The 133,293-nt window shown below is 34.1% G+C and overlaps 15 protein-coding genes across 24 annotated transcripts; 5 read left to right on the top strand and 10 right to left on the bottom strand.

The window, feature by feature from the left end:
* Positions 1–2,277: 2,277 nt before the first annotated feature.
* LOC102611017 (cytochrome P450 89A2-like) lies at positions 2,278–4,035 on the bottom strand. Its single transcript, XM_006484650.4, has one exon. It carries the CDS (start codon positions 3,974–3,976, stop codon positions 2,411–2,413), a length of 1,566 nt encoding a protein of 521 aa, XP_006484713.1. The 5' UTR covers positions 3,977–4,035; the 3' UTR covers positions 2,278–2,410.
* A 9,993-nt stretch (positions 4,036–14,028) lies between these two features.
* On the bottom strand, positions 14,029–15,763 carry LOC102610713 (cytochrome P450 89A2-like). The gene has a single exon (XM_006484649.4). It carries the CDS (start codon positions 15,636–15,638, stop codon positions 14,094–14,096), a length of 1,545 nt encoding a protein of 514 aa, XP_006484712.1. The 5' UTR covers positions 15,639–15,763; the 3' UTR covers positions 14,029–14,093.
* A 3,353-nt stretch (positions 15,764–19,116) lies between these two features.
* Positions 19,117–20,932, bottom strand: LOC102610093 (cytochrome P450 89A2-like). The gene has a single exon (XM_006484647.4). It carries the CDS (start codon positions 20,766–20,768, stop codon positions 19,230–19,232), a length of 1,539 nt encoding a protein of 512 aa, XP_006484710.1. The 5' UTR covers positions 20,769–20,932; the 3' UTR covers positions 19,117–19,229.
* A 9,051-nt stretch (positions 20,933–29,983) lies between these two features.
* On the bottom strand, positions 29,984–31,779 carry LOC102610414 (cytochrome P450 89A2-like). The gene has a single exon (XM_006484648.4). It carries the CDS (start codon positions 31,695–31,697, stop codon positions 30,159–30,161), a length of 1,539 nt encoding a protein of 512 aa, XP_006484711.1. The 5' UTR covers positions 31,698–31,779; the 3' UTR covers positions 29,984–30,158.
* Positions 31,780–32,777: 998 nt separating this feature from the next.
* LOC102609779 (cytochrome P450 89A2-like) lies at positions 32,778–34,884 on the bottom strand. Its single transcript, XM_015532136.3, has one exon. The coding sequence runs from the start codon at positions 34,573–34,575 to the stop codon at positions 32,986–32,988; it is 1,590 nt and encodes a 529-aa protein (XP_015387622.1). The 5' UTR covers positions 34,576–34,884; the 3' UTR covers positions 32,778–32,985.
* Positions 34,885–49,610: 14,726 nt separating this feature from the next.
* Positions 49,611–51,456, top strand: LOC102609505 (cytochrome P450 89A2-like). The gene has a single exon (XM_006484645.4). It carries the CDS (start codon positions 49,722–49,724, stop codon positions 51,327–51,329), a length of 1,608 nt encoding a protein of 535 aa, XP_006484708.1. The 5' UTR covers positions 49,611–49,721; the 3' UTR covers positions 51,330–51,456.
* A 287-nt stretch (positions 51,457–51,743) lies between these two features.
* On the top strand, positions 51,744–53,180 carry LOC102608934 (uncharacterized). The gene is made up of 2 exons (XM_006484643.4): positions 51,744–52,009; positions 52,829–53,180. Exons 1-2 carry the CDS (start codon positions 51,835–51,837, stop codon positions 53,020–53,022), a joined length of 369 nt encoding a protein of 122 aa, XP_006484706.1. The 5' UTR covers positions 51,744–51,834; the 3' UTR covers positions 53,023–53,180.
* A 128-nt stretch (positions 53,181–53,308) lies between these two features.
* Positions 53,309–56,549, bottom strand: LOC102609219 (probable folate-biopterin transporter 7). The gene is made up of 2 exons (XM_006484644.4): positions 56,192–56,549; positions 53,309–54,516 (listed from the first exon to the last, which is right to left on the bottom strand). Exons 1-2 carry the CDS (start codon positions 56,451–56,453, stop codon positions 53,459–53,461), a joined length of 1,320 nt encoding a protein of 439 aa, XP_006484707.1. The 5' UTR covers positions 56,454–56,549; the 3' UTR covers positions 53,309–53,458.
* A 2,591-nt stretch (positions 56,550–59,140) lies between these two features.
* LOC102608648 (uncharacterized) lies at positions 59,141–64,562 on the bottom strand. The gene is made up of 8 exons (XM_006484642.4): positions 63,747–64,562; positions 62,644–63,170; positions 61,210–61,260; positions 61,002–61,109; positions 59,997–60,092; positions 59,780–59,878; positions 59,616–59,675; positions 59,141–59,530 (listed from the first exon to the last, which is right to left on the bottom strand). Exons 1-8 carry the CDS (start codon positions 64,375–64,377, stop codon positions 59,465–59,467), a joined length of 1,638 nt encoding a protein of 545 aa, XP_006484705.1. The 5' UTR covers positions 64,378–64,562; the 3' UTR covers positions 59,141–59,464.
* A 1,905-nt stretch (positions 64,563–66,467) lies between these two features.
* Positions 66,468–72,378, top strand: LOC102608355 (pentatricopeptide repeat-containing protein At5g14770, mitochondrial). Of its 4 annotated transcripts, XM_025100658.2 has the most exons (5): positions 66,470–69,846; positions 70,509–70,675; positions 70,797–71,026; positions 71,839–72,067; positions 72,205–72,378. In XM_025100658.2, the coding sequence occupies exon 1, from the start codon at positions 66,630–66,632 to the stop codon at positions 69,747–69,749; it is 3,120 nt and encodes a 1,039-aa protein (XP_024956426.1). In that variant the 5' UTR covers positions 66,470–66,629; the 3' UTR covers positions 69,750–69,846; positions 70,509–70,675; positions 70,797–71,026; positions 71,839–72,067; positions 72,205–72,378. The 4 variants fall into 4 exon arrangements, with proteins under 4 accessions (XP_024956430.1, XP_024956427.1, XP_024956426.1 ...); XM_025100659.2 differs by having other exon boundaries at positions 66,469–69,846; positions 70,490–70,675; positions 71,839–72,378; XM_006484641.4 differs by having other exon boundaries at positions 71,839–72,378.
* Positions 72,379–72,650: 272 nt separating this feature from the next.
* On the bottom strand, positions 72,651–77,381 carry LOC102607859 (maltose excess protein 1, chloroplastic-like). 2 transcript variants are annotated; one of them, XM_006484639.4, is made up of 9 exons: positions 76,940–77,381; positions 76,220–76,459; positions 75,581–75,871; positions 75,333–75,422; positions 73,969–74,070; positions 73,753–73,871; positions 73,443–73,505; positions 73,274–73,335; positions 72,651–73,129 (listed from the first exon to the last, which is right to left on the bottom strand). In XM_006484639.4, the coding sequence occupies exons 1-9, from the start codon at positions 77,180–77,182 to the stop codon at positions 73,047–73,049; spliced, it is 1,293 nt and encodes a 430-aa protein (XP_006484702.1). In that variant the 5' UTR covers positions 77,183–77,381; the 3' UTR covers positions 72,651–73,046. The 2 variants fall into 2 exon arrangements, with proteins under 2 accessions (XP_006484702.1, XP_006484703.1); XM_006484640.4 differs by having other exon boundaries at positions 76,286–76,459; positions 76,940–77,375.
* A 2,368-nt stretch (positions 77,382–79,749) lies between these two features.
* Positions 79,750–83,455, top strand: LOC102607563 (septin and tuftelin-interacting protein 1 homolog 1). 2 transcript variants are annotated; one of them, XR_008054164.1, is made up of 3 exons: positions 79,750–80,197; positions 80,342–82,907; positions 83,233–83,455. XR_008054164.1 is itself a non-coding variant. In XM_006484638.4 (2 exons), the coding sequence occupies exons 1-2, from the start codon at positions 79,942–79,944 to the stop codon at positions 82,696–82,698; spliced, it is 2,613 nt and encodes an 870-aa protein (XP_006484701.1). In that variant the 5' UTR covers positions 79,750–79,941; the 3' UTR covers positions 82,699–83,091. The 2 variants fall into 2 exon arrangements, 1 of the variants encoding a protein (XP_006484701.1); XM_006484638.4 differs by lacking the exon at positions 83,233–83,455 and having other exon boundaries at positions 80,342–83,091.
* Positions 83,456–83,944: 489 nt separating this feature from the next.
* Positions 83,945–88,635, bottom strand: LOC102606892 (RNA polymerase sigma factor sigA). 3 transcript variants are annotated; one of them, XM_025100656.2, is made up of 10 exons: positions 88,227–88,635; positions 86,705–87,400; positions 86,130–86,328; positions 85,920–86,012; positions 85,312–85,440; positions 85,134–85,187; positions 84,967–85,044; positions 84,801–84,863; positions 84,599–84,711; positions 83,945–84,425 (listed from the first exon to the last, which is right to left on the bottom strand). In XM_025100656.2, the coding sequence occupies exons 2-10, from the start codon at positions 87,391–87,393 to the stop codon at positions 84,317–84,319; spliced, it is 1,527 nt and encodes a 508-aa protein (XP_024956424.1). In that variant the 5' UTR covers positions 87,394–87,400; positions 88,227–88,635; the 3' UTR covers positions 83,945–84,316. The 3 variants fall into 3 exon arrangements, with proteins under 3 accessions (XP_024956424.1, XP_006484700.1, XP_006484698.1); XM_006484637.4 differs by having other exon boundaries at positions 86,705–87,405; XM_006484635.4 differs by having other exon boundaries at positions 86,705–87,551; positions 88,227–88,634.
* A 1,722-nt stretch (positions 88,636–90,357) lies between these two features.
* LOC102631078 (dual specificity protein kinase YAK1 homolog) lies at positions 90,358–99,901 on the bottom strand. 3 transcript variants are annotated; one of them, XM_052439223.1, is made up of 18 exons: positions 99,206–99,900; positions 98,275–98,474; positions 97,299–97,452; positions 97,104–97,213; positions 96,912–96,981; positions 96,713–96,795; positions 96,545–96,623; positions 96,415–96,455; positions 95,588–95,710; positions 94,719–94,869; positions 94,416–94,530; positions 94,228–94,310; positions 94,035–94,109; positions 93,352–93,426; positions 92,389–93,152; positions 91,572–91,724; positions 90,795–91,096; positions 90,358–90,613 (listed from the first exon to the last, which is right to left on the bottom strand). In XM_052439223.1, exons 1-18 carry the CDS (start codon positions 99,332–99,334, stop codon positions 90,537–90,539), a joined length of 2,784 nt encoding a protein of 927 aa, XP_052295183.1. In that variant the 5' UTR covers positions 99,335–99,900; the 3' UTR covers positions 90,358–90,536. The 3 variants fall into 3 exon arrangements, with proteins under 3 accessions (XP_052295183.1, XP_006484695.1, XP_006484697.1); XM_006484632.3 differs by having other exon boundaries at positions 92,389–93,200; positions 99,206–99,899; XM_006484634.4 differs by lacking the exon at positions 90,358–90,613 and having other exon boundaries at positions 90,969–91,116; positions 92,389–93,200; positions 99,206–99,901.
* A 25,976-nt stretch (positions 99,902–125,877) lies between these two features.
* On the top strand, positions 125,878–129,485 carry LOC102630782 (benzyl alcohol O-benzoyltransferase). Its single transcript, XM_006484631.3, has 2 exons — positions 125,878–126,408; positions 128,387–129,485. Exons 1-2 carry the CDS (start codon positions 125,971–125,973, stop codon positions 129,323–129,325), a joined length of 1,377 nt encoding a protein of 458 aa, XP_006484694.1. The 5' UTR covers positions 125,878–125,970; the 3' UTR covers positions 129,326–129,485.
* The last annotated feature ends 3,808 nt before the right edge of the window (positions 129,486–133,293 follow it).

The raw sequence follows: 133,293 nt of genomic DNA on the forward strand, positions 1-133,293 counted from the left end.
TTTTTCAAGACTATATACTTTTTTTAGGTCTATGCCTTTATTCAAATTTAATAAAATCAAAAATTCAAAACTCAAGTCCATATTCAATAATAATAAACTAATAATAGTAAGAAAATATAATATTAATTACTAAATTTGGACTTATAGTATTGGAGTTTTTTTAAATACTTAACAATAATAATAATAATAATTTTTTTCTTAAAGGTTAACTTAATTGTTAATTTGGACTTATTTAGAGTATAGATCATAGTTCACAATAATATTAATGCATATTTATAAAATCATGATATTTATAATTTTATTCATTAAAATCATTGTATCAATTATTTATTTAATAAATTATAAATACAAATCAATTTTAGTATTTTTTTTAAACTAAGAATTAAATGAATTTAAAAAATTCAATTTCAAGTTATTTGTAAAATCATAAAATTTTAAGTTTACTTTCATTAAAAATAAAACGTATTTATTGTAGATTTTTCATCGTGTTGTGTCTAGTCCATCTTTAATCGTGCCGTACTTTTAAGGCTCACATGTCTAAAATTCTACGCACGGCCCAACCCACATGTGTGTCGTGCCGTGCCACGTGCCCCACTGAAATGTGCTCGTGTCATGCTGTGCCACATGCTGTCCAATCCATTGGCCATCTCTATGTGTGAAGGTAGGTTCATCCACAATATAGATCCATGGCTTTTGCTCCATCTTAACACTGATTTGTGGTGGTATTGGTTGCTTTTGCTACTATAATTTGTCAAAATAAGCTTTTCTAGTAGATCTGAAGCCTTCCAGCTTCAGATATAGGAAATATAATGTGTAGATCGGTCTTTACAAGATATTACTTGTTGTATTAGTTGGTGATCAAGCCAATAGAAGTGGCAGTTCTAAAACGAGTGGATTCCTGTTTATGCTCTAAACTAATGTGTACATCTATAGTGGGGATATCATTTATTGATATTCCAGTACATTGCTTTCCTCTCCAGTCGTTAGTAAGAGTTCAGTGGCTTAGTCAATCTGTTTATTGTAAACAATAGAAATATACGTCTACTGATCTAATTTATAAGGAGTTATTATTTAATTTCATCTTGTTAATAGAAGCTCTTGATGTATTCAGATTGTTGAATGAATGAAAGAACTGCTTCCTTTAAAAAAAAAAAAAAATTTCAATGATTGAAATGTATCATATTTTGGTAGACATATGTATTTATGATATCAATGCGTAATATTATTTAGATATAAAAGATATAAATTTGCTTCAAATAATTGTGCAATGTTTGATGTAAATCAAATTAATTAAGTATTAAACGGACTACTAAAATATATCACATTGGATGACACGATTACTTAATTATTAAATAGGGGTGTTAGGTCACCTATTTATTTTTTATATCAAGTTTATATTATATTATTTTAACACGATTACTAAATATATGGTATTTGAAGTTGAGTAAATATGAAGCTAACGCGACAAAAATATGACCATTTGATCAATTTTGCCAACTCTAATTTCATTCCGAACGAAAACCATTTCATTTGATATGAAAAACGTAACAATTCTCTTTCCAAATTTGTCTTTGGGTCATTGGACGGACGGTTTGAAACTAAACCATTACCCTAACTGGGGCCCCTTTTGATCCAGAAAAGATAGTACACGAACTAAGCCCAATTTGTTTTATTTATCCATCTAATTTGAGACCATTATGTTGTAGGCTAATTAACATAAACTTACCACAAATAGGCTTTGGTCTAGTGATAAAACAATCAATTTCAATTAAAAAAGATTAGCCAACTCCAATTAAGACTTCGTTGGGACTCTTAAGGATATTTCTTCAAATTGTGAATTTTTATTAATTTTATTATTTAATAACTCATAATCAATGGTCATTGTAGTATCGATGTAGAGGGGTGCAATATCCTAAAAATCCCCTTTTAATGATATTTTCAAAAGTACACGTTAATTTCTTAATAAAATAATTTATCTTTGTTTATAAATTCTCAACTCTTAACGTATTTGGTTTTATCTACCATCATCTTTTTTGTTGCTAATTGCTTGTTTTCTTTAGAAACAAAATCCAATATGGTTTCGTTATTTAGTTTCTTAAAATTTGAAAACAGTCCAAACATACACAAGTTTAGTATTTTCCACTCTTCTAAATGAGAATTTTAAAAATGAATATGACCATAAGAAGGATATGTAAAATTAAGGATTAGCAAGTTTTTGTAAATTTTTTTTTTTCAGATGCAAGTTAATAATTAGAGAGAGAAAATATATCTAAAATAGGGTATGATGAAAATGAATTTTATAAGAGTATTGCCACTCTTAAAGTTATTCAATCATAAAGCATAAGAAACAAAAGACCTTTAGTTTAATGGCAGCAGCAGTACACAAATCCTTATTTGAACGCAAATATTCTTATTTTGATCGGGGATGTATATGAGCCTTCAATGGAGTTTTCATCACCTTTGTGAATTCTTGCTTCTCTTCAAAATCAACTTCATCTCCATCAACAGCCTTCCACTCATAGTGCCAAATCAAATTTGCAACAAAATATTCCAAATGAAGCATGGCCAAGTCTTGGCCGGGGCAAATCCTTCTTCCAACCCCAAATGGCATCATCTTAATCTCTCTGCTCCCTGTTATATCAAATACTTCTCCTCCGTTTCCTTCTCCATTTAAGAACCTCTCAGGCCTAAACGACGTCGGATCATCCCACACCTCTGAGTCCCAGCACCCCATTTCAGCCACCATGAAGTTTATGATAGCATTTTTCGGAAAATAAAACCCATTAAGCACCATGTCTTGTTTCAGAGCACGTGGCTCAATAAAACGTGCAGGTGGGTGCCGCCTAAGAGTTTCCAAGATCACTGCTTTCAAATAAGGCAACTTCTGCAGATCATCTTCCGTCACCTGTCTGATTTCTTCATCTCCAACAACCCCTTTAATCTCTTTGAACACTTTCTCTTGAATGTCAGGATACTTCACCAAATTCGCCATCACCCACTGCAGTGCATTTGATGTTGTATCAGTGCCTGCCACAAGAAACTCGGAGCATAAACTCATAATTTCATTTTCCTGAAGCTTCCTATTCTCCTCCGGGAGGTGAAGATCAAACAATGTATCAACATATGCTAAAACATAATTTTCATCTTCTTTTGCTTGGCTTAATCCCTCTTCTTTCATCCTCCTCCGGTCCCTTATCAATGGCAGCAGCACGCTTTCTTGCTTCTTCAGAATTTCAAAAAACTCACCCCATAGTTTCCGGAGCACAAACTTTGTAACCCTTGGCCAGAAATTTAACACATTGAACCGCCTCGTATTCAGCATCATTAAACGCTGAACATCCTCAACTTCTCTAATCTTCTTCTCGTCAAGCTTGTCGCCAAAACACATAAGAACCAACAAGCAGAACATAGCGAACTGAATATGGTCACGGAGCTTAACCGCACGATCGTCACGATCACCGTTATTTACAGCCTGTAAGTTGAGGCCATCAATGAGAATTTGCAGCACCCACTTGCGCGCGTGTGAGTAAGATTTCAGACGCGACGGATGGATGATTTCGGAAATCAAATTACGGCGCAGAAGCCGCCAATTAGGGCCATAAGAAGCAGAGTTTATGTTGTGTTGGTTGGCACTGGTAATTTTAACAACAGCACCAGCTGGGGGCCGGCCTGAAAAAACTGCACCGTTCTGAATCAAGGCCTGGTGAGCCAGGGAACGGTCGCAGATGAAGATGACAGGCCGAAAGCCGATATGGAGGGTGGTTGCTGGGCCAAATTTTTTGTGAAGATCATGGATCATTGGTTCAAGATCAAGAACAGACTTTCTAGCCAAGAGAATGTTGCCAATGATGGGAAAATTCGAAGGGCCTGGAGGAAGCTTGTAATTGAAATATTTTGAAGGACGAAGAAGGTGAATGAAAGCTTTAATGAGAGCAGAAATGCAAAGAGAGATCAGGATAACGGACCAAGTTTCCATTGTCGTTGATGAAATTATCTAAGTGATGAAAGAGTTGGCAATGAGGATTGAGGAGTGATGGATTAAATAGCAAAGAGAGCATGTAAGACGACAAAGAATAAAAAATTACGTGTTTGGGGGTCTGATTTGTGATGCAATTTGTTCAATTATTACCGTCGCTTGCCCGGAAGGCTATGAAGTCAATGTTAGACAACAATAGTCGAATGAGTGAGCGAGCGTTCAGTTTGCATTATATATTGTGAGCACTGACAAATTAGTTGTTGGTTTGCTAATAATTTATAAGATACTATATCTTTACAAAAGTGACATATTATTATTGTAAATTGTTATGATGCTTATATTATTCAATGGGGCAGGTTCAAGAGACACATTTTAATTTTAAACATACACTTGGACACAAATTTTTAGTCATTAGAATAAAACACAATGAAGGTGGCGATTAAATGACAGATGTAATTTAATTACTGTTTTTCTCTCTCATCTCTCTTCATAAATGTTTTATCTATCTTATTTATCTTGCTTTAAAATGGATTTTCTTTCTTCTTTATTTCTTCCTACTTCTTCCGTTTTAGGTTATCTATATATCTAACAACCAAAGATCAATTTACTTTAAGGCATCAATTTGATAGTCTAAAGGAAATTAATACTTTAATAAACTATATCAAATTTGGTGCCAACAATTTAAACTCCATTTCTTATATTTTTTTTTTTCCTCTTTCCTTCTCTTTAGAATTTTTCTTACTCGAATCAAATATTGAGAAGTTTTTCTGTTTCAAAAAGCTATACGAAAAATCGTAAATTAGAAAAGGGGAAATAGCCGTCCTTTGCATAACACTACTGTTTACGTCGCGAGTGGAGTGGTAAAATTTTGAAAAGCCGAGAAGAGAGACCGAGAAAGAATAAAATTAAGATAGAAGTAAGAGAGAAATAATTAATAGCTACTAATCAATTGTGCATCAAAAACAAAAATATAGCTTCAATCTAAGCCATTTAAATAATTTAACTTAATGGTTAAAACTTGTGATTAAAAATTTATCTCTTGAACCTATCCCATTCTTTTTATTGCATCAGTTGGAATAATTTTTTGGAGTGATGAGAAGTTTTTGGGTTTTTTTTATTACATTTTTAAACATGATATTACATATTATAGCACAATTTGATTGATACATAGATTGAAAGAAAGATCCAAAGTCTAGCCTAATGCCTGCTAAATCTATTATAGTTGAAATCCAGTCCGAAAGGATGCTCTCAAAGAAGGAAATAAAATATGAGAAATTCGAGTAATGAACTTTAAGAATGAGGCGAGGAGGGTGCCTATCGCTTAACAAATGAGTAGTTTGCTAATCTTATTTATGATTATTTTTAAAAAAATTAAATTGTTCAATGTTTATAAATGAATAGACCTCTTATCAGTGTAGTTGCTTGAACTGCTAAAAAATATTATTTGTTATTCAATTCATTTTGAAAATACGGTTGTCTGCAATTGATAATTCTTAAAATGGTGTAACTATACTGACTTAACTTAATTAGTCTTCCAACTTATTTGTAAATATTTTGATTAAATCTTAATTTTAAAAACATAATAGCAAAGGTGTTTGTAAAGTGATTTTTGTTATCATATTAATTTGGCTCATTATCTCACCTTTGCAGCCTTACAGCTAACTATCATTTAATTTTGTTGTAGATTAAAATTCTCGGCACCTTAGTATTATTAAATGAAATTAATTTTAAAAATGTATCATCTTTATCCAAAAATGAAAGAGAAAATAATATACACAAAAGGGACAAAAATTTACATGGAGATCATTCAATAAGTACTTGCCAAGTATTTTGATTTTCTTTTCCTCTCACTATTTTATCATCAAATTCAAAATAATTATTTTACTATTTTCCAATTCTAATACATGCATCATGCATGCGAAAACAATTTTGTAGATCATACTTGTGACACCTACATTGGACAATTCAATAATATACTTTCAAGGGCATTCATATATTTATTCATGTAGATAGGATTAAATAGTATTTTTACTTTTAAGGGCAAGATAATCATTTTATCAATATTATGTTAAATCCTCTAATGATCTTAAAGGAAATGTGGAAAAATTATATATACTTTGTAAATTTTAGGTGAGAAGATGAAAAAAAAAATTTAGTGTAATTTTTATAAAGTTCGAATATCAGACAGTCAATGGATATTTGCCTCATTTTTAATACCTTAATATTAATATTATTGAAATTTAAAATTTTAAAAAAATTCTTTTTGAAGGGTAATAATAGTTAAGAATTTGAGGGGCGAGGCTATTTGAAATTAAAATACCCTTGAGACCGATAGTTTAATATGAGTAAAATCCTCTCCTAATTTAAGCGCCTGTGAGTTTTTAAAAATTTTATATCATCTATCTTTTAGTGTTAATGTATTATTAAAATTTAACTACTTTTATTTTTTAGTATATTAACTGCTAATTACTTAAGTGATTTTTGTTAAGAAAAACATCCAATCATGAGATTGGTAAACTTTTTGTATTATTTTTTAATATTTGAATGGGGTAAATAAAGGAAAATAATTATAATAGATTCAAAGAGTGTATGATTTAGAAGGATGCTATATGTAACGAAAATAACACAAAATATAGTACAAAATCCACAAAAGAAAAAAAAATCTTGTCTATTTTGTTTAGTAGGTTTTTTGAATAGTAAATAAGTTATTTTCCCTCTATTAGCAAAAAATTAGTAAATGTAGAAAAGTTTTTTAAAATGCTAAAATATCTAAAATATCATTAACTTATTTGACAATCTTTTTCATTTATTTTGCAACATAATTTTAAAAATTTGCCTATTAAAGTAATTTTAAAATTTTAAATAAAAGCTCTTATTGACTATCAAATAAGTAATTTTTTTTTAATAAAAACTCTACTTCAATAAGTTATATTTTAAAAGATTCATCACGCAAAGCCATGTATTACACTTAGTGTGATATTGCAAGATATTAATCTAAAAACACAATAATTAATTAAGGGTATATTGTGCTTTGATACCACTTGTTGTGCTATGGAAGCATCATTTCTTGTGGTCTTGATACCATTTGTGTGCAAATGCAGAATCAGTAAGCACCAAATATTCACAAAAATGAAGGACACAATAACTTAACGTGGTTATACAATAATGCCTATATTCACGGAAGTAAGAGAGAATAATTGTTTTACTAACAATTAATAGAATACAAATTTGAGTAATGAAATCTCACTTCTTAAATACCCAAATACATCAAATACTCTTGCCCATTCTTGAAGGAAACAATTTGCCCAAGACGTACATTCTCTCACATCTCAATAAATAGTGCAGAACCTAACTGATCACCGAAGGAAATGATCTTCCAAATTTTCTAAGAGCTCACTTGCAGACACTCATTTTCCCTGGGTTCTCACTCAAAGAACTCTCTCTGCATTTTCTCAGAGAGCGCATCACCTAGTTCAGACACTCTACATTTTTGGGATGCTCTGAATGAAAAAAATACATTCTATTTATAGGCAAAACAATTGTACTTTTGCACCAAATACTTCAATGGTTTTCAACAATTTCAACCACTGTTTCTTGAAAAAGAAAATCTCCAAATGACATCCAAAAATGTCAAAGCTTGGCCACCAAAACTTTAAATTTGTCGGCAATTGCATGTGGTTCCATTTTTTACTCTTGAACATGGTATAGATGTTATTAAAGAATTTAGGGATACAAATGACATAAATTTAAACATGGTGTCAAAACACATTACTGGATTCTTATAGAGTCTCTTACCCTCTTCAAATGCTTGTTGATTATAAATATGAGATTTCTCAATTAATATTTTGCTATAACAAGTAATAATAATAATAATATGTCAATCGCCTTGAGTCTCTCTTGAAGTTTTCTCTGAAAAACAAAAGGATGGTAGGGATAAACAGAGTTGTCAAGACTCTAATTTTAGTCACTCGTTATGAGTGTGATCTTTAAATTTTTTTTAAATTTCTTTAGTTTTAATGTTCTTAGAGGAAGGATATTAGCCTATTAACAACAGTAGGAGTTGCTCAGGATGTTATAAAGAGGTTAGTAACCAACCACTAGTTACATATTTATTAAATCTTGGCGGTTTAAAAAAATGGATACAGATGAGCTAATTAAGCAGTGCAGAGCCATCCGACTAAGTGAAGAAGAAGAAGGAAAAGTAACATTCAGAAGTAGAATGAAAACAAAAGGGGTAAAGATATTAACATGCTATTTGGTTAGGAAAATACTCCTCTCAAGAGAAGTCAAGGTAGAAAGATTGAGAGTAGCAATGCAACAGGTGTGGAGAATAGGTCGGGAAGTCAAAATTGAAGGTCTGGGAGATAATATTTTCATGTTCAAAGTTGGGTCAAATGAAGATAAAAGAAGAATTCTAGCGGGTGGACCATGGCCATTTGACAGAGCGCTTATCGTGCTTATTGAACCTTTTGGAATTGAAGATATCAAGAAACAAAATTTCAATCATGTATCATTTGGGTACAATTACATGATGTCCCAATTATGTGTAGGGAAAAAGAGACAATTGCAGAATTGGGTGAAGCAATTGGAAGAGTCAAGGAAGCTGAGACGGATGCAGCTGGGGAATGTATAGGAAATTTTCTAAGAATGAGGATTTCAGTGGACATTACAAAGCCATTAAAGAAGATTGTTGTTCTGGAACAGATGGAAAAAAAGAAGGAGGAAAGTGAAGAAGGAAACAAGAAAGAAGATATCCCAATGCTGATGCACTATGAAAGGCTCCATGATTTTTGCTTCTGATGTGGGCATATCGGTCATCAATATATGGAGTGTAGTTATTATAAGTCACAGTCAAAAGATAAGCTAGCTTATGGCCCATGGCTAAAAGCAGCAACCATGGCAGAACGACTAAGACAAAGCAGAGGGAAGGATATATGGAGCACAGAATCCAGTTAATTCAATGTAAAAAATTCAACTGGAGCAAACACTGAATTACTTCAAATTACAGAAAGGAAACAAAGAGTGTTAGGGGAGAAGGGGGCAGAAGAATAATGAAATTAGATCCAAATCCAAACGGATCCTGGTATAGATAATCCTTTACTCGGGAATAATACGAGTCAAAGAGTTGATGCTGATCATTTAAAGCAAGCAGCATCAAATCCCAAAGGGCTAGAGGATAACTATTTAGGGTCAGAACAGCAGACTGACAAAATCACAATTCATGGGGAATGGGCAAATTTGGCGGGAAAGAAATCACAACAAGAGATGAACTTGATAGAAAAAGAAGCGGGAAATGATGAACGGGAAATGGATGAAAAAGTATAGAAGTTAGAAAGTATAGAACCAAAACAAAAGGCAAGTGGGCCTTCCTCTCAGATAGAGTCAGAGGTTGAAGATGGCGACAATGGGCTAAATGATGACAGGCTTAAGCCCAAAAGAAGGAAATGGAAGTATCAAGCATGAAATTATGAAGGAAATGGGGGAAATAAAGATGGGCAAACAAAAGGGAAAAGGCCGGCTAACTATCCAAATGGGAAAGCCCAAACTTAAAGAAGCCCAAAGGAAGCACTCTAAAAAAACATGATTGTTATCAACGAGCTCAAGCTAACATTACAGTAACTACAAAGCTGAGACTAGAGGATGGGGAGGATGAAGAAATGGAAGCAGTTGCATGTGATGTCAACGAATTATCGGCGGTGGCTGAAACTCAGCCCCGCCGACAATCATGAGGATTTTAAGCTGGAACGTTCGGGGATTGGGGAACGACCGGACGTTCCGAGAGGCTCAGGAGGTTATCCATGAGCACAGGCCTCAAATTTTGTTCTTTTGCGAGACGAAAATGCCAAGGGAGCAAATGAGGAAAAAGAGTTATGAGCTGCATTTTGCAAACTGTTTTGCAGTTAGTAGAGAAGGAATGGGGGGAGGCTTGGCAATACTTTGAAGTTCTGAGATTATAGTGGAGATAAAATACTTTAGTTGTCACTATATTGATGTTGTGGTCTATAATGAAAGGGGGAGTTTTTGGAGATGTACGGGTATATACGGTAATTCAGAAGCATCTTAAAAACAACACACTTGGAAATTGTTGAGAAAGTTAGCAACATTATCTTCTTTACCCTGGCTCTGTTTCGGGGACTTAAATGAAGTCTTAAGTTTAAATGAAAAGATAGGGGGAAATAAGAAACAAGTAACTTGGTTGCTGATTTTAGAGAAGCTGTTAGGGAATGTGAATTGGTAGACTTGGGATTCACGAGGTATCTATTTACTTGGTCAAATAGGAGATTTAGAGTCGGGTTGGTTGAAAAGAGATTAGATAGATTTCTTTACAGTAAGAGCTGGGGCAATTATTTCTAGAGGAAAGCAGCCATGAATTTAGTGACCTGGAGCTCCGATCACAACCCAATTCTTATGGAAATGCTGGAAAGAGGAATTGGCTTGAGGTATTCAAGAAGAACATTCTGTAGAGTTCATTATGAAGACATATGGAGCTCATATAAGAAATGTAGAGAGATAGTAAAATGGGAATGAAAATATTATAGCTGTTGGAACAAAGGGAATCATGTTAATCTTTTTAAAAGAAAGTCAAATGAGTCATTAGCTAAGCTCAAGCTATGGTGTAATGAGGAGTTTAAGGGCAGGCAGAAAAAACTGAAAAAGCTTAAGGAGAAGTTAAAGGAAATCAGACAGAATTATGGCCATTATGATAGCAGAGTAGAAGTCCAAAATATAGAAAGGCATATTGATAATATTCTAGTTGACGAAGAAATCTTCTGGAAGCAGTGATCAAGGGCGGATTGGCTGAGAAAAGGGGATAGAAATACCAAATTTTTCCATACTAAAGCCTCGACGAGGAAGAGAAAAAACATAATAATGGGGCTTGAGGATGAAGATGGAATATGGAAAGAGGAAGCAGAAGAAGTGGAAAGATTATTGTGTGATTATTTTGCAAACATCTTCAGCACAACAAATCCATCCTCAATTCAACTGGAGGAAGCCCTAGCAGAACTACCAAAGCGAGTAACGGAAGAAATGAATTGCTTTCTAGATCAAAAGTTCACTACCGAAGAGGTAGCAGAAGCTCTTGCTAAAATGTGCCCCGCCAAAGCTCCAGGCTTGGATGGTCTTCCAGCAACGTTTTATCAGAAGCATTGGAACTCAGTCAAGGAATGAGTAACCACTACTTGCTTGCACATCTTAAATGGGGGAGGTAGTATTGCACATTTAAATCGTACATATATTGCCTTGATTCCAAAATTACATAATTCTATAAAGGTGATTGATTTCTGGCCAACTAGCCTTGGTAATGTTATTTATAGGATTGTGGCAAAAACTTTAGCAAATAGGTTGAAACAAATTTTGGATACCATTATTTCTCCAACCCAAATTGCTTTTATCCCGAATAGGCTAATTACTGATAATGTCACAATAAGGTATGAATGCCTCAACAAAATTAGGTAAAATAGGGGTAAAAAGTATGGGTTGGTAGCACTTAAATTAAATATTAGCAAAGCCTATGATAGAATTTATTGGAATTTCTTGAAAACCACAATGCAGCAGTTAAACTTCTCTTCAAATTGGGTGAACCTAATTATGATATGTATATCCATAGCAAGCTTTTCACTTTTGATTAATGGGGTGGCAAAAGGTTTAATCTATCCACAAAGAGGTTTAAGACAAGGTTGCCTATTATCACCATATTTATTCATTATTTATGCAGAGGTGTTCTCAAATTTACTCATGCAGGCTGAAAAACATAAGCTGATCCAAGGGTTGAAGTTAAGCACATATGTGTCTATCTCGCATCTCCTTTTTGCAGACGACAGCTTGGTTTTTCAAGGGCTTTTAGTGTAGATTGTAAAAATTTAAAGAAGATTTTTTATAAGTATGCTGCTGCTTCGAGTCAGATATTTAACTTCTAGAAATCTTTAATGTTCTTCAGCAACAACACAAATAAGAGCCAGATGGATGAAATGGGAAGCATTTTTAACTTGAATGTTGTTTGGAGACATGAGAGATACCTGGGATTGCCATCTATGGTGGGAAGAAAGAAGACCAATTTTTTTAACGACACAAGCTAAGGGTGCTTAACAAGTTAACCAGCTGGCAAAACAAATTTTTTTCTTGTGGGGGAAAGGAAGTGCTCATAAAAGTTGTGGCTCAAGCAATGCCGACATATGCTATGAGTGTTTTTAAAATACCTCAAGGCATTTGCGACGACATTCAAAAAGCGACAGCAAAATTCTGGCGGGGTTCCTCAGAAAAGCACAGAGGCATTCATTGGGCAAAATAAGGGAGGCTATGCCAGGCCAAAATAAGAGGAGGGTTGGGATTCCGAGATTTCTACTGCTTCAATCAAGCCTTAATTGCAAAGCAAGGCTGGAGAATTATTCAAAATCCAAAGGCTTTGATGGCTTGGGTGTTGAAGGCTAGGTATTTTAAGAATTCTAGTTTTGTGGAAGCAAAGTTAGGCTCAAATCCATCCTTTGTGTGGAGAAGTATTCTTTGGGGTAGGCAAATTATCCACAAAGGTTCAAGATGGAGAATTGGAAATGGAGAGCAAGTATATATTTATGAAAGTAACTGGATTCCAAGGCCTGATAATCTAAAGCTTATTTCCATTCAGACATTGCACCCAAATTCTGTGGTAGCTAATCTGATTAGCAACCAAACCTGGAAGGAAGATGTGATTTCTCAAAATTTTATAGAAGAGGATGCAGCAAGAATTAAAAGAATCATTCTCCCAAGTTCTCCTAAATCGGATCAATTGATATGGCATTTTGATAAGTATGGTAATTATTCTGTCAAGAGTGGATATCAGCTAGCTCTAAGACTGAAATCCCCAGACTTGGCCAGCAGCTCAGACATGTCAAAAACACATTGGAAGGTTATTTGGTCAGAGAAGATCTTGGAAAAGATCAAAATTTTCATGTGGAGTGTAGCTCAGAATCTGGTACCTACAACCTACAACCTTTGGAAGAGAAAGGCTATAAAGGAGCCAATTTGTGGCAGATGTGGGAAGGAGAAGGAAGATATTCTTCATGCCTTAATAAAATACAAGTATGCTAAAAAGGTCTGGAAATTGACTGATTTTTACCAGAACATTAAGGTGTTGGCTCAGCAGGATTTATTAAGTACTCTCAAGGAGCTGGGGAAAATTGTAAGCAAGAAGGACATGGAACTAATTATTGCTACATGTTGGTCGATATGGTTTTCTAGGAATCTATTTATTTTCAAAGGAAAAGATGAAGATGATCAATTTTCAGTGGGAAGGGCTGCACCAGTTGTAGACTCATATAGAAGAATTAAATAGTTTCCAAGAACCAGAGCAACAACCAACAAACATGGTTACCTCCTCCAAATGGGTGGTATAAGGCGAATGTGGATGCTGCCATTAGATTCTCAAATCAGACAGCAGGGTTAGGAGTGGTTTTCAAAGATTCTAGGGGCAAGGTTGTAGCAGCAGTTGTGCATAATACTATTTATAAAGGGGATGTGGACTGCATGGAAGCAGAGACAGTCAATTTTGGCATCCAAGTTGCTCAAAATGTAAAATTAATGCCAATGATCATAGAGTCAGATTCGAAAAAAGTGGTAGATCTTGCTTGTAACACAAAGGGAAGCAGAACAAAAATTTTCTGGACAATAGCCCCAATTCAAGATAGCTTAAAGAGGTTAAGTGGGGTGCAAATCCAGCATGTTTCAAGAACTTACAATTATTCTGCTCATGTTCTAGCAAAGAAAGCTTTAGATTATGCAAGCTCTGTTGTTTGGCTGGGAAATTACCCATATGAGATTTTGTTGTTACTCCCTGTTCAATCTTAATGAAAGCTTTACTTTCTTTTCAAAAAAAAAAAAAAATGCTTGTTGATTATAGACATAAAGGCCTTAAGTATAACCCAATTAATATTATCAAAAAGAGATAATAAGCGATGTGAATTAAAAGTCATAGCACTCCAATCTCAACCCGATCTTTTCTTTTTTTTTTAAATGAATCTCCAGTCAATCTTAAACTTACGTAAACTAACTAATCAAGTATTCAATCATAAAGCATAAGAAACAAAAGATTTTTAATTAGTTTAATGGCAATACACAATTCCTTATTTGAAAGCAAATATTCTTATTTGGATCTAGGATATATATGAGCCTTCAATGGAGTTTTCATCACCATTGTGAATTCTTGCCTCTCTTCCAAATCAACTTCATCTCCATCAACAGCCTTCCACTCGTAGGACCAAATCAAATTTGCAACAAAATATTCCGAATGAAGCATGGCCAAGCCAAGGCCAGGGCAAATCCTTCTTCCAACCCCAAATGGCATCATCTTAATTTCTCTGCTTCCTGTTAAATCAAACACTTCTCTGTTTTCTTCACCATTTAGAAACCTTTCAGGCTTAAACGACATCGGATCATCCCATACCTTTGAGTCCCACCCCATTTCAGCCACCATGAAATTTATGGAAGCATTTTGCGGAAACAAAAAACCATCAAACACCATGTCTTGTTTCACAGCATGTGGCGCAACAAAATGTGCAGGTGGATGCCGCCTTAGACTTTCCAAAATCACTGCTTTCAAATATGGCAACTTCTGCAAATCATCTTCTGTCACCTCTCTGATCTCTTCATCTCCAACAACTTCTTTAATCTCTTTGAATACTTTATCTTGAATGTCGGGATACTTCACCAAATTTGCAATCACCCATTGCAGTACTGTTGATGTTGTATCAGTGCCAGCAGAAAGAAACTCAGAGCACAAACTCATAATTTCATTTTCCTGAAGCTTCCTCTTCTCCTCCGGGAGTTGAAGATCAAACAAAGTGTCAACATATGCTAATACATATTCTTCATCTTCTTTTGCTTTGCTTAATCTCTCTTCTTTCATCTTCCTTCGGTCCCTAATCAATGGCAACAGCACACCTTCCTGCTTCTTCCGAATTTCAAAAAACTCAGCCCATAGTTTCCGGAACACAAATTTTGTAACACTTGGCCAGAAATTCAAAACATCAAATCGCCTTATATTTAGCAGGAACATACGCTGAACATCCTCAACTTCTCTAATCTTCTTCTCATCAAGCTTGTCGCCAAAACACATGAGAACCAACAAGCAAAACATAGCGAACTGAAAATGGTCAATAACCTTATCCACAACGTAATTTTTAGGCTGAGAGTTGAGACCGTCAAAGAGAATTTGCAGCACCCACTTTCGAGCATGTAAGTAAGATTTCACACGCAAAGGATGGAGGATTTCGGAAGTCAAATTACGACGCAGAAGCCGCCATGTAGGGCCATAAGAAGCAGAGTTGATGCTGTGTTGCTTGCTACTGGTCACTTTAGCAACTGCGCCAGCTGGAGGCCGGTCTGAAAAAACTGCTCCGTTTTGAATCAAGGCCTGGTGAGCCAGAGAACGATCGGAGATGAAGATGGCAGGCCTAGAGCCGATATGGAGGGTGATTATGGGGCCAAACTTGTCGTGAAGAGCACGGATCGTTGATTCAAGGTCGGCTGAAGATTTTCTAGTCAAAAGAAAGTTGGTGATGATGGGAAAATTTAAAGGGCCTGGAGGAAGCTTGTAGTTGAAATTTTTCGAAGGATAAAGAAGGTTGATGACAGCTTTGATGAGAGCAGAAATGCAAAGAGAGATCAGAATGATGAACCAAGTTTCCATTTTTGCTTATTAAATTTCTGATATAATTATTAAGCGATGAAAGAGTTGCTGGTGAGGACTGATCAGATGTGAATTGTGATGGCTTAAATACCAAAGGATACATGTAAGAGGACAAAGAAGAAAAAAATAGTTTTTTTTTTTTTTTTTGTAAACCATCCGGCTTGCCGCGACTGCATTGGGCCTCGATTAATCCGGATTCGGAGTGTAGTCACAGTTAAAGCTCTTTACCCCTCCCAAATAGTGTGTTTAGTGAGGATCGAACCCGAGAGCTCTTCCCACAAACTCAGCATGCATTGCCAACTGAGCCACAAACATTTGGTTAAAAAAAAAAAATAGTGTTTTTGGGTTTGATTGTGATGGTATATGTTTAATTATTACCGTCTTTTATTAACTAAAGTTGGTTGGTGTGAGTGGTTCGACACTCTCACTCCTTAAGAGAAGTCAGGGATTCAAGTCCTGCTCTCGTATAAAGTCACCACTTTGGCTAGCACTTTACCCTTTACAGGTCGACCCGGTGCGAGCGGGGATTAGTCTGGGTTGTGATGCAGGCTTAAAGGTGCCTCCTACAGTTGGGGCTCACTCAGGACCACCTCGTGGTTCAGATAAAAAGGGCCCACTCAGGACCACCTCGTGGTTCAGACAAAAAAAACTTTGGCCAACACTTTATCTTTTACGGGCCGACCCGGTGCGAGCGAGAATTAATCTGGATTGTGATACAGGCTTAAAAGTGCCTCCCACAATTGAGATCCACTCAAGACCACCTCGTGGTTCGGACAAAAAAAAATTACCGTCTTTTATTAGGAAGACTGTGAATTCAAGATTTAGACAATAAATAAATGAGTGTTAACTTACGTTGCCTAGCGAAAATTTTTAACATTGTATTATAAAAATGTTGTGTTGTCAAAGAATGTTATATTCAAGAAATCATAATATGCGCAGTTAAAATGACCTGTCACCAATTCTTTTCAACTACGGTATTCATATCCATTCATGCGTTATTACATTCACTGATCGTTGAATTTGCAAACAGAGAAGGAATTGTGTGGGGGCAGACGCACCACTAAAGTATGCTGAGATGATACATCAAACGAATAAGAACTTGGTATTTGACAGGTCTAAAATGTTCAGCAGCACCCCTCCTACACAATAATTTCTCTATGTTTAAAAAGTGATAATTTATCTAAATATCCCATTATAGTATAATGCCCACATTTACGTCACTTCAGCGGCTGGGTTATTTACCGGAGTGAGAAGAAGATTTGGTGTTTTAATCTTGCTTCTTCTTCTTCTATTTTTTTTTATAAATAATATTACTTTGCGTGGTATAGTACAAATTGGCTAATAAATACACTTGTATTCGAAGGATTTAACAATATCTGACTTATTAGTGAAAAAATAAGTCTTTGACTTATGTTAATTAGTCTTCCGACTTGTTTGTAAATGCTGTGATTAAGGATCAAATTTTGGAAACATATTAGCTAAGAGATAAGGTGTTGGTAACGCTGATATTAATCTCGCTTTAACTTGGCACATCATCTCACCTTCACAGCTACAGTTAACTTAATCATTTAATTTTGTGGTAGATCAAAACACACGGTATCTCAATATTATTGAGTGAAAAAAAAAATTTTATACACGGATGAAAGGAAAGCGATATATACAGAAGGGGTCAAAAATTTATTCACGTATGAAGGGGTAATTCACGTCTAAAAAAATTTATTCACGTGTCATCCTTATCCACGGATGAAAGGAAAGCAATATATACAGAAGGGGTCAAAAATTTACATGGTGATCATTCAATCAATACATGCCAAGTGTTTTGACTTTCCTTTCCTCTCTCTCTCTCTCTCTCTCTATATATATATATATATTATCATCAAATTCAGAATAATTATGCGTGTGTCCAAAAGAAGAACATTAATCATTTTACTATTTTTTTTTTCTTTTTTGGTTCTAATACATGCATCATGCATGTTAAAAAAAAAAAAAAACAATGATGTCTGCTGCCTACTGGTAGAAACTTGTGTAATTCACACGTTAAAAAAGAAAAAAAAATTATCTATAGATCGTATTCGTGACACCTCGAGTTCTTGTATTTTATGAACACCAAAATTAGTGGTTAGTTGCGTTTTATCAGCAAATCCAAACTACAACTATATATATGTGTGTACATATATATATATACAAGTCATCTATTTTGATGCTTTCTTGTTCTTTGTTGTTTGTCGATTGTCTCCTCCATTCTATAACGTCACCACTTAGGTAATAATATGAAGTGATAACTAGTGGAAATGACGAATAGCCCCTGAACAAATGTTTAGTAATTTTTTTTTTTTGGGATATTATCATTTTACACGTGGCCTAATATTTTCTGACATATCATTTTATTACCAACATTTTCTAACAATTAATTTTTCACACTTAATGTTTCAATTTTTATCAATTTATCACCAAAACATTAACTCCATTAACAAAATGCTGATGTCACAGCAGTATTTTAAGAATTTCAATATAGTCAGTATTTTAAGAATTATAATATCTACAATTTTATCAATTAATTATTTGAGATATATAAAATAATCAATTGATAAAAGTATTGTTTAGATGGTTAAATTATACTCCAGTTTAGGAATAAACTAGACTTGTACTATAATTTTTATTAAAAATTCTATTAACTTTAACGGTTTGATGGTAAAATGATAAAAACTAAAATATTAAATGAAGAAAGGTAATTGTTAGAAAATTTTGGTGGTAAAGTGATATATATATATATACACTCATGCAACTTCCAGCTGCCCTGTAAAATTTCATTAGCCCCCCTACACTCTACATTATTTACAATTTATTTATAAGTATTATAAAATGTTTTGGATTGTAAAATTTGCTTTTAGCCCCTTGCACTCTATTTTATTTCATTGAAACTCCTAGAGTACCAATTCGCCCCCTATAATTTTAAATTCCCAAAACAACCTCCATTTAATTAAAAAATATAATAATTATTAAATGAATTATAATAATTATTTTATTATACTTATAATTATAATTTTTAAATAGATTATTATTATTATTATTATTATTATTAACAAGAATAAAAAGTATTATAATTAATTAATCTATTAACAATAATTAATAATAATTTTTTTCATTAAATTGTTAATGATAATAATTATGATAATTATTATTAATAATTAATTTTTGAATAATAATAACAATAACAATAATTAAAATATAAAATAATAACTATGATGAAAATTAATTAAGGATTTTATAGTAATTTTTTAACAATTTAACTCATTCTGATTTTTATTCTAAGAGAAAGTAAACACATAAATGATAATACAACTCATTCTAATTACGATTCCTGTAGTTCAAGTAAATAAGTTATTATGATTCCAATTCCTCATTTCAATTCTATTTATTCCGATTCTAACTCATTATATTTCTAGCTAATTTTGATTCATGTTTAGTGAATGTACTATTAAATTGTAAACCGCTCTATATTTAAATAGACCAATCTATATTATTTATAATTTATTCATAAGTATTATGAATTTTATGGTTAATAGTGAACGCACTATTAAGTTATGTTCTTTATCTAATTCTAGGAGAAAGAAGAGCCAGCAATGGATTCTTCATCACAACGGTAAACTCTTGCTTCTCAGTCAAATCAACCTCATCCCCGTCCACAGTCTTCCACTCAAAATTCCGAACCAAATTAGCCACAAAATACTCCAAATGAAGCATAGCCAAACCAAAACCAGGACAGATTCTCCTGCCAGCTCCAAATGGCATCATCTTAATTTCCCTACTCCCCGTTATGTCAAAATCTTGATCATGATCATTCAAAAACCTCTCGGGCTTAAACGCCATCGGATCCTCCCAAACTTTCGGATCCCAACCCATGTCGGCCACCATGAAATTCACACTCCCGTCCTTTGGTATCACGTACTTATCATCAAGCACGAAATCCTCTGTCACGGCATGTGGAAACAAGAAATGCCCAGGCGGGTGCCTCCTCAGTCCCTCTAAAATCACTGCTTTCAGATACGGCATCTCCTGCAACTCCTCCTCTTTCACCTCTTCATTTTCACCAACAACTCCTCTGATTTCCGTATGAACCTTCTCTTGAACGTGCTGGTACTTCACCAGATTGGCCATGATCCACTGTAGCACCGTGGAGGTACTGCCAGTGCCCGCGCTGAGAAATTCTGAACACAAACTCACAATTTCCTCTTCGCTAAGCTTTCTTTTCTCTTCATGAAGCTGCAAATCTAACAGAGTATCCACATACGATAACACATACTCCTCCTTGTTGACACCGAGGCTCTCTTCTTCTTTCATCTTCTTTCTTGCTCTTATCAAAGGAACCAATACGTTTTCTTGATCTCTACACACCTGCAAGAACTGTATCCACTTCTTAAAAAAAACAATTTTTGTTAATCTTGGCCAGAAATTCAGTATATTGAACTTGCCAACAGCCAACAGCAGTCTGCGCTGAACGATCTCAATTTTTTTTATTTGGGATTCATCAAGCTTGTCTCCGAAACACATGAGCACCAACAAGCAAAACATGGCGTATTGAAAATGATCAAGAAGACGAACGGGGACAGGGCGGTCCCCATTTTTGGACTCTGACTTTAAACGATTCAAGAGAATTTCAAGAACCCATTTGCGGGCGTGCCTGTAGGATTTCACACGAGAGGGATGGAGGATCTCTGCGGAGAGATTACGGCGGAAGACTCGCCACGTTGTGCCGTAAGAAGCAGAGGTGATGTCATGCTGGTTGCTGCTGATGATTTTCCATGTGGGAAGAGGCGGGGGTCTGTCAGCAAAGATGGCACCGTTTTGGACCAAGGCCTTGTGGGCCAGGGAGCGATCGGCGATAAAGATAGCCGGGCGAGGGCCGACATAGAGCGTGAAGACGGGGCCAAGCTTGGAGTGAAGGTTTCTGAGGATTGGTTCGATTTCGGTGAAAGATTTGAGAAGCCACCGAAGGTTGCCGATGAGGGGGACATTGAAGGGGCCTGGAGGAAGATTGGTTTTGTATTTGGAGGAGATGATAACGCCGATGAAAGCTTTGAGAAGGGCAGCAACGGCGATTGAGATTAGGATGATGAACCCGAATTCCATTTCTGCAAATTGATAAGTCAAAAAAGAGTAAACGGTGTGACGAATAATAATAATAATTAATATTCAGTTGGTTGTAAGCAACTGGCGGTGTGTAGTTTTCGAAAGCGTTCGTGTTTATATAAGCCAATCTTGAATTATTTTGAATGTGATTGTCCCAAGCAACTGGCGGTGTGTAGTTTTCCAAAGCGTTGGTGTTTATACAAGTCAATCTTGAATTATTTTGAATGTGATTGTCCCAAGCAACTGGCGGTGTGTAGTTTTCCAAAGCGTTGGTGTTTATACAAGTCAATCTTGAATTATTTTGACTGTGATTATCCCAATATATTTTTGGTCATGTCTCTGGTCTACCAATTGCTACATATCTCAATGAATTATTTTGAATGTGATTGTCCCAAGATATTTTTGGTCATGTCTCTGGTCTGCCAATTGCTACATATCTCAAAATTTTAACTCAAAAAAATTATCTAATTAATTAACTTATAATTGATGAAAAACAGAAACTACTTAATAAATAAAATATTAAATGCCATATAGTTTGAGATATCTATTATTACCTTTTTACTATATATATATATCCACAACTTTTCCTTCCATATGATTATCTATATCAATAATTGTTTAAAATGTGTAAACATATGCATATAGTAAAAATACTTATATTTAATGACAGAATATGGAAATAATTCTGTAATAACTAGAATGATAACACTAAATCATTTAGCACTGATATGTTTTTCAAGGAATCAAGGATTAATTAATTAGGATTTCCAAGTCGACAGGAGTTAGTTTTAGGTGGGTGCCATACTGCCAATCTGCCATTAATATACTGAGTGCACCAATTCGAGACTCTATACTGGTTTTTACAATTTTTTTTTTTGTTTTATGTATTTCTTTTTAAATATGATTAGTAGAACTAGAAGTACATTTTCCAATTCTACTTATATATTTAAACTATATTATAATAAGTTTAGAATCTCGTAAACCTTATAATATATTTGTAGATTCTAACTACTTAATTGGTATTTGGTTTATTAAATTAATTACTGACAGTCAATAACGGTTTGGAAATATCATAAATATCAATTTAAAATTAGTTTATTTAATTAAAGGATAAGACTATTTGAACCCACTAATTTATTTTCTACATCATCTTTTTAATTAAGAGTTTTATTATATAAATAATTTTCTTAAAAATTACTTAATTAACGTTTCTTCTTTTTCTCTTCTCAATTTCATAAATTCTCATCAATTTAGTTCTAAAAGTTAATGAATATAAAAATTAATTTTTATCAGACACAAAAGCAAATGAAAATCAATAATAAAATTCTTATATACAAAAAGCATGAAATAAAGATTATGATATAATTAGAAATACCAAAAAATGAATTCAAAAAATAAAATAAAATTGAGTTTCTAATTTACAAAATATGAGAGTAGAAAGAGAATACACAATTATAAGATAGAGAGAGAAAGAGATTAGTGAAGGTAACTTTAAAATTTTTAATAAAATGGGTGTAGAGAGGAATTTGGTGGGTTAGCCCCACCCTTTATCAAATAGCAAAGAAAATCTTGTATGTTATGCTTTTTGGATTGGTGTATGTTTGTCACTCAGCCTTTGGCCGAGTGGTTGAGTTGCTGCCCTCACAAGCCCCCACAAAAGTATTGTGGGGGCTATAATATTTGTAAGTCATTCTCCCTTGTGAAATGCGAGTGGAGTAGTGACATCCCTCGTCTGTGAGGGTTATTTGTCTGGATATGTATTTCATAAAATTTAATCTAATAATGTAAGTCTCGGTTATGTATATCTTACTATAAATATCAGTATAATGTCTGCTATAATAGCATTTGTAAATATCTGCTATAATATGTAATCAGTATTAAAAAAAAAAATTAGTGTATGTTTTTATTTTCGTTAAATTCTAGAAATATTTTTCAAATAATGAATAAATACAAAAAATAGCAAAATAAATGTCCACCTCATCATCTCTAATTTTCAATTGCTGAAAATTATTTTGATTTTACACTACCAGAAGGTAATAAAACTGTTTATTAGATTTGTACAGTGCTGACACATGTTCATTAGCTCATCCTTTGATGAGCTAAGTTGCCAAATAAATTTTAGTCAAAACAAGGTGTTTGTCATAAATAACAAACTGTTCGACGAAATGCCAGAGTGAAGAGCCAGTTAGCGGGAAGTCATAATTTGAAATCTAGAGCACATGTAGAACCACCAAAGGATAAGAATGAAAGCCCTTAAAGAATCTAGAAGCAGGTTTTGACAATCCAAGGCCAGACATCAAATGAAATAATGGAGGATTGGACTGCGCAGTGAATAGATATTAGTTTGCTTTGATAATCTTTTAATAAAGGCCATAGGTGAAGAAATGTTACAGCATGTAATCATAGCACAGGTATATAAATAAGGGTGTGTATTCATTAATAAAAGTAAGCCGGTTTCATCAAAATCGTAGTTCATGGTTTTAATTAATGTTCTCTGCATAGCAACGTAACCTTAGGATTTCGGTGTTTTATATTAACAACTATTATTTATGAACAAATTTACACGTATGGCTTTGATAACATCAATTGTGAAACTCGAATGATGCAAAAGTTGGATGTGCATAGGTATGTGTACAGCGAATACACAACACACATATATTCAGAAAATATGACCAATATTTGATAACTTCATAAAATTATGGAAAGCTTGGAAAGTAATTGATAGTCAGATGAGTAAAGAGACTTTATATTGTAGCTTTAACAGCCATAATAAAATTATTAACATGCCTTCTCTTATCCCTTGCTCTAAAATACTAGGTAAAACTCGTTTAGTTCCTATATTTTAGCTTACGTTGAATTGTGATGGTTTAAATAGTAGAAGATATATGTAAGAGGACAAAGAAGAAAAAATAGTGTTTAGGTTTGATTGTGATGGTATATGTTTAATTATTACTGTCTTTTATTAGGAAGGCTGTGAATTCAAGATTTAGACAATAAATGAATGAGTGTTAACTTACGTTGCCTAGCGAAAATTTTCAATATTGTATTATAAAAATGTTGTCTTCCCAAAGAATGTTATATTCAAGAAATCATAATATAGGCAATTAAAATCATAATGTTGTCTTCGCTCAAATTGAGGAAGAAAATTAAACCCCCACAAAATAGCAGACGCATCACTAAAATAACTTGATATTTGAAAGGTTTAAAATCTTCATTAATTGTGGGGGTTTAATTTACTTTCTCAGTGTAACACCCTAAGCAAATCCCACATTGGCAAAGCACGGGAGAGATGATAAGGTTATAAGAGATGATTCATACATTAATTGGCAAGAAGCGTTTTAGGGTGTATAGGCGTCCCGGGAACAAAACCGTGCAGGTCTTGTTAAGACTCAAAACGGACAATATCTTGCTAAGTCTAGGTTGGGTCATGACATTATGGTATTAGAGCGGCTCCGCGTGTTCTCTTGAGCGATGGTGGGACAAATCTCAGCGAGGATGCTGAGTTCCTAAGTAGGGTGTATGTAACACCCTAGGCATATCCCACATCGGCAGAGATTCTGGATTTATAAGGGGTGATCTATACCTTAATTGACAAGACGCATTTTGGGGTGTATGGCTACCCTAGGAACAAAACAGTGCGGGCCTTGTTAAGGCTCAAAGCGGACAATATCTTGCCAGGTCTAGGTTGGGTCATGACACTGTCTTTAAGTAAAGACCGTCTTCTTCTTTTTCGAAATGTGAGTGGAGCAGACGTCCCTCGAATATTAGAGAGGGTAAAAAATCTAAGCGGCGCTTCATAAAAATTAATGTAAACTAGTCCCAGTAATAGTAAATTGATGTAAACTAATTTCAGTAATAGTCTGATTTATAAATATCAATTGTAATCTCATATAATATGAGTTGTACTCTTGAGTAATAATCTCATGTATTAAAAAAAAAAATTCATTAAAGCACCCATCCTGCACAAGTATTTCACTATGTTTAGAAAGTGATAATTTATCTTAATATCCCATTATAGTATGAGGCCTACATTTATGTCACTTCAGCAGCTGGGGTAATTTACCGGAGTAGTGATAATAAATTTTGGTGTTTTAATCTTGCTTCTTCCTCTTCTTCTATCTTTTTTTTTTCTTTTAATAATATTACTTTGCATGGTATAGTATACATTGACTAATAAATACACTTCTATTCGAAGTATTTAACAATATTTGACTTATCAGTGAAAAAAAAAATATGTGACTTATATTAATTAGTCTTCCAACTTGTTTGAAAATGTTAGCTATCAATAAGGTCGTTGTAACACTGATATTAATATCGCTTTGACTTGGCACATCATCCCACCTTCACAGCTACAACTAACTTAATCATTTAATTTTGCAGTAGATCAAAACACTCGGTATCCCAATATTATTGGAGAAATTCTACAATATTTTTAATGTATTATAATTAATTGATATATATATATGATATGTGTAGTTGAATTTAATACAATTATCATTTGTAACATAATTTTTTAAAATAAATACACACATATTATAATACTATTTATTTATTGTATAGTTAAAATTGTACCTCAGATGTATTTTAAAATTTCTCATATTATTGAGTGAAAAAAAAAATTATCAAACGTGTCATCCTTATCCACGGATGAAAGGAAAGCAATATATACAGAAGGGGTAAAAAATTTACATGGTGAATCATTCAATCAATACATGCCAAGTGTTTTGACTTTCCTTTCCTCTCTCTCTCTCTCTCTATATATATATATATATTATCATCAAATTCAGAATAATTATGCGTGTGTCCAAAAGAAGAACATTAATCATTTTACTATTTTTTTTTCTTTTTTGGTTCTAATACGTGCATCATGCATGTTAAAAAAAAAAAAACAATGATGTCTGCTGCCTACTGGTAGAAACTTGTGTAATTCACACGTTAAAAAAGAAAAAAAAATTATCTATAGATCGTATTCGTGACACCTCGAGTTCTTGTATTTTATGAACACCAAAATTAGTGGTTAGTTGCGTTTTATCAGCAAATCCAAACTACAACTATATATATGTGTGTACATATATATATATACAAGTCATCTATTTTGATGCTTTCTTGTTCTTTGTTGTTTGTCGATTGTCTCCTCCATTCTATAACGTCACCACTTAGGTAATAATATGAAGTGATAACTAGTGGAAATGACGAATAGCCCCTGAACAAATGTTTAGTAATTTTTAATTTTTTTTTGGGATATTATCATTTTACATGTGGCCTAATATTTTCTGACATATCATTTTATTACCAACGTTTTCTAACAATTAATTTTTCACACTTAATGTTTCATTTTTATCAATTTATCACCAAAACATTAACTCCATTAATAAAATGCTGATGTCACAGCAGTATTTTAAGAATTTCAGTATAGTCAGTATTTTAAGAATTATAATATCTACAATTTTATCAATTAATTATTTGAGATATATAAAATAATCAATTGATAAAAGTATTGTTTAGATGGTTAAATTATACTCCAGTTTAGGAATAAACTAGACTTGTACTATAATTTCTATTAAAAATTATGTTAACTTTAACGGTTTGAGGGTAAAATGATAAAAACTAAAATATTAAGTGGAGAAAAGCAATTGTTATAGAAAATTTTGGTGGGGTAAAGTGTGGTAAAGTGTGTGTTGTATATTTATTTATTCCTTATAACAATTTTTTAACTAATTAAGTTCGTTGAAATTTTTAATACTTCATTTTATTATTGAAATTAAAATTTTAATAGAAATTCTCTTTAAAGAGTAAATGTAAACTTTTAACATACAAATTGATAGTCCTTAAAAATTTGACATGTTTTTGTTGGGAAAATATGCTCTTTAAAAGCATATGTGTTTATTTAATTGTAATAAACTATTTTTCTGATTAATAAAATAAATGAGGTATTTTATTCAAATATCTTAATTGCATTAATACTTGTATTAAAGTCCATTTAATCATATTATATGTATTTATGTGATCACCATGTGGATTCACAGAAGATATAAATACAAGTTATCTTATGATTAAATAAATTTAGTTCGCAGTTGATAAATAAAGTTGGACACTTTATTTAGGTATAGATTGTAATAAATTCATTGAATGATTTGTCTTAATCATGTATGAATTTATTGATGTAGTACGACTACATTGAACAGGATCACATATGAGATTTAATTAATTTTGTAATAACTGTCAGACTTATTAAATCTCATATGCGTTGATTTTACTGTAATCTTAATCTTGAGTTAATTATGATTTCATGATTGTAATTGTTATTTCATTTGAGTTACCAATGGGCACGACACATCCTTGTGGTCAAGATTATCTGGTATCTTGGTGGGAGCAATTATGAGTATTGGAGTTATGGATTAACAATATAGAATTTGTACAACACATCTCTTGATGGGTTTTCGGCACTTGATCATAGAATTCTCTGGCCAGAGTGTGTCAACATATTTAGTATGTTGAAAATGATCATTAGAGAAAACCAGTAAGGATCAAGGAATAAGATGTTATTAAATTGATTGGACAGTTGAGATATCAATTTAATTAACGATGTGGTACAAAGGATTGTGCAGTAAAGAAATCAATGTGGCTTGGGACGAATTATTATTCGAGCATACAATTATGGAAGTCAGTTCCAATCTTTTAGTGGAGTAGATTTGGAATTAAATAATTGGGCTAGTTTAATTACAGGCCTAATTATTGTAGCCACTATTGTATGTTCCCAAATGATTCCCGGGTTAGCTCATTTAATTGACTGCACCACTACTGGACTAATAAGTAAGATAACTAGCTATTTGGGTCAAAAGCCTAAATATATCATTTAGTGGGAGGCTCCATTTAATTTGCTTTTGTATAAGGGGCCTTATGTTATTTTACAAGGTGGGTCCCCTATTGAAAAAGAAAATAACGTGAGTTTTATTTAGGGCATTATTTGGAGCCTAGGGTTTTCACTAAAAGGAGATATATAAGGCTTATTTTCTCTAAAAAAAAAAGAGAAGACAATTTATACAGATCAGAGAAAAAGATTTTTCTCTCTATTGTTGAGAGAAAAATGTTCTCGTGCTAGTTGCTTTGGTAGTGATAAAGGCGCCCACACGTCAAGTGCAGATCGAACCTGAGTCATAACCTGGAAGATCATTGGAGACTGTTCGTGATCTAACAAGCGTGGTGGTGACGGATCGTGATCTAACAGGAGTGGTGGTGGCGGATCGTGATTTAGGAGCCTAAAACACTTCAGCAGAAAAAGCCAACTCGGATTTTCAAGGTACGATTTCTAGAATACAAATTCTTATATATTATATGAGAGCGATCTTCAAAAAGTTTTATAAAAATTTAAAAACCTAATTTTTCCCCAACAGTTTTAACACATATGAATGTCAATTGAAATGTCATGTTTATAAGTCAAAATACATATATATATTTTTTTATGTTTACTTTTTAACATGAAAGATAATATTTGATGTTTAACTTCAATCATTGAAGCAACATGTGTTATTCTCACTTTTGATTATTGGCTATATAACGGTGGGAGTATGATAAAGATAAAGGGCTTCACTTTTGATTATCGGCCCTTTGAGTTGACAGTTTTTGTGGTGCAGTCCATATTGATGCAAGAGTTTTTGGCACCAGCAAATGGACCAGATCAGGCTGGTGATGAGGCCTTCGAGGGAAAAACCGTTGATGTTAAGGTGGGAACTAATTTAAGGATTGCTTATTGCTTATATAGTTACAAACTATTATCAATATTACGGGCGCATCAAATAAATCGCTTGTATCAGTAACAAGATGGGACAATGAGGTGGTAGCCCGTTGACACAACCCATGCACTCAAATATTGGTTTGAGCCCTGATAATAGTTGGGACTTGATTCTCTCCTAATTAGATTGGGTAGGCGTAAAATTCCTCCTCTGAGAATTGAATACCTATATTATGTGGTGATATAAATTCAAGCTGTGTCATATTGGGCTAACAAAAATAGTGTCTGTAGGTTTTTTTATTTATTATAAATATCAATAGAATTTCAATGTTCTTTTAATTAGTTGGTCCTTTCTTCCACTTCGGTGATGATGTTCTTTACTGTAAAAACATAAAGAAAACGTGAGAGTCTACTTACGAGGCTTTTATTTAAGAGTGCTGCTAGGTAGCGAGAGGGACGAGAGAATGATAAGAGAAACGGCAGCAGTTGCTGCCGTTTCGCCGCTCGTTCCTCTCGCTCATTAAAACATTAAAAAATTTAAAATTTTTGAATAAAGAAATGGCGCATGAAATCACGCAGGCTTTCACTTTCCTTCCTCACGCATGCTTTCACTTTCCTCTCTCTCCAGCCAGAGTCCCATACTCCACGGAACGGCAGTTTGAGTCTCTAAACTGCATCCAATCAGCTTTAAAATATGTTTGTGACTCATTTGTGATGTATATGCGATGTTGTTAATCGAAGTATTATAAAACTTCATAGCAGAAATATTTTGCTCAATTCCTATATACGTACTATATTTATATATGTAGCCTCTACTACTGTTGATTTATTCCAAAATGATTCCTTATCTTCCTTCTCCGAATACCAAATTGCTCTAACACACTCAGGATCATCTAAACTTCTACAAACCCAAAAAATGACTTCACTTTATTTAACAATGAAATCAAGGATTTTAAGAACATTAAAGGAAATATAACAAAAGGGAGTTTGGAGATGTCACAGGTGCATGTGGATGCGCAAATCTGGAATGCAGATAAACAAAAACAGAGGAACTCTGTACTTGGGCCCCTGCAGCAAAGTGAATAAAACAAGAAATGATGTTTCTTCTTTCTGAGTATGGAAGTGATTTTGTCCATAAAATATTCAATTTGGTCTACAATTCAAAGTCGTTAAAATAGAAGTTAAGACAATTGATGCTTTAGGGATTTGTCGTGAGAGAGGAGCGTGAGGGAGAGAGGAAAGTAGGCTGGAGATATGGTAGATAAGGTTGGATTTCTCTATGCACGCACCCATTTCTTTATGAATTCTTTATTCATTCTTTTTATTTTTTTAATGTATTAACAAGCAAGAAGAACGAGAAGCGAAACGGCAGCAGACGGCAGCAACTGCTGCCGTTTCTCTCATCATTCTCTCGTTCCTCTCGCTACCTAGCATTTTCCTTTATTTAAAGTCTATAAAGCGATGGTAAGCTTGGTCAGATGCCTTCCTCTAAGTTGATTTGGCCAAGGCCTACCAACCATTAGATTTCCATAGGAGATGACAAAATTACCACAAACAGAACGATGGTACATATAATTATGCCAATATTAATATAGAAGTCTTACTTAATTTTTAAATGCATAATAATACTAATAATAATAATCAGGTGAGTTATGTTCTTATCTAGTTCTAGGAGAAAGAAGAGCCTGCAATGGATTCTTCATCACAACGGTAAACTCTTGCTTCTCAGTCAAATCAACCTCATCACCATCCACAGCCGTCCACTCAAAATTCCAAACCAAATTAGCCACAAAATACTCCAAATGAAGCATAGCCAAACCAAAACCGGGACAGATTCTCCTGCCAGCTCCAAATGGCATCATCTTAATTTCCCTACTCCCCGTTATGTCAAAATCTTGATCATGATCATTCAAAAACCTCTCGGGCTTAAACCCCATCGGATCCTCCCAAACTTTCGGATCCCAACCCATTTCGGCCACCATGAAATTCACACTCCCGTCCTTTGGTATCACATACTTATCATCAAGAACGAAATCCTCTGTCACGGCATGTGGCAACACGAAATGCCCAGGCGGGTGCCTCCTCAGTCCCTCTAAAATCACTGCTTTCAGATACGGCATCTTCTGCAACTCCTCCTCTTTCACCTCTTCATTTTCACCAACAACTCCTCTGATTTCCGTATAAACCGTCTCTTGAACGTGCGGGTGCTTCACCAGATTGGCCATGATCCACTGTAGCGCCGTGGAGGTAGTGTCAGTGCCCGCGTTGAGAAATTCTGAACACAAACTCACAATTTCCTCTTCGCTAAGCTTTCTTTTCTCTTCAGGAAGCTGTAAATCTAACAGAGTATCCACATACGATAACACATACTCCCTCTCCTTAATGCTGAGGCTCTCTTCTTCTTTCATCTTCTTTCTTGCTCTTATCAAAGGAACCAATACGTTTTCTTGATCTCTACGAATCTGCAAGAACTGCTCCCACTTCTTAACAAAAACAATTTTTGATAATCTTGGCCAGAAATTCAATATATTGAAATTCCCAAAAGTCAACAGCTGTGTGCGCTGAACGTTCTCAATTTTTTTGATTTGGGATTCATCAAGCTTGTCTCCGAAACACATGAGCACCAACAAGCAAAACATGGCGTATTGGAAATGATCAAGAACACGAACAGGGACAGGGCGGTCCTCATTTTTGGACTCTGACTTTAAACGATTCAAGAGAATTTCAAGAACCCATTTGCGGGCGTGCTTGTAGGATTTCACACGAGAGGGATGGAGGATCTCTGCTGAGAGATTACGGCGGAAGAGCCGCCACGTTGTGCCATAAGAAGCAGAGCTGATGTTATGCTGGTTGCTGCTGACGATTTTGTTTGTGGGAAGAGGCCGGGGTCTGTCAGCAAAGATGGCGCCGTTTTGGACCAAGGCCTTGTGGGCCAGTGAGCGATCGGCGATAAAGATAGCCGGGCGAGGGCCGATAAAGAGCGTGACGACGGGGCCAAGCTTGGAGTGAAGGTTTCTGAGGATTGGTTCGATTTCGGAGAAAGATTTAAGAAGCCACTGGAGGTTGCCGATGACGGGGAGATTAAAGGGGCCTGGAGGAAGATTGGTTTTGTATTTGGGGGAGATGATAACGCTGATGAAAGCTTTGAGAAGGGCAGCAATGGAGATTGAGATTAGGATGATGAACCAGAATTCCATTTCTGCAAATTGATAAGTCAAAAAAGAGTAAACGGTGTGAGGAATATTAATAATTAATATTCCGTGGATAGCAAGCAACTGGCGGTGTGTCGTTTTCGAAAGCGTTCGTGTTTATATAAGCCAATCTTGAATTATTTTGAATGTGATTGTCCCAAGATATTTTTGGTCATGTCTGTGGTCTGCCAATTGCTACATATCTCAAAAGGGAGCCCTATCTTACAATGTAACATACACACTCAACAACAACCACATAAATGATGGATTCATATAATTTGTGTGGTTGTTGTTGAATGTGTATGTTACATTAATTGTAACATAGCATTTGTCATCTCAAAATTTTAACTCAAAAAAATTACAAAAAAATTATCTAATTAATTCACTTAAAATTGATGAAAAACATAAACTGCTTAATAAATAAAATATCACATTCCATATAGTTTGAGATATCTATTATTACCCTTTTGCTATATATGTATATTTATCCACAACTTTTCCTTCCACATGAGTATCTATATCAATAATTGTTTAAAATGTGTAAACATATGTATATAGTAAAAATACTTATATTTAATGACAGAATATGGAAATAATTCTGTAATAACTAAAATGATAATAATAAATCATTTAGCACTGATATGTTTTTCAGGGAATCAAGGATTAATTAATTAGGATTTCCGAGTTGGTAGGAGTTTTTAAACAAATGGAGTGTCGATGAAGAGCAATGTATGTCCCAACTGCCTATTAAAATAACAAAAAAAATTATATGTTTAGGAAAACTTAAGGAGAAACAAAATCAATTCGTTTTTTAAATCAATTTCTTTAATTTAAATTTAAGGGGTGAGTCGTAATGGCTTACGTAAGTTAGCAAACAAACAAGATAAGGAAAATGTTTTTCTTTTCTTTCATTTATTAGAGTTGGAAATACGCAACGACGGTGACTGAATGATCCGTCGTTTCTGATTTTCTAGTGGTGAACAAAATAATTTTTTTTTATAAAATTTTTTATGGTTAAGCTAAAAGATAAACTATCTGTGCTTCCAAAGCCGTGACGGGAAATTAATCTAAATCACATCAAACATGTGAAAACAAAACATACGCATCCGCTTTCGTATCTAAACTTTGGAAAAATTGACATACATATCCTAAATCCTGTCCACGAAACGAGGAGATGAATTAGTAATATTGGGTATCCATTACCTTGGTCAAATTCATAGATTTGACCACCCACTCGCCTATTGGTTAACACCTCGTACGGTTGTAAAATTTATCACCAATTAAGGAGTACAGCTTATTTCGAAATAAACTTAGGGAAATTCTGTTGGCTAATTCTTGGAGAAATACGAGCCCGTAATGGATTTTTCATCACAGTAGTGAACTCCTGCTTCTCCGAAAAATCAACTTCATATCCATCCGCAGCCTTCCACTCAAAGCACCAAACCAAATTAGCCACAAAATATTCCAAGTGAAGCATAGCCAAACCAAGCCCCGGACAAATCCTCCTCCCAACACCAAACGGCATCATCTTAATTTCCCTACTCCCTGTTATATCCAAATCTTCAACCACAGCTACTCTTCCACCGCTTTCATCCCTGACGAACCTCTCAGGCTTGAATGCCATCGGATCCTCCCAAACCTTCGGGTCCCGACCCATTTCGGCTACCATGAAATTGACGCTTGCATCTTTCGGTATCACGTGTCCATCCAATGTGAAATCCTCTGTCACGGCATGCGGCAGCACAAAGTGCCCTGGAGGATGCCTTCTTAGTCCCTCCAAGATCACTGCTTTCAGATACGGCATCTTGTTCAAGTCTTCTTCTTTCACTTCTTCTTCCTCTCCATTTCCAACAACTCCTTTGATCTCCGTATAAAGCTTCTCTTGAACATGTGGGTATTTCACCAAATTAGCCATGATCCACTGCAGTGTCGTGGACGTGGTGTCTGTGCCGGCGTTAAGAAATTCTGAGCACAGAGCTACAATTTCCTCTTCGCTGAGCTTCCTCTTCTTCTCTTCTTCCGGAAGCTGCAAATCTAACAGAGTATCGACATAACACAACACATTTTCTTTACCTTTATTCATTAGCCTCTCTTCCTTCATCTTCTTTCTTGCTCTTATCAGTGGGACTAATAAATTTTCTTGATCTTTAAGCAACTGCAAGAACTGTGCCCACTTTTTACGGAGAACAATTTTTGTTAACCTTGGCCAAAAATTTAGAATTCGGAATCGGCTAAACGCTAGCAACCTGGAGTGGTGAATATTCTTAATCTCTTTGATTTGGTTGTGGTCAAGCTTGTCCCCAAAACACATGAGCACTAACAAGCAGAACATAGCATACTGAAAATGGTCAACCACGCTGACCGGATCATCTCCGGTTTTGGACTGAGACTTGAACCGGTCCAAGAGAATTTCAAGAACCCACTTGCGGGCGTGGCTGTAAGATCGCAGGCGCGAAGGATGCATGATCTCTGCGGTGAGATTACGGCGAAGGACCCGCCAGGTGGGGCCGTAAAAAGCCGAGCTGATGTTATGCTGGTTGCTGCTAGCGATTTTGTTGATGGGAAGAGCCTGAGGGCGGTCGGCGAAGACGGCGCCGTTCTGTACCAAGGCCTTGTAGGCAAGTGAGTGATCGGCGATGAAGATGATGGGGCGAGAGCCGATACGGAGCGTGACTATCGGGCCGAGCTTGGAATGAAGGTCTCTGAGGACTGGTTCGATTTCTGTGAGAGATTTGCGAAGCCAGTGAAGGTTGCCGATGACGGGAAAAGCTACAGGGCCTGGAGGAAGATTGGGTTTGTTCTTGGGGAAGATGATAAGGTTGATGAAGGCTTTGAGAAGGGCGGCAATGGAGATTGAGATTAGGGTGATAAACCAGATTTCCATGGCTGCGATTTGGGACAGAAAGAGGCTTCGATTGAACTTTTACGGCAATGCTATGGACATATTTGTAATTTCGTTTGGGCGTCAAAGGTGGCATTTGTGTCATCATTCATCCAGTATGACTCATTATATGTAAATCCCAAGATTACGAGTTTGATTCAAATATTTGCAATTTCGTGCGAGTATAAACGTATACATTAATGGTGTCGGTACTAAAATTCGACAGGTTAGTTTTAGGTCGGTGCCATACTGCCAATCTGCCATTAATATACTGAGTGCACCAATTCGAGACTCTGTACTGGGTTTTTACATTTTTTTTTTGTTTTATGTATTTCTTTTTAAATATGATTAGTAGAACTAGAAGTACATTTTCCAATTCTACTTATATATTTAAACTATATTATAATAAGTTTAGAATCTCATAAACCTTATAATATATTTGTAGATTGTAACTAATTAATTGGTATTTGGTTTACCAAATTAATTACGAACGGTCAATAACGGTTTGGAAATATCATAAATATCAATTTAAAAATAGTTTATTTAATCAAAGGGTAAGACTATTTGAACCCACTAATTTATTTTCTACATCATCTTTTTTAATTAAGAGTTTTATTATAGAAATAATTTTAAAAAAAATTACTTAATTAACCTTTCAATTAAGAGTTTTAGAATCTCATAATTTTTAAAATTAGTTTATTTAATCAAAGGGTAAGACTATTTGAACCCACTAATTTATTCTCTACATCATCTTTTTTAATTAAGAGTTTTATTATATAAATATTTTTTAAAAAATTACTTAATTAACCTTTCTTCTTTTTCTCTTCTCAATTTCATAAATTCTCATCAATTCATTCAGATATATTATTTTATCAATAAATAATTGATATCACTAACTAAGAGACACAAAATCCATCATTTAAAAATAAATATCAACAAATTTTTATCAGTCATAAAAGTTAATGAATATAAAAATTAATTTTTACCGGACACAAAAGCAAATGAAAATCAAAAATAAAATTCTTATATACAGAAAGCATGAAATAGAGATTATGATATAATTAGAAATACCAAAAAATGAATTCAAAAGAAAAAGAAAATTAATTTTTTAATTTATAGAATATTAGAGTAGAGAGAGAATACACAATTATAAGATAGAGAGAAAGAGATTAGTGATGGTAACTTTAATATTTTTTAATTTTTAATTTTTAATAAAATAGGTGTAGAGAGGAATTTGATGGGTTAGCCCCACCCTTAATCAAATACCAAAGAAATATTTGTATGTTATGCTTTCTAGAATGTTTTTATTTTCGTTAAATTCGAGAAATATTTTTCAAAGAATGAATAAATACGAAAAAAAGGCAAAATAAATGTCCACCTCATCATCTCTAATTTTCAATTGCTGAAAATTATTTTGATTTTACACTGCTAGAAGGTAATAGCACTGTTTAATTATTCCAGCGCTTCAATATGGTAGATTTGTACAGTGCTGACACATGTTCATTAGCTCATCAAAGTTGCCAAATATAGTTTAGTCAAAACAAGGTGTTTGTCATAAATAACGAACTGTTCGATGAAATGCCAGAATGAAGAACCAGTTAGAGGTGAAGTTATAATTTGAATTCTAGAGCATATTTAGCACCACCAAAGGATAAGAATGAAAGCCCTTAAAGAATCCAGAAGCAGGTTTTGACGATCCAAGGCCAGACATCAAATGAAAAAATGGAGGATTGGACTGCGCAGTGAATAGATACTAGTTTGCTTTGATAATCTTTTAACAATTGCCATAGGTGAAGAAATGTTACAGCATGTAATCATAGCACAGGTGTATAAATAAGGGTGTGTATTCATCAATAAAAGTAAGCTGGTTTCATCAAAATCTTAGTTCATGGTTTTAATTAATGTTCCCTACGTAGCATCGTAACCTTAGGATTTCGGTCTTTTATTTTAACAACTATTATTTAATGAACAAATTTACACATATGGCTTGATAACGTCAACTGTGAAACTCGAATGATGCAAAAGTTGTATGCGCATAGGTATGTGTACAGCAAATACACAAACATATATTCAGAAAATATGACCAATATTTGATAACTTCATAAAATTATAGAAAGCTTGGAAAGTAATTGATCCTCAGATGAGTAAAGAGACTTTTTATTGTAGCTTTAACAGCCATAATAAAACTAATTAACATGCCTTCTCCTATCCCTTCCTCTAAAATATTAGGTAAAATCTAAATTTATTTTCTACATTTTAAAGTTAGTATTCATTTAATCCTTATACTTTTTTAAAATGCCTCATACCTACTATTAAATTATTGATACCCATGCCATTACTTTTTCTTCATTTTGACTTGTTTTTACAATATTACACTCTTACAATAATATTTTTTTTTCTTAGACATTAACAAAAAGAAAAAAAATTACCATTTTGATCCCAAAAAATAAAATTAGAAACAAAAAGAATATATATTATTAATGTTAATTTTTTAATGCCTAAAAAAATTGGTACATTTAATTTTTTTTAATAATGTTATTTTTCGGACATATATATCTTCCGCAAAAATTGATATATATTATTTTTATTTTTATTTTATTTTTGGGGTTAAATTGATAATTTAATTTTTTTTCTTTTTATTAATATCTTAAAAAATTATTGTAAGAGGATAATATTGTACAAGCAAGTGAAAATGAATAAAAAGTATCGTCAGGGGTGTCAATATTTAACAATAGATATGTTTTGAGGTACTTTTAAAAATAAAATAGGCACTAATATTAAAATATGGGGACTAAACGAACTTTTACCCCTATAATATCTAATTTGATCAATAAGTAAAGAAAATTTGTTAGATTAGGAAAAAGACAATGACATCCAGTATTTTCGCTAAAATAGTTATAAAGACCTCCCTATTTTTATAAAAGATCATACAAAACTTATTTTGAAACAAACTTTGGTTATCGAGTAATAATATCTTACTTATTTTAATAAATTGTTATTATATTATTCAAGCATATTGTAAAATAAAAATACCTCCACTTTAAAATAATCAGAAAAGGAAAACGTCATTCTCCCAATCTATATTAAAAAGCGTTTATCAATAACATCGTCATCCAACTATAATCCTCGTCTTATTGGCTTGCTTATACGCATGCCCTTACGACACTCAAATTTCAAATATCGATTATAAATTTGAGATCAAACTTCTTGCCACGAAAAAAAAATAAAAAATTGATATTCAAACTAAACCTTTTGCCAGAAAAAGAAAACGTCATCCAAAACATTTACTATTATTTTTTACGTATAAAAGGATTAAGTAAATGGTTTAATAATTCACTTATCACTAATTAGTTTTGAAAAGGGATCACAATCAGGGCGGATCTAGCATGTGACTAGTGGGGGCTCAAGCTCCCACTGGCCAAAAAAAATTTAAAATTAAAAAAGAAAAATATTTTAGTTTTTTAATTAGCTCCCATAAAATATTTATTGAAATAATCACTATAAATTATAAACCCCCATAAAATTTAAAATTTAAAATTTAACTTTTAAGAATTATAAAAACTTATATTTTAATTAAAAATAATGATAGCCCACCACTCAAAATATTTTCAATTCTCAAAATTAAGATTAATTCTTTCAGTTTCTATAATAATACTAGAGCAAACGTTTTCAGTAATGAAACTCATAAAAAATCATCTTTGGAATCATATGGGATAAATGATAGTTTGATTGTTTATATACGAAACAATAAATTTAATAATATTGATAATGAGTCTATTGTATAATATTTTTAAAATATAAAAATGTATAGAGAATAATTATAAATATATTAGTAAATATTTTATATATTCAAAATTTTAGTTTTTCATATTTTACTATTATCTAATTTAGCCCCCAATAAATTATTTTTCTACATCCGCCACTGATCACAATCTTCCCTTCACAGCTTAATAGTTAGGCAAGCTGAACGTATGCTTGCAAGTTATGCAGCAAGTGCCGTGCCTTGACCTTTTTCAAAGATTAGTAGGCTACTTGAAATAGAATTTTCTTTTTTAAAATAATAGCCGATCCAAATTAAATTTGTAATTTAATTTATAAGAACAATTTTCTATTAGACGTTTACTTTGCTTCAGGTGCTTACTTGTGTGCATAGGGCTTCTATACATGGAGACTGGAGTCCGAAGTTTTCCAAAGATAGTGGACTATTCGGCCATTGGATTTGATTGGATGATTTTTTTTTTTTCAATTTTTTTTTAACTTTGATTGGCTAAAATTAGTTACATATCTTAGTCAACACATTATAAAGGCCGCGCTAAAGTTATGGTCTCAGTGGTGGGGCACAAAGTTCATTTTCTTCTCCCGTGTCATAAGTTAAAAATGAAACCAAAATTCTTTGCATTTTTTTTTTCTCTTTTGCTGTCTCCCTCCTCCTCCTCTTCTTCTTCTTCTTTTTTTTTTTTTTGTTTTTCCTGAAACAATTTTCCCTCTTATCTCTTATATATTTATAGTATTTTGATTTTTATTAAATGGGTGGCGTAACCTTTAATTATGGGACAAATTAGCCTGCCTGATGTGGTGTAAATGTAAAATTTTAATTAAAAATCCAAAATTATCCTGCATCACCACCGACCCTTATTATTATTATTAGTATTAGTCAACCATCGCCAATGCATAGTTTATTAATCTCTGGACTTCCGGCCATTGATCATTATGTATCATCTCACGAATCCCCTTCGTGAGTTTTACAAAACTTATTCTTTTAGTGCTTCTCATAATATAATATTTTGGAAAGCCAGCTAAGAAATAAGGGAAATTTACAAAAATAGCCACAAATATTTTGTTATTTTCACAACTAATCCTCTTAACTTTTTTCTATCAACATTAGCCAAACACAAGCCTTTTTCCCCAAATTATCATTCTTTACAGACCAAAAGCAACAATCTTTCTCCCATATCGTCAAACCAAACGCAGCTTAATCATCAACCAACGTCGATGGCAAAAGACAACAGTAAAGGTGAAATCCGATCATAATCTATCCGAATCCAACACTAATCGGCATCACTTAGTGGTATGAGTTATTTTCTGAACTTGCTTAACTGAATCGTGGGTGAATCCGGCGACAGGCTGCCTGTCGCACCAAAAATTTCTGGCGACAGGCACCTGTCGCACCAAGCCTTAGAGATTCATTAAAATTGTATTAATTTGATCCGGATCCAATTAATTTTTTTTGATAATTTCAGGCTTAATGGATTCAGTTGTACTTGAATTGTGTTACGATGGTTGGTGGGAGACATTAGAGGATGACCGTATGGAGTATGTGAATGATAAAAATCGAGCTTTTTTGGTTGGGAAAAATTATCTGTTTGATCAGTTATTGGCAAGAGTATACGAGGTGTTACAAATAAACCCTAATGAATATAGTATTACAATGAAGACAACTTTGAGGTCTAGTAACACATTATATCGTATATGTGCACTGCCCATGGATATATTTGATGATGAAATGGTGAGGGTTGTGTTGCATATGGCATCCGACGTAGCCAATTTTGGATGCATTCCTATATTCGTGACCACATCACCTCGAGTTCCGAGCGAAGGTATTGAGCCACATGTCGATACAGAAACTTCGTTTAGAGCAAATATGTCTGGCCCCGATAATGATGAAGAGGTGTTGTCAAGGACAATATCGCTGCAGTAATATTACTCTCCAATCCACGACAATTATGACAACATTGATGATAACGACGTTACGTTAGAGGATGTTGGAGCAACGGTATTTCCAATAACGACGTCGTTGGAGCAACGGTATTCTCTGTATCACAACAATGATTTTCGGGACAATGATGATTTTCATCATGAGACAGAGGGGGATAATGTTTGTGCAGAACCTTCTAATAATACGAGGGGAACTCATTTCAATAATGATGGTGATGATGGAGGAGTCGGTCCTTCGAATGTTCCGTCGTTTCAGCACGACGATGAGTGTGAAGACAATACTCCTGTGAATAACAGAGGCAATAGACCTAGTCCTTCTATGGTTCGATCGAGAAGGCGAATTGACCCCCTTACAAGTCTTGCTCCAACTTTGCCTTCGAACATGGTTGCTCCAAGCTTTGTTAGCAGTTGTGATTCAGATGATATCAGTATGGGTAAGCTATTTGCTGAGAAGAATGAGTTTATATTACAACTACGCAAGGTTGCCTTTAGAGATAAGTTTGATTTCAAGATTGCACGGTCTACTACGACACGTTTCGAGGCTCACTATTGTTCAGAATCATGTAAATGGCGTATTCGAGCAACTAGATGTTCGAACGAGCAAAATGTTCCTTGGGTGGTGAAGAGAATTGACAATGTACACACTTGTCATAATGAGGTATTGGTTTATGGACGTCATCAAGTAAGGAGCCGGGTTGTCGGTCATATTATCGCAGAAAAATATATTCAAGACAAGAGGATTTATACTCCGAATGACATAAGAGCATATATGCAACAGGAATACGGTGTTCAGTTAACATACCAGCAGGCATATCGGGCAAGAGAAGTTGGTCTTGAAATAGTTCGAGGCAACCCTGCAGAGTCATACAACTTGCTCCCTAAATACTCTCACGTACTAACTACAGCTAATGAGGGTACAGTCACTCACCTCGAGCAGGATGGAGATGGTAATTTCTTGTACTATTTTGTAGCACTCGGATCTTCCATCAAGGGTTTTATGCAGTACATTCGGCCTGCCATTGCTGTAGATGGTACTCATCTGAAGGGACTATATCGTGGAAGCATGTTCGTGGCAACATGTCTTGATGGTAACAATCAATTGTATCTGTTAGCCATTGGGATCATGGATTCAGAAAACAATGATGCTTGGGAATGGTTTATGATGAAGTTACACGGAGTGATTGGCGATAGACCTGAGTTGGTAATTATCTCTGATCGATGCACTGCCATAAGGAGAGCCGTTCTTAAAGTATTTCACAATGCAAGTCATGGCGTTTGTTTTTACCACGTCAAAGGTAACATTAAGTCTCAGTTTAGAATGTCCAAAGGTCTTTGGGATCAATTTGAGCCTGCCTTTATTAATGCAGCAAAAGCATATAGCCACGAGGAATTTAAGAGACAACTTGAAGGGTTGTGGATGATCCACTCGGGTGCGGCTGATTACCTAGAAAATAATGTTGGTACGTGTAATTAGGCAAGGTCTCAGTTTGAAAGTAGGAGGTACAGCATACTTACCACCAACATCGCGGAAAGTGTTAATTCTTTCATGCGGGAACCTCGAAAATTTCCTGTTACTCATCTTGTTGATCACTTTAGAAAAACAATGCAGCAATGGTTTTATGATAGAAAAATTGTGGCTGAATCAATGACTACTCGGCTAACAACATGGGCGGATGAAATAGTCACTGAGAGGAGAACTAAATCTGAAAGAATGATAGTTCGGCCGGTGTCTCCGCATCAATTTCAAGTGGTAGGCGGTGGGCTTAAGGAAGGTTTGGTTGACTTGCAAAAGAGAACTTGCTCCTGCAGAGTGTTCCAGCTTGATTAGCTTGTGTGTGCTCATGCAATTGGGGCGTGTTTAACACACCGGGTGGATTTTATTAACCTTTGCTCGGACTTTTACACTACAGAATCGTTGGAAATGGCTTATGCACAACCAATAGAGCCAGTTGGTGATGTGGCTGATTGGGAAGTTCCAGATGAAATTCAGGAGATGCAAGTATACCCACCAGTTGAGGCACCACCACCTGGCCGTCGTAAAGAGCTTAGAATACCCTCGGCTGGCGAGGACGTTGACCGGCGGACTGTAAGATGCGGTCGGTGTCATGAACTAGGCCATAATCGTAAGAGATGTAAGAATCCCATTGCGTCGACTCGAAGTTAGTTGTATTTTGTGTGTTATGAGTTTGTTAAAACTATTATTGTTTTTGTGTTTCGTTGGTTAAAACTGTTACTGTTTTTTGTGTATTGTACACTTATATTTCATAAAACTTTATTTAAAGTTTAAAATGTGAGGCATTAAAATTATATAAACTTAAGTGTGCGAAGTAAAAAAAAATTCAAATTTCAACATTTAAATTACTACATAGGTTTACAATATAATATCGTCATTAAATATATCAACCGCAATCTTCTTTCTAAAGTACTCGACATGACTAGCGTTAAACTCCAATCTAAGCCCGAACATTAAATACATCGTAACCATCAATACAAAAACACCGCAATCGCCAGTTCCGGGCTCTTGTTGTGGCGCGCTGTTAACTGCGATAACTTTCCACGGGTTTTCACTCCGCAACTCCGGTCGGATATTGTAGAAGCCAACATATTCCAACCATCGAGGGAATATAACTTCAAGTGGCTTGAATTTCAACTTGTACCTTTTGTCGTCGCGATTTGAGAGTAATGAGTCATAAATCCAGACTTTATTTTTCCGAAAGTCAACTCGTGCTAGTACCCAATGCGCGCCGTCGAAGTTAACAGGGATGAGTAACTGCATATAACAATTGAAAAACATGTTCGTTATGTATGAAATTAAAATACAACAAAGAAATAGTAACAACTTGAATATTTTCATTATATAGCATGTGAAATGTAATAAAATACATACCATATCGACATCTGTCATTGATTTAGACATTGTGTGCTGTCGCCCACAAAGATAACTATTCAAGCGGTCGTCGAATACCATTGAATCAACTGCACAATTCCCGTTATTCCATAACTGATTCAAGAACACCTAATACATAGATAACCAAGAAATGCATAAATTAATAAAACTTAAATTTTTATAATTTAATAAAATTTATAAGTTTTGTCGGCACGTTACCCAAAAAAATGTGTCAGTATGTGTGACACGTTGGAGTAAGGCATTTGGATACTGCCGTTGTTTCTCGCTAATCAAGCGGAGATACTCGTGAATATGCTGTAGAGAAACAGAAATATTACGAGTTTTTTAAAAAAAATTTATACACAAATCCACAACAGTATACACCACGAGGAAATTATAAATACCTCATCGCCTAACCATCCCATCGAAGTTATCCCCAAAATTATTTGAAAGAATGACCGCGGGTGCTGGACTCTCCGGCGGACTCTGCTATCACCAGTGAACCATCGATCAAACTCAGCAAATAGACTAGAGTCCTCCAATCCTCTCAGTGGATTTACATCCACACTCGTACTCATGTCAATCGCATGCTCCATGATTTGGGGTCGAGGTAAAGGCCGGACGTTCTGTCCTCGCCTGACCGGAGGAATCATGTAAGGACTGTTATAAACATACGACGGTATGTACGCGCGGCCGAACTTACTAACGCCCAGACGCACCTCTGTGAACACCTGCACGCTCTCCCCACTTACATCCCCGTAGAAACTATACAATGACGTGGGCGTAGACAAATTTTCATTGCCCACATCAGTATACACTCCAACGTCATCCGGGGCCTATACATTCGCCAAAAAGAACATATTAAATAACTATCAAATTAAAAGTTAAACGAACATTATTATTAAATTTAAATTAGCTTACCGCATACGAGCGTACAGTGGGATAATCCTTATTTGGACGTTTAGAAAATGTGTCGATGAAGCCAACAACGGTTTCTTTAAAATCTTTTAATTTTGACTTTATTTCATACACGTTATGATCAATCTTATCCAGCCGTTGTCGTACGTAATCATTAAACTGCTTTGTCCTCGACTATTACAAAAGAAAAAAATAAAACTTTAGAATAACAATAAAAAAATAATAATTTATAAAAAAAATATCGTATATTATTTCTAACCTCGGAATCCCGTGCGTCATCAGAGTTTTCTGTTTGCTGCTGGTGGTCATCAACAGCCACCTCATCCTCAAAAGTGTCATGCCCCACCTCATCCTCAAAAGTGTCATGCCCCACCTCGTCTGATTGCCTTGTAACCGACGGCATCGCGTTGATTGAGGGTTGGTGCTGTATAAAGTATCATTTAAAATTAGTAAATGAAAAGTCAAAAATTTCGATTAACAAATTTTTAGTGCTTAGAGTATACCAACCTTATGAACCCAGTCTGGAATGCTTGGCAAGTAATCCTTCACAGAGAGCCAATAATATATGCTACTCTCCTTTGAATTTGGCTCAAGAGTTTGTAAAACGTCCCCCTTCCATAAATTCAATTTAAAATTTTAAGTAAGTATACATAACTTAAATTTAGTAAAGTTAAAAAAATAAGTAATACATATTACTTACAAGACGAGATTCGTCGTTGAAGAACGAATAAACCTCCGCAAAGTTGATTCTCGAAGACGCCATGGGCTTCCATTGAAGAATGCGGGGAATCTTATTCTTTGTTTTGACGACCCATGTTGATGGCAACCCTCCGATTGCTTCGTAAATCCAAGCCTACAACAACCAAAGTGAAAAATCAAATAAAACAACTATCAAATATTTAATACTATAAAACTTATTAATAAACAAAAAAAAATAGCACCTGAACCCCAGACGTAAAGCCGTAAAGATTGTATTTTTCAATATTATGATCTGGATTTTTCAACCGAGTCTTCTTAAATTTCTCGTCTTTCTCGAACAGTGCATTGTCAAGACTCTCGTAAATCATTTCCCACGACAATAGATCCCATGGACGCTTTCGGAAGTACTGTATATCATCAACTTGGTCAAGCCAATCGAAATTAATTTGACAGTGATTTTTTCTTGCATTTAGTACTCTGTCCGCAAAATAAAACAGCGCAATCTTTAATGCGTCTATATCGTCAATTTCCTCGAATTTTATCTCCTTAAATACTGCATCGAATTGCTTCACATTAATCTTACGATGCACACCACCAAAATACGTATTCCGTAGCCTCTGCTCCATTTCATCATTTTTTTTATTGGTATCAACACCAAATGAAAGTCCAGTAACCAAGCACCATTCGACAATTGACAAGCGAATCAAATGCTTACCAATTTGAAACCATAACTGATCCTCACGGCTATCTTATTCATGGGCCACTTGCCACAGTAGAAGATTGTGCAAAATTACCCCACTAAATGGAAAACTTCGACACTCCAAGAAATGCCCAAATATATCCTTTTTGAACATACGCAACTGCCGGTTTGTTAATTTTTCCTCGATGGCTTTAACGACCGAAGATAACATACACATGCTCGAAATTCGACTAGGAAAGTGATCATCATAATGAAAATACATCTTGCCTACTTCAATATCCGGTGATTCTGATTTCGCCATGTATCTGTAATATTTATAAAATTATTACATTACGTTTACAAAAAAAAAAATTAACTCGTTACAAAAAAAAAATCTAATTTTTGGTGCGACGGGCAAGCCTGTCGCACCAAAACTGGTGCGACAGGTGCGCGCCTGTCGCACCAGATCTGGTGTGATAGCGCTTGTTGTCGCACCAGATTTGGTGCGACAGCAAGTCTCTCGCACCAGATTGGTGTGAGAGGCTTGCGCTGTCGCATCAGATTTGGTGCAACAGCGTGCCGCGCATGGGCGCGCGCGCGTGCCCTGCCCCCCTCCCTCCCCACCTGCAAAAATTAAGCACAATCACTCCAAAATCGAAAACAATACTCCCAAACACCACCAACCACCACAAACATCATCACCACCACTATTAATCTCAAGCTATAACTATTATTATTCTAAAATCTCATTTTAAATTAATGAAAATAAGAAAAATGACTAACCTAGGTTTTGTTGAAGGTTGTAGATCGGATGCCGGTGAGAGATGGAGCCGCCGCCGACGAGGGATGATGTCGCCGCCGATGATGGGAGTTGGATCGATTTGGGAGAGATGAGTGAAAGGGAGTGTTGGGGAAGAGATGAGGGAGGGGTATTTTGGTCTTAAATGTTGTTTTATGGCTAATGTTGATAGAAATATTTTTGGGGGGTTAAGATGAAAAAAAGGGAAATTTTTTTGGTTATTACTGTAAATTTTCCAAGAAATAATGCACTAAGATTTGCATTGTGCTCCAATAACCCTATTTTTATTCTTTATTATTATTTATTGGATCCTGTTAGATTAGATGATGATGTAACTTATATCAAACTTCAAAGTTATTATAAGAAATTCAAAAATAATCTGATTGATTCTATTTATTGAATCATAGGTTACAATTTGAATTTCTGAGTTGACTTAATTTTTATGATAATGTAACTTAACAACACTCCCCTCTGTCTTCGCCATTTTCTTCCCTCTCTCAACAGTACCACTGCCGACGACAACACGGTCATCGCCCAAGTTATTATTTCATGACCTCTCTCTCACTCACGCACTCATACATAGTTTCCCATGTACTATGAAAGAAAGACACATAAAACATTAGATTATCATTTTCTACTTGTGCAAATTGACATCACTGACCAAATGAATATGCTAACTCAGCGGGCTTTCTTCCAAAACAAAATCAAAGCAGAATTTTTATTCATAAAAGCTTCAGCCCTTTTCCGTTTAATGTATATAATATAAACAAAGGTACTCTATTCTCAAAACATCGAGTCAATAAAAAAACTAATAACTTTTTTCCCCCTAGTGAAACAGTTGTTATCTCCTCCAGTAACATTTTGTTCATTCATTTGGAAGAGCAGATAAGCAAGATCATAAAAGAAACACAAAACCCACAAAAACAGAAACTTTTCACGCATTAATACAGAACAATGAAAAATCTACCAAAAATAATAAGGAGAGTGTAAACAGAGGAAGAAGAGAGGTAGGGAGTTGCCCTGAAGAGAAGGGGGAGATTTGGGTAACCGGAGCAAGAAGCTTAGAAGAAAAGGGCAGCTTTTTGTTTATAAGTAAAGTCGCGATATTTTGGCTGCCACATATATTATTATTCCCACATGCTGCCATAGCTTTTTGCTTTATTTATATTTTCTTAGTGAGGTAGAAATTTTTTATTAATTTTTGTCTCGAAATGCGTGTGATAGTGGGGGCAAAAACGGCAGCACAAGCTGCCGTTTCTCTCGCCCTTCTCTCCCAATTCTAGCCACTAAGCACTTTCCATTGTTAAGTATGGTGCAAATAGGCTAGCCGCCATTTATTATTGTGTATAGGAAAACAACATTGATGTTTGTCCCGGGTCAAACCCCGAAAGAACTCTAAAACGACGCCGTTTCATTTGTTATTTTTTTGTTTTTGTTTTCATTCTCGGTAAAACGACGTTGTTTTTGAAAAGGCAAAATTCTTACGCCTAAGGCAAAAGCAATGTCAGAACCCATCTACTTTTTCTTTCTCTTCATTTCACCACATTAGAATTTTAAGTACAATTCTTACATAGTTTACTTCTCCCAAACCCAGTTGCCAACACAAACAAATTGCTTGCTTCACTTCAAAAAATTCGCTTCTGTTGATGCGGCTGTTGTCATTGATGTAGGGATCTTGAGCCCGTAGATTCAGAAGAAGCAAGTCCAATGGATAGCTCTTAAGTCGAGATTTTCTTGATAATGGGTGCTGCTATGCATTATTTCTTCATTATTATTAATAGTGTATTTGTTGAAATTATTATGGTTATGAATTTGGTTGAGAGGGCGGTGAGTTTGAAGGTCAAGGCCATGGTTAGGTAACTTCTGCTTGATGTGTGTATTCCAATAATTCTTTATTTTATAATTTGTGCTTCCTGGAAATCTTCCAGCTATCAACAACCACTTGCACATTACACAAATTTAAAACACCCTCCACCAAAAAAAAAAATGTTTTTTAAGATCTAATAATTAAAATTAACCCACCCCTAAACAAATAAAAATTTTAAAAAGAAAAAAGAGAGAAGAAGCTTAATTAATTACTTGTTTCCTAGCAAACTATGAAGCTTGATAATGAGTTCATCTTCTTCATCGGTAAAATTCCCACGCTTAAGATCAGGGCGTAGATAATTTATTCATCTCATTTAAGGGTTCTGCAACCGGGTTAAGAGAACGAAGAGGAAGAAGAAAGGGTTCTGTAGTTGGGTTAAATGAAGAGGTAGAAGAAGCTGATGTGTCCTACCAAAACGACTTCGTGGTTAAGAGAACGAAGAGGAAGAAGTAAGAAGAAGTAATGGTTCTGCAGTTGGGTTAAATGAAGAGGAAGAAGAAGCTGATGTGTCCTAACCAAAACGACTTCGTTTAATAACAAATCAGAAAAAAAATACGAGCTGAAACAACGACCTTTGCAGCCGTTTCAGGGTTTGACCCAGGGCAAACATCATTTTCCATAGGAAAACTGCACTGATGTTTGCCGGCTGTTTTTTTTTTTTTGTTTTGATTTGTTTTGAAACGACACCGTTTCTGCTTCTATTTTCTTTTCCTTTGTTCTAATTTCTTCTTTGTCTTCATTTAACTTAACCCAGTTATAGGCCCCTCGCTTCTTCTTCTTTTTCGTTCTCTTCTCTTCATCACACCATTTCTTCTTTTTTTTTCTTTGTTCTGATTTGCTGTGAACGAAGAGAAGAGAAACAATAATACACCTGAACTGAAAAATGGTGCCCCTGGTTTCTTCAATTTGAAGCATAATGTAGATTGATGTGTATAAATTATTAAACTTATGCATGCTTCTAGGTTGTGTTTATATGAATCATATCTCGCATCATGATTATTTCATTGTCATCAATTTCTTCATTTGAACTTGGAGATTGTCCTCGAAAATTTGTGCTAAAAAATTTGTGCTCATATGTTTTTATGTCTTGATCCATTCCAACAACAAAGAGACTCTGCAGCTATATATGTTGTTGTGTAGGAAAGTATAAAGTTGTGTGTTTGACCTAAGAATGGAGAGGAGGCAAACAAAGGAGTAGTTGGGTTTTGAAGGATTTGCAAACAAATGTGGTTGTTGGTCGATGAAGAGAACGAAGAGGAAGAAGCAAGGGGTTTGCAGCTGGGTTAAACAACGAGAAAGAAGAAATCAAAAAGAAGAAAAAAAAAATAGGAGCAGAAACGGTATCGTTTCAAAACGAATCAAAATAAAAAAAAAATTAAGAACTAAAAACGATGACCTATACTACCGTTTCGGGATTTGACCCGGGGCAAATATTAGCACTGTTGTGTATATATATAAGTCTTCCTTCACATATACAAAAACATTCCACGAGTCAAGTCAACGAATTGCCTGTTCATAGCTTTTTCAATCATTCATCACACCAAGTATCATCCCATTTCTCTGTGGATGTTGCGAATTGCAGCAAATGGAAACCTGGTTCATCATCCTCATCTCAATCTTCATTGCTGCCCTCCTCAAAGCTTTCATCATCAACCTTCTCTTCACGAGCAAAAATAATAAGCTTCCCCCAGGCCCCTTTACTTTCCCCGTTATTGGCACTCTCCCGTGGCTTGTGAAATCTCCCTTAGAGGTAGAACAAATCCTCAGAAAGCTTCATGCCAAGTTTGGCCCCATCGTCACTATCCCTTCCGGCCATTGCCCCGCTATCTTCATCGCCGATCGCGCACTTGCCCACAAGGCCTTAGTCCAGAACGGCGCTGTCTTTGCCGACCGACCGCCAGCTCTCCCAGTCCTCAAAACCATTACCAAAGACCAGCGGAACATCTCTACAGGTTTTTACGGCCCCACGTGGCGGCTCTTCCGCCGGAATCTCACCTCAGAAATCCTCCACCCTTCGCGTGCGGGAACCTACAAGCGCGCCCGCAAATGGGTTCTGGAAGTTCTCTTGGACCGCCTCAAGTCAGAGTCCACGAGCGGCGGCGGTGATGATCATCCGATTCCGGTTAGCGTTAATGATCATCTTCAGTATGCTATGTTCTGCTTGTTAGTGCTCATGTGTTTGGGCGACAAGCTCGACCACGACCAAATCAAATTAATTGAGACTGTTCAGCGTCGTAGGTTGCAGGCTTTCGCCAGATTCAGATTATTAGACTTCTGTCAAACGTTAACAAAAATTTTTCTTCGTAAGAAGTGGGAGGAATTATTTCGGTCCCTTAAAGATCAAGAGAACACACTGTTTCCTTTGATAAGAGCAAGAAAGAAGGCCAGGGAAGAGTGGTTATCAAAGAAAGCTAATCATCAACAGCATGCGGATGAGGAGGAGTATGTGCTGTCTTATGCCGATACCCTGTTCGATTTGCGGCTTCCGGATCATGAGAACAGGAAGCTTAATGAAGAGGAGATATATACTTTGTGCTCTGAATTTCTTACCGCCGGCACCGACACCACGTCGGCTGCACTGCAGTGGATCATGGCCAATATGGTTAAATACCCACGTGTTCAAGAGAAGCTTTACATGGAGATCAAAGGAGTCGTTGGAAACGGAGAGGAAGAAGATGAGGTGAAAGAAGAGAAGCTGCAGAACATCCCTTATCTGAAAGCGGTTGTTTTGGAGGGATTGAGAAGGCATCCTCCGGGGCATTTCCTGTTGCCGCACGCCGTGACAGAAGACTTCACCCTGGACGGATATTTGATACCCAAAAATGCAACCATCAACTTCATGGTAGCCGAAATGGGATTGGACCCGAAGGTCTGGGAGGATCCGATGGCTTTCCAGCCTGAGAGATTTTTGAGTGCTGAGAATGGACGGGTTGAAGATTTCGATATAACGGGGAGTAAGGAAATTAAGATGATGCCATTTGGTGCCGGGAGGAGGATTTGTCCGGGGCTCGGTTTCTCTATGCTTCATTTGGAGTATTTTGTGGCCAATTTGGTTTGGTGTTTTGAGTGGAAGGCTGTGGATGGAGATGAAATTGATTTCTCAGAGAAGCAAGAGCTATCTACCATGATGAAAAATCCATTGCGGGCTCGTATTTCCCCGAGAATTAGATGCAAGAAAGTTGATGTTCTGTAAATTGTTATTGATATGTATTGCAAATTAGTAATTGTACTTCCTTCCTGCAACATAGCTCGACTGAATGTGAATGTGGTCACTCAAATTTATTCGAGTAATAATAGTAAAGGGTATAAATTAAGTTTAATGAGTTAGATTTTTCATCACCATAACAAGAAAATGCCTGTACTATATTTACCATAAATTTGCTAATTAAAAATAATAATAATTGTAATATATATACAGAGGATATGATGAGTTATTGTATCTATAAATACCCAGTTGAAATCAAAGCATACCCCTCGAGTTTGTCAGTCACGCTTTGCAAATCAGTCCAACCCAAATTTCGTTAGGGATAGAAATGGAAATATAAAATTATAAGAAAGCTAAGGGCAAAAATGGAACAAAAAACCATCAACATAATACCAAGAGCGAACAGCGAAAGCCGAATCCACAACAAATACAAAATTCAAATTTTGAAAATCTTTTGCCGCAGAGAGTGAGAGAGGGAGAGAGATAGAGAGAGATGGCAACGACGTCGTCAAAGAACAACATGAAGGGTTTCTACAGGCAGAAGAAGAAAGCCGGAGGAATCACGAAGAAGACTTCAAACAAGAAGACGCCTAAAATCTCGGCCACTTTCGGCTCCGATGTTACCCAACCGACGGCCCTGATTTCTCACGGCTCCCTCGATCTTAAAGGTCCTTTTTCTTGGGGAAAAAAAATTCCGCTCTCTTTATTTATTCTTTGAAAATTTTAATTAAGGGTTTTAATTTGATTTTTGGGGTGTGTTCGTTGTTGATTGCTGGTAAAGCTCGGGCCTTTTATGTTTTAGGGTTTTTTTTTAAAGAATCTGTGTTTGTTAGTGCTTGAGATGTCAGCAAAAGCACTTTCAAATTGTTGGAAGTGCTTTTGTACTAAATTGGTAATGTTTGGTTGAAGTGCTTTTTCAGGATAAGGACCTATTGGAGCAGTACTTGATGTTTGTTTTTCACGAAACAGTAGCTTAATAACTTACAAATTACTTGTGTTTTCTAAGGAGTGCTTTCGAGCTCTGAAGCACTTTTTAGAAAAGCACTCCCAAGGAAATCGTTAATCCCATTGCCATTGGATTGAGTACTCTGTTGACTATTAATGAAAACTATCTCATCCTCAACTAGTGATTTTTAATGATTAAAACGCACTTATAATTGCATTTTGTTCTGTGTCAGAGTCAGATCAGAAATCATATCTTTCAGACTTGTCATGTTATGAATTAGAAATTCTTGTTAGTTTTCTTTGCTTCATGTTGAATGGTGGAGAGGCAATTCGGCTGCTGCCCTGTAACGTGGCTTAAAGTGACTTCAGGAAACGAAATCAGAACTCTAAATTCATATGTGTGACATGAAATCAATGTTATGGAGTAGATAAAATGATTACATGACTAAAGAGTTTTGGTGCTTTGTATCTTTAATGAAATTTGGTGGTTTTCTTCGTAATTTTCCTGTATTTCTTACATTCTTGTCATTTGAATGCTGCAGGAGATTATGATGACAATGAGGAAGTCTTGAGGCAGTTTGATATGAACATGGCATATGGACCATGCATAGGGATGAGCAGACTGGCTCGATGGGAGCGTGCCTATCGTCTAGGCCTGAACCCTCCCAAAGAAATTGAGGTACTGTTGAAAACCAGAAAGGTTCAAGCTGAGTGCTTGTGGGAAGACCGTGTTTAGAAAGTCTGTTCTGTAACTCAGAAACCTCATGTATGCTAGTTTTACTTTCGGATGAATGTGCAGAGCCTCTGGCTGGCTGCAGCTTAGCTGCTGTTTTGTATGCTCTGATAAAAGTTGGAAGCCTTTGCTAATTTGAATCGAGAGTAGCTTTTGGTTGATGGCTATGGGATTGTTATTTTGAATCACCTCTTGTATAAAATTGATCATACCATATCAGTAAAAAATGCTTTGATCTAACCATTACAATCTCCATTTTGACGAACATTACAAAAAAATGCTTACACACTACCACTGTAATCCCTTATGATCATTGACGTGCGAAATCAAAGATATAAAAAAAAAAATTACAAATATGTTATAGATGTAAAAAAAAAATAAAAATTACAAGACCATCTAATCTACATAACAGGCTTTTGAAATGTTTCTATGGTCGCTTCTATTCTCTTTTCTTTGTGGTTTTAGATTTCACACCATCAGGCATAAAATATGACCAATACAGTGGCAAGATCGTGCACACTGCTTGAATTATAAGAGCAAGGGGAAGCCCAGAAAAATCATCTCCTGTAACTCCAGTGTAAGAAGCAAGTGCAACACCAAGATATCCGCTTACTATGAATGCAAGGGCTACAGCAGACATGACAAATGCCATTATGGACCCTTCACATCCTGGCGGGCAGACCTGTGCAATGTAAACACTGAACGGAAGAATCTTAAAAAAGAACATAACCTCCAACAGGCTGGAGAATATCAAGACATATAATGAGTCTGGAACCCCCATCTCTCGATAAACCCCTTTCACAAATAAGACGTCCGAAATCATGAAGACTGCCATCATTGCTTGAATGGCTGAAATGAGTTTTCTAGGAGAGACCGACTTTAAGCCACTATTGTAGATGACACCCCACAAAAGCATTGCTGCCTGGCCAAATACCTTGGAAATCCCTAGTACTGATGATCGGATTTTCAAGTTCTGTGTCTGATAAAAGAACATGGTTCCTGTCAGAACTGGTATAATGGAATAAGATGCTGCAAACCAAGCAACTGAGTACATGATCTCAGGTTTTCGCAATGCAGCTGAGAGTTCTGAAAGCTGTGCTCGAATCCCAACATTTGATTGACTTTTGGGAAGCTTAAGAGCGCTTTCACGAACAGCAATAGTTATAAAGAATTGGAGCACAACGAGAAGCCCAAAAAACAGGAACATAGACGGGGGAGAGAATCTATCGATGGCAAAACCAACCAATAGGTTCCCTAGGACTCCACCCATGGAGGAAGACATCCAAACAAATGACTGGAGTTCACCTGAAGATGATTGAGCTTTCTTAGATGAGGTCATGGGTTGTTTGGCCATCTCTGCGACAAGGGCATCATTTGCAACTTCTGCTATTGAGGCACCTAGATTACTGAGGAGAAGAAATAGAGACATGGTGAAGATTGAGATGCTTGATTGTGAAAGGATTGCTATAGCTAACCATGATACTGCCTGTAAGAAAGCTGCAAAAATAGATAAAAAATAATAATTTAAAGACGGTATAAAATTGAAACAGTTTGGAAAAAGTACAACAAAAGATGAAACAGCTTGATCAAATTAGAGGAGATCTTTGATGTACAGATCGTAACAGTGTACTTTTAATTTTTTTGCAAGATATCACCAGTTTAAAATAAAAACGCCTCATTTCTTGCTTTTTAACCAATAGCTACCAGAACTATCATAGAAGCATGACCATTTCCCCTACCGCAAATTGAAGTCAGCTTGTGAAGTTACTGCCTCCACAGTTTGAAAATAGATATTGAAATTGACAGCAAAATATATTGCTGCTTCTATTCCCAGAAACATGAAAAATCACCATCCGACCTCCTATGTCCTGGAAGCTTTCATTATCATAATACTTTAAAAAAAAAAAAAAATCACTCTCTTGATGCTCAACCAGCAAAACTACTGTTCTTGGAAAGAATTTCTAATAAACTACTTACCGTTTCTAGGGGTCAAACAGAAGTCCGATGAAAATGAATGGCTAATAAACTATTTACCATTTCCTGGGGTCAAACAGAAGTCCCAAGAAGTCAATTTCAACAAACGCCAAAAGGAGACCATGTGAGAGTTTCCGAGTAGTATATTTAAAAATATATAATACTATCAAGTTAAGAATTCATTCAATGTTTCCACAGAAAGTTTAAGTTGGCTTCTCATTAGAAAACTAGAAATGGTACAAAGAGAAAAGTGCACCTGCGCACACACACACCCCCACAAAGTATTCCACTTTCAAGTTCAAGTGAGGACCATAAGCCTTGCTTCACTGAAAATACTATTTAAAGCAAGCCAATCTTTTCTTACATGACTGTATTATATTATTCCTCTTAATGACTGGAAAAAGAAAATTTTAACTCTCCATAAGCATAAAAACAAAAGAGGGTAACCTATAGAGAGCTAAATCTCTTTGCCTTTTGCTTTAGGTCCCAGATTCTGAAAAGTGAAAATAATAATAATTGAAAGGCAAGCAGACGGACCGACCTTGAAGGCATTTTTGGATCAATTTATTCTCTTGTCATTTCTTTTTCTTTCTTTATTTTTATTTTATAGAAGGGGAAAAAAAGAAGAGCGCAAAAGAAAATGATTCCGAATACAGAAATTGGTAATACTAATTTACAATTACACACTATACAAATAACACTATCTTGCTAAAACTTCTCTCACCAAATATAAGTAATAAAAAGGAAACACTTCGCAAAAATCTCAAATTGCAAAAGCACACTTAATCATTTAATCATATTCCAATCTAGAGTTATTATCCTCTCCAGTCTTCCCTCCGCACAGACCAGCAATTCTCTGTACAAGAAATTGCTATAAGACAAAACATTTGTTCAAACTCTATCTACAAAGAGTTGCATAATCAATATATTTGGGATTTCACAATTTATTTACTTATTAATTTTGTCCTTTTAGCAACTCTATGTTGAAACCGTCGATAAATGAATACAAATTATTTGTATTCTAATATATTATTTAGTTTTAAAGAGAGAAGAACTCCAGAAACTTCATGTACGGACATAACAATTCACAGCTCGGAGTCGCAACTAAATCCCAGTAACACGAAATTTGAATTTACAAAAACAAAAGATAAGAAGTGAAATTGAAGAAAGAGAGTTTCATTTAAGCTTTTGAGCTTACCGCCAATGGCGATGTAAGGGACGCGGTGCTGTCCGGAGATGTAAACAGCATCAGAAACGACGCCGTAGAGGGGCTTACCGACCATGGGGAGATTAGCGGAGTTTTGCAAGAGCTGAAGAGTTGAGGGGTCCACATTGAGACTGTCTTTCAAGAAAAAGTTAACAGCCATCCATGGGAAGCAACGGAATCCCTGGACCCAGAACCCGAGCCCGAGCAAGCTCCGGATCGGATTTGAGGTCCGATCCAATGATGATGCAACCATTTTTCTATTTTTTTTTTTTTTTTTAAATGATTGCAAAGGAGGAGAATGCAAAGTGGGAGGAGGAGATGAGTTGAGTGAGTGAAATTTAATGCAAACTTCGGTGTGCTTTTTATTGCTGAACGTAAGCTTTTGGCTTCAGGCGTTAAAACGATTCGTTTTTATGATGTGCCAAAGCTTGCCATGCCAGGTGGTTATTTTATTGACACGTGGGTTTCACTTTATTTTCCTTTTTTTTTATGTTCTTCTTTTTTAAAGATTTATTTTTTTAATGATTCTTCTTTTGACTTTACACAAAATAAAATAATACAAAAAGGTTTTACGAAAAAAATCCTATTTTCATTTTATAATTATTTGTAGTTGCAAGTTAACATTTTTAGATATTTCTATATTTTTCTTATAAGTAATTTTCAATTTTTATTGATTTTTCTTTATCATCTAACGATAATTAAGATACTATAATCAAACTCTTTTACGCACTTGATATTTTTTTAGATTTTTGAAACAGCTCTAATTATTCTATTCAAATTAATTATATCAAATTAATTTCCTTTCCACACTATTAAAAATAGTGAGATAAGATAATAATATAATTTCAATATGCCTATATAAGAAATGGATTTTCCTTTTTTCCAAGGGCCGTGCCAAATTGCTCTAAGCGATTCTACCCTTTATAGAAGAGATATCGAAGTCGAGGACATTACTGTAATAATGGGAACTATTGCTTCCGGGCCGGGGAAAGGTACATATAGTAGATAAGTAGAATGACCAGGAGAAGAGAGGAACGAAAAAAAAAAAAAAAAAGAGATAAAAATGAGTGAAAAAAAATTTATTTAATTTTTATTATTTAGTTCAATAAAAAAAAATTTTTCTTCCATTATTTCTTTCCTCTTTCCTCCGATCTTCTCCCCTCCTCCATTTTTTTTTCCTTCTTTCTGAATGAAATGTATTGAGTTGATTCCAAACTTGAGAATCGAGCAGTGTAATAAATGCAAAGGAGCGGGGGGATATTCATTTCCTTAGCATGAAGATCATGGAATATCCTGTTGCAGTTTTACAGTAAAATAATTCAAAGGTCTGATCTGGACAGCACAACAATGAGATTTATCACCTCAATTTTCTAAATGGAGAACAGGATATTGCCAATTGGCTGCAGCAAATTCAGTGTGTCAAGCAAGTAAAGGACATCTTTTCTTTTGGATACAAGACAAATGACTTTGCTGAGAGTGAAAGAGAAGTGTGATGGACAGATGCAATCATCTGAATCCCCATATGGGTCGTTTTCTTTAAAAAAGTGAGGTCAGATTCTTCTCCTAACAAGGAGCACATGTCACGGCCCTGCTGATGCATTATATTATGCAGCAAATATGTTAGGGATGGCAATTGGAGAGTGGAGGAAAAGGGTGGGACCGATCTCTCCGTATTTATTTTTAATATTTTACGTATGTGTCTATCTCTTTTTTATCCCCGTCATAATTATTTGAGAAAATTTTCATTCTCTCCCCAAATAATAACAGAGATTTTCGAAGGTCTCCGATCTCTGAATAATTAATATTTTTTTATTTTCGATTTTAAGTTAATCATATTAATATAAAAAATTCAAATAAAAATAAAATTTGAATTATATCTTACATTAATATCCATTACAAAAGTCACATATATTAAATTAGTAAATAACGCAACATATAAGGGACACAAACTTCTTTTACAAACTATCGTGAATAAATTAATAGTCTAATACAAAATTGTTACAAATAAAATCGAATTTAGATTCAAAATTAACTTTTTCAATGATGGCATGAGCACTTTATAAATGTGGACTAGTCCCTTTATAACACAATAGTTAAATCAGAACAAATTAAGAGCAAATATTAGATTAAATTAGATTAGATTAGATTAGATATTAAAATTGTGATTCACTGTGGGCAATTATAACATCTAAAAATAAATAAAAAATAGATTTAAGTTTAAAATATTTAATGAATATTAAAATTAAAACAAACTTTTTGGACTAATAAAATTTACCTAGTTTTTTTAATGTGCTAAATAAAAATTTAAGACTTTAATTAATTAATTAGGCCTAAAAATTTAATAATATAAATATTTTAATATTTTTTATTTTTACCAATATTTATAATTTTACAATTTAAATTTTATTATTTATTTACTAATAATTTTAAAAAATAAAAATAAAATTTGAAATTAAAATGAAAAAATGAGTAGCGAATGGAAATTCTACCTCATCCCCGTCTCCTCTCCGAATAAGAAATTGAATAAAAAAATTTCCTCGTCCCTTTCCCAAATAAGAAATTGGGTATGAAATTATCCTCATACCCTCCCCGAATAGGAAAAATCCCCGAGGATACCCGTCCCCGTGGGGATTTTTGCCATCCCTAAAATATGTTATGTGGCACAACAAGAAGATGCCATGTTATATATATTGCAATCAATTTGTTTGTATCTAGGGAGATTGTTATACTTGAGGAAATCCAAATTCTATAATGCTTTGTGTATAAAAATGTAAATTGCACATGATGAGGCTAATTTCATGATGTATGGAAAGCTGGGGAATCAACCAGACGTTTCAATTACAGTTAATACTAGAAAGATTATTTAACAAATACAAATAATGCTGACATAATCATTTTAAAGAAGAGGAGCAGGTAGAAAATTAAATGAACAGGTGGAACTTAGGCAGCTTAGAAAATTCTCCTTTACAATAAAGGCTTACAAATAGGACTGTCCTGGTAAATAACTTGAAACTAGAGTCAACTTGCATTATTCAAGAAGAAACTATATTCACTCTTAAGAAGCCCCATTATTCTGTGCTTCGTTTAATCTGATCTTTGTGATCAAATTGCCCACCGAACCAAATTAGAATGAGATAAAGTAGCAAAAATGGCTACCAGGAAAGCATACAGTCAAAAAATTTCATTTCCTCGCTAATTTGTAAATGAATATTCAAAAGAAAATACAACTAGAAATTACACACAGAAACCTGTAATGCACAGCAATCATAGTAGGTATTTCTCCACAACGGTCCGGCCAAACTTCTCTTCAACATCCTTTGGAGTTTCGATCTGGAAAATGAAAAGTGAAAACAGTCAACATGAAATTCAGAAAACAGAAAGAGAGGGCATACACCCAGCGGATTAGGCCACTTACTGCATTGAGAGCTTTGAAAAGAGCCTTAACAGTGTTATGAGGATTCCTTGAGCCGACAACCTAAAAAGAGTTGAGTTTCCAATGGGTTTATGGATTGTTAAGGATTGTTAAGGAACCTAAGAAACCACCTTAATAACACATACTCAGTTGGGGCAGCCCATTACCTTAGATTTGACATTTTTGAAACCAGCTAAATGCAAAATTGTCTGGACAGTTCTCCCAGCTTTCATACCCGTTGCAGTTGGTGCAGGCCATAAATACACCTATATTAATACCCAATTACAAACAAAGATTTTTTATTAAAAAAAGAGCCAAAAAAAAATGTTGGACTGAAGCTGAAAGATTTCACTCAAGGAGACATGGGAGTTATTCCCCAATAACCTTAGTTTTCTTGTATGATGTTTGTATTGCATGTGCAATCGTATGCTCCTCGTGTCGTTCCACGTAGTGAAGATTCTGAAAGCATTTCTCATACGCCTGATTTTGGTTTAAATAAAGTCAGTGGATGACAGGCAGACAAACACATTATGATGGTCCGGCACTAAGGAAACTGAACATACTAACACACACATTCCACAAGGGGTGTAGACGAACTACAATGTCATAATGAATAAGATGGGAATTATCACTTAATTTCATGCTATGACATGCCCCAAAACAATCAAATACTAGGAAAAAAATAAAATAATAAATAAGGAAACAAAATCCCTCTCACATGGTTGAGAATCAGTACATTTTGCAATTCAGGCACAACTTTTGGAGAGTCAGAAGGCAATCAAGAAATAGATAATCTTAAAGTCAGTACAGATAAATGAGAATATAGAAGAGAGTCAAATCGCTTTAGGCATGACTCTGATCAGTACACAATTTATAGACAATTTTGTGATTTTTTCCTGTCCTTGTTTTCAAGAACTTCTCATTCAGTACTTTCCTATTTTAATAAGAGTTTCTTTGTTTCCTAGAGGGGAAGGAAGAGAGAGGATACTAACCAAACCAATCATAGAGAAGTTTGAAATTACACAAAATTAAAAATCTAAAATAGACCCACATCATGAATAAGTTTTTAAAAATCTAAAATAGACCCACATCATGAATAAGTTTTTAAAAATCTAAAATAGACCCACATTAATGAATATGTTTTATACAAAATAGCTGATATCAATACCCTAGCCCACATACTTTATACAAAATAGTCCATACAGAAATTAGATGCAACTCACATGAAGAAAAGTCCCTTAAAGAAAATAAAATATTAGCAAATTCTCTACTTCTTTTTGTCATCTTTTCTCATTCTTTCTTCCATGTATGAAGTATAAAAAAATTTATTTTCAAAATCATACTCATTAACAACCAAGGAATAAGAAAATAAAAGCACTACCAAGTTACCTTCTGAAGAGCAATAGGGACTGCTGGGCCTTTGGCTTTTGCAAAACCAACAACACCATGATAGTTCCCACAAGCTAACATGGCAGTGTATTTGACCACTTGCCCACCCTAGAGCATAAAAGACAAAAAAGAAAAACTCAATAATGATTGTATAGAGATTATATAGAGATTATTCTAAAATCAATGGTTAAAGATCAACTGATAATACCTTTGTAACTTTACATGTTCTGTTCACGTCTATCAATTTAACATCAAACCCCTGCCATTATTTATTAACAAGTTAGTAGACAACATAGAAATGATTGAAAGATGAAAATCATGTGCACAAATACAAAAACAAGGACTATAGGTATTTGAAATAAGACAGTGAAGGATTAAAAGTAAAGTACAAGACACACAAGATAATGGAAAAGACAAGGTAACAGAAATATTGATAACTAGAAATCCACCTAACTCTTCCAGGAAACTATTTCATAAACTGCAACCAAACATAAGTCTTAGATTCCAAGTAGAGAGAACAGCTTCAGTATTAGAACCATTAATCACAATCCATCTATTGCTCAGAACGATGTGCTGGCCTTGATATTTCAAGGAATTACATGCCACCCACAAACCATTCAAAAAGTCAACATGCAGGATGAAGAAGCATTGCAACTACAAAAATATTAAGTTTAAAAATCTGATTGTCTCTCAACGCACCCTCAAAGAAAAGGTTAGTCCAGAAAAACAAAATCCCAAAATTGAGAGAAAATTTTCTTAAAATAATTTTAACATAAGGTTCGTGAATGCATCTTGACCTGCAACTTTTCCAACTGGACATTTTCTCTTTTACAAACATTTTATGGAATAGATCCTACAAGGATTATCTTGTATTTACAGCAAAGCCAAATACAACAATAGATAACTTTATACTATAGAGCACCGTACATTAAGTCTCATCAAGTTTATTGTTGTCCGTCAAATAAATGTAAGGACCACAGAAAGATTAAGGTCAAAATGACCATAAATCACAAGTTGCATGCTTCCGGGAGAACATCATAGGTCTCAAACGAGTTCCAGCCGTCCAAAAATATAATTTATAGAAGTTGTCCGAAATGTTCATCCTAAAGAAGGTGTATTACAACTCCAAATGGAGAAAAGAGGACTCCCATACCATAAACCATTTAATAAAACAAAAAGGTTGCATGACTAATCCGACATTGTCTTGTTATTATTTTCCACTATCAGCAGATTACAATTTATGATTAGTACTATTGATGTCGTGTTTTAAAAGGTACTTTATGCTGATTGGTCATGAATTATTTAAATATTTCTTAGTCGTCATTCAATACCACATTGATAATGAAACCTTGCAACATTCGATGAATGAAACACATCAACTAAATTTCCAAACTTCATGAATACTTTCTGTTCCACGCAACAACTTGTTGGAAGTAAAGGACAAAAGAAGGAAAACAGAAGAAAAGATACAAATAGAAGTGTAGTTCAAGGGCTGCAGATTAGATAGTTATTTTTCCTAAAGAAATAAAGGAAGCATTCATTTATCCTTGAATTAATATATTAAAGGATAATCTTGGCCCTAAGTTATATATAATATTGTTTGCTAACAAAAGAAATCAAGGAGAATGATGTTGGAACTTACTTTCCTATAAAGAGGCCTTCTTTTCTTCTCTGTCAAAGCATTTCTCTCCTCTGCGAGATCTCGGATCTCCTCCTCTAGAAGCTTTCCTTTTTTACCAAATGTGTGATCCAACTCTGCTAGCTTCTCTTCAAGTTTCTTGTCTATGGCATTGAGCCTCTCTAACAATATATCATCTCTCTCTTTCATATCATCGAACTCCTCTTCATCGTCATCATCAACTCCCCCTTGTAACAGTCGCTTCTCTTCATCCATTTCGGCATTTTCTACAGCATCAACATTGGGTCCTGCTTGCTCATGACGAATGACTCCATAATTAGTAGGATTATTAGGATCATACACTTCTTTCCACTCCACCAACCTCATAGCTCTATTAAGCTTCTGTTGAAGCATGAACTTATCTTTGCCTTCTGCTTCTTTCAGTCGATTCATCAACTCACCAATGACCCTATATTCATGGCGGAGAGGGAAATGTTTCTGCTCAAATTTGTCAATTTTGTTCATCCACTTAAAAGCTTCGTCCGGAGTCTCTGTGAAGACATTCAAAAGGAAAATCTCTCTTCATCTCACTGCTAAGCCACTAACTACTGATAGAATTATAAATCAATATGTGTTGAATAATACACAGCAAAATTTCAACTCTAAAACCAAAAACAAAATGGGATTTTAATTCTACAAATACATACCATGTATTGCTAGCAAGAAAAAAGAAAATAACAGTTTCAAGTAATAACAAAGTTCACCTTCCAAAGTCAATCTTTTTTCCATTCAACACTTCTCTTAACCTACCAAATATTCAGACGCTGAAAACAACTTAAAACTCATTTTACAGAGAAAATTGAATATTGAAGCGAATATCTGTATACTTCAGAGTATTCAATTCACAAAAAGCTGACTTCATGTATTCTTGTTCACATTGTCGACAATTTACTATAATAAAAGATAAAACCATAAAAATTGCATAGTTAACAGCCAAGTAAACATTCCACAACATTCTCAGTCAATAAAAAACAAGCATGCAAATTCCAAAACACTGCATAAATATTACTAGGTAATTAAACAAAATTTAAATTCTTTATACACAATTTCTCAACAAATTTATATACCAGCCTCAGTGAAGTTCTGGAGCAGCTCCTTGTGTCTTTTGAATTTCTTCTGAAATACTTGAAACCTTTTATTCACAGCATCTCTAGAAAACCTTTCATCATCCTCATCGCTATCAGAATCAGTGGGTTCTTCATATAAGTTCAAGTCCCCGGTATCCTTCAACCTCTCTTTCTCAAGCTTCTCGATCAATGGTCCAACGCCCATGTAATCCTCCTCATCTTCTTGATCAATGTCTTTTGTATCCAATCCTTGCCTCTTCCTCGCTTCTCTCTCTCTCCCCTTTTCGCGCTCCACTTCAGCCAGCAGGTCTTGAGCTACTCTAGAATATGCAGAGCCTGTGGAGAAATGGCTTTTCAACAAAATTGAGGGCTTTGATGTTTGGTTGTAGCGAAAGTGTGAGAAAGTTGAAATTTTCCGAGAAAATGAGTAAATGGGTTTGGCGGAGTACTCTTGTGATGCATTTGGGAAATGGGTTCTTGGTGGCAAGGGGTTTGGGGGAGTTTGGTTGGTGAGAAAATGTGGGAAAGTTGAGATTTTCCGGGAAAATGAAAGTGGGGTTTTAGTAGGGTTTTTGAGGTTTTGGTTGAGTAGTAGACGAGACCATGAAAATGGTCGGGTTTTGTTGGTCATCGCTGCCAGTAGAGATGTTATTGATTCATTTGAGTGGATGAGAAGGAGAACTGAGTGAAAGGGGAAAAAATGAGAGAAAAACAGAGAGAAAATGAGAGAAAATTTTGAACTCACTAGGGTTTTAGACTGCTTGCCAGTGTGATGGCTGATGATGTTATTCGCTTGGATCCATATTCAGAATCTCAAAATGTAAGCCCATAAAAGTGGCCCAATCATGGTGAAAAGATAAAGAAAAGATTATTCCAGGGATTTATTAAACTAGGAGTCCCTTCAATTTACAAATAAACAACGAAGCGTATATAACTTTATAATACATTCAAATGCATCCAGTTCCACCAGAATAAATAAAATTTTACATAATTTGTTTTACATGATTGTTGTTTACAAATCACTTATACGTTTATTAATTAATAATTAAAATGGGATAGAATCGTAATGAAAAATGAAAATAAAAATAAATTTTTTATTTTAGTTGTAGGAATAAGAATAAGTTGTATTGTTATTAACGGAAAATGAAAGAATATTTATAAATTTTATTTTGTATCTCTTTGTCTCTTGTACTTGCAATGATCAAGTATACTAAATAGTTGGCCTTATTTATGAATAATGATAAATATCCCAAATTTTATATCAAAACAACTCTCCTAAATAATATGATATTTACAAATTAATTTATAATTTATTTAAAAATTGAATAAATAAATTATATTATTTCACCAATCAATTAATGAGTATCACATTATTTAAGATAATTTTAAAATATGCAGCACTACTTTATATCCTTCGTTTATGATCACTTCTATGTGACTCTCCGTTTGGTACAGCTTATTAAATAGAGCTTATAGCAGTAGAGCTTATACCAATAGAGTTTTTGAACAAAAAGCCATTTGATGTTTGGTTGTCAATTAAAAAAATACTTTTAAACCATTAAAGTGTTTGGTTGTGTAAAATTAAAAGTGATTTTGTGTAATTAAATTACTAAAAATGATATGTATTCATAATTATATAACATGTAACAAAATACATCCAAGCTATTAATTAATAAGAAAAAATCAGTTCAATCATTTCTTTAATTTTCAAAATTAAAAATTACATAATTGGTATATTCTCTTAAACAAATAATACTATCTAAATTAAAATGATAATTAATAATATAACTGAAATGTTAACGGAACATGAGAAGTATCGCATTACTTGGTATCCTCCTCACCAAAAATGTTGGCTATGACTATGATCGGTCTCTCAAGTGTTGGTTATGTATTAGGGATTGTAAAATTAAAGTGCTAGTTATTTAAAAAAAAAAAAGTGAAGTGGCGGTAGCAATATGTTTATATGGTGGCAACAATTTTCGTAGGATAGGTTTTATACAAAGGGTATTATGTAATTAATAAAATATGTTAAGGATATTTTTGATATTATATATTTTTTAGAAAAGCTCTCTAATCTCTACTCCCAAAAGCTCAAATTTTGGGCTTTTGCTAGTAGAGGTAAATTAACTTATTTAAGTTAAAAAAAACTCTACTAAAAAAATAATCAAATACCATAAAAATTTTTAAAAAGTGCTTATGAGATTAAATAAGCACTTATATCTCTTAAATAAGTCATATCAAACAGGCACTTAGGCTCCGTTTGGTACATCTTATTAAATAGAGCTTATAACAGTAGAGCTTATACCAATAGTATTTTTGGATAAAAAGTCATTGGGTGTTTGATTGTCAATAAAAAAGTACTTTTGAACCATTAAACTTTGTGATATTTTTTATATTATATATTTTTTAGAAAAACTCTCTAACCTCTACTTTTAAAAGCTCAAATTTTAGATTTTTGTTAGTAGAGGTAAATTAGCTTATTTAAACTAAAAAAACTCTATTAAAAAAATAACCAAATACTATAAAAAATTTTAAAAAGTGCTTATGGGATTAATTAAGCACTTATGGCTCTTAAATAAGCTATACCAAACAGGCACTTAACGGTCATTCGCGCAAAGGGACGAATTTAAAACAAATGATAAAAATATGAACTTATTTGTTTTTTCAAAGACTATATGGATAATTTGGCAATTTTACAACCCATGGAGAAATGTTGCGCTAGGGGCCGGGAGGAGCAAATTGAACCACTCTGGTGCTTCATCTCTGTCATGTTGTTTCAGTCTAACTGTTGCTGAGAGAGCTATTGAAGCTCTGAAGTGACATACCAAAAATTCATTCTTTACAACCAATACAAAAACATTGCAGTACGAATACATCATAGTTATGATAAAGCACCTGAATAAGCAAAGAAAAGCCCTGTTTCCATCATATTTTCTCTCGAAATCCCTCACTTTCTCATCAACCAATAACCCTCACAATCCCCACAGTAAACTCGCAATAAACTCATCTCTCAAAAACAACCCACCCCATCCTAACAACTGCAGAAATGCCACTGCCATCTCCCCTGCAAAATCCCATCTTTACGCTTATTTCTTTTGCACTCTCATACAGCTTTACCTAACCTGTGGCAGATTCGCAAAGGCATCAGATACATTCTTTACAATGAGGAACTTCAATATTATTCCCGTTTTGTCCCTTTGGAATAAGCTTATTTACCATTTCAATGCCTCTGGCTTGGTCTCTCAGGTATGGATTGTTTATACACACATGATCTCATGTGGGGTTTTGCCAAATGTTTTCACTATCAATGTGTTGGTCCACTCTTTTTGTAAAGTGGGTAACTTGAGTTTTGCTTTGGATTTTCTTCGAAATGTTGAAATTGATGTTGATAATGTAACATATAATACTGTCATTTGGGGGTTTTGTGAGCAAGGATTAGCTAACCAGGGGTTTGGGTTGCTGTCAATAATGGTAAAGAATGGCATTAGTGTTGATTCTTTTAGTTGTAATACATTAGTTAAGGGATTTTGTAGAATTGGGATGGTTAAGTATGGAGAGTGGGTTATGGATAATTTAGTGAATGGTGGGGTTTGTAGAGATGTTATAGGTTTTAACATATTGATTGATGGCTATTGTAAAAGTGGAGATTTGAGTTCTGCCCTCAAATTGATGGAGGGAATGAGGAGGGAGGGTGTTATTCCTGATATTGTTAGTTATAATACTTTAATCAGTGGATTTTGCAAAAGAGGTGATTTTGTTAAGGCTAAGAGTTTGATTGATGAAGTTTTGGGGTCTCAGAAGGAAAGAGATGCTGATACATCTAAAGCTGACAATTTTGAGAATGAAAATGGGAATGTGGAAGTTGAACCAAATTTGATTACTCATACTACACTTATAAGTGCATATTGTAAGCAGCAGGCACTTGAAGAAGCACTTGGTTTGTACGAGGAAATGGTTAAGTATGGGTTCTTGCCTGATGTAGTTACTTACAGTTCCATTATGGGTGGTCTTTGCAAGTGTGGGAGGTTGGCTGAAGCAAAAATGCTTTTTAGGGAGATGGAGAAGATGGGTGTGGATCCAAATCATGTATCTTATACTACTCTTATTGATTCTTTATTCAAAGCAGGGTGTGCCATGGAAGCTTTTGCTCTTCAAAGCCAAATGATGGTCCGTGGTGTTGCCTTTGATGTGGTTGTGTACACCACATTGATGGATGGTCTTTTTAAGGCTGGAAGGCCCAGTGAGGCAGAGGACACTTTCAATTTGATTTTGAAGCATAATTTAGTTTCCAATCATGTCACCTATTCTTCACTGATTGATGGATGCTGCAAATTAGGGGACATGAGTGCTGCAGAATCTATCCTGCAAGAAATGGAGGAGAAACATGTTGTTCCAAATGTTATTACTTATTCCTCTATCATAAATGGTTATGTTAAAAAGGGAATGCTCGATGAAGCAGCAAATGTCATGAGAAAGATGAAGAGTCAAAATATCATGCCAAATGTTTTCATTTTTGCTGCACTAATTGATGGTTATTTCAAAGCAGGTAAACAAGAAGTTGCCTTCGATCTTTATAATGACCTGAAACTGGTAGGAATGGAGGAAAACAATTATATACTTGATATTTTTGTAAACTATTTGAAAAGACATGGAAAAATGAAAGAAGCCAATGGATTGGTCGTAAATATGATGTCCCGGGGCTTGGTACCTGACCGGGTTAACTACACATCTTTGATGGATGGCTTCTTTAAAGTGGGAAAGGAGACAGCTGCTCTGAACATAGCACAAGAAATGACAGAAAAAAATATTCCTTTTGATGTCACTGCATACAATGTCCTAATTAATGGTCTCTTGAGACATGGCAAATGTGAAGTACAATCTGTTTATTCTGGAATGAAAGAGATGGGTTTAACTCCAGACCTTGCCACATACAACATCATGATTAGTGCAAGCTGCAAGCAGGGGAACCTGGAAATTGCTTTTAAACTTTGGGATGAGATGAGGAGGAATGGGATAATGCCAAATTCAGTCACTTGTAATGTTCTGGTTGGAGGACTTGTTGGATTTGGTGAGATTGAAAAAGCTATGGATGTTTTGAATGATATGCTGGTTTGGGGGTTTTCCCCGACCTCAACCACTATTAAGATTCTGCTTGACACATCTTCAAAGAGCAGAAGGGGTGATGTAATTCTCCAAATGCACGAGCGACTTGTTGACATGGGAGTTAGATTGAATCAGGCATATTATAACAGTCTCATAACCATCTTATGCAGGCTAGGGATGACCAGAAAAGCTACTTCAGTATTAGAAGATATGAGAGGAAGAGGAATAATGATGGATACCATCACTTACAATGCCCTCATACGTGGATATTGGGTTAGTAGCCATATAAACAAGGCTTTGGCAACATATACTCAGATGATAAATGAAGGCGTTTCCCCAAATACTGCAACTTATAATATTCTTTTAGGTATTTTTTTGGGTACTGGTTCAACGAAAGAGGTGGATGATTTATTTGGTGAAATGAAGAAAAGAGGCTTGAAGCCTGATGCTTCCACATATGATACTTTGATTTCTGGCCATGCTAAGATTGGAAATAAGAAGGAATCTATACAAATTTACTGCGAAATGATTACCAAAGGCTATGTTCCCAAAACTAGCACTTATAATGTGCTTATCGGTGATTTTGCCAAAGAGGGAAAGATGCACCAGGCTAGAGAGCTTCTGAAGGAGATGCAAGCAAGAGGGAGAAATCCTAACTCTTCAACTTATGACATATTAATCGGTGGCTGGTGTGAACTGTCTAATGAGCCTGAGCTAGACAGAACACTAATACTGTCATACCGAGCTGAGGCAAAAAAATTATTTATGGAGATGAACGAGAAAGGTTTTGTACCTTGTGAAAGTACTCAGACTTGCTTTAGTTCTACCTTTGCTAGACCAGGAAAGAAGGCTGATGCCCAGAGATTATTGCAAGAATTTTACAAGAGCAACGACATTTAATAGATGGGTGGAGAAAAAAAGAAAACAAAAAAAGGAAGTGTGAGAAGCCTTGCTGCCCCTCCAGGACTATGAATATCATAAGTGGTTATATCATAAGGTATACACCCTTACCCAATTTATGTTTATGGTGATCACTGTAGTCTATAATATTTGCTAATTGCTTTGGACAATTATTACTGAACGTTTATCTAGCCTATGATTTTCCTTTGTGGAGTAGGCCAAAAGAAACACAAACGTGGCTTACCTTTCCAATGTTCAAATCTTTACCTTTTTTAATATGACTTATTTTAATAACTAGCAATGTTACAATACTGCTTCTATTTTGTGAATGCTTGGCTGATGATTACAGTTGACCGTAATTCTACGAACCGGCGGCTGCCTTCTCCTTTTGCATTTTTTTGTTATAACTCACATGTATAGTTTTTTAGCATACACTTACTACTTCATGTAGTATTATTTCATTATGCTTCTGGATGGATTCTTTCTTTCCTTTTCAAGTGTGTGTATGGCTGATTTTCTTCAGCTAATTAATTTTTCTACTTTGGTACGATTCTTTGGACTTTCATTGAAAAGACAATCTATCAGGGGGAAAAGAAATAAATAAATAAAAATTTCCAAAATGTCCGCTAGCAGTACCTTTTTTAAGCAGTACCATTGTCACATCCTTTTCTCTTGTTGACAGTAGTCTTTTTAACAATAATTTTGCATATGTGCACCCTTCTTCCCTCTGTGTAAGTCAGGCCTCTCCTGTCTGTGCAGTTGGTAATGAAGTGCTGAAAAACAGAGTTGTTCCACAAGCTAAAAGCAGCACAATTGACTGAGGAGTTTACTTGATTGGTGAGAGCATGTGCTGCTTGCTCTTCACTTTCAATAGTGGACAGAGCTATGGCCTTCACTGACAGCGAAATGACTGCAGTATTTAGAAGGTAGCCCATATAATGTACTTTCTCATAAGTATCTTTCAGCAGTTCTACTTCTGCTGTTGGCACTTGCATTTATTGTTGTTTCTAAATGCAAGAATATAACGTTGTAATTTTACTGGTTCAGGTCACATCAAATAGTTCACACGGCTGATGACGACTGACCTTGAACTGGCCAAAATCTTTTTGAACAGGCTGCGCTAGCTTATCTGTATTCATGGGCGGGCATAGGAATCCCTGCTTAAACACTTATTCTTTTCTTGGTTTTGAATCTTTAATTCTTTCACAGATGTCCAAGAAGTCTGGATTTCACTTGATCAGGCTTCGATCTTCCAGTAAGAGCTGCTGCTTCAACAGGTCATAGATGATTTTCTTTTTACCATTTTGGTTTTTTGCCAGAGTTTCTTAATTAAAAATGCCTGCATGCATCTGGAAAATATTTTCAATTCCACTAATTTGGGATAAGTGTTTATTGCATAGCTCATAGGGATGATAAAATCCTCCATGGGTAGGTTTGGAGTCCCATGAGGCCCACCCCAAATGGGGTGAATTTTGAATAATTTTTGCAGAATGGGAGAAAAATAATCCCAAAATTCTTAATGAGGTGAGATTTGGTTTTGTACTCCCCACCCCACCCCTATCTCAGTCCCCCTTGTATATGAATTTTTTTTAATTTTTGTTCAATAATTTTTGTTTTATCAATTACAATGTTGGTTAATAAAATTTTCTTTTTATTTTTATCTAATATAAATATGTTATAACTAAAAGAAAATCTTATATTATAGTTCGCATTCAATCTTAAAATATTGTTATGTTTTCTTTTTATTTTGGAAAGTGCTGCTCTATTCAAATATTTTTTAGTTTTGATATTATTTCAAGATAGTGTTTCAACCTTTTGGAGTTTTTTTAAATAAGTAAATAAGAAATAAGCTGGGGATAAGAAAATTATTCCCTACTACATTTATTAGGGATGAGGTTGAGAATGAAGATAATTTTTAATGGAGTGGGGAATGGGATAGGCCTCTCCACCCCCACCCTACTGCAATGCCATCCCTACTAACTCATATTGAGAAATCAATTCAGTAAATTATTGAGATCATGATCTTTGAGGATGAATGAAATAATTAATTATTGACCTTGCCGTTTCTAAAATCGGTTATTCTCTTCAGGCTTTTCGTTTAAAGTCTGCCCGGAGCCAGTATCTGCTCCCCATTCTTAATATTGTTGAGACGTATATAAACACGTTCAAATGGCGTTGCTTGGTGGGATCAAATTATTCCATCTCATTAATGTGCCTTTTCAGAATACAAAGATTTCCAATGGACCACCAGATTTGTTGATCACTCATTCAATGGTCACGTAGCTTAGAAGTTCCGACATATGCTGATTAGAAATATAGTGAGTATCACATATTTTTCCCAACAGTAATACTTTTACTTCGGTGCCCACACTAGTCAAAATCTTTACTTTTTTCCTTCCTTGACTTGTATTACTTGTGACTTGTGCTACTGCTTTACAATATCTGATACATCCAGGTGAACAAACTGGCAAAGGACACAATGTTTCAAGGATGTTTCGGTTGATTCAATGTATTTTATACTCTTCAGTTTTTAAATTTAATGCAATTGTAGTTCATACATCCCGAAACTTTTACACTTGCTGGCTACTGCATGTTCTCACATCCCAGAAAAATGAAATGCTCTTTGTAAGTATTACATAGCATTATGAAGTAGAAAATAACCCTTCTGAATGAAGCAGTATGCTGAAACAAAAGATTCAAGATTCCAAGCTTTACCTCTCCAAATTTTAGGTAAAAGTTGCTCTATTAGGCCGCATGTTTGTTAACAAAAAACACTTTTTAACAGTAATACCAAATTAACTTCAATTTTTTCATTGTTTCTGATTGATATGAGCAACACGTGGAACATGTATCTAAACCTACAACAATTAATATAAGCACCAAAAATATTAATACAAAAACTTTTAAGTGAAAGCTGGAAATGGAAAACTTTATTACAAGGTTTAGGCTGTATTACAAAATAACATACATGAATTATTTCTCCGGTAGATGTCTGTATATATTATATAACATTGATGCTCCACAATAAAGCGTCAACCTATAGTGTGTCCTTATATTTATTACTTTGATGATTACATCATAATTATTCTATTTTCTCTGCAATAAAATCAATGGCAATTACCTTACATCAAGTTATCTAACTGAAAAACTCCATGGTTGACGAACTGTGGTAATGATCTCAGTCAGGCACTTGTATCTCAGCACCGAGGCATGAAATTTTTTCGTACTTCAGATCAGACAACCGAACAGAATGCACATCAGTTAAAACTCCATGGAAGCATAAAACCAAGTTCCAAATTATTGTCCATAAACCAACTCTTTCAAAGATCTTAAAGGCGAGTTGAATCCATACGCTATGGTGTCTCTCCACAAAGCTATTCCTGTTATACATGGAAATATATCAGAATCTCCTTCATGTTGAACATCATCAGCCAAGGATAGGATTAACTTTTATTTAATTTTGCAGCTTATCAATCAGCGTATTGTTGCCTAGCAATACAAAGAGAGGAAGAGAGAGAAAGGACCTATCCAGGAAACTAAACCAGCTGTCGCTGCCAAAAAGAATTCCTTGCTGATAACATTGGAACTGGGATCACAGTAAAATGCTTTCACTTAGATTAGTGAACTCCCATTCAGAAAAACAATGGAAACCTAAAATTGTAATTGAAGATTGAAAATTTAAAATTTTCTTACCAGTAAAGGCAAACAAGATTTCCATACCCATAAAATAGAGTTGCCCAAGAGGAACCAGTGAACCTGCAATCATAGTTGAATGTACAGGTTAATGATATTAATACATTTACACTTCGTTCAACTATCAAGTACATCTTAAGAAGGCCAAGAATTGCAAGGTTTAAGTTTCAGGATAGGATAGAGGTTAGGAAGGATCTTGAAACCAACAGTTCAAGTTTAAACAAAAATATTCGAAATTGCATATGCAAACCATACCAATGGCTATCTTATATATGAATCAGATAAAGGAACACTTGGGGAAGAGCATTACCACATGAAATCGCGAATAAAGAGTGCACGTGGGATCAGAAGTCCATTTCCGATCATTGCAAGCAGCATTGAGGATGCTGATAATCCTTTAATGTTATCAGGGTTTAGAAAATTTGTCCACTAAACAGGCAGCAGAAACCTTGGTCAGAGAGGCACATAAAATACTTAAGATTTATGATCTTTCAAGATTTAGAAGCATAGCATACACAAAAATTACCATTTGTGAAACTGGCATCCACATGAACAGAAGTGTAGCAGTCCATCCAGAAATTGCTCGAACAAACTTAACTCCTTGCTTTGAAAGTTTGCCCATTCTTGCCTGCAAATCTTGGCAGTAACAAGTTCAAAAGTCTGCTAAACTGGGCTGCCTATATCTATTTATTAATTTGAAGAAAAAAAGAAACGACACAGAACTGTACCTCAATGATATCATTCTTAGATAAAAATCCATTGTCATATTTCAAGGGCATGCTTAAAATTTACCAGATCCCCTATGATAGCAGTTTTTCTAGAAAGAAACTAGATGGCAAGATCTTTGGATTACTATATAAATATTTAATCAGACATACCATCTAACATACCCTGTCAAGAATATTCACATGCCCAAACATCAAAAATCAACAGAATTTAATATTTAGACATGCTCATCTTAGTTTTAGTCATACTTCCCTATCCATACAGAGTTTCAACAAATTAATCTAATAACCTAATCAGGTTGAGTTTCAGCTAGTACAGTATCATCCGGGGATGTTGGTGAAACTCTTGTACTTCGCAAAAAATAAAAACAATTACAAACGTCAATCACAGCAACTACTGCACCAGAAAGCAGCTGCAATTAAAAGTTTCCAAGCTTAATACTTTAGCATCAATGTTTGATCATTAAAATGCCAAAATGCTCTTTTCTACATCACTGCACTACAAGTGCTTTAATGCAATTAGGTGAAATATGAACGTAGCAACTGGCAAATAACTATTGCTGTATGTTCTTATTTAAGTTTATTGTTAATTGGATATAAGAGTTTGTAATCCAAAGCTGACCATACTCTACCTAAACCATACCCTTTTGTTTGCCATTTGCTAAAAGATCCTGATGCTAGAGTTTTGCAATTGAAACATTTCTCCAGGACCAGAGCTAGAAGAATGAAGCCAGGGTCATGTTGGCCCAGCCAGTTGAAAACTTAGAATAAATGTTTTTTCCTTTTTCTTTTTTCCTGATATGAAATAAAGATATCAAGACAGCATGGGTTGCATTCAAATTTTATTACTTTGTCTAAAGAAATTCAATTTTCTACATATCTCAAGGTTTTTTATGACAATAAAACAAGACAACAATCAGCTTTGCACCTTGTTGTCAGCTTAAAATTAAGCCTATCATGACATGGCATACTCCCTTTTCCTTCAATTTAAGCCAAAAAGACTAGGCTCTACATCAAAGGATTTCTCCAACATATTATCACTAATTCACCATCTAGAAAAATTAATGATCAATGGCTTTATAATTTTTCTTATATTTTTGGTGATACAAATGTGTTACTGTAATCAGGGGCAAAATATTAATCCAAAAAGTGATATAAATCTTACCATAACAACAGTTGCCACACCTACGACAAAAGCTATAGTCCCAGGCAAGATACTATTTGGTATAGTGGGTACAAACGTGGACCATATAACCTGCATTCAAATTCATACACAAAAAAGTAAGAGTATGAAGACTTGAACAAGATCAACATCTTAATTTCTTAAAATGCCAAGATGAATACATTGAAAACTGGATAATTGTAAATGAATATCTCTCTGCATACGCAAGATGAGAGAGAGAGAGAGATTACTTGGGGAAGAGCCGTCAGTCCGCCAACTGTTATAACATCTTCCCAGAATCGCCAAAGTCCAGTATTAAGCATGTTAAAGTAATTTAGGAAGTTTAAAACAAGACCAGTCGCCACAACTACTGAGATGGCTATGAAGTGAGGCATAGGCATTGCTTCTCCCACAGCAAGCTGTGAAATTACCACATATGTGGAAACAACACCCAAGGTTTGAACAACTATTGCCTCTTTCTCCCTCTTCTTTATAAAATATGACAGGAGTGAGAGATTCCCAAGTAAACCAGTCAGCATTCCCTGTATTCAAAACATCCTCTTCCTCAGATTTGTATCACCAAAACGGAAATTATGAAAATTAGACTGTGTACTTTTACAACATAGAACCCACGGTCATTGAAATATGTGTTATCGTGTTATTATACAATTCTCCATATGCTTTAGCTATTAGCGTTGTAGCAATATATTCAGCAATCTCCCCTCAACTAAGTTCTTAAGATAAAATTTTAAAATTCACTAGGAGTAGGATAAGAACCAAAAACATACAAAAAATGGTAAATCCTACAAAACCTGATATGTTGACTTTTACATTTTTACCCAAGTTTCACAAATAGCCAAAGATATGCCAGTATGAAAAGAAGGGACTACCTGCAACAAGAGGAAAAACTTATAAACAATGCTCTCAAAGATTACAAATTCCTGCTGTTTCCTTACCAGCCAGGGAACTGCCAAAAGGGCAGCCTTATTTCCTGCTAACAGATTGCGGGCATTTAGGATTATCTGAGGTAGTTGCAGTAACATAAAGGGGATATTTGCTGCTCCAGAGAACTTGGCTGTTAACGAATTCCATTCCTCAAAGGCTTTATTGCTCCTAAAATTTGCCGATTCCTTGTGTAACATTCCCGCCAAAAATAAATCATAAGCACTATTAGTCTCATCATATATCAAGGTTATTCTGAAATTTCAATCAATTAGGTTATTTTATCTCCATTTTAAAGAACTCGCCCACTAGAGAACATGAAATGTAAGATCTCTGAAAAACAAACATTGGAATCAATAAATTTCATTCAATCAATCTGGGCTTTACTGAGAGCTTATACAATATCATTCAATAAACTGGCTGGTACTATCACAATACTTAAAACATTCGTCTTCTCTCTCAGTTCATGTTTGATTCCAAAGAAACTGAGATATCATATAATGAGCTAATGCCCCAGTTAATTTCTTCCCAGTTTCCTTTATTCATTTAATTTTTCCCAGAAGTCAAACTTGCTAAAAGTTTATCATTCATCATAGAACCCAGAAAGCAAAATTTGATTTTTATCACAAATAAACAAAAAAAATGTTCATTGTTGGTTGTCATTGTACCTGGTGAAAAGGGTGAGGCACATCCGAGTCACCGGCAGAAACGGGACTGAGTCGGCGATGAAGTGTAGCAAGCGTGTAGTGACTTATAAACAGCACATTGTTAAGCTTGCCAGCAGGCTTGTTTACAGACAAGGACTTAAGTGGAAGAGATTGAGACGTGGAAAGGCAATCTGGGTATCGGTAAAAAGGTTCCTTAGAAGGTTTCGCAGCTGAAAAATGAACCACAAAAGCCTTAGCAGCCATTTTATTTGAATTCAAAGCGTTCTAGTTCTAGTCAGTGAATGAGTAAATAGAAAGCACGGAGGTGACAGCACAAGTGGTAACTGTACTTTGGAAGAAAGTGAGGGCTTGAGGATCTATAGGGAGACACGTGGTGGGGAGTTTAGATATTCGCGGCTTAGTACGGCGAGATATCTTGGGTTCCACAAAAGTAAACGAGTACGAGATCTCGGATCTTGTCTCGCGGTGTTTCGGTTTGAGTTATATTTCATAGGATTGTTCAGGATTTAATTCAATCTACTCAATTCGTCTGATCTGTAAAAATTTAATTTGTATAAATTTAATCTGTAAATTTGTAGATTGTATATAAATTAAAAATTTAAAAATTCGCAGTCGATGGATTGAATATGGAATTTACTTCTATAAATTCATAATTCGTGAATCTATAAAAAAAATTCTATATATATATTTAGTTAAAAAATTATTATAAATCTAATTAAAGAATATTATAAATGTGACATTATATAGTTACATAAGCACTATAACATATTTTAGTCATTATTCAATAATAATAAAAAAAATAATTAAATAATCAAATATACAAATATAACTTGTAAAAATTATAAAACAAAATAAAAATAAAGTCACACGTACTAGTAAAAGTAAAGTAACATAACGTCAAGTCACCAACAATTTACAAACAAAAAACCTTAAGCTTCCCCACAGTCACATGTACTAGCAACACCTAATATTTGTTCGATACACTCTCGACACCGATTTGAAGGATGTTGGCCGCACGATTCCAACGAGAGCAAGTCATTTTCTTCCCCAAGTCCATCGACCCACTTCACAATCACTGGTTCCAGCCAAACAATTGCACTATCACAACCTTCAAGATCGGCACTCGTACTTCTCTTGATTCCCATCGTTGATGGCTCCGTAATCACCACTTTTTGACAAGTACAACAACCCTGGTGAATGATCAGACTGTGTTTGGTTTCAGAAACTTCGTCATTTCAATTAATTGTGGCTTTATTTGAACAATTAATTTTGGTGTTATATTCATGTATTATTGTAATTTTATTTGAATAATTAATCTTAGTGTGTTATATTTTGAAACTTTAAACGTATTATTGTAGCTTTATTTGAACAATTAATCTTTATGTGCTATGTTTTGAAACTTTGAATGTATTATTTTAGTTTTATTTAAACAATTAATTTGTTTAAATTTTATTCAATTAAATTTAATTGGTAGTAAAATTCTTTTTCTATTAGTTTTTTCTTATTTCATTAGTTCATGGATTGGGGAGACCTAAAAACTTTTAATTCGGAAACTAATGCGTAAAATGGTGGATTGTATATTGATTAAGTTAAATCCGCATCCGATCTACCGACGTATGGATTGGATATGGATTGAGTCAAATCCGCATCCGATCCGTAGATGTATGGATTGGATTTGGATTAAGTTTAATCAATCCGTGGATTAGATTGAAAAATTATAATCCGTAAAATTATGGATCGGATATGGATTGATGTCCAATCCATAAAATTTGATCCGTGAACACCCCTAATATTTCAGCAAAGATAGCTCATTATAGCACGATAACTACAAAGTTGATACAGTATTTTGATGTCATCATATAGATAGATGCTTTATAATTAACCAATCATTATGATAATATAATCATGATAAATTGGGTCCAGCTATGGTACTAGTATCATACGACAGCTGATTTAGCCATTAGATCCAATTATGGTGACAACTGTGGGTTGGATTCAATGGTTGGATCTAGCTGTGGTATGATACTATTGTGGTACCACAGTTTTACCCTGATAAATTAAAGTGCTGCTATTTACCCCGAATGCTAGCCCTGAATTTGCACCCCGAATGGTAAAACGCACCGTTTCGTTTCATTTGCTTTTAATTTTCTTTTGAGAAGCACATGTTTCATTGCTTTGTGTAATTTGATTGCCAGTCAACGTGTTTGATTTGCTTTTTTCATTTATTGCTTTCCAGCTGTGCAACACTTATTTCATTTGCTTTTTCCTTCCATATTCCTTTCGTTTAAGCGGAGTTGAGACTTCATTGCAGCGCTGAAAAGAGTGAAAAACCCTAAGTGCAAAATTTCATTTGGAAACTGCAAAATCAGAATTGGTTTGTGAAAGTGCTGAACCTCTATATTTTCAGGGCTAAGGAAAGGGAAAATGTTAAAACAAATAAAACACGTGCTTCTAAAAAACAAATGAAACCAAATGATGCATTTACCATTCGGGGTGCAAATTCGGGATTAGCATTCGGAGTAAATAGCTTTTTCCGATAAATTATTTATGATATCTAAAATTATTAGAAAAATTTTATGGGCACGCGTGTTGAAAGATTACTCTTCGAGGAAAGGGAAATTACGACTGTCGTTATTGTTCATAACAGGCCCTTTAACAAAACATTAACAACAGGGGTGTATATCGAATATAGTTGAGGATTACTTATCAACTAGGCCGAAGAAAGCTTCTGTCAGTTTCGGACCAACGGCCCATGAAGCTCCTCTTGAGATAGGCCCTTTTAACGGCCCATCAAGCAACGGCGATGATTCCTCGTTTTAACACTCGAGCCAGAAGAGAATCTAGAAGAAACCGTACGGAAAGTGGGAAACAAAGTTCAGTCGCTCCCTCCCCTCGGTTATTATTTACCAACCTGTTTTTCAAAGAAATTCTTTGTTTTGGTTTAATTCAATTGAAAGTAGCTTGCTGGGGCCATAAACCCTAAAATTTTCAGTGATTCAAAGATGGACGAAGACCAGGAGATGGAGAAATTCGGAATGGACAACGACTTCGAAGGCGGCCAGTGGATAAACGGGGAGTTCTATTACAAGAAACGCAGAGCGAAGCCGACGCAAACTAAAGACGACGTCTTGTACGGCGTTTTCGCCGACGATTCCGACGAAGATGACGACGATGGTTACTCCTCCAAAAAGCGAAGAAAAGACCGCGATTTTGGACGAAAGGCCGATTTGACGAAGCCCGTTAATTTTGTTTCAACAGGTAAACATGACTAAATTTCTTGACTTTAATTAGCTTAGGGGATTTTCTGAATTAATAAATGTTTCTTGGGCGTTAGCAGTAGATAGTGCGAATAGGTGAATCATGTAAGTTAATATATTTTTGTTTGTTTGTTTGTTTTTGTAGGTACTGTGATGCCTGAGCAAGAGATTGATAAGAATGTGAAAGAAGAGAATGTTGATATGTTTGAAGATGATGATAGTGGAAATAGGTCTGGTGTAGGTCTTGGTTTTGGATCTGGGAATCCTGCTTCTGCTTCAGGGTTAGGGTTCAGTGCGAGTAATTCGAAGAAAAGTGATAATGGGGTGAAAGTGAGTGATGAGGCATGTGATGGTGATGATAGCTTCTTACAGACTCCATTTGGCAGGAGGATAAAGGAAGAGGCGCAGAGGAAGGAGAAGGAGAGGGAGATGGAGAAGGAGAGGGAGAAGTTGAGATCAGAGAAAAGAACTCAAGGAGGAAAAGGTGGAGATATTGGTGTCGGCAACGTTGTGATGAAAATGATGGAGAAAATGGGGTGGTATAAAGGACGTGGATTGGGGAAGGATGAGCAAGGGATTACGGCACCGATTGAAGCAAGGTTGAGACCGAAGAATATGGGAATGGGATACAACGATTTTAAGGAGACTGAAGCAGCAAAGTTGCCAGGTTTGGAGAAATTGGAAGACAAGAAGACTGCAGGGCAGCAGCAACTGAAAGGGAGAAATAAGGAGAGGCTTTGGTCAAAGCTGAAGGTGAAGAAGAAGGAAGAGTATATTACAGCAGAGGAGTTGTTGGAAAATAAAAGAGAACAGGTTGTTCAGAAAGTGATTGATATGCGAGGGCCACAGGTTAGGGTTTTGACAAACTTGGAGAATTTGGATGCTGAAGAAAAGGCAAGGGAGAATGATGTTCCAATGCCTGAGCTGCAGCATAATGTGAGGTTGATTGTGGATCTGGCTGAGGTTGATATCCAGAAGATTGATAAAGATTTGAATAACGCGAGGGAGACAGCGTTGAGCTTGCAAAAGGAGAAGGAGAATTTGGAAAAGACAGCCGTGGAACAGAAACAGCAGTTGGATAATATGGAGACAATTGTTAATGTCCTGGGCCAAATTGAGAAAGAGCATACATTAGGAACATTAACGTTGGTCTCGCTCGCAAATTATTTCAGCGACTTACATAAGAGATTTGCTAATGATTATAAGCTTTGTAACTTGGCCTCTATTGCTTGCTCATTTGCCTTGCCCTTGTTTATAAGGATGTTCCAAGGTTGGGATCCTCTCCAAAATCCATCTCATAAAATGGAGGTGGTATTGATGTGGAAGAATGTGCTACAAACCGATGATAGTCAAGATATATGGGATTTATCAACGCCATATTCTCAGTTGATATCAGAAGTTGTTTTACCTGCTGTGAGAATAGCTGGCATCAATACCTGGGATCCCAGAGACCCTGAGCAGATGCTTAGATTTTTGGAGTCTTGGGAAAAGTTGCTGCCATCTTCAGTTCTTCATACCATATTGGATACAGTAGTTTTGCCAAAATTGACAAGTGCTGTGGATTCATGGGACCCACGTCGTGAAACTGTTCCAATCCATGTTTGGGTTCATCCATGGCTGCCATTGTTGGGACATAAATTGGAGGGTTTGTTTCAGATGATACGCATGAAGTTGAGTAATGTTCTTGATGCTTGGCATCCAAGTGATGCATCTGCTTACACCATTTTGTCACCTTGGAAGACTGTGTTCGATTCAGCAAGTTGGGAACAGCTTATGCGTCGATATATAGTTCCAAAGTTGCAGATTGCCCTTCAAGAATTCCAAATAAATCCTCTAGAACAGAAGCTTGATCAGTTCAATTGGGTTATGCCGTGGGCTTCTGCTGTTCCAACTCATCTTATGGTTGATTTGATGGAGAGATTCTTCTTCACCAAGTGGCTGCACGTTTTGTATCATTGGTTAAACACAGCTCCAGACTTTGAAGAAATTCATAGATGGTATTTAGGTTGGAAAGGACTTATTCCAGAGGAACTTTTAGCAAATCAAAATATTCGGGCTCAGCTTAATGTTGGTCTTGACATGATGTCCCAAGCTGCCGAAGGTGGGATTGTGGTCCAACCTGGTACGGTAGAGAACATTAGTTATCTTAAGGCCCGGGAGCAGAGACAGTTTGAGGCGCAGCAGAAAGCAGCAGCACAAGCTCAACAAGCAGCTGCTGCAGCAGCAGGCCTAGGTAGTGCAACCCAGATGAATGGTATGGATGGGCGTCAAATGACTTTGAAAGAAGTCATTGAGGCTTATGCCCAGCAACATGAGTTGCTATTTAAGCCTAAACCTGGCAGGATGCATAATGGTCAGCAAATTTATGGCTTTGGTAACATAAGTATATATGTGGACTCCCTAAATCAGATGTTGTATGCCCAAAAGCCAGAAGGATGGACTCCTGTAACACTTGACACATTGCTGAAGATGCATCATAATTCATTAACAAGGAGACGTTGAGTTTATATTATGATCGGAAGAGCTGTTGCCGTTCACACTTCACGGTAACATGTAGCTGAAACAAATAAAGTTTCAGGCAATGATTGCTGTATGCAATTCGCAGAGAGTGCATCAAGAACTGGGAGGTTATTGTCTCTTGGGTATTTCATCTCATCCACAGCGGCCTGGTTTTGGTCGAAGAAAAGGACTTGCCAACACAGTTTTCCTTGGTATTGACTTTGTATACTCGCAAGATTTTTGCTTTTAGGTTTTTTTCTTGTTAGCTCATCTTGTAAATACATTATGCTAATGGCATGTTTTTTGTTGATTGTTGTAACTTGAGCTGGCTTTCGACTTATTGCTCTCTTGTCAAATTTTACTTCTACATAGTGAATTATTTATGTTTCATATTCATTGCCCTTCCATTTCAATGTTTTCTGTATCGCTCTGTCAAACTTCTCTCCAATTTTTAAGGAGTACGGTTTAGCAATCCTGCTCTACTTGCAGCGCCTCTTTAACTTGTAAGTTTCTTAACCAAAAATATGCTTGAATTAGGAAGAGAAAGAAAAAGAATGGGAAAGGAAGAAAGACGGGACTATACTATACATTCAATCGGTGAAGTGGCAAGGCTTCTCTTGGTAAAATTTTCTGCAAATGCAATGTAGATAATAAAGATTGACAGTGGTTTATGGAAATTGTATCTCTCTGCTTGTATTTAATGGAAAGTGAGTGCCTTAAAAGTACCCAATCGTGTGAATTTAGCTGTGAAATTTTCATGAAAAAAAAATTATAGGTAATCCATTTGATGTGCTGATCAGATTCGGTTGTCAATATATTCTGTGACATTTATACGTAAACAGACATGCAGTCATTGCTGATTGGCTTTCATGTTACAGTTTCTGGAAACTTGTGACTTTGGATTAGAATCTTGCTCATGATTTGTTTTCCTGGTGCTATACGTACAACATTGGAGAAAATCAAATAATTTATTTATTTGAATAAATCGAGTACTACCACTGGTACTATTTACGAGAAAATAAACAAGAATATCATAAAATTCTTCACGAGCAGAATTGATCCCCTCTAATTTAAAGTGAGGGTTGATATTCATGCTTAAAGTGAGGGTTGATATTCATGCTGTACTCTAATAGGATTATTCAGAAGAATCCTAAGTGATTTTTAATTATAAATATTAATATGAATTGAGCTCTGATTGAGTATATAAAAAAAAAAATTTTCAAATACCCACTAATTCATTTCAACGACGTGTCCAAATATCCAATTATATTTTTATTATGTAGATTTTCAAATAAATGTAACTGTAAATAAATACATAGAGCTGCCGTAAAAATTAAATTGATGTTGGTTCATCATCATGATTCATGGCAACACAAAATCAGATTCTCGTCCACGAGTATTTTCCAACCATTTAATACATGGAAATTTTCTGCTATGCTTACAAGCTCTAAAAAATCAGTGTGTCGTTACACACAGTTTCTGAGTCGTAGGCCAATCACAGGCCTCACTGTAAATTATACCTGATCGGAAAAAAATAAATCGAAGATACCGCTTTTTCTTTCTGTATGAATATATACAGTAATTTACTCAATTAACCATGTCAATAATGAAACATACAAAACTAATGTTTCACAAGCATGGCCTCCATCTTTTTCTTCCTCGCGGCATGTTTTAGTTTCTCTAGTGCCACAAGTCCAACTTGCCTAACTCTTTCTCGGGACAAACCTATACTGAAGAATTAGAACAATAAAATTGTTAAATCAACAGCAAATTTGAAGGAAAATGCATCCCTTGTCGTGCACGCATGAGAGAATGAAAACTATGCATGAGCTGAGCACTCGGTTCAATTGAAGGGCAACATCAACAGTAAATGCATCAGCAACATTATTAATCTGATACTCACCGTTTGCTTATATCCTCCCACGTAAGACATTCCTTGTCAAGACCATAGTAAAGACGTATGATCTCTCTCTCACGTTCTCCAAGTGTCACTATGATGAGCTTGTTTACTTCATCCTGTAGATGTATGACTCATATGGTAACTATTCTATTCATTTGGTTAAAAAGATGATCCATATCTCCGTAAGACAATGCATTCTTTTTACCTTGAGAGCCCAATCATCTACTCCATGCCACGGGTTGTTCTCCACGCGATTATCCGCAATGTACTAAAATAATAAAGAAAAAGTTAAATCATTACACAACAGGAAAGAAACAAAATGTGAACTAGAAACATCTTGAGGGTGAGTAGCAAAACTGTGTTGCACTTACACTATGATGGGTTTCTCCTGGGAGGCCATTTAAAGAGGGGAATGCCTCCCTATCAAGTGAGAAGACCTTGCCAATTGCCTACATATAGAAACAGTGTACAGTGAGTTATGGAAAGAATAATTACATAAATGACCGGAAACAAGAAATAGCTCATGAACAGTTAGTACCTCTGTCGCGTTTCTGACTTTCTTCTGGGACATATTTAAGTATTCTGCAATTCTCTGAAAGTGTGGTAGGCAAGAAGTGAGTAAGAAAAGAATAAAAGGTTGAAAAGAAAAAAAAAAAACTGTTATAGAATAAAATTAGAGTTCCTTTCTTTTGATCACAGTTCAATAATCAACTTACATCAACTGATGGTGTTACTCCTTTCTCTTCTAGCCTAAGCTTTGCATTCCGGATCAAGCCTAACCTTTCATGCAGATGATTAGGCAATCTTAAGGTTCTTGAATTCTCAACTAATGCTCTAGAAACACCCTGACACAAGATCATAATGTGAACCAGAATTAGCTTTGCAGAACAACTGATAAAAGAATAAATATTATAGAAAAGCTGAAAAGAACAAATCAAATCGCATAATTAAATTGGGGCTGAAGAGACTAATAAACTGACAAATTTTCAAATATCACTTCAAACCTCATATTGCTGAGAACAAAAAGACGATCAAACTAGTAATTTCATAGACTACAGAGTACACGGTTGAGGAATCCCAAGTGAAATGGGTACATCATCCTAATGCTAGAATTTGGCATCTTTCTATGTTACTTTTAGTAGGCAAAGACCAAATACATAAGCAGCTTGCAAATTGAACTCAAAAGAACACCAATTTGTTCGAATTTTGATCCTTTTTTAGGCAATGATGATGATAAATCGAATTTCAGTTGGTTTTTCAACAACACATCCGTCTTTAACCATGCAATAAATTGTTTAAATGTGCAAATTAATAGTAGCCTTACCTGGCGTATCCACCAATACACATAAGTTGAAATTTTGAAACCCTTTGAAGAATCAAATTTCTCAATCCCACGCAATAATCCAATCAATCCACCCTACATGAGAAATATAGAACGAGCACCATATCAGAAAATAGAAAACTGTGTCTCGAATTCAATAGTCCAGAAAAGAGTAACTTGCCATTTATTTTTTGTTCAGAAATAGAAAATCACCTGAACGAGGTCAGCCATGTCGGCACCCATGTTATCATATCGTTGAGCTATAGACATGACCAAACGAACATTGCTCATCACCAGCTTCTCTCTTGCCAACGAACACTCCATCAATATTGACTGTAACTCAGGACGAGAAATCCTCAAGGAAGCTGCAAGTTGTTCCATTGATGGCTCACACCCCAACCTCTCCTTCAATCTTAAATTTCCAAAACAGATGGTAATGAAAAAATGTAAATACCCCATAAATAAAATGAAGAGAAAACTCTTTTTATTTTCCAGAATATAAATATATTCAGAACCATAGTTAGCAAAGAAAGTGGAAAAGTATAGAAAAGAGCAGAGATATACAGCCTCCATTCTGTCTCATTTTCACAAGAAAAAATTTAAATTGTTTTAACAAGAGAAAACTCTTATTATTTTCCAGAATATAAATATAGGTTGAGTACATTAAAAGATCTAACACTTAGATATCTACAAGGATCAAATCATCCTCCCATAAGAAATGTCTAAACGTATAAAAAAATATAACCTAATGAAGAAGAGGAAAACAGAACATGAAATTTGTTAATTACCTCAATTTATGATCATCCAAGGAAAGGCCAGTTTTAATTTTCTTTGATAGACGCACAACTTCGGCATGGGTGAGCAGCTCTTCACTTACCACACCCTTCACATAGCCCTTTAGATGATTCTGAATTAGTTCCGGACTAATCATTGATCTTAGCTGCTTGGAGCCATTCTGTTGGGGAACAGATTTATTCTGGCTTAATATTTTCTTTTTAGAATTCAATCTTCGTTGCCGAGCAGATACACCAGAGCAAGTGACCGGCACCTTCTTGTGAGTTTTCTTACTCGGTGAATCAGTTAAAACTGTTCTCTCAAAAGAAAGATTCCATTGCTTTTCGAGCATAGACTTCTGAAGCAAAAGAAGTGCCTCCACTGAATAGTCAAGCTCAGAGCTTTCCTCTTCTATGCTGTTTGGTGGTTCAGCCCATGGCTCTGCAGTAGAAGCAAAATTAGTATCCACATGTTCTTTGAGAGCCTTAATAGGCTGAGTTTGTCGATTCGATGATGGAAAGCTTGGATTATAATTTGATGACTTCTTGGCAGCTACCACATTCTTAGTTGAACCAACTTGAGAGTTTGCAGATCCAAGATCATTGATATATGAGAATTTTTCCGAGATATCAGAATAGTAAAATGAAGAACTCAAGAGCCTCTTGCCAGCGCTAAGTCCAATAACAGCAGCTGTGGCCATCATATGGCCTCTGATCTTGCAGGCACAATTAGCATCACACGACGTCAATAAACTTTTCGAATGAAAACCACGTCATAGAATCTTCCAGGCACTTAATTCACTAGGCTCAGTGCAACACGTCTTTCGTGTTATAAATTTCCCAAGATGACTTTATTATCCTTCTGATATTAATAAAAACTAATTAAATAAGAATCTAAGGAAACTTCTATTAACAAATTGTCAATACAAAATCAACCAAGTTAATCAAAATCCACCTAAAGTTGACATAAAAGAACTTGCCTAATGCCTATCACAACTATTATCCAAAATAAAAACTACTAGATAACAATCCCAGGGCACGAGTCACACAAGAAGGAGAATTGGATCCAACAACCACGTGAACACAACTCATTCGACAGAAGTAGCAAGCAATTGATTCTCCAAGACATATAAATATTAAAAAAAAAAAAAAGATGCTCATTTCCCAGGTGGGTTTATTCTCTAAATTTTAATTTCATGAGTCTCCAAAAACATCACTGCCTCCAATTCTAAACAGAACGCATTTTAGCATTTTTATCTCTTTTTTTGTTTCATTTTTCATCATATTGAAAAAGTAACCACTCAAGTGAATTCAGTGCTATAGGTGACAAATTCTCAGCATAAATATAAACACAACTATGATTGTCTCAACTCTCAAACCTTTTTTTTTCTTAATTTTCCCCAACACCAAGCTCAAGAAGAAGAAAATGCAAAAGAAGGTGGCCAACAAAACAAAAACAACAAGCAACTGAAATTGTCATGGAGAATAATATAATGAAAGAAGGGGCAGTTTTGCAGTGAAAGAAATGCATGCATACCTGAAGGTGGTAAATGTTAGTTGAGCTGAAACAAAGACAGAATGAAGAAGAAGACTCGTTGATTCCAAAGTGAGCAAAAGAAGAACAGTTAAATTGTCAATAAGTTTTGAACTGGAACTGGAACTGGAACTGGAACCTCTTGTGTCTGTTGAGTTTACAATGCCTTTGTTCCTGTTCTTGTAACAATATTAGTGTATGATGATTATATTTTTTTCTGTTTTTTTTTTTCAAGCTTTTATAATTTTGTTAAAAAAATAAAATTAAAAAAAAAGGAAATGGAGATGAAAATTATTAAAGAAAATCTAGGAAATAAGTCCAAAATGGGTAGAGAGATATGGGAAGAAGAGATGGCATTGGCTGATACAGATATTGGGTCCTTCTTTGAGTGGTCTCTAATTCTCTATGCTGCCATTTTCCCCCCCTCTCTCTCTTCCACTTCATCCCCACTTTTCTTTTCTTTTACGTTTATTTTTATTTATATTTTTTAAAAAAACTTATTTATTTATTATTAATTAATATTGATGATATTTGGTTGTATTATTCTTGAACACAAAACAACGGCGGAATCTGAGCGCAAAAATCGATGAATCCGTGGACCCCACCTCCACGTCATTGGTCAACTGACTATGTGCTTCTGCTTCACACACGAAATCTAGACATCGTCACACGTGGAAGCATCTCAACAGATTTGATCGAGCAAGGTTCTCGTATCAGGCAAATGCTAAGTTACAATAATTGTAACATACATTCTTCATGTGAACCACACAAATTGTAGGTCCTACAATTTTGTGTGGTTCACATGAGGGATGTATGTTACAATTATTGTAACTTAGAGGCTCCCCTCGTATCATATCCTTATCGGATCAAACAAACAGCATCAAATACTAGTAGTTTTTTTTTTTTTTTTTTCCGATTACAATTTACTTTCAGCTTTCATTTAAACATTTTTCAATTCTAACAGATCAATTGAATCCTCGTACCATCCCTCGTCATGTGATTATTACTTCATTCAGTAAACAAGTACGTAAGTTTCAAGACACTATTTCTTATAGATAATAATAATAATAATAAATATAATTTTTAGATAATAATTTTAAAAATAAAAAATAATAATAAAATTTTTATTATAAATGTAAGATCAACAATCCCCAATAATTAATAGTTACCAAATAATAATTTGTCGTTGTAACTTCTAAACTACAATATTCCTAAACAGGACGCAAGTCATCGGGATTTTCAAAACTAGAAGACCTGCCAATGATTAAACCAATCCTTTGAAGGAATTTATTCTAATTATCTAGAACAGGCAAGCAAAAAGCATCTGGTTAGTACACATAAACAAAATTAGCCCATGACATCAGGAGGTCCACATCTTAAGGCCGAAAAAAGGATGGCTGGGGGGCTGTCCCAGATTGTCAAGGAAAAAAAAGAAAAAGAAAAAGAAAAAGAAATAAAAGAGGAAAAGCAAAAAAAAACAGAATTTTTGCAACACCTAAAAGAAGGCAACTACAAAAGCTTAAGCTGAAACACTTGATTCCTCACACTTGTTTCTCCTACAAAGAGATAAGGGCACTGTACAATGCCTAAATTTCCTATTATCAGCCACTGAAACATTATAATTCCTCTTTCTTTCTTTCTTGTAGCATACGTAAGTCAAGTAAGCCAAGATACCTCAACATCATTTCCATACTTATTCAAAATGAGCATGTAAAGTTAGAATGATCAAGAATCTGCTTAAAATGCAACGAAACTGGAAATGATTCAGCAGGCCCTCCAAAAATCTCCAAGCAAAATGGGAAAGCAAGAGAAAAGAATAATAAACCTGTTTCTCTTGTCAACTAAACATCAAATACAATCGAAACCGGGGAGAATTTAGAAAGGAAATATCTGTGACTTACAATTTCCAAATTCTAAAGCAAATGAAAAACTATAAAACTTTTACACATTCCAGCAATCACCTTGAACATGCAACTTCATGTTGAAATTTCTTTCTGCGGCTGCAATATAAACTTCAATCACCAGGTTAGATTTCGTCAAACTGAATAAAAAAATAATAAAAAAGAAATAAAAAAATCAATACAACACATAAATTAATTTGGGACCAGAATGCGGCAAGGCTGATGGCGCATCATAACCAAAGGAATCTCAATTTCATATAAAATTACCAAAGGACACCATATATATTAATGCAAGCACAAAGAATGAGGATATTGCTCAGTCCACTAGGCATGTGAACTACTACACATTACAATTTTCTTGCCAGCAACCAATACATAAACCCTCAAAAGTAAAATCAAGCCGATTCCAACATCAAACAATCCTTCCATAGTCTTTTCTTCCACGCGATGCTGGTGGAATGTTTGAGACAGGATGATTGGCCCTACGTCCTACAATAAAAATAACAGAATCAAGAAAACTGTTATTAGCTCATTCTGAGCCCTATTTCTTCCACAGAGAAACTTTATATTTTGACTCATGTAGCTCTAACAAAATAATTACGAGCAGACACAATAAAGGTAAAAGCAGAAGGATTCAATGACTTGATAGTGTCAAGTCTCAGGAAAATACCCCATGGCATGCCATTGTTAAATGAGCTATTTCCAGGAGAACGTGGGCCTCCAGAGTTGAAGCCCGAAGGAGGAGGCTGGATCTTGAATTGATTCCATTCACTACCCTGAGGAGCAGTTGTTCTCATTAAATTGTACCGTTGAAGAGGTGGCTGTCCTAAACGACTTGGAGAATTTTGTGAGATATGAGGCATCAAATGAGAAGGCTTTGACATGAAACGGGAATGTCCAGCCTGTGGCTCATGAGATGCGGGAGGACTACCCACCTCTATATGTGAAAATGCTTGAATAGGCCCATTTTGTCTGAAGTACATCAAGCAAAACTGTTATGAGGTCAACAACAGTGGAAAAGATTAAAATAATAAAACAAGAAACTCAAACCAACCCCCCACCCCACCCTGCAGAACCCCCTTTTCTGGAATATCCTTGGATTTCTCCCACAAGAAGACAAAATCAGAAATAGAAAAAATTTACAGATGCAGCACTTATACTATTGAGAGCTGACTGCAATCAGGAAATATAATCATTGCAAGGAAAACCCACACGACCAAAAGTTGAATTCTATTTTTATCAAATGCTCTATTTGAATTATATAGCTGAACAATATAGTACATACCCATCCCGCTTATTAGAGTCATTTCACACCGCATCTGTTACATGGGATGAAAGCTTAAACCCATAATTTGCAGTTTGACAAAGAACAGACAAACATTCACATTAACCATACACATAATTCTTTAGAATGAAACAAAGCAAATCTACCAAAGCAATAATCCACCTTTGGATGGGTATATTTGAGCTCGCGCTTGACGTACGGTTGAATCTTCCAACTCCAACTGAAGAATCTGCTGAACTAAGGTGCATAGCTTTGCTGAACTCAGTGGTTATGTTGCTCTCGTCTGAACCATCCTCTTGCAGAAGTTGTTCATCACTGAAACAAGAGTAGAGACCACATTATAGTCAAGCAAGCACTTCGTTCAGACAATAAAAACAAATCACTGCCCAGCCCAGAAACAAAGCACTTCATTTCCGACAATACGAACTTATCATATTTGTCTAATCTATATCAATATGTGGAAGAAATTTACAATCCACAAGAAAAATTACATTATAAGGAACTACAAGATAGAAATAAAACAAGAAAATGTAGATAGCAGAGCATAAAATGGGAAAGATGGCTGCTAGTTTTGCAGACACAGTAGTAAGGTAATGGCCAAGGAAAGCTGATTGCTATGGATAAAAGCACCTATGGCCTAGGTAATGGACAAGGTCAAAAGGAAAGCTGGTTGTTAGTGGGTAAAAGCACCTATAGCCTAGGTAATGGTCATTGCCCCTTGCAGTTCACTGTAAAGGGACCTCAAAGTTAGCCGCTTAAAAGGACCCTACGAAGGGTATAAATAGAAAAAACCAAGATATTCTGTAGAAAGAAAAGCAAATAGCATACGGTCCATGGTACAAGAGGAGGTTCGCATAACTGATGGATCAATGTTGATACCTTAGAAAACACGTACACACACACATCTAAATTGCCAGGTTATCATAGAATTCAACTTAGATATCTTGACATTGCAGTTTGAAAGTTCTTGTCTGCCTACCTATAATTGGGATCCCAATCTCCAGGATCTGGCACTGACAGACTAGTCTCAGGCTTGTCATGAGCAGCTTCTGCAATAGCAGGACCACGTGTTAAGGAGCTGGGCATATTTGGCATTGCAGAATAACTAGCAGCAATTCCAGAGCCCCCTCTTTGCTGCTTTGAACTGGTAGCGCTAGGATTTGATGGCAGATGCAAGGATGCACTGCCAAGTACTTGAGGGTTCCACTCAGCTTGGCCTGAGCTGGCACCATCAATGAATTGTCCTTGCCAATGTTGAGATGATGGACTCTCTTGAGATTGAGGATTTCCAGAATATCCCCAATTTTTTCTTCTATTATAATGGGTAGCTGCAGTCATTTTTCCTAAAGGAGAACCATGGCAACTGCTTCTTGCTGGAGAAGTTGGCCCATAATGTCCAGGAGAACCACTTGAAACTTGACCATATGAGCTTGGAGGAGTGAATTGAGAGGGGCTAGTGCCAAGGGGAAGTGGTACAAACATTCCAGCTGATGGGCTCACACCAAGTCCATTTCCTTGCGAATACTGAATAAACATTTTTCTCGCATCAGGGCTACTTCCACGGACTGAAACACCGCTCTGCGCGTGCAAGTTCATCCCAGATGGACCAACAGGTGAAAAGTAGGCAAACGTATTGCCACCATCCCCATAGCTACCGTAACTACTTCCAAGACCAGTGCCATCATTATAGCTTCCATAGCTTCCGACACTACCATAACTATTACCATATCCATACGGCACTACCTGAAAATGTGGGCTATTATGCATGGAAAATTTGCTCCTGCCAGAAATCTATATGGAAAGCAACCATAATTAGATTCTTTTTAATTTCTTGGATTTAAAAAATGAACATCGGTGAAGTTATGAATACTCTCAGAAATGAAATGAATGATGTGTGCAACCTCCAAACTCCAATGACAAAACAGTGGATTACAGAACTCACATTGGGAGAAAGACCAGCAGCAAACCAGTGGCCCGCACCAGGGTGATGATCCACCTTAAAATTTTGAGCAACAGGCTGAAAAAATAATGAATGAAAAGAACAAATGAGAGGGTATACAGGGAAACATATGGATGACATTGTTGGTTAGATAACCTTTATTTCGTTTTTTTTGGGGGTAAATTGTAACAAATGAGAGGCATCTGTAATCTATATCAACAAACTAGGGAGGTTTTAGGAAAGGAGGACCACCATTTCCTTAAATTATAGGAATAGTTGAGTTTTAGTTGTGCATGTAAGCTTTTGTCTTCAAACAAAAATCCACTTATAATAACCATATTCATTGATACATCTAGATTTATTCCAAAACAAGTATCTTGCGCGGTTCATAATAAATGAAAAATATTATATAGCAGTGATTTTGAGAAACAATTGCAAAATAACTGATGTCACACAAGAATCCAACAAAATATAGGAACTCCTAACAATTTATAATAACACATAAAATAATTAGCCAAACCACAACGCACATATGAAGCTTAGATCCTGGGAAACCCCTTGGAATATAAGGTGTCAAAACATTGAGAATAGCAGATGGGAGAGGTTCACTTTGCTGCTATGATCCTTGAATAAGAAAACTAAAACAGTGATGGTTGGAGGATCAAAATACACAGAAATTCACATACCACACGAGGTGTCTCTGGTGGAGGCTGGTAAGGGCATGTGAAAGGTTCTCCAGTCACAAAAGGATGCCTTGAAGCCTGCAGGCAGATTGATTAGAACTCTTTACCATCTACATCTAGATAATTATATTGCATAACAACACAGATCAGGTTCCACAGATGACATAGATGCAGAAAATCAGGAGAATTGAATAACCTGAAAAGGTGACCAACGTTTTGCAGGATCAAACTCAACAAGTCCCTTCAGGAAATCAACCAAAGCCAATCGTATTTGGCTTTCTGTTAAGATTCATGATCAAAGACATCTCAAAAATGCGTTAGTAACACTCAGAAATACTGATTAAATGTCTGCTTCGCTTCAAACACAAAAATCTGGAAGCTAACCTTTGCTAATATCTTCCATAGATAAGTTCTTTCTATAAGGATAGTTTGTAACAATTTCTTCTAGGTGCTTATGATGGAAATACTCTTTCCCAATCAATGGTTTTTTCAACTCCCTCTGAACAGAAACCATCAACATTGATCATCACATAAAGAAAATTACACCACAAAAGAGAGGCATATCTACAAATCGTTTACAGAAAGACTAATTTACCAAAGATGTTCCGAGACCAGTTCATACATCTTACTTTTATTAATACTTATCAATTTTCCACTTCTGATGAAAATTGTAACATAAATACTTACAGCTTCATACTCTATCTCGGTTAATGCTTGATAAGCACTTCTCCCACCAATGGAAACTTCGCCATTCTCAATATTGTGGACACTCCCAATGCATTTAAAAAACTTGCTTGTATTTTTGGCCTCCTTTAGTACATAATCAGGGGGCTGGGCTCTAAAACATGTCAACCAAACATAAGAAACTATTAAAAATATTTGCAAAGAATACAACAGGTTGCAAGTACCAAAACAGCTTTTTCATCAGCACAAAATCTCAAAAACAAAATATCTAGTAGAAAAAGCCGGCAAGAAAATAGGAGCCAAAACAAAAAGAGATCATCTTCTTCTACATTTTCATGTATTGAATTAAGCTTCATTCCAAATTGGATTTCCAAAAAGGATGAGAGAGAAGAAAGAAAAAACTTTAAAATTAAAAGTTCAGATGTTCATACAAACCAAAGCTTATGGCAGCTTTGCAGGGTTTGGTTCATGCAAGTCAGCTACATACTAAAAATGTTAAATTATATACATTGGATGGTTGTCAGTCCTAAGCTTTTGCCAGAAATAAGCAGACAGCCCTAAAACTTAAAACTAGCTTCTGCCTTTTTAATTCTCTAAGTTAATTATGCATAAAATGACCAACAATTATAATTTGTGTAGAATTGGAAAAAGAATAAACTACCTCTAACTTGCAACATAATTTCATTTTTGAAAAGAGGGCTTCTGAAAAATATCTCAACTGTAAACAGCTTTTAACAATTTGCTTTTCTTCATTTTTTTTCCTTCCAGGTGAAGACATTCCCCCCCCCCCCCCCCCAACAAAAAAAAAAGTATACCGTGCAGAAAAAAATATCATAAACACACACACACACAGAGAAAAAAGAGAGCCTTACCCAAGTATTCTGATCATTCGCCTCAAAAGATCAAATTCTGAAGCTCCTGGAAATAATGGGAGCCCTAGAAACAATTCCGCAACTATGCAACCAAATGACCACATATCAATAGCCGTAGTATATCTAGAAAAGATTTAAGGCCCCAAACTAATGCTAGCTTGAGAAATTATTGAAACAGAAATGAAGAGCATGACCTTTAGTGGATCAAATACAATAAAGGACAGCACACAAACACGCCATCAAACTTTTAACGGGTAGAAACCATCAGAGACATGCAATTAAAATTTGCCTTCACGTATGAGTGGAGACTACCCTTCTGATCTTGGACTTAACAAGCTAATAAACTAAACGAGACAATGGAACAATTGGAGAAAAACTGAGGTTTTTGCTTCTCTTTTTGGGTTGCCATCTCTTCAGAGTTTAGGGTTGTCCATTCTTTTATTATTCTTCACCCTTGTGAACTAGTGGTGGTTTAATATAAAGGAAAATTACTGTTAGACTAGTTTTTGTCGGCTTCCCATGACTACATTCAGGTGAGCATGTATAGTCTCTCTTCCCTATTGGGGCTCATGTTCAGTTCTTTTTCTTGAGTGCACATCTTTACCCCTGTGTTCATCTTTCTGATTAAAATATATATTGTCCTTACTTTCTTAACCCAAAAGAAGGGGGGGAAGGATGAAAAAAAATAAAAAATAAAATGTTAGAAGAAACCAATAAGAAAATTAATAAAATCGCAATCACCTATAAGACACAAAAGCAGAAACCAAAATTCATGAAAAAGACAAGAGATACCAAAGAATAAGCTTAAATTTCATTTAGAAGGATACTGATATCCAAGAAGAACTTCTGGAGACCTATAATAACGACTCTGCAGCAACAATGAGAATACACCATGATAACAAAATATAAGCATGATGAATTTAAAACAGAAGCCTAGCAATAATCATATGCATGAACCTGAATGTAGGAGTACACAGTACGATCTTCCGTGCATGCTGATCCGAAGTCAATTATTTTAATTTCTGCTGGCTTTACACTGTTATTTTCAAGATAAACATTCATGTTCAACAGGAAAAAGATCTATTGCACAGTTTGCAAATCAAACATATCAAAATATTATTTTACCTTGTGCATAGAAGAATATTTTCAGGCTTCAGATCACAGTGAATTATCCCAGCATCTTTCAACAGAGACAGTCCACGTAAAATCTGTAGACAAATTATGCAAATACACAAGAAATAAGTGATACATCATATTGAGAATCATTGAACCCAAAGGAAATCAAGTAAAGAACCAAATTGAAGCCTGAGCTAAAATCCCATACCTGCTTAGAGAACAATTGGACAATGCTCAATGATAACCCCCGAAAATGATTAATCTTGATAAGTTCATACCTGAATAGCCATAAAATGTTAAGGCACACAAAAAACTAAAGCAATAAGTGTAGATATAAAGTAAAACATGATGTGTTTTCACAGATTGCAAAGTGCTAGTAATATGTAGTATTTGTACTTACAGATTTGAGTCGAGCAGCTCAAAGCAAATGCACAAATGACGTTGACATACAAAGTATTCATAAATACGAACAATATGATGCTTGTCCTCACGATCATACTTTTTATTTAACTGCAAAAGGTAGACAAACACAACTTCAACTACTAATAACCATGACAAGTGGGAAATTTTCACCCAAAGCAGAACTTAAAAATACCGTTGTCAAAATAGATACTTCAACCAGTGCCTGCTGATAGTATGCAGGTTGATTTTTTATTATTTTCACTGCAACAAAACTATTCATTTCTGCGTCCCAGCATTTGGCAACCTGCCCAAAAGTCCCATGGCCAAGAAGATCTTTGACAATGTATCTGCAAAGGATCAAAAAGAAAACATGACTAAATGCTTGATTTAGAAATGCTAAACTAAGATGCTACAAAATCAGAAACAGTATTCTGAGGTGCAGAAAGCAACACTCATTTATACCATATGAACTGGTGCCTTATCATTCCCATACATAAGACGAAGCACATAGCAAATATATAAAAACAAACTCGTTCATACAAGTGGCATACTATATTGAGATTCTAAAATAAATTATAAAATCAGTTACACCATTAGGAAGTCTTGTAACAGATTGTTCAGAAACTACGTAGAGCCCAAACAAAAGGTGAACCAAACTGCCCAGCCCAACCAAAAACTGGGCCACAGCTATGAACTTTGGGCTCTTAAGCCTTGACTAGGCTTGGCAGAATTTTATGGGCCTAATGGCTAACACAATATCATCTCATATATTTTCCTAGAAAATATATAAATCAAATCTATTCTAGTGAAAACAATAAATTATAAAGATAAAAACAATTTCAAAAGTAATAGATGGCTACAAAACAGCTAAGTCCCAACAACCGAGTAGATATTGTCCGCCTTAGGTACACAGCCCATCATGGTTTTGTTTCTGGGCTTTGCAACCAAAAGCAAGTCTACTAAGTTAGGCGAATCCATGGCTTGAAAACTAGTCCAGGCACTCACTTACGATGTGGGATAATACATTCTTCACCCCTTGGACCTCACATTTTGTGAGGGTCAACAGAAACATAAGGGAACAACAAAACATAACTAGTCGAAGAAAGCAGTCACTAAAGATGTGGGATATTACAGCTACTTTAAGGAAAATGACGAGTAACAAAACAAACCTTCTTTGTGTCTCTGCATTGACCAACACCAAGTTCACAGCAAGAATAAGATCTGAGTTCACATTATCATAGCCATCATTGAGGACCCCAACTGATGGGCTAGTCAAGTATCGTTTTGGATTTAATTCTTCAGAATACTTGAATAGCGGATTGCATATTTGGTATGTTTCAACTATATCCTTTGTTAGTCGAACCACCAACTGCACAATTGGAAGTGCATGTCAGCTCAAAGATTTGCCCAAAACAACTAGAACAAGTGGGAGTTCTCTAACCATTATAACAAGCAAAATAGATAAGTTGAAAAATATAAATAGCAGTTCCAATGAATTTATGTGAGAAGACAAGAAAGTATCAAGTCATTCTGTGCACTTTTCTATCCCGCAATAGAATCTCTAATCAATAGTAAAGGAAATGTATGCTTTCAGAAGGGAAAGTAATAGTAGAATTCGTGTGAGTTTATGACGTACTTTTGACAAATGAGAGATTGACTAGTTCACTAATCATTCACCTCCCCCACACCCCAAACAAAAAACAAAAAAAGAAGGTATTCATAAGTCAAAATATAATCATCCCAAGTGGTGAATCATTCTGTAACACACAACTCTACTTGCTAAGCATCCATTTCTAAAGCCATTAACTCTTAGCTGCCTATCACTGGGCATACAATGAAGCTTCAAGCCCACTGTACAACACAGAATACAGCTCAAACAACATGCAATATATACCATGCAACGATATCATATAGAACTTCATAACTAAATCCAAGAAGCCAGCAATTCCATTATCCATGCCTCTTCACACCAATACAATCAACAACTCTACCGCATTTCAGATTCCAAAAATGCTAATATTTTAAGAAGAAATCAAAAACCCAAAATTCTTCAGCTAGAAATGATCAATCAATGAATAAAAAACCAACAAAATCACTTACAGGTTTTCTAACAACAACACGCAAAGACGGTGCATCCTTCTGAACCAAATACGGCCCAAAAGAAAACCCCTTTGGCCTCCACGAGGCACCAAATACTTGACCTCCATTGCTAGGGCTGCCCTCATCCATTGACCCACCGCCAAAAACCCCCCAAAATCAAGCTCCTACCCACAAATTAAAAGCCCCCACTAGCTCCATTAATCGCATCATCCAATCAAAATACGCCAAATAAAAAACAACGACCAACAGATAACAATTAATCAGACACCGTTTAAATTCTTCAACTGGGTTTTCTTCTTTCTTCTTGATGATGAATTGATTTGATCATGCTTTCATAAACCCACCAACGGATTCCAATCCCATATCTCATTCATTCGCCAAAAACCTCTCAAACCCGCATCAAAATCATCAATTTAACTCTCAACAGATCCATTCAAGCTCAAACACACAATGTCACACGAATCAAAATTCAACCCAAAAAAGATTGGATTTTGACCATGCAATCGATAAAACAAAACTGACCCAGATGAGCTTTCGATAGACAAATGAAAACTAGATACGTGAATTTTTGTAATCAATTGATGAAGCGAGCGATATTGGATGAGAGAGAAAGAGAGAGAAAGAGAGTGAAATCCTTTTTAGTCTGCAAGACAAGCACCGTGTTTCTTTCTTCTATTTTATTTTTTATTTTCTCTGTTACTGTTGTTTTAAGATTTTGTTTTGTAATGGTAGCAAAAGCAAAAGCACTGTTTTTTTTTTTTTTTCTTTCTTTTTTCAATGCCAATCGGCGTATTTTGTTTATTTATCATTTATCCCCTGGCTTTTCTTTTTCTTTATTTTAATTTTTCATTTAGGTAACTTGTAAGTTTTAGACTCTAATAGATTTGTTTTGGTTGACATTTTTTATTCTTGGTAGATTCTATATTCTCACTATTTCCACTAATTTTATCTCTATTACTTCCTATATTTTTTTTTTGTAAATTAAAAAAACTGCTTATTCTTGACAAAAACATTATTAAACTTAGCCTCGTTTAATATTGAGGTTAAAACTTAAAAAATTGTTTATTTTATTTTATTTTTTTACAAAAATAATATTTTATAAATTTTATAAAAAATGCTTACTTTGTAATCCTCTTATTTTGACAACAGTTTTTAAAAATAAGTAAGGATTACTTTTTATAAGTAACATATTAAATAAGCCACCATATCTTTTTAAACTTTCTACTAAAATTTTAATATTTTAACAGAAAAAATCAATTATGTCTTATTTTCCCATCACTAATATATAAATTATTGGATATCATATTACTGATACAATCAAATTAACTTACTAAAAATTATGTCATTACATATGTAGCATTGCACAATTATATATATATATATATATATAATAAGAAAAAAAAAGCATGTGCAACTTAGTCTTCACTTTGAAAACATTGAAAATGATTTCAATCTTTAATAAAAGAATGGAAAGAGACAATGACACTAAAGAAAAGTAATCACAAGAAATGAAAAATTTAAAGAATATTATTGCAACAAGTTTTACTTGAATGTAATGCATATTACTTTTTATTTTATTTACATTATGTATTGGTATGGATTTTTATTATATTTTATCTAATAAACATATATTTTAGTTTAAACTCATACATATATTACTACTAAAAAAAAAACATGACTTTTAGCTTAAAATTGAAAAATAAGTCCATTATAAATATTTATAATTTTAGTATGCTATTGTATGTCAATTATGCAAGTGTAACACCACAATGTGTCATATTATATTAAATAATAAACAATAAATAAGTAAAAATTTTATGGATGGATAATGTTCAATGTCAGCATTGATTATCGTAGTATGGTTAAGCTTTTCTAGTGCATCATGCATGTATGATACATTATGATTAAGAATAATAGTCATTTCTCTAGTGTATTTTTCTGCATTTAAAAGATAAAGATGCCATTAATATATAAACATTTAATCTATTGAGGCTTTCTCCAAATTAAGATGTATTTAGACTTTAGAAATAAATTAAAACGTTAGCTAAATATAATTGGAGTAATGAAAGCGAGAGAGGCAATTCTTACAATTAAATTTAATTTTTTTTCTTATTCCCAGTGAAAATAAAACTATTTAACTGAAAAATATGATTTAACGGGGGCTGTTAATAAATAATTGGAGACCATTGAAAAAGAGAGAAGGAGAGAGGCTATTCTTAGAATTAAATTGAAATTTTTATAATTCTAAGCGAAAAATATAACTGTTTCGATTTAAAAAATACGATTTGAATGGGGACAATCAGCAAATTATGGGGGCCATTTGGTACTTAGATTTCTCAGTTTAAAATTACGGTTAGGCCACACGATTTGGCCCAACAGGTTGAAGGAGAACAAAACATCTGGTAATTGTAATTGGGTCAACAGCTCAGGCCCGTTACCTTGATTTCCATATGAGTGGAGCCAAATTTTAACGCCCCTTTTAAATATTTTAATTTATAAACCCATATAAAAAAAGAGTGACGATACAGTCATAAATTTTTATATAAACTTATCTTGTATAAATTGATGTGCCATTAATTCATTGGTTGAATGAAAATATAAAATAATATAAATAAATCATGTGGGTTAAGTGATATTTAATTCAACCAATTTTATCATATCACATCAATTTGTACAAAATAAATTTGTACAAGAGTTTGTGACTATATCATTACTCATAAAAAAATAACCTTCTTCCCACAAAATTTCATCCTGGAAAAAAAAAGCTCTTTTAAGTTTTATTATAAAACACATACAAATTCTAAAATCTTTAATTATTTTTCTTTTTATTATATTATTATATCTCCATAACTCAAAACTTTTATAATTTTTTATCGAAATTATTTTTCAATTAAAATTTAAAATATAAATATAAATTATAAAGTGTGGTAGGTGTAAAAATTTTGTTGAAAGAATATTTTATTTAAATGTTTACTTAAATTTTCATTTAGAACAAAATAAATTACTTTTTCTTTGGATATTTAGGTAATTTCAGACAAGAATTGGGTTTTTTTGAGGAATTTTGGTGGGTGTAAACAAGGTACACTCTTTGAACATAAAAGAGTTGTGCTACTTAGCTGCCATCACCTCTTAAAATTCCAAACCCATTTCTTAAGATACCCTTTCGTGTTAGAGTCCAGCTATTGACACCTCAAAATTTCTCATAAGACTCCTCTGCTAATGACACCCCATCAGAAAAATGAAATTATAACAAAGGGTAGGGTTATTTGAACCCACCAATTTACTTAATAAACTTATTTACTAAATAAACCCACCTTTAAATTTAAAAATTTTAAATTTTACTCAGTAAACCCACTAAAATACCTAATATGCCCTTTCTAAACCCAATTTTTATTATAATAGTGATTTTACTCATTAAACCCATAATATTCCTTTATAAACCCATTAGATTGGAAATTGATTATTAATTGGAAATTTAATAATCAATTTTGAGTGACTGGCCCTCGTTCAAGGACAAATGAATCAAAACATTCTAAATGGAGAAAATAGTTGTCATCATGAAATTATTTTTTTGAGTTATATTATAGTGGTGAGAAAAATCTTGTATGATGGTATGAAAATCTAATATGAGGAATTTGAGAAAAAATAATTTTTTCAGAATTTGGGAAAAAAAATAATTGATTATTAATTGAAAATTTATCATCAATATTAATTAAACAATTTTGAGTGAGGGGTCATTCCCAAACGAATCATATCCATCATCCATATCCATGAACGTTGAGCAATTTCGGTCATTGAATCCGTTTTGGAGAAGGAAAAAATATGAAGCTTTTAATTAGCTTTATAACAGACCAAGGCACTGAATCAAAATCTAAGTGTTCATAAAATTACTAATAAATTATAAGAGCTCTAAAAATCCTAGTAGAATTCCAGAAACAGAGATCAAAATCTAAGTGTTCATAAAATTACTAATAAATTATAATAGCTCTAAAAATCCTAGTAGAATTCCAGAAACAGAGATCATATCTAAACCCTGAAGTAAGAAACCAATAATGATGAATAATTAAGTGATTCATCATAAAAAATTGTAAAATGAATAGAACAAAAATGAAAAAAAAAATAATTTAATTGGTAATTACAATGAGTAGTTGCTACTTGCTATAAATTGAGTTATAAAATAATCGAAAACTAAGGTGAGTTGTGGCTAATCCTTAATCCTTACCTTAAAATAGAATAATTACAAATTTTCAACTTAAGTATACATATAAGAAACGCATTAAAGCAAAATAATAAACCATACACTAATTGAGTGGTTTCTATCAGTAAAACAAAATATGAAAGATGGGATTCGATTCTCTTTAGAGCGTGGAAGAAAAACTCTGAAGATGTACCTGAAAAAAATAATAAAAAAAGCACCAAATAAACCAAGCATTAAGTACAAATTATCTATGTAAATATTCAGTAAAAGCTGGCAAATTTTTATTCTCAGCTCAATTAGTTCTATGTCCTTGAAGCCTTTAAACATTTCAACCACCGAGCTGCATATATCAAAGAGTTAATAGTGGACGTGCACTATTATTTTCTTTGATTTTTGAATTTACAGGTGTATGGTTCATGCACTGCCATCTGGATGTGCACTTGCCGTGGGGCTGGCCACGACTTTTATTGTCGAAAATGGACTGACTCTGTCGACTAGGTTGCCTTGCATTGCTTTCAAATTTCACCACTCATTCTAATAAAAATCAATTCTAGTTCTACTTCCTCATAGCATATTGTAAAAAAAAAGAATTCCGAACTTGCATGTAACGACAATTTATTTGAAGATAAGATTAGCCATTTGACTGTGTTGTGTCAAATTGAGTTGTTTTGACTGCTAAGAGAAAAAAAAGAAAGAAAAAGAAGAGAGAGATGATTTTTCTTAAACTTAATTAAACAATTTTGAGTGAGGGGTCATTCCCAAACGAATCATATCCATCATCCATATCCATGAACGTTGAGCCGGAAGAACAACGCGAATGGCATGCCAACATTAAAGCAAAAATAAATAAATAAACATATGAATAGTATTATAGAGTCAATTGTCTAAAACTATTCTATCTATAGTAGCCACCTTAGGACTTATAATTTCTCTAAAATGTTGTATTTGAGAAGCATATGAAGTCTCTCATCCATTTGCGATAGGGTGATGATATGTGCCCTAATTAAGTGTAATAGGTGGAATAGGATGATCTGGTGTTAAAAAAACCTGTAAAAGCTGATAATTAATAATTGTAAATTATAAATGGAACAACATTTAATTAATAAAATAATAAATTATACCTCAACAAAATGATTGCCAAATACATAGCCAAGAGCAATATTTCTGTGAGATAGTATATGCACTGGCTCAAATCTCAAAGGCAAAAATGTAAGGCATTGTACTGAGGACAAGTGGAATAAGACAACATTATAGCACGATGCTATAAGATGACCCATGTCAGGCATAGTCATCCATCGATCAGACGATGCTGGCCAATTCTCATAATATGAAAGGATGTGAATAAGCTCATTCACTATTTCAGGTCCGTATAATTTGCCATAATCATCTAAGTGAGAGTACAACTCATTTAGTAAATCTTTCCTCACTTGTACCCATCCATCCTCGCCCAAGCCTATTAAGTCAGCTATTACTCTAAAACCACAGTTACCATCAGCTACAACATCTTTAATGTGATGAATATATGATTGTAATCCAACCAGAAATTCATCAATAAAAGTAATTGATTTAACTGGCATGCTCTTGTTAACCTACAAATATAGGTATTATGTATAATAAAAAATTTAAATCAAGTAACTTATTAAATAACTTAAGCATAAATTTGTGTTACCTTTGTTTTCGGTCTTCCTCTACGTTTAACCTCAGCTTTTGATTTAGTAGTTGTAACTGAATTACTCTTCACATTAAGTGAACAACTTTCTTGGCCAGATAATGATATCTCAAAAGCAAATGGGTCGCGACGGGTAGAAGTATCGACTTTGATAGATGGTCGACTTCGTGTTCTTGTCTTCACTTCTGGATCTAAAAGAAAGGTACACCCAGGATTGGCTATCTCCTTCAATTTTTTCAAAATATCTAACTGGATTTCAATCGAACTCTCATTAAACCGATTAGCAATTAACTCAAACTCCGGTTGACAACTTAACTCCACCTTTTGCTTCTGAGTAACAGCTACTAAATCAAGTTTTTTCCAATGAAGATCAATTCTCTCAAGTGGAATAAGCTGACATTCTCTTTTGTATTCTGCAATCTCATGAGCACATGGTAAACCATGTGTTTGGCGAATAACACACCCACATGCAGAGCGGTCGACCCCAATAAAAATAGCATGTTTCAGCTCACTAAGGGTGATATTTAATGCATTTATAGAGATGAAGCCTCAAATATCTTTGAATTCTGCAGGCTTGAATTGATGTTGAACAATTGTCAAACTTTTCTCAAATGATGCTTTAATATCTGTATGTTGCAGCTTAAGTAAATTGTGTATCTTTGCCCATGATGTCTCAAAGTTTCCTTGACTTGTGGAAAGATACTTCTTCAACCTTGAATGTGAACTTTCAACCCTATTAAAAAGATAATATTAACAAAAAAATTAATAACAACAACAACAACAATAATAATGAATAAATTTAATAAGTAAAACTAATAAGTTATTGGTAAAATTAAAATGTTATATACTTGTTTGTTGTTAAATTTCCAAAGTGCATAATTTTATCTGTCCATGCTGAAACAAATCTTTTTTTATAGTTGTTCAACCATGTATTTGTTACATATTCCATTACTGTTGGAAAAGATGCAAAATCTCTCTACATGGTTTTAACGTGGTCAATGAATTCAATTTCATTTGAAGATAACACCAATAAGTTCCAACTCATTAAGCACTTCTCCCACTTATCATTTGCTGCAAATAACTTCTTGCAGTTTGCCATAATATTCCTACTAATATGCCATCTACATAAAAAATGATTTGCACGAGGAAATTTTTTCTCAATGGCATTCATTAAAGCCAACTCTCTATCAGTGACAATGACCCTAGGTAAAAAATCATTGTCCATTAAACCCCTCAATCTATCTAATGCCCATGTGTAGCTGTCTTCCAGCTCAGAACTTAGATATGTATAAGCAACATTAAAAGTCATATTAGTTGATGTCATTCCTATAATCTCAAATAAAGGAAGATGATATTTATTGACTTTATAAGTACAGTCCATTAGCAAAACGCTTGGAAATGAACGTAACAATTCTATGCTCTTAGGGTGTGCCCAAAACAAGTCTTTAACAATATATGTATTGTCATAACACCTATGCCACTCAATGTAATTATGTTCAGATAACTTACTCAACAGTTGTTGCATTTGTGATCTGCCAGCGATCTCAATCACCTTATATCTCTGTCGTGCATTGTATATTGACTTCATTGTAGAAACATTAAATGGATCTTTTTTCTTTCAAAGTGACTAAAATATCTTTTGGTCATACCATATTTTTTGACATGTCAACTAATATTGATGTTTTTTCTGTAGTTAATCGCCCTGCAAATGAGTGCCCTTCAAGATGTTTTGCAATTGGATTATTATGAACTCTGCACATTACCTTTAGCATCCAGTCGCTGTGAGTGTCTAACTTTTGGCCCTTTAGTTTAAAAGGATATCCGCATTTTTTTATACCAGTTATTCTCAATTTCAAATCTTTTTGGTTGTCTTTCTTCTTTATTTTTTCATACTTTCCATCTCTCTCACAACCAAAAAAGATCCTTGGTATTTTACCACCACGACCCACTTCAGATCTCTTGATAACAATCGTTATACCATTTTTCTTTCCGACATTACAAGTCCGCTGAATCATTGCTTCTCTACTCTTAAATATCTAGATAGAAAGAAATCTTATGTAAGTTAAATAAAATTTGGTAAAAAATTAATCCAAAATTAATTATAAACTAAAGTTACCGCATGAGTTGTAAATTCACTGATATAATCCATCACACAATCTGTATCATAATCCGTAGATTTGATGGAAACATCATCCTACATATAATAGAATGTCGTTACTAAAACTACAAACTACATTTAAAAAATCAGTTTTATATGACACATAAAGACCAAACTAAAACAATATAATTTTCTTAGTATTAGATCAGTGAAAATAATAGTTACTCTCGGAAGAAACATAAAGTTGTAGAAACAAACTATTAAAAGAAGTGAACCTCAGCAAATGAGTTAAAATAATGCTCAGAAGCGACTGGCTCCATCCGTGCTTTAATATGCTCACTTGCATCCAAAACTGTAGCTCCATAAATATCAGAACTTGCAGAGGCAATTGTTGGTGACGCATTAGGAACCTAATTTATTTTGGCAAATTCAAATACAATAAGATATAAGTACATCAACTACTATTTACGAGGCTACCAAAAACTAATTAAAGGCAAAGATCAATGCATAACACAAAGAGAAAATTTTCAATAAACAAAAAGGGATTAAAGCACGATTCGATATTCTCGTAATTCTAAAACCATAATTTGGAAAAAGAAAGCAAAATAATCAACGAGGAACTAGTGTTTAATGATGTGGTCCTTGGTGGAATAATGTGGTGACCCGCCTGCATGATATGAAGAATATTATATATATTTCTAACGAATACTATGAAATTGTTTAGTTTAAAAATTGTAGCTAATCCCTCTCTTAAACTGCAAGCATTCAAGTGCACAGGGAAAATTTATACAATGAGACGAAAAGTCAAAGAACAGCCAACTTTGTTCATGATTCAAACAAATGCAAAATTTGTCAACATTTTCTGTCAATTTCGAATAGAAAAGGGAAAAAATCAAATATAAAAATAAATTCATACCTGTTCATAATTGTTAATATTATTTTGTTCCTCCATCAAATCAATATCCATCAAATCAATAACAACTAATTTTATTACTCTGAATGAAATCACATGTGCCTATTTAACAAAATATATGGCTTGAGAGAAGAATCACACCTCTTGATTGATTAAGGTTTAATGAAAATTTGATTAGGGTTCTATAAAACTATGTTGAATATAAAGATGTGTTTAAATAGTAAAAATTATGTTTTTTTTAATTATATTATAGTGTCCATAACTGTAATTTAATTTAGGGGTATTTTAATGATAAAAAATTATTTTTAAAAGTGGGTTTATTGAGTAAATTAGTGGGTTCAAATAGCCCCACCCTATAACAAATCCAATAACATCTTCATAATTCCAAAAACTACCCTCCACTTATATTTTCAGTCTTTAAGGGTCTGTTTGGTACCGTTTTCAAACCTCTATTTTCATTCTTGTTTTATAAATACAATTGAAAAACACGTTTGGTGGGCTAAACTCATAAATAGATTATAAAACAAAAAATTTGGATTCAGTTTCCCAGTTGTAAAGTTGAAAACGTGTTTAATGTGTTTTCAAATGAATTTATAGTTTACACTAAAGAACAAACTACAGAACAAATCTCAAACATCTCTGGCTCGTATTCTCTTCATCAACAGCTCCCAAAGTCCCCGATCTAAACTCTCCGCTCTCATTATCACTCTCTTCTTCTTCTTTCTCTAAATCTACAACACATATCTCCCTCTTTAACTCGATCTGCCAGTCTGTTGCTGCTACTGCTCGATCTCGGCTGTTGCAGCTGCTGTCTTCACTTGGTATTTGCTCCAGCTACTTCTAGTCCGTTGCTGTTGCTGCTGCTCTTCCAGTCTGTTGTTGCTGCTGCTCGATCTCAGCTGCTGCAGCTGCTGTCTTCACTTGGTATTTGCTCTAGCTACTTCCAGTCCGTTGTTGCTGTTGTTGCTCTTCTAGTCTGTTGCTGCTGCTGCTGCTAGATCTTGGTTGTTGCAGCTTCTGTCTTCACTTGGTATTTGCTCCAGCTACTTCCAATCCGTTGCTGCTACTGCTGCTGCTCTTCTAGTCTGTTGTTGTTGCTGCTGCTGCTAGATCTCGGCTGTTGCAGCTGCTGCTAGATCCCGGCTGTTGCAGCTGCTGCTAGATCCCGGCTGTTGCAGCTGCTTTCTTCACTTGCTCTTTGCTCCAGCTATGCGTGCTTACTGCAATCTGCTCTTCCACTCGCTTGCTGCAACCACTCACTCGGCGCCATCTTTGCTCCATCTCTTACGGGTATATTTTTTTCTTTTTTCTATTTGGCTAAATTTTGAGTGTAATTATTTTTGTTTAGTTTGGACCCATATCATGTTCAATTCGGCAAATTGGATTCAATTGGGCAAATTGGATATTGCTATGTTCAATTAGTTTTTTAGGCAAATTATTTGGGTGTAGTTCTTGATTATCTTGTGTATCGGTGTTTGCTATGGTTTTAAGTGGCATGTGGAAACTGTTATTTTCTTTGGATGTACCCATCATTGTACACAGGGGAAGTGGTGATCTTCATTACCTTAATTTTTAATATCTGGATTTTAGGCTTCTTATGTACTTATGCGAATAATTTTTTGGCACCATCATTTTATAAATGTTACTCTGTGGCTTCCAAAATTTTCTGAAGATTTTTTTTCACTGAATATTCTATGTTTGACCTTTCTAGGGGTTTAATGTGAAAAATGAGTTTATTGGACTTCGGAAATTAGTGTAGCTATTCTGTGGCCTAATAGCTCTTAGAATTTTACATACACTCTCTTTCCTAGTTATTTGATTTCCTCTCATATTTGTATGTTGAATTACAGGTCTATCATTGGAATCTTAGATTATTGCTGTATGTGGCTTTGAGATGTGCCTCTATTGTACTTAATTACAAGCAATTACTTTGATTTTTTTTATTCATTTTATGAAGTTGTGATTATTAGAATTTGGGATAGGGCTTGTAATAAGGTTTGGACTGTCAAATTTGGAATAACATTGCACATTTGAAAGCTGTCTTTTTCTACACAAACATGCCGACATGCACATACACACCATGATCTTTTGAGTAACATTCATTTTGTAATCTATGAAATGTTGCTGAAATTACTTTCATGTTATGTTGAATTTGATTAATATTTGATATGTGTTATTTTTTTTTTTATTTTTCAAGATATGTATCCACATGATGTTGATGTTGAGGATAAGGCCGATTGGTCTAGCTGGACCGAAAATGCTTTTATTAGTATAGTGCATGACCATGTTAAAAAGGGTGATTTACAAACATCAACCTTTACTAAGAAAATTTGGACCACTATAAGTGATGAGTTATTTGAACAATCCTACAAAAGATTCAATGTAAGGCAACTTAAGTCCAAGTTTAATAGGTTGCGCAAAAAACATCGAGAGTTTTCTGACTGGGTTTGGTTGGGATCCTATTTCAAATACAGTCACAGCATCGGAAGCTATTTGGGCTGAATATATTAAGGTAAAACTATATTCACAATTTATTAAATAGTTTCGTATAAAATTAAAGTATTATTATTTGGTTGTATACACTTTTTTTTTCCACAAAGAGTGCCTGCAGTGAAGCCATATCGTGAAAAAGGATTAGAGCACTACCAAACCTTAGGGGAGATATTCAACACCACCACAGCTTCGGGCCATTTGCGTTTTTCCTCTAGCCAAGTTCCATTGTCCTCGGATGAGGATCGTGAATTGGAAGAGAATTTCCTTGGTCATGGAGTTCATGTTGATATTGAGGATGACGATTCAATGGAACCTCTTTCCGAGACTAGGACAGAAAAAAGGCCTCGTCAGCCAATTGCAACTTCAACTGAGCGTGGTAAAAAAATAAGAGTGAGTTTGACAGTTACTTTAAAATGGCTAGTTCAGTGATGAATGTTAGAATGAAGATGGTTAAGTGCAAAAGTGCGGAGTCAACTCCTCAATGTGTTGAAAAGTGGTCTATTGAAGAGTGTATTGAAGCTGTGGAGAAATTGGGAGACATTAATGGAGATACATACAACAAATTGATGGATAAGCTAGTGCCCAGTATTGAGTGGAGGAAAGCCTTTTTAAGCATGCATGAGCATAGGAAAAAATATTGGTTAACTAGTTTATAGTTTGTTGTTTAAGATATAATGTGTTTAACTTGGATGTTATTTGGATGTTACTGGTTGTGAACTGTGTGCTTGTTTATTTTATAGTTTGGACTTTGTAATACTTTTATTTGTTGAACTTTATGTTATTTTCATAAGTTGAAATGTGTTTGTTGAACTTTATTTTATGTTATTTTTATAAGTTGAAATGTGTTTGTTGAACTTTATTTAATTTTATTTTTGTGAGTTGAACTTTTTATTTTTTTAGATCAATTATCATATACTTGAAATATAATCTAGGATTTTTTTTTAATCAGATCAAAAAAATGAACAACAACAACAATGAAGATGATGATATTGACAGTTTAACAGATATTGAAGAAGAGGTTTTAGAGGTAGCCATTGCTATAAAAAATTATGAGAAACAACAGTGTGCTATTAGAAGGCAATGTTATACAGGACAATTGACTAGAATTGAATTTGTTCAAGAGTTGTTAAATGGCCATCCGGACAGGATGTATAACGTGTTTCGAATGGATAAAGAAGTTTTTATTCGATTATATTATACACTTGAACATTTACAGTTATTAGAGAATGATAGACATGTTTGTATCAAGGAGGTTGTAGCAATGTACTTGTATATATTGTCCCATGGCGTTGTTGTGCGGGTTGTATCTGAGCGTTTTCAACGTTCAGCAGAAACTATGTTTACACACTTTAAGCGTGTGTTAAAAGCATTTTGTCACATGGCAAATCACATTATAAAACCAAAACCTCAAGGGGAAGCGCCATCAGAAATTAGAAACAATCCAATTTTTTTTTCCATATTTTGAGGTAAGAAATTCAATACACGTTACTTCAATGTTTATGTGACATTAACATTTGGTTAATAAATTATTAATTTTTTCATATTTTCACAGAAGCATATCGGTGCAATTGATGGAACCCGCATTGCTGCATGGTCACCAGCACAGAAACAGATATCATATCGAGATAGAAAGACTCAGGTGACTCAAAATATCATGTGTGCATGTTCTTTTGACATGATGTTTACATTTGTATACACGGGCTGTGAAGGTACCGTCAATGACTCAAGGGTGTTTATGGATGCCTTAAATAGACCAGAATCTGGGTTTCCACTTCCGGAAGAAGGTAAGAATATTGATATATATATATGTGTGTGTGTGTGTGTGTGTGTGTGTGTTAATATGTTTGGCTTTTATTTTTTAATTAAGTTATGTTTTATTGTTTCTATATTTTAGGATATTACTACGTTGTGGATTCTGGATACATAAATATGAAGGAATTTTTGACACCATATAGAGGTGAGTGATATCATTTACGTGATTATAGAGGACTAGGTCGAGCACCTAGAGGTCCCCAAGAATTGTTTAATTATAGACATTCATCATTGCGTAATGTAATTGAGTGATGCTTTGGTGTTTTAAAAGCGCGATTTTCAATTTTAAGGGACATGCATAATTATAGTTTACGTAAGCAACGTATAATTCCAATTGCATGTTCGCTTTGCATAATTTTATTCGACGAGAAAATGCAAGTGATAGGTTATTTGGGGACTTTGATGTACAAGATTTGGTTACTAACGATGAAGGAGACACTAGTAGACTATTTACTAATATTGATTTATCTCTAATAAGTGTTGCAGAGATGAATGCTACAAGAGATGGAATTGCAGCTTTTATATGGCATGATTACATACGTAATGCATAATGTGTATCATGTAATTTTTTTATAATTATTTTATTTAAATCATGTGTTGTAATACATATCTTAATTATATGGTGTAAAAACAATGACAATGTCTTCACTTTTTTTAATTAATGTTAATTCTTAAACTTTATTATCATGTAATTTTTTTAATATTAAATTTGGATCAATTATTTTGTTGTATTTGTGTGTATTAGCTAAATAATTATTTTATGATTATAAATATAATGTAAATGATTAGTAAAAACTATTTTTGAAAAAAGCATTACCAAACGCATATTCTCTGTTTTTATCATTTTCAACTGTGTCTACTAAACGCATATTACTGTTTTCAGTTTTAAAATATAGGATACAGAAAATGATACCAGACGCATATTTAAATTCGAAATACAGCAACTACAAAACACCATTTTCATTTTCGTTTTTATTCTCAGAAAATATAAATTCAAAAACAATACCAAACAGGCCCTAAGTTTTCTAATAGATCCCATTGAGGTATTATTAAATGTATAAGCTATCAACGGAACTTTAGTAATTGAATTTCCATTCGGTATTTAAATTGATAAAAATTTTCTTCGGAAAGGTCCGAAGGTAACAAACTTGTTTTTAATCATGTCTTATACAGGCTATTCAATATAATTCAAATTTAATTAGCCTAATTACATGTGAATTGTAAAGTACTATTACCTAAATCTTTTGTCTCTAGTATTTAATGATTAAAATAAGAGTTCAGTTAAGAAGAAAAACTCAGTCAACAATGAATGATGTGTTAATAAATCAATCTAGAGAAACAAATAAAAGAATTGAGTAGTGATATATGAACTCTCATTTGATCTCACCAGCCCCCGTTGATTAGTTTTATTTTAATACCTATTTCATCATGATATGAAAAAGAATAAATAGTTTTTAAATATATCCACATGATAACTTTTATTAACATATAATTCAAATAATCAAGTTATATAAACCTTAATATCTTTTAACTTTTTGAATGATTATCTCTTCAACATTGCTATGAATAACAATTTCCTAGTTAAAATTTCATGCTTCTGCAGTAGAAGGATGGACTATGGACGACTCTATATAATAGGAATGTTATTACTTTTAATTTTTTCCAGATGGCTTTTACAACTGAATCTAAGGTACCTTTATGCTTTGCTATTTTGGATTTCGTCATGTATCTAATACAATTACAAAGTTAAATTGTTATATGACACAATTACATATAATAACTTAATAACATTAACAAGAACACAAAAAATGGACTGAAATATGATGTGACAATGTGCTTGTCACACCAAGATGGTGCGACAAGTGCGCGCACTGCCACGATGTGCATGCAATAAACATCTTATTGCTTGCCGCCATGTCGCACTAAATTTACCCTCCGTTGCACTTGATATACAAAAAACATATCACACAATTCAACAAAAACTCAGTTGCACCTTTTAACATTTGATTATACAAAAACTAAGAATAAACTATCTAAGAGAAATTTCATCAAACGCCTAATGTATAATAGTTATAACTTAATATTTTAATTAAATTTTGTTTCATTATCTCCCTCTAACAACCCATAATCATCTGGAATCCCAATCAAATTCGTTCAAATCACAAAAGAAATGATGAAGTTAGATTCCTAGGGTTTGGGTTTTTTTCAATTTGTTGGATTCGTTTAGGATTCAAATAGATTATAGTGGATTTGGTTGGATTCTAGTTTGCCATTGTCGTTGTCGTTGCCATTTAAGAGAGAAAAGTTTCAGGTGTGGAAAAGGGAGAGAGTTGGCTGATTAAAATGAGGAGGATAATACATACAAACATACATACATACATACATACATACATACATACATACATACATACATACATATACACACATAAAAACACACATACATATGTTTGTATATATATGCATATGTATATTTGTCTAGTTGTGATAGGAAAAAGTTAGGGGTTAGATTAGAAAAATCAAAAAGTTTAGTGGTTATTTTTATAAATTTCCCATTATTAATATGTGTTTTCATTATTATATTTATTTTCTCAAATGATTAGGACAAGTTATTTTATAAAAAGCAATTAAGCTTATATATTATTCAGAAACTACAGTTTTTTCAAAGGACAATTCACAAGAAACAACTACTACTCAGCATTTTGGGGGCAAATCTATGCACTCTCTACCCCACGAATTTCATAACTATATAGCTCTAATTCCATATAAGTCAGCAAAGCAATTATTAATGTTACAAGTAAAATTAGCTGATATATATGAAAATAGAACAAATTCAATGAGTCAAAAGGTGCACTTCAAGATTGAGAAGGAACACAAATCCAACATTGAGAAGGGTTTTCGGGTCACTAGAAGTTAAAGAAAGAGAAAGGTTATAGAGATTACTAGAGTTTTTTTTTTTAATAAGTAGAAATTTGATATGGTGCGTATATGGATAAATATAAAAATTATAATAAGGGTAATTTAGGGTTTAGATGGAATACACTAAGATATAAAGATTATTTTAAAATTTTCAATGGAATTAAATGAGAAGTAAAGGCCAGTGAGATATAATTAGGGGATTCAAATGTCACCACTCAAAAAAATAAAAGATATTTATGAAAAGTAAATTAAATACGTAGGTGAGTTTATTATAATTGAAAAGAAAAATCCAAAATTTGATGGGAGGTTTATTAAATATATACAAATTTATTGAGTATTATAGTGTGCTCAAATAATTCCACCATTTTTTTTAAGAAGTATTATCCCCTTTCAAATATATGCCCACAAACCTAATTCTATCAAAATAATTGAAATGTTCAACATCTATTTTTTTTTAAAAAAAATGATTTGCATCTAGTTTTTGGAACAGAAAGGTGAAAAGCCTTTCATCAGATATAATTCTATTTACACGTTTAACAATAATTTAAGTGAACCCAATTTTAATAGCTAGGTTTAGTAATTATAGGTGGGGGTGGGCATAAACCCACAACCCATGGGTTTACCCAAACACAAACCAAATTAAATGGTTTGGGTTGGGTAAATCATAAAAATGGGTTAAATGTGGGTTTTATATAAAAAAATGATTTCATTATGGGTTAGGTATGGTTTACCCATGGGCCATGGACGAAACCCCAACTCTCAAACTTATCAAATGAAATAAATGAAAACAAACAAGTGAAAACCCACTATTAAATTGTTCATGGCGTTATTAATTGCCAACAACTAAAAAAAGGAAAGCAACATGTAAAAGCAAATATAAATTAAATAAATGGACCATTTACCAATCTGGATTCAAAATAGTTACCTTTCAACCTATAACTTCTCTTTTCTAAAATCATGACGCAAAAATTCTCAAATGGTATTTGTTCGTTTATTGTCCTCTGTTGAAATTGCAGAATCTTGAAAGCCCCCAATTCGATTACAACCTTTCTATTGATTTAAAGTGAGGTTCTGTTGCGAAATCTTCATTTTTTTTTGTTACTGTTGCAGTGGCCCTATAATGCTTTAGGTTTAGAAGAGACTAATGGTTTAATTTATGAGATGCTCTTGTATTTGTATTCAATGGGTAAAACTTAATCGATTTGAATAACTTTGTTTATTTAATAGTTTAAGTATTTTGCTTAATGGGGATGCTTGGAATTAGTAAATTTAATTACTTAGGTTTCTAGGATTTGTGAGTATGGGATTTTGGGATTTGTTTTTTTTTTTATTTTCTTTCTTTCCTTTTTTTTTTTGTGGTTGCGTCTCCACACCTTTAGCTATTAATGATCAGAAGTCAAGACCCTTTAGGGCCAGTTTCTTTTAAATGATAGGATGCTCAACCATGGAGATATAATACTTAGCAGTCTCTCTAAAGTCTAAACTTAGGCACACTTCCAGAAATCGGTCATTTGCTTTGTGGTTGTTGATAAAATCTACATAAAACCAAATATTACACAGAGCATTTATAGCATATCTTTCTGTGTATATTCACAAAAGATTATTCAGGCATGTTTTTTTTATGAATGCTCATGAATTATTATGCTTTTCTTTGTTAAAATTGTTTTTATAAGTTTTAAGTTTAACATTCAATGTGTTTTAATTTTATAAAAATGATGACGATGATTTTTTTTAATGAATTTTATATGGATGAGAATTCAAGTTATCATGGTACTAATTTCTCAGACACTTTGGCAACTACTCAAAGCAAAAGGAAAAAGCCATAAGAGAGATAGGAAACATGGGACTATTTTACTAAGTATGATCCATGAAATAGATGCAAGTGTAATAATTGTGGTAATGATTATGCTCGTAAGAATAGACATGAGACTAAAATTGGGACTAGTACGTTACAAAATCATTTCTTGGGTTGTTCTGATTAATTGAGCATCCAACAGTCACTGACGCAACTGCGCGAAGCCAAGCCATCACTGCAACTGCGACGTGTCAAAACGATCTGCTGCACCTCAACCGTTGTCGCTTGTTGCCGTTGGCTTCACCGATTATTGCAATCACTATCACCAAATTTTTCACGGTATTTGACTATATTCTTTTAAGTAATTTAATTTAAAAAGTTTGAAACGAATTTATGTAATGAGGTAAGGTTGATTGTTTTGGGCATTGTGGTTGATTGCTTCTAAAACTAATGAGACTACCAAAATTTAGAATGGATACTCATATAACCCAAATGCATTTTAACTCGATTTCAATCCGAACTCAACTCGAATTTTTTATCTGAATAAAAAATTCAGGTTGAGTTCGGATGATTTGTTCTCCAACCCGATTGATCCGAAACTCGATCAGGTTAATTTGAACTTAATTTTGCTCATCCCTAGTATTTACCATTATTGTTGATAATGCTAGTTCAAATGAGTTAGTTATCAATTATGTCAAAAAGAAATTGAAGAGAATGTCCTTGTGCTAGATGGTGACTTTTTACATATGAGATGTTGTGAGCATATTTTGAATTTAATTGTGAATTAGGGGTTGAGAGACTTGCATATGTCAATTTTCAGAATTCGTAATGCTGTCAAATATCTAAAGTCCTTCCCCGCAAGGCTTAAAAAGTTGGGTTATTTTTTGCCACCCCCCATAAGAATCGACAAATATTACCTCGCACCCTAATGTTTCAACAACTATTATTGCACACCCATTCCGTTAGAAATCATTGTTAACTTAACTGTTACAAGGATAGAATAGTAAAGTTATAGGGATGAATACATGAAAAAGAAAGAAAAAAATTTGTTTTTTTTTTCCTTCCTTCACCACAACTCCATTCACACTCCATCTTCGTCTCTCCTCTATTCACACTCCATAACAAGCGCTTATTTATACCCTTTTTCATTTACGCTCCCCAACAAGGGTTGTTCGCTTTTCCCTTCCATCGACGTCACAAGGGTCACATAACCAACTACACTGCCATAACGAATGCTCATTTTTGGGTGGAAACAAGCGACAGGAGCGTGGCGCGAGATCCGGAGGCTTATGGCAATACGCAGAGTAATGGCTTGTTGCTGACTAACGCGACATCATCAATGGTGACTAACAACTGTCAGATAATATATTCATGTAATTTCTTTATAAATGTATGGGTCATTTAGTACTCGCAATCAATTCAATTTGTATAGGGGGCAGTGCGGTGATTTCAGCAAATATCTGTCAAAACCGTTAAAGTCAACGGTGATTTCTAACGGAATGGGTGCGCGGTGATAGTTGTTGAAAAATTAGGGTGTGCAGTAATATTTGTCGATTCTTATGGGGGGTGGCGAAAAATAACCCTAAAAAGTTTAAAATATGTGTGGAGCATGAGAGAATTGAAGGTAGTGGCCTTGTGGTTTCAAGATATGTCCACTAGGTGGAATTCCACCAACTTAATGTTGGAGAATACTTTAAAATTCTAACTTAATGGTGGAGAGTGCTTCAATGTACATGACTTCAAACTTATCTTTTTATGAAATATACTCAATTCATTCCGATTTAATATTACTAATTGAAAGTGGTGATGATCTTGTCTCATCAAAAATGGCCACAAGTATGAAAAAAAAAAGTATGACAAGTATTGTGGTTCAATTGATAGCTTGAATAATTTGTCGCTCATTTCAGTTATTCTTGATCCTTGTTATATGTTAAAATATATGACACCTTACTTTGAAGATATTTTTGTTATTGATGAGGTTGGGAAGAGTCTAAAGAGATGAAAAATCTTATAATATGTCCTTTTGGTGTTATGTTTACTTGTTAGTGTCATGTTTGTGGAAGATTATTATTAGAGTTTATACTCTTATTTATTGAGAAATAATAATTTTCGTGATTAAAATTTATTTTAATTTTCTAGTATTATTTAATTTAAGGATGAAGTTATTGTAAAATTTATTATTTATAATTTTTATCCACTATATTTTTTCATATTTTAATAACAATTAACAATTATCATAATTTTGATATAATTAAATTTATTGATAAATAAAAAATATTTTGATAATTAAATTCAAACCAAAGCCAAATGGATTGGTTTGGGTTGAATTAAAAATATTTAAATTAGTTTGGATTAGACCTAAACTTTTGTAATTTGATTTGAGTTTACTTAAAACTCAATTCAAACCAACCAATGTCCACCCCTAATTATAGGAGGAGGCCAGAAACCATGTGAAACGAATCATACTTCATAGTTTGGATAGTTCAAACTTCACATTCAACTTTGTTATTATCTTCTTTAAGTGATTATAAATAAATCAAGTTCGTTCATGAGGGAGAGGAAAAAAAAATAATCAGATCCCGCTTGAACCCATGGTACATAACATCGCGGGTTTAAAAGATTCGGCTTTTGTTGCAGTAAATGTCTGCTTGGAAGTGCTGCCGAGCAGCTACTAATCATACCAAAAAGTACCACGATACTCACGAAGCATCACCATCCTACTCCATCAAATTGATTGGTGTTGGTCGCTGGGTTCCCATTATTTTTAAAAAAGAATTCATTACAGTGATTAGAGAGTAACTTAACTACAATAATTCTGCCTTTTCCGTCAAGTCATTATCTATGATGCTTTAATAATAAATGAATAAAGAATGTTGTAATTGATCATGACCACAAATTGCATAAACTCTTGTGCATGTAGGGTGCTCGTGCATTAAAAGGGCCAACAAAAACTATGGATAAGACTTGGGATCGTGTTTGGCGTGTTGCACCTTGCATTGCACAGGCACGGCAGTAGCAGATGAACCCTGCTTTAATTAAAATAGAAAAATCCCAAGTTAATTTATTGGGATGCATTGCAACGCTATTCACTTGGAGGCGCTGGACCTAGGTAGAGATGGCAAAACGCCGGGCCGGGTTCGGGTATTGCCATGATCGGACCCTGCCCGGATGCAACCGGTCTGGGTTCGGGTCCTGGCCGGGTTTTAATCCGGGTATCCAGATTTTATATTTTTTAATATTTTATGTGTATATATTTTTTATTTTTTGGTAATTTTATAAGTTTTAAATTTATTTCAATAAAATTTGACATGAAAATATAAACTTTAAGTGTTTAAAACTTTATATATGTATAATAAATAAGTCAAATAAATATAAAATATTTAAAATAATATATATTTTATAATTTTTTTTAAATAAAATCTGGGTTCTGGGTTTATCAAGTGATGCCCAAGACCGACCCGGCTTCATACCCGGGCCGGGTAATACCCGGCCTGCAACACCTGGGGACGGTCCGGGTCCGGACCAGGCAGGTATTTTTGCCACCTCTAGACCTAGGGTTGGCAAAACCCCGGGCTGGGTCTGGGTATAGCAATGACTGGACCCGACCCGGATGCATAGATGCCTGAGTCGGGTTGTGCCGGTTTTAATCCAGGTACCCAGATTTTATATTTTTTAATATTATATATGTATTTTTTTATTTTTTGGTAATTTTATAAGTTTTAAAATTATTTTAATAAAATTTAACATGAAAATATGAACTTTAAGTGTTTAACATTTTTTATATGTGTAATAAATGAGTCAAATAAATATAAATATTTAATATAATATATATTTTATTATATTTTTTAATAAAATTTGGGTTTCAGGTTTATCAAGTGATGCCCAAGAACAGCCCCGCTTTATACCCTGATCGGGTAATACCCGGCCCAAAATGTCCGGGCGCGATCTGGGTCTGGACCGGATGGATATTTTTGCCACCCCTAGCTGGGCCGTGATTGTTCAACGACTTTCATTGTTTAATCTTTGACGAAGTGAAAACAATATTAGTGGTAATCTAAGAGCACATATTCTTAATTCACTTAAGAAAAGTATGAATAACTCAAAGATAATCATAGCTATCACACCACTTTTTACTCTTTTTATATCTAAGGTTTCAGTGAATAATCCAAATTTACCATAAATAAGTAAATTCTTAATTATTTTTACATAACAAAAGAAATATTTTTTTATTAGCATAAATTTACAAAAAAGAAAAAGAAAAAAAGGGACTTTGAGAAAATGAATCGATATATAAAATTTAGAGCTTGCAGTTGCAAATTCTTAAAAGGAGCGAAATTTATGTCTTTAGGTTATCTTGGTCGCAAACTCGTATTTTTTCCAATTTTCAAATTGGTCCATTTGTATGAAAACACGCAGAAATTCAAGTCAAAGTTAATGTTTGGTGACATTAATTTCTAGAACCCTACAAAACCGTCAAAAATCAACCGTTGTGCTGCACGCCCCAGTTATGATTTTGATATTAATTTTTAATTATCGTAAACAATTGCAATTAAAAAAATTATAATAAATAATCGATATGCGTATTGGTGTTTTGTGTGTGCATCTATACACACACACACACTCCAAAATTCAACAAGAAGAATTAATTTCAAACTCTTATCAAATGATCAAGAGCCTGTTTGGTAAATGCTTTTCCAAAAACGTGTAGTTTCTTAGCAAATGATGTTGGATTGTCTAAAATATCATAATATAATTACGTGAAAACTTCATATTAATTGACTAAGAGAAACTCACTTTAAAAACGTACAAGAAAAGCTCCACTTGCCAACCCATCTTAAATGCACCTACGACATTACTATCTTTAATACGTAACATTTAGTTTTATAATAAGTTTTCATTTAACCACTTGGGCTTAGTCCAAGTGGCTGCAACTAGGGGTGGCCATAAACCCACAACCCATGGGTTTATCCAAACTCAAACCAAATTAAATGGTTTGGGTTGGGTAAATCATTAAAATGGGTTAGATGTGGGTTTTATGTAGAAAATTATTTCATTATGGTTTGGGTATGGTTTATCCATGGGTTATGGATAAAACCCCAACACTTAAATTTTCAAATGAAATAAATGAAAACAAAATAAATTAACACAAATAAGTGAAAGACCACCATTAAATTTTTTACGGTGTGATCAATTGTCAACAGTTAGAAAATGAAAATAACAGTAAAAATAAATTTATATTAAATAAATATTGTTGTAAATAACATAAATTTTTTTTCTTATTTACAAAAATAATTCCTCCCACATGGAAAGATCATCATAGAAATAGCAGGAGACTCTACTAATGATCAATAATAATTCGGCTTGGACTAGGTCCGATATGCTAGATGTCGGCTAATTTTTGGTTAATAATTGAATGTAATGCCCATATTAAGTATTAAAACAAGAAATATATATTTTGATATGAGTAGAAAAATTAATAATAAAATTTTTTCTTGTAATTATTTATTTTGTGAACATTTTCTTATAATAAATATTTTGTAATATTTTAAAATTAAATGTAAAAAGTATAGGTAAAATATTTTATTATTTATCTTATAATAAATTTTTATTTGTCAATCAAGTTTTCTTATAATAATTTTTTTATCATTTGACTAATAACTTTCTTATATATTTATTATAAGAAAATTTTCAAAAAATAAATAAGTATAAAAAAATTTTATTATTAATTTTTTTGTTCATATCAAAACAAATATTTCTTATTTTTAATGCTTTATTTTTTATTTAGTTTCTATTCATGTGATTTATTTAATTTAGAATAAATATAAATAAAAGAGTAGTTGAAAATAAGGGTAATATTGTAAACTTATACTATTAGAGGAGTTTTTGGCCATTATAAAAGCAGAAGGGGGAAAAATAATATATGTTGATTACTGTAGGGGGGAAACTGACAATCTCCCAAAAATTAAATATATAAGTAGACAACATAACGCAAAACTACCAAAACGATAAATAAAAATAAATATTGCATAATTAAATAAATAACAAGTGGCAAAATTTATTATTAGATTGTTAATGTCATGTTTGTGAAAGTTTATTATTAAAGTACACGTTCTTATTTATTGAAAAATAATAAATTTTGTGATTAAACTTTATTTTGATTTTTTAGTATTCTTTAATTTAAGGATTAAGTTATTGTAAAATTTATAATTTTTATCCACTATATTTTTTATATTTTAATATCAATTTAATAATTAATAACAATTAATAATTATTATAATTTTGATATAATTAAATTTTATTAAAATAAAAAGTATTTTGATAATAAAATTCAAACCAAACCCAAACCAAACCCAAATGGTTTGGTTTGGTTTGGGTTAAAAATATTTGGGTTGGTTTGGATTGGATCCAAATTTTTATGGTTTGGTTTGAGTTGACTTAAAATCCAACCCAAACCAACCCATGCCCACCCCTAGCTGCAACCACTTCCCTCAAATGTCCTTCCTTGGAGTCCCAGAGTTTGAGTGAAGATAATCTTTCTCTTAGGATGGGAGTTGACGTCCCTCGAATATTTGAGAGGGTTAAAAATCTGAGCGGTGCCATATCAGCATTGATGTCAACAGGTCTCAATATATATATACATATATATGATAATAAATATCAGTTATACTCTCATGTAATATGAGTTGTAATTTGAGCAATAGTCTCATGTCATAAAAAAAAATAAGTTTTCATTTTTTCTCTTTTTTATATAAGTAACATGAATAAATAAAGTAATAATGCGGCATCTATACAATTAATGGTTTCAATTATCGAGTTTGCATACAGATTAATTTTTAGAAAAATTGTTTGTATTAAAAAAGTTATAAAAAAAAAGTATGTTGTTTGCTTAAAAAGTAATTAAGCACTAATAGCAATTGCCATATCTTTTTTGACTTGCAGTTCGTATGATTCCATTTAAAGAAGATTCAATGTATGCCTCAAGTAACTTTCCAAAAATAAAAAAAATGAAAAAATTGCATGCCTCCAAAGCATAGAAGTACCAAATTCCATAAAAGAGTTTGTTGTTTTTTTATGAAGTAAAAGAATTTTTACGATGTTGAATATGTTTTTTTTATTGTCAATTAATGTATTTTTGACATTTTTAAGATTGTAAAATGTTCATTTTTTTTTTAGATTTGGAGAAATACACCAAGGTCAATATTTTCTTTCTTAAACTAAAACTACAAAATAAAAAGTTTTTGTGGATAAAATGATGATATATAATTAATTTTATGTTCTTGGATTATACTTTTTTCAAGGATAAAGAATACTAGATAATAAATAGTCAGTTAATCTCTGAAATTTATTTTAATGGATCATTATGGACAGCCAAACCCTTAATAAACATTCAAAACCTTGGGCTTTTAGTAAATTTTATCATCTATTGGATGAAGATAAGGACATTAATCTTGGCAAGCCTTATAATCAGTAAATTAAAGTTCTCATCCCCCAATTGAAAAACAGATTTTTCGAAAGAATTAAAAAAAGGAATTCAAAACTTCAAAAGGATAAGAACTCAATTGTCCTTATCCCTAACTATAAGAATTTTTTAAATAAAATTCAGAAAATCCTTCGTGAAAATGCATACCCAGTGTGAAAGCGTCAACGCATGCATGAAATTGTTGTGAAAATACGGACAATGTAATGGTTGTTGTAATAATGTGAATGCAATTCAATTTTCAAATGGTGTTCTTCGAGTTCATCCGAAAATTTTTATAAAAAAAAAAAAGACAAAAAATCGTCTGGTATACGCGAAGACCTCTCAATTCTAGTCTGCGTTTGATTTGATTTTGCATTGAAATCTCCTGGCGGCTTCTCGGAAGTTAGAATCCACTTTTGTTTTTCACACGGTGACCACATTGCTTTCCAATGACTTTTCTCGGCAATTTGGAAGATCATGCCATGGAAATAGGAAGTAAACTCAAGTCAATGCTACTGCTCGTATCGAAAATCGAAGGCTGATGTTGCTGATTTAATAAATTAGTTCTTAACAACCCACTAGCTAGCTAATGTTCAAAACTTCTTTCTTTTAGACAAATTTAGAGAGTAACAACTTAAATTAGGCTACGATGTAACTGTGGTACCGTGCCACAGTTGCATCTAGCCGTTGGATGCACTTAGATTAATGAGGTCTACTGGTATCCAACGACTGGATGCAACTGTAACACGATACTACAGTTGTACCACAAATTTCCCAAATTACAATCCCTTATAATAATATGCCGAGTTGAGGATTGATGTTGACCCTTCAAGCTTTCCTTGATATTCAAAACTTTCTTGACAATGTGGGGCTCTTGGTCTTGGAATTCTTTTCCCCGAAGCCGAAGGCTTTTACTTGGCTTCTTCTCAAAGTGCTTTATAATACATGTGAATATGTGATTCCCTTTAGTTTTTATTACTTGAAATTAGGTCAAAACTATGAAAATTAATTGCTAATTTACTATTTTTTTAACAGGTGATTTGATCGATCATCATATTTACGGACATTCTTATCCACAATATCGACTTCTAACTATGAAATAAGAGAAAAATAATCCGCGAGTTGTTTTGTGAACGTTAACTGGCCCCACGGTTGGCGAGAGTTGGCGCAATAATAAACACACCAAGAGCCTAGAACTGTTGGTCATCGAGTCAAGTCCACCATCGAGAGTCAGTAGAACCGCGATAGCAGTATAGCAGCCAGGAAAATTCACCCTCCATGCATTTTTTTTTTTTTCCACAGTCACTTCCCGCTATAAAATGGCCCGCTTCTCCCACTTACAAAACTTGCCAAAGCACACAACAAAAGCAATCGCACTCCCCCTTTCATATTCTTAAGACTTAACATTACATATGGCCACCTCCCTCACCTTCAAAGTCCTCAGGCGCGCCCCCGAGCTCATTGCTCCGGCCAAGCCGACGCCCCGGGAACTCAAACCCTTGTCGGATATCGACGACCAAGAGGGCCTCCGGTTCCACATCCCGGTGATACAGTTCTACAAATATAACCCTTTTGTGAATGGCAAAGACCCCGTTAAGGTGATCAGAGAGGCCATTGCGCAAACGCTTGTTTCCTACTACCCGTTTGCCGGTAGGCTCCGCGAAGGGCCCAACCGGAAACTTATGGTGGATTGTACCGGTGAAGGCGTGCTGTTTATTGAAGCCGATGCTGATGTTACGCTCGAGCAGTTTGGTGATGCTCTTCAGCCTCCGTTTCCTGGCCTCGAAGAGCTTCTTTTTGATGTTCCGGGCTCTGCTGGAGTGCTTAACTGCCCATTGTTACTCATTCAGGTATATACATATATATTTTCTTTCATAATCATTAATCTTTTACATTAATATTTTTGATAGGATAAATGCTTCGTTATTCCGCAAAATTTTTAAAAATAAGTAATTCAAAACATCCTTTTAACATGCACGTTATATTCTTACTCTTTTTTTTTCCCCTTTTATAACAATATCCTTCCAACAATATTCTGAATATATATTAATTTATTTATAAAAAAGTTAATCAATAAATTAACCAATAATTATTAACTGTTAAATTAACCAATAAATATAAAAGTGAAAGAACTAATATTTTTTGTCCTTGTATAATAATCTTATTAATAATTATTTTATAAAAAAACTGATTAATGAAATCCTAAAAATAAAATAATAATAATTTAAAATTTTTTACAAATTTTTATATTACTTCTAATATTAAGTTGATAAGTTATTATTTTTTTCTATTAATATCCCAAGAAAAAAAAATATAAGTAAGTATATAACATATTTAAATAACAGTAGTATCTTGAAATATTTTTTTAAGTATAAAAATTGAATGAATACTTAAATAATAAAAAAAATGAAAAGCTTAAACGATCCTTTACAATTTTTTTGTTATGAATGATATGAATTGTGACTTTTTTCATCATAATACAAAATTACTAACGATTTACTTGAGCGCGCCACAGTTTTGTATGACGAATATTCGAAGAAGTGATAATTATAAATAGTATTTGCATTCTTGACCATGGAGATTTCTCATAAACTGTTTAAGAAAATTTATATTTTGTTAATCAAATTTGGTTTTAAAAAATATTTGAATTACTAAATCGAATTTTTGAAAACCAACAACGGCATGAAAGATAAAAAATTATTGGTCTGCAACGAGTCAGTTTGAGGGAAAAGCCAAAAGACTCAGACAACACAACTCCATGATCGATTTGAATTATTTTCTGTGAAATGCTTTTTTCTGAAGATGGTGATATAAAGACAGAGCCCGGAGGTTGGTGGAACGTCGTCGTGTGTTCACAATCCCATCTTCCTCAAGATATTTTTTTGTTCCCTTTCTTTTGTCTTAACATTATTATATTACTACAAAATATGCCGGTTGGATACTGTTTTATGAAATTATTTTTTGCAAAATAGTGAACAGAAATTATTAGAGTTCTACAATCTTTTCAATTTAAACTTGTTTCCGGAGAATATATACCCTTTTTTTTTTTTTTGCTACATATATATTTTATCAATTATTTTGCATGGAAAAGAAGTTTATTAGTTTCATGAACTAAATAAAAAGGCATCTTACTGAGCAAATTAAACAAAAGAAGCTGTATAAAAGCTGAATATTATACAGGCTGACAAACGACTGAACAAAAGGAAAAAAGCAAAATAGGTTCGAAAAATCATCCTTCACCTCATAAATGACCTTTTTTTTTCCTTTTTCCTTTTTTTACCCTTGGTTGATATGGAACAAAGTTATACGAATATTATTATATATACGCCAAGCTATTTATAAGATTGGCAAATGAATTCATAGTCGTTTAACAAAGGGACATATTACACTTAAAGTCCCAAAGTTTGTTTAAATACATGTTGTACATTTTATTGATTTCAAAAATAGATACATAGAAGTTTGTCTTCCTATTTTTGACTGAGTTGTTGAGACATATTTTTTTCAAAGTCTTAATATACATTTGAACAAACTTTTGGAAGTTGTTAGTCTTTTTCCTTTCGCAAAAGAATTGAAAGAGACTAATGAAAAATAATTATTGAAAAATGTAGACCCCAAAACTTCAATTTTGAGTTCTATTTCTTATTTATTTATTTATTTATTTATTGAAATCAAAGGCATTTAATTTTATATTTATAAAAAAGCTCCTACCTTACAATTTATCATATTCCACTCTCACGAAATTTTTGGACTGCTTCATTCTTTTTTCTTTTTTTTTTAAGAGCATAATTAAACTTTGTATAATAATATATTGCGCAAATGAATTGACAGGTGACGCGCCTGAAATGCGGTGGTTTTATTTTCGCCCTCCGGCTCAACCACACAATGGGCGACGCAGCCGGTCTGGTCCAATTCATGTCTGCAGTGGGCGAACTCGCACGCGGCTTACGGGCCCCCACAGTTCCTCCAGTGTGGGAGAGACACGTCCTCAACGCGCGAGACCCGCCTCGGGTGACATGCACGCACCACGAGTACGACGAAGTTGCCGACACCAAAAACACAATCATCCCGCTGGACGACATGTCGCACCGCTCGTTCTTCTTCGGCCCGCAGGAGGTATCCGCCATCCGCCGCATCCTCCCACAACACCTCCGCCGCTGCTCCGCCTTCGAAATCCTGACGGCCTGCCTCTTCCGCTGCCGCACAATCGCCCTCCAACCGGACCCCAACGAGGAAATGCGCATCATATGCATCGTCAACGCCCGTTCCAAGATCAACCCGCCGTTGCCGGCCGGATACTACGGCAACGGGTTCGCTTTCCCGGTGGCGATAACGACGGCGGAGAAATTGAGCAAGAACCCGTTAGGGTTTGCGTTGGAGCTAGTGAGAAAAGCCAAGAACGATGTGAACGACGAGTATATGAGGTCGCTGGCGGACTTGATGGTGATAAAGGGCAGGCCCCACTTCGCGGTGGTGCGTTCTTATCTTGTTTCAGATGTGACGCGGGCGGGGTTCGGGGATGTGGACTTCGGGTGGGGGAAGCCGGTATACGGAGGGCCGGCGAAAGGGGGAGTCGGGGCGATTCCAGGGGTGGCGAGTTTTTATATTCCGTTTAGGAACAAGAAAGGAGAGGAGGGAATTGTTGTGCCGGTTTGCCTGCCAGCTCCGGCGATGGCGAGGTTTGTAGAGGAGCTGGAGAAGACTTTAAAGGGGGAAAATGAGATGGTTGCCGCCGAGAGTAATACTAATTTTATTACTTCTGCTCTGTAGAATGTGTAATAACGTATTTACTGAGTGCTAATTTCTTTGGAACTGCAAACAAATGTTAATCTTTTTTCTTTTTCTTTGTATTATAATCTTTTTCTTTTTCTTGTATTATCGTTGGATAATAATGTGTTCATTATTATATAAAATTATAAATCTTGTTTCACGTTTGGCAGCCAACTGAAAAATTCTCAGTACTTAGACAAGCAGAATAGGGACACGAAAAGTAAATTTATTCATTCATTGGGCTAAAAAAATTTATTCATTCATTATTAAAGCAACAAGATTAAAAAATGAATAGATGCGGAGAGCAAAGTCTTGAAAATATGTTTGGAATTAAGGAACAGTTTCTGGAAGATATGAATAATGCAAAAATATTTAAGAGGTGTAATTAGAAACGAGCTTTTCTTAGGAAATCAAAAGGGTGCCGATATGTCAATTCTTTAACAATGATACCGTCTGTATAAATATTTTATATAAATTAAGATAAAACTTATATGGTATGAATTGATTGATTGGATAAAAGTATCACATGATCCACATAATTCATTTCATAATTATTTTTACTTTTTAAATAAATTTACTCATAAATTAGAGGTGTTTATGGGTTTAGTAAATGTATTAACGTTGTGTTTACTTTTCGAAATTGAAATAGACAAGAATCACAACGAGAAAAGAAAATTTAAATAAGTTGTTTACTTGAGTTGCATGAATAAGAATTGAAATGAGCTGTATTCTCGTGGACGTGTTTACTTAACTTATAATTAGAATATATTATTACAAGTTACTAAAATACTCTTAGTTACAATCATATATTTGTTCACTAACAAAATAAAGAGTCAATATTATTACCATTGTTATTATTACAATTATTGTAATAAAAATAAAATAATTATTCTTACTATTATAATAGTTTCTATAAATATTACCATTATTATTGTAATTTTAATTACTACTAGTATTATAATAATTGTTAATATTATTATTCATTCTTATTATTGCTGTTAATATATTTGTTTGTTCATTATTACTACTATTACTTTGTTGATAATAATAATAATTATTATTATTTAATATTTAAATTGGGTAAAAATAATAATTTTTTATTTTGCTTAAGGGTAAATTCACTCATCTTAAGGATTGACAATGGCGAGATCTCGAGCCATGCCAATCCCTAGCCCAACCCTATGACTGAAATGAAGAGATTTAGCCGTTAGGAAGCTCGAGTCAGGGTGGAGCTCGGGCTTTATCCAAGCTTAGTTATAATTTTTTAAAACTTTTTTTAGAAAATGACTCGAATTCTTTATCCTTTATTATTATTCCATTTTTATGTTGAATTTGATTCTAATGAATTTAATAATTCTTTTTTTAAGATTTAATAAAATATAATATGTAACAATTTAACCAAATTAACATATTAACCAAACTAACAAATACATAAATCAAATATAAAAAAAATTAATATGAGATAGAGACGAATATACGTAACGTGTAGTTGTGTCCACGTGTGGGTGTTTTGTGTGTTAATAACTTTTAAGTATTATATTTTATTCTTTAAAAAATTAATTTAACGGTCAAGGACTTGAGGGTCGGGTAAGAACTTTTTGGTAAAACCCTAACCTTGGCTCGATTTTGATTCCTTAAGCCTAGCTTGATCTTTGATTTTTTAAATTCAAGTTAAAACCCTAAAAATTAAGATCGTGTTAATCGGGCCAAGGGATAAGTCAGGCCATTTTACCATCATTATTCCCCATTTTCATTTCTCCATTTTTGTTTCCACTTTTTTTATGGAGTAAGATATCACTTCTCATTTCCAAATTTATGAATTCATGTAAAGTCTATTCTTATTCCTCTCTCTCTCTCTCTATATATATATATATATAAAGGTGGGACTTGAGGAGGTGATGTGGCATCATCATTTCTCATCTTTGTATATTCTCTATTATCTAATAAATAGAGAAATTTTCTTGTAGATTTGACTTTTCATCTTCTCATAATTAATTTGGTTGTTATTACACAATAACAATTATGTAAAGATTTTAATGAGGCATATTCTTTATAATGAATTTATTAAAATAAATGTAGATGTTCATAACATATATCTCTTAGTCTCCCCACTATTTCTCATTAGCAACATTTAGTTTCCCTATAACTCCCACTATCTCACAAGGAATTATGATCCATAATTTTTCATTAATTTCATGGAGTGATTATGTAACTATAAAAAAAGAGCTTATCTTTTTGTTTTGTACACACACAATTGGAATGAATAAAATCACTCTATAATATATTTTCTCATTTTATTCTTTATCTTGCGTTGCAAGGAATTATGATCCATAATTTTTCATTAATTTCATAGAGTGATTATGTAACTATAAAAGGAGAGCTCATCTTTTTGTTTTGTACACACACAATTGGAATGAATAAAATCACTTTATAATATATTCTCTCATTTTATTCTTTATCTTGCATTGCTTCTTTATTTGCATTGCTGGCTAATAATTTTTTTTTTTTATAAGGCTACCTCATCTTTAAAAAAATCAATTCATATTTTTTATCAGTTTCATCAAGTGTAAAGTAAGAAAAAATGATAATATTAAATTCTTTTTTCAAAACCGCGTGAAGCGCGGTTCTATTTTCTAGTATATATATAAAGCTGGGACTTGAGAAGGTGATGTAGTATCACCATTTCTCATCTTTGTATATTCTCTATTATCTAATAAATAAAGAAATTTTCTTTTAGATTTGGCTTTTTATCTTCTCATAATTAATTTAATTGTTATTACACAATAACAATTATGTAAAGATTTTAATGAGGCATATTCTTTGTAATAAACATCCAAGAGGGAGTGTTATGAATTTATTAAAATAAATATAAATGTTTATAACATATATCTCTTAGTCTCCCCACTAGCTCCCATTAGCAACATTTATCTTCCCTATAACTCCCACTATCTCACAAGGAATAATGATCCATAATTTTTCATTAATTTCATAGAGTGATTATGTAACTATAAAAGAAGAGCTCATCTTTTTGTTTTGTACACACACAATTGGAATGAATAAAATCACTCTATAATATACTCTCATTTTATTCTTTATCTTACGCTGATTCTTTATTTGTATTGCTGGCTAATAGATTTTTTTGTTTTTTATAAGGCTGCCTCATCTTTAAAAAAATCAATTCATATTTTTTATCAGTTTCATCACGTGTAAAGTAGAGAAAAAAATATAATACTAAATTCTTTTTTCAAAGCCGCGTGAAGCGCGGTTCTATTTTCTAGTATATATATAAAGTTGGGACTAGAGGAGGTGATGTGCCATCACCATTTCTCATCTTCTTGTATTCTCTATTATCTAATAAATTGGTTGAGATTAAAAAAATAATTACATTATAAAATATTAAAAATAAAAAATAAAAAATAATTATTAGATTACAAAAGATTACATGTCTCTTCCTCTTTCTATTTAAATTCAATAATGTGTAACCATTAATAATAATCAATTATAAGTCTTGAAACATTCATTTATTTTATTATGTCAATAATTAAACTTTAGTGGCTTAAATACATCAATTAATTAATATAAGAAGGAAGGTTTTTTCATCTTCCTTCAACAATGTCATTTGGGCCTAATTTTAATGTCATAATCACATATTTAATTATGCAACCTTTTATTTAGTGCTTTTTGGCTTTTTCAAACTCTATAAATATTAAGTAGTTAAGATTTATGGCATAATTATTTTTATACTCTCTATTATCTAATATATTGGTTGAGATTAAAAAATAATTACATTACAAAATATTAAAAATAGAAAATAATTATTAGATTACAAAAGATTACATGTCTCTTCTTCTTTCTATTTAAATTCAACAATATGTAACCATTAATAATAATTAATTATAAGTTTTGAAACATTCATTTATTTTATTAAGCCAACAACTAAATTTTAGTGGTTTAAAATACATAAACTA

The sequence above is a fragment of the Citrus sinensis genome, chromosome 4, assembly GCF_022201045.2.
Source record: "Citrus sinensis cultivar Valencia sweet orange chromosome 4, DVS_A1.0, whole genome shotgun sequence".
Taxonomy (NCBI): Eukaryota; Viridiplantae; Streptophyta; class Magnoliopsida; order Sapindales; family Rutaceae; genus Citrus; species Citrus sinensis.

What these genes read in the sequence shown, in the direction of transcription:
- LOC102611017 (XM_006484650.4), bottom strand. Translation starts at nt 3,976, where the DNA reads ATGGAAACTTGGTCCGTTATCCTGATCTCTCTTTGCATTTCTGCTCTC.
- LOC102610713 (XM_006484649.4), bottom strand. Translation starts at nt 15,638, where the DNA reads ATGGAAACTTGGTTCATCATTCTGATCTCTCTTTGCATTTCTGCTCTC.
- LOC102610093 (XM_006484647.4), bottom strand. Translation starts at nt 20,768, where the DNA reads ATGGAATTCGGGTTCATCATCCTAATCTCAATCGCCGTTGCTGCCCTT.
- LOC102610414 (XM_006484648.4), bottom strand. Translation starts at nt 31,697, where the DNA reads ATGGAATTCTGGTTCATCATCCTAATCTCAATCTCCATTGCTGCCCTT.
- LOC102609779 (XM_015532136.3), bottom strand. Translation starts at nt 34,575, where the DNA reads ATGGAAATCTGGTTTATCACCCTAATCTCAATCTCCATTGCCGCCCTT.
- LOC102609505 (XM_006484645.4), top strand. Translation starts at nt 49,722, where the DNA reads ATGGAAACCTGGTTCATCATCCTCATCTCAATCTTCATTGCTGCCCTC.
- LOC102608934 (XM_006484643.4), top strand. Translation starts at nt 51,835, where the DNA reads ATGGCAACGACGTCGTCAAAGAACAACATGAAGGGTTTCTACAGGCAG. An exon ending in CGGCTCCCTCGATCTTAAAG is followed by an intron (nt 52,010 to 52,828) that starts GTCCTTTTTCTT and finishes TGAATGCTGCAG; the next exon opens with GAGATTATGATGACAATGAG.
- LOC102609219 (XM_006484644.4), bottom strand. Translation starts at nt 56,453, where the DNA reads ATGGTTGCATCATCATTGGATCGGACCTCAAATCCGATCCGGAGCTTG. An exon ending in CCCTTACATCGCCATTGGCG is followed by an intron (nt 54,517 to 56,191) that starts GTAAGCTCAAAA and finishes CTATTTTTGCAG; the next exon opens with CTTTCTTACAGGCAGTATCA.
- LOC102608648 (XM_006484642.4), bottom strand. Translation starts at nt 64,377, where the DNA reads ATGACCAACAAAACCCGACCATTTTCATGGTCTCGTCTACTACTCAAC. An exon ending in CCAGAACTTCACTGAGGCTG is followed by an intron (nt 63,171 to 63,746) that starts GTATATAAATTT and finishes ATGTCTTCACAG; the next exon opens with AGACTCCGGACGAAGCTTTT. An exon ending in CATCATACAAGAAAACTAAG is followed by an intron (nt 59,879 to 59,996) that starts GTTATTGGGGAA and finishes GTATTAATATAG; the next exon opens with GTGTATTTATGGCCTGCACC.
- LOC102608355 (XM_025100659.2), top strand. Translation starts at nt 66,630, where the DNA reads ATGATAAAGCACCTGAATAAGCAAAGAAAAGCCCTGTTTCCATCATAT.
- LOC102607859 (XM_006484639.4), bottom strand. Translation starts at nt 77,182, where the DNA reads ATGGCTGCTAAGGCTTTTGTGGTTCATTTTTCAGCTGCGAAACCTTCT. An exon ending in GTGTGGCAACTGTTGTTATG is followed by an intron (nt 74,071 to 75,332) that starts GTAAGATTTATA and finishes CAAGATTTGCAG; the next exon opens with GCAAGAATGGGCAAACTTTC. An exon ending in AATCTTGTTTGCCTTTACTG is followed by an intron (nt 73,336 to 73,442) that starts GTAAGAAAATTT and finishes CTGTGATCCCAG; the next exon opens with TTCCAATGTTATCAGCAAGG.
- LOC102607563 (XM_006484638.4), top strand. Translation starts at nt 79,942, where the DNA reads ATGGACGAAGACCAGGAGATGGAGAAATTCGGAATGGACAACGACTTC. An exon ending in CGTTAATTTTGTTTCAACAG is followed by an intron (nt 80,198 to 80,341) that starts GTAAACATGACT and finishes TTGTTTTTGTAG; the next exon opens with GTACTGTGATGCCTGAGCAA.
- LOC102606892 (XM_025100656.2), bottom strand. Translation starts at nt 87,393, where the DNA reads ATGATGGCCACAGCTGCTGTTATTGGACTTAGCGCTGGCAAGAGGCTC. An exon ending in TGTATTGGTGGATACGCCAG is followed by an intron (nt 85,441 to 85,919) that starts GTAAGGCTACTA and finishes ATCTTGTGTCAG; the next exon opens with GGTGTTTCTAGAGCATTAGT. An exon ending in TGGGAGGATATAAGCAAACG is followed by an intron (nt 84,426 to 84,598) that starts GTGAGTATCAGA and finishes CTAATTCTTCAG; the next exon opens with TATAGGTTTGTCCCGAGAAA.
- LOC102631078 (XM_006484632.3), bottom strand. Translation starts at nt 99,334, where the DNA reads ATGGATGAGGGCAGCCCTAGCAATGGAGGTCAAGTATTTGGTGCCTCG. An exon ending in AATGCAGAGACACAAAGAAG is followed by an intron (nt 97,453 to 98,274) that starts GTTTGTTTTGTT and finishes GATCCTTTGCAG; the next exon opens with ATACATTGTCAAAGATCTTC. An exon ending in AACGTTGGTCACCTTTTCAG is followed by an intron (nt 94,110 to 94,227) that starts GTTATTCAATTC and finishes ATCTGCCTGCAG; the next exon opens with GCTTCAAGGCATCCTTTTGT.
- LOC102630782 (XM_006484631.3), top strand. Translation starts at nt 125,971, where the DNA reads ATGGCCACCTCCCTCACCTTCAAAGTCCTCAGGCGCGCCCCCGAGCTC. An exon ending in GCCCATTGTTACTCATTCAG is followed by an intron (nt 126,409 to 128,386) that starts GTATATACATAT and finishes ATGAATTGACAG; the next exon opens with GTGACGCGCCTGAAATGCGG.